This window comes from Hippoglossus hippoglossus, chromosome 4, assembly GCF_009819705.1.
Source record: "Hippoglossus hippoglossus isolate fHipHip1 chromosome 4, fHipHip1.pri, whole genome shotgun sequence".
Lineage (NCBI taxonomy): Eukaryota > Metazoa > Chordata > Actinopteri > Pleuronectiformes > Pleuronectidae > Hippoglossus > Hippoglossus hippoglossus.
In genome coordinates, this window is record NC_047154.1 from 10,636,834 (window position 1) to 10,764,162 (window position 127,329).

Here is a 127,329-nt window from a genome sequence, read left to right on the forward strand (position 1 = left end):
GAGAGATGTGCGTCCAATTCTTTCTGCCAATCGATCAGACTGCGGATAGATCGATAAGGCAACCAGGGCTATCGATCAGCGCGGTCCTCTATTGCCGGGCGCTTTCAAATGCAAATGTGCCAAAATAATAATCTATGGAAACACACTAATTCCTCAACAAACTGCGGCCAAACGCTTTACAAACACTTCAACCATTTAGGCCTCTTTTCTCAGAGTTCGCCTGCCGATCTGTGTCCGTTTTCACAGTTTAAATATTTAACAGGTCAAACACGTAACATTCAAAAGGCAGGGGGACATTGATTTGGCCTGTGGCCTATTGAAACTTTGTAGAAAATGTTTGAAGGTAAAGCGATAAGTTAAAGGTCTAGTGAAGCTTTAGAAAAGAAGAATTAACTTAACTGCTCAAAAAAACAAATGGTCGTAAAGAGAGTCAAATAAAAGGATTATTGAAAAAATATGTAAGTGTATTTGTCAAATAGAATTATTTTAAAATTATGAATCTCTCTCTCTAACACACACACACACACACACGCACACACGCACACACACACACACACACACACACACACACACACACACAAGGTTACTTAAAGAAGAGCCATTGGCAAACAAGGTATAGATGTTGGAGTATATTTCCCCCAACACATCAGTGTGTGTGTGTGTGTGTGTGTGTGTGTGTGTGTGTGTGTGTGTGTGTGTGTGTGTGTGTGTGTGTGCGTACCGTCCCGCTGACTTGCTCAGAGGCCTGATCAATGCGACATTACTAAACACTGCTACTTAACTTTTGCCAATAGCCAGATTCAAGTAAATATACTTTAGAATACATTAAGCGTGATGCATCAGCCACGGAGTCATTCAAGAAGTCATGAAAAGATTAGTCTGTCTCTATCGAGTCGTTCTCGGGAAATAGACAAGCGTGAGCGAGACCTGGCCAAATACAGATATAGCCCACGTGTGTCGTCGAGGCACTGAGTTTAATTCATATAAAAATGCCTGATAAAAATTTAATTAAATGTAAATGTTTTGAGGGAAGTGAAAAAATAATGTTGGGCTCCTGCTGCATTGTAATAGTTCCTGTGTAAAATTATGAAGGATAAAAGAATGTTTGTATATTACCTGTTACTTATAAGGGAAAAAATGTATAATCTATAAATGTATATTATTAAACATAATACTGTAAACATGTGGTAGAAGAGAGCAAATCTAAATTAAATGTCATGTGTCTGTGTTCAGCACTAAGCCAAATGAAAAGCTGCAGGTTTCACTTTGAAAGCAGAGTGCTCTGTGGTCATTTCCTGTAATGAAACTGCTGAGACAGGCCACAGCCACACACACACACACACACACACACACACACACACACACACACACACACACACACACACACACACACACACGCAGCAAGAACTTAAACCATTTTAGGAGAATGCATTTTTTTGGCACTATCGATCCTTCAGAAATGCATTGAGCTCAGCTCCGGGTTCAGTATTGATTATTTGATCAGTAAACGACAGCAGTGCTTAAAGATAAAAACTAAATGCTCTGCGCCTCATAAAAGACTTGAGTGGTGAGAGGGTGAGAGGGTGAGAGAGAGAGAGAGAGAGAGAGAGAGAGAGAGAGAGAGAGAGAGAGAGAGAGAGAGGGGTCCATTCTGTGGTCACTCTAAAAGACAAACTGTACCACCATGAGTCCTATATATAAAATTATTATTTATTGAAAAACTATTTTATAAATATAGATTAAATGATACACAATCCCCGCACCGTGTGTGTGTGTGTGTGTGTATGTGTGTGTGTGTGTGTGTGTGTGTGTGTGTGTGTGTGTCTGCGGGCGTGCGTAAAGTCGATGCCAACGTGGTGCCGAGGCCACCCCCTCGCCCCCTCGCCCGCTCCTGGGCGATAAAAATGAAATAAATCACCAGCTCTCTGCTGCATCGCCTCAGTCACACCGCAGATATCGACACAGTTAATATTTCATATTGTATTTGCCATAGGATATGCTTATTTAAGTATTCCAAAACAGTACATTAAAATACAAATTAAAGCTGAGCTCTAGGCGCATGGATTTTTTTTTCTTGGATTTGGGGGTAAAATAGCTGAGTTTACTTTGTATTCAAATTCTATTTTGGCTTCTCCTTTGAACAAGCTGCATAAAACAGAAGAAAACAGCATTGATTAAAAATGGGGGAAAGTGCGCTGATCAGTTCCCCACAACGTGTTGACCCAGCGGTTTTTAATCTGTAGAGTTAAACATGCTCTTGGTGCTGCAGCCCAATTTAAAACGAACAGAAAGAAATAGACAAATAGACGGGTGGGGGTCTGATATGAACTTTACAAGTTCTTGGTGAGAGTATAAAACTTTCCGCCGCGGCTTGTTTTGGGTTGTAAACCCTGGTGAATTAGGAGCAAGCAGCCAGCAATGAAAGTTTACATCCATCACCACCGCGACCAATAAGCTGCTCTGGCCGGCTGGCTGAGCACAGATGACGGATTCGCTGCCGTGCGGGCTTCGGTAATTCATTTTCGATAGCAGTGGTTGCTGGGATCAATACAGGGACATTAACCCAAGCGGACACTGCTGTTCTCCTGATGGCACAAGCCAAAAGCCACAATCCCTCGTTGGCAATCAGCAGAGACACAGTTTTTAGGGTCATTATTTTGGGTTGGAAGAGGCGCTGCAGTGCCAGGGCCCCTGATATCACAATTCATCAGTGGCGTTATGGATGGCCGTGACCTCGCTGTTGGTAAACACTGGTCAGGCAAATTATTTTATGCAATTTGCAAATGATTAGTGATGCCACTTCCTGGATTGTTAGACTTTTTTTTCTAGCTCCAGGTCGAAATCCTAATGGCCTCATTTTTACATAACATCGGTGCAAATGCCAAGATTTCTCACTTGGTAACAGTGTTCACAGAGTTTACACAGCAACTACAAAGGCCTACACACACGCACACACACACACACACACACACACACACACACACACACACACACACACACACACACACACACACACACACACACACACACACACACACACACACACACACACACACACACACACACACACACACACACCCTATAGGGCTGCTGTGGAGCTGTAACTGATAACACACACACACTCATGTCAGACATCACACATATCACACTTACAGTCACACACTCAGAGTTTGTTCAAACATGTCTAAAACATAGCACAGAGGTGTTGAAATGAGTTTTCTCAGCACATAGACAACTGCACACACACAATACATTTACAGTGTGTATATATATGCACACACAGCCGTTCATACACACACACACACACAGCTACATGAACGCAAATATATACAAATATACATATAGGTAAAATTTAGAGAATTTTGCAGCCATAATTTCCATTCTGCAACCGTATGGAGAAGAAATGTGCATACACACACACACACACACACACACACACAAACACACGAACACATACACAGTTTCACCAGTTGATTGTATTCAAAGGAGTGATTCAAATCAGTGGTCATTTGTAATTTAAGGGGACATTTATGAACAGCTGCTGGCCACCCAGAGATCAATGTTGGATACAAAAGGACGTTTTTCCTCACCATTGCTACCTGGTGATTTCTCATGGTGGGAACTGTTGTAAACAATACTGTAAACAGTATGTTCTATGCATGGTATCTGTGGAAAAGGCCCTGATATAACTTGTGTTTCGACTTGGCACAATTAGGCTAGATCCTAAAGTTGGCTTAACAAAAGATCATGAACATCTTACAATATATAGGCAAACTATAAAACCCCCCTTAAACGGTATCAGTCTGCTGAACCATAGGCTGTACATTGCAACCTTATTGATTAACACACACATTGAACGTTGGAATATTAGCTGTGTGTCATTGAATTACTGCACAACATTGTACAGGTGTTCATGATATTGTGTGTCCACCCATGAGGAAGCAAAGCCTGAAATAAAATATATAAAACAGAAATTGAATCTTGTGTTTATAGGAGATGGAAGACTCACAACTTCAGTTAATCTTCTGGTCTGTTTCCACCAAAAACCAAATATTCACTAGCCCCTTCACAAAAACCCAGCCTCTGGATCTCGACGAGCTATAGGCACCAACCCATCAATGCATCTCCTGATCCATACATACATACATACATACTCTGACATTGATGGATTGCTGACCTGGATTGACGTCAGTGAGCAGCAAGTTTCATAAACAGAAGTTTGTAAGGCATGAGATGTGTGAGGACTGCTGGGTCTGAGAGTTCTGATTTTCGCAGGCCGAGGAGCAAAGATGCGAGAGGGGTCGAAGCCTGGAGGCTATGATGAAATGAAACTTAACAGATTTATTCAGAAACATTTTCTGAGGGTGAGCGGAGTGAAAGCCCGATGGAAGATATTGGACGGGAGCATTTGATCGTTTACTTTTCAGATTTTGGAAAGAGAGGGAGATATATATTTATTGGTGTTCTGATCAGAATTGAAATGTGTCAAAGGTCATCCACACAGTCAGTTGTCTTAAAGGACTGGTTAGGTTCTTGCACAGATAGCTACGGATGTGGGCCACTTCAGGCAATGATGTGGCACTTCTGCTCTTCTGGTGGCCCGGACAAAATGGATGTGAGCCTCAAGTGGCCCACTTGTAAAATACCAAATGTGGCCCAAATGTCCCAAAACAATTGTGAGCCTTTTTAAAGCAAACATGCGATGCTCTAGGTGAGGTGTAATCTGGATATGAACCTTAAGTGGCCTATGTGGTAAATGATAATTATGGCAGAAATAATACAAAACAAATTCCAGCCACCATTGGCTCCTTGACATGTTTGTTGACCTGCAGTATGGCTTACTTGTGGCTCAGATCAGGTAACAGGAGCCGACTGCCCAAGTGCCATCATTCCACGTGGTATGTGGACTGGATTTAGGATCAGTGGGATGTGGGCCAAATATGGGCCAAAACTATTTTGATATGAAATCTTTGGATTTCATTTAACCTGAGAATAACGTTCAACAACAATTAAAAGAATAAAAGCCAAGACCTCCAGCTGAAAATCAAGTGTTTTTCTTGTTACACTGATATGACACATGTCAATTAATATTTAACCCGGCACAGAGACATCACATGCGCTGCTGGCGCCGCGTCAAACGGTTTTATCAGAGAAAACAAGCAGCGAGTCTCTCTTATCCATCTGAGTGTAAATGTTGCGCACGAACAGGATTGCAGAGGATTGCACTTCTGTGTTTTTATCTCAACAAGTGTCTAATGTAATCTTTTTGCAGGAATTCGGGGTTCAGTGTGCAACATGAAGAACCCCATGACATGGGGGGGGGGGGGGGGGGGGGGGGGGGGGGGGCAGTGACGTCAGACTGGCCCCAGACAGAGGGCGCGAGTGCGAGGATGCACCGCGGGGGCGCGCACATGCGCACACAGGCTCAGTCTCATCCCTGACATGAGCGCGGGCGCGTCAATATACACACAGAGAGCGGAGCGGCGCTTTGGGTACAGTGGTGCTCCACAGCGGAGAGAAATCCAGGCAGGCGCAGCTAGACACCTTCACGCACCGAGCGCAGAGGTTTGATTGCGGCGCAGTTTGCGTGGCGGCCGGGGACCCGATCTTTTAAAACCATGCTGGATTGACTGCAGAGAGGCAACTACAATCAATGGCTTGGATTTGAAATCGTTCAAAATTTATTGGAAAGGAGCGTGAGATAGAGCGACAGTGAGAGAGAGCGGGAGAGAGAAGCGCGAGGGAGAGAGCGAGAGTGGCGAGAGGGGTGGAAATAAAGATCCTTTCAACAATGGAGCTTACAATGGAAAACATTGGAAATCTGCACGGTGTGCCTCACTCCCATCAAACGAGCGACTTAATGAACTCCGCACACGCGCGCCAGTCGTCGTCGCATCGGAACTTGGTGTCGCACGGACGGTCAGCCATGGTGTCCAGCATGGCCTCGATACTGGAGGGAGCGGGGGACTACCGCACGGACCATGCTCTGTCCGGCCCCCTGCATCCGGCGATGACCATGTCGTGCGACTCCGGGATGAGCCTGAGCAGCACCTACACCACGCTGACGCCGCTGCAGCACCTGCCCCCCATATCCACCGTCTCCGAGAAATTTCACCATCCGCACCCGCACGCTCACGCTCACCATCACCCGCACCAGCGACTCTCGGCCGGGAACGTCAGCGGCAGCTTCACCCTGATGAGGGACGACCGAAGCCTCGCCTCCATGAGTAACCTCTACGGCCACTACCCCAAAGACATGTCCGGCATGGGGCAGCCCCTATCCCCTCTGTCTAACGGTCTGGGGTCTTTGCACAACTCCCAACAGACTCTCAGCGCCTACGGTCCCGGAGCTCACCTGTCCAACGACAAGATGCTCTCCTCTGGGGGCTTTGAGTCCCACGCAGCCATGCTGTCCCGGGGAGAGGAGCACCTGGCCCGGGGTCTCGGGGGCCACGGGGCCGGGCTCATGACATCCTTGAACGGCCTCCACCATCACAGCCATCCGCACTCTCAGGCAAACGGGTCCATGCTGTCAGACCGGGACAGGCAGACGGTGGTGGGAGGCGGGCAGGGAGCTGGGTCGGGGCAGGTGGAGGAGATAAACACCAAGGAGGTGGCGCAGCGAATAACAGCGGAGCTCAAGCGCTACAGCATTCCCCAGGCCATCTTTGCTCAGAGGATCTTGTGCCGGTCCCAGGGAACTCTGTCCGATCTGCTGCGGAATCCTAAACCGTGGAGTAAACTCAAGTCTGGCCGGGAGACGTTCAGGAGGATGTGGAAGTGGCTGCAGGAGCCCGAGTTCCAGCGGATGTCAGCGCTCAGGCTTGCAGGTGAGTGAGGAGACAGCTCCCAACCTGAGTGATGTGGAGGGATCAATTAGAAGTCAATGTGGCGAGACTGTCAATACCTGCTCAAACAGACATTACTAGAAGTTATTAGTCGATTGTATCGAGGAAAACTTCATCATGACAGTTGGGGTGTTAGGTGTTTGGGGGGATCTATATTTTGATTGATGCTACGATCCATGATAGTACAGCTGTTTGTGCAGCAACTGGGGGGGGGGGGGGGGGGTGATAAACAAAAGAGAGGTGGCATCTCTCCAAAGCAGAACGGGTGCAAACACAGCCCGTACAGACGTGTTTGGTTTTTACGCACGGTTTCAGCATGTACACACACACCCCTCTCCCCCTGTCTCACCTTCTTTTTCTCTCCCTCACACAAACAAAAACACACAGAGGACGAGGACAAACAAAGGAAATCAAAGCTGAGACCAGAATTGATCACATCTCGCAGCTATTACTTAAAACGCACAACAACCAAAACAAACATACACCCTAAGATAACTGCAGCTCAAATAACCCGGTTACAGTTCACCAAACGCACTTGATATAATACTTTGGCGCTTCATCTGTCAAATCGTTGCAAACGAGGATCGTCTGAGGCCTGGCCAAAGAGTCAGGGGCAGCGTGACCCCCCAATGGATCAATATTTCAGGTCCAGGGGTCCCCTTTCAGAGTGGCGTATAATAATAAATGATCGATTTGGATCAGAAAGACAGAGACACAAACAGATGCGTCTTTCTCTGGCCTCTGTTGTCGCGATGTGCAGATATTAAGAGATATCTTGTCTCCAAAGTTGGTTTAGGGCCTGTTGTAGATATTATGCAGCTGTCGAAGTATGAGTGGGACACTGTAACAAAAACTACTAGTCATTCCCACTGTTCAATATAAGAGACGATTTGTAACACAAATCCTTACTACCTCTACCTGGATGTTTCATATCCTTGATGCATTGCTCTGATTTGTTTTGCTCCGAGATTATCCCACTTAACGCTGTGATTTGATCCAACACCCCCGCCCCCTTCCTTTAAAACCCCTTTAACACTTACAACCTGCTTAACAGGACGTAAATGAAACCGAGAGACGTCGCAGCGGGGTTAAAACAGAGATGTGAGTGAGAGGTCCCCTCTCATTGATGTTTGTGTAAAGGCCCTGTTCAGACGTGCATGCGCTCCCAAACGTCAATCAGCTCCTCTGCGTCGTATTTCAGAGAACAGTTCAATTAAGCAGATATAGTGGCATATTTTAGTTCCAGTCGATGCCCTATTGAAAAGCACTTAATGGCATGTAAATTGTTCCTTTGCGCATTTAGTGGGGTTCTGGTAAATAAAGATTTAAACACTCCCACAATTGTCTCTTTAAGTGCCACTGCTGTTAAAGCTAATTAGGCTGTGGGGTTTTATATCTTCCACACCCGGAGTCAGGATAAAACCCCCCAGTCCAACTGACATGTTGGAGTGTGGCACAGTCCTGCGCGCACTGAGCACCTACTGCGTATTGTAATCTGGTTTGGGCTCAGGACAGCGTGTACAGGTGTAAGAGGTGCGCGCGCGTGTGTGTGTGTGTGTGTGTGTGTGTGTGTGTGTGTGTGTGTGTGTGTGTGTGTGTGTGTGTGTGTGTGTGTGTGTGTGTGTTTGTTTGTATGTGCGTGTAATACAATACATACAATGTATATGTGTGTATATGCATGTAACTCTACATACAATTAATTCAATCAAACAACTACTATTACAAAAAGGGAGAAGAGGAAATTAACATATAAACTCTACAATAGCAAACTTTTAAATGTTTTTTATCCACATTGTATTTATTTGTATCTGTTTTCATCTAACAAAAAATGTGTGTGTGTGTGTGTGTGTGTGTGTGTGTGTGTGTGTGTGTGTGTGTGTGTGTGTGTATGTCTGTAAATTACAATACATACAATATGTATGTATAGATAATTGACTACAATTACAATTGCTACCATTAAATACCTACAATTCCAAAAAAATAATCTTATCCACGTTCTATTAATCTGAATCTGTATTAATCCAACACAAATAGTGTGTGCGTGTGTTTGTGTGTGTGTTTTGTTAGGCTGCACAACACTCTAAATTTAACCCAGCCTAGATAGATTTTATAAATAGTCAAATTTCTAAATGTATTATAAAACATTACATGTTTCTTCTAAATATAATATTTCTACTAAATCTGTTTATTTCCCCTTGTTGAAACAGCAGATTTCCAGCCTGTATTGTTCGCCCTGAATTCATTTTGCTGAAATGACAAATGACTTCGTATGTAAATGCACGGGGCAACATTTTTACTTATTGCATTTAAAATCGCCATTATCCTCAGGTCCGCATGTGGGCTGAGAGTATATGGGGGTGGCTGGCTGGGTGGGGGGTGATGCTGAAAGTGAGGCTGGGCCATACTCGGTCGGCCACATCAATCAATAAATTCAAATTACTATTCCAAATTCATCACAGTCACACAAATCAATGCAGCTGCCCTGCTTAGCTAATGTGAAAATGCCAGTGTCTGCACACACACACATGACAATCTACCCCTGAAACGAAAAAAAACCCACACACACACATACAGCCCTGTTTGGCGGGATTGTGTGTCCTTCACGCTCAACATCTCCCAATGCAACGAGGGCACAGACCCACATGCTTCCCCACCTATTGTGTAAGGGCAATAACACTAAGGCCAGGCAAACAGCGAGGCTTTTTATTATATGATACATATCCTCTGCACTTTAAGGCACATGCATCAGTCCACTACAGTGTTAAATAAATGGGGCAGCTTCATTGTTAAAGCTCTGCGAGTGAGAGAGACTCCGGGCGATGTGAGGTTTGGGAGGCGTTTAAAGATCGTATAAACGATGAAAACAATTCGTCTTTGCATCTGTGTTGAATTCCACACTCCATCTCAATGTATTTGGTCGGGTCAATACGGCCCTGATCGATAAGGATAGCCAGTGCATCTATCAATTATCCCGCCTCAGCACTCTCTCCCATTGGTCTCTCCCCTGGAGCAGGGAAGGGGAGAGTGAGAGTGAGAGAGGGGGGAGGCTGGATCCGGACAAAAGGGGGAGGAAAAGGGACAGCTGTTTTAAAAAAGAGAGAAAGAAAGGAAGAAAGCTCCTGCAGAGGCCTTTTTCCCCTATACTGTAATCATGTACACCCTCTCACTCATCTGCCCTTTGGGGTTTGGGTTATGCAGCCATTGGTTAGCCTCACACATTTAACACATCTTTCCACACAGATGCTGCACAACAGAAAATAACGTGTGTTAAAATTCCATAAACAACACGTTGTAATTCCCAGTAGCATGAATTATAGACGTATTTCTCACCAGATGTTTCCTCTAAGACCTTAATTCCTCTGTGCCATGACATACCAAGATCCAAATCACAAAAAAAGCACACTTGCTTCATTACCATCTGAATGGCCGGAGACACGTGCCAGGGGTGCACAGGTCAAGACCCACAGGACACGGAGGAAAAACATTGTTGCGAATCAGGGTGCAGAGAGGCCGCCATTCACATCACACATTACAATGGACTACACACGCAGTTTATGTAGTGCATGCAGGCAGGCCCTGCAGTCCTGGAGCAACACCCAACCCCCACATCCCTGTCAAACTGCGCACATTTTCCTGGGTAAAGCTCTCCATCATTTTCTTCGGTTGAGTAAAAATATTTTCATAGAGCTGACAAGCAACTCCTAGGTTATTTCGTGGGTTTTTTTCTTAACTAGATGCAGAAAATAGATACAATTTGCATATTTTAGAACTAAGTGCTTGACTAAAAATCAACTACATTATTATATTATTAATTTGCTGTATATTTTACCAGAAGATGATAACAGCTGGTTACAGGTTTTTATTATTTCCCTTCACAATAAAGGCAAATATAGATTTTGTGGTTTTGTGGTGCTGTCCATGGTGCTGAAACGTGCACCCTAAACACTGACCTGCAGCATCTTGTCTCTGTTTTGAGGACAGTCCAATGTGGTGAGCGAGGGTTTTTTACCAATACATAGTTAATAGCATTCTTGTATAGGCCCTAAACACCATTATTTCATCCAACAGCTTCCACCCATCGATCAATATTACAATCCACAATCGTGTCAATCACAGCATCCTACTTTCCTGTCCAGTGCGAAGCCACGCGGGGGTTTCCATTTAAATCACATCCCTGGCTTTTGTTTGTTGTTTGCATTGGAGCTGCGGAATAAATGTGGACCCTCATGCGAAAAAAATATCCCATAAACAGTCAGGAGTGATGCTCTTTTTTGGGGAGGTCATTTGAGCCACGGATAATGGGTTTAATTGGATTGAGCATTAAGATGTGATTGATGCCGGATAGGCTAATCTAAAACAGGATTTTTTTTTTTCCTGCATGAAGACTCGGCTTGATGTTAGCCTGCGAAATGATCGATTGATACGTTAATAATTGATGTGTGAGGGAAAGATAGGGGAGTAAACAGTGCAGCTGCGGTTTTCAGAGCCTCGTTGTTCGTTAAGCGCATGAGCTGTAAGTACCGAGACGCGCATGTACGAGCATCGCCTTTGAAATCCTCTGGTGGGAGAGCAACAGTCATTTTCTTGAGGTTATACCTCCGGGCTATTTTGCTTAAATCCCGGGGTTCAGCGCAGCTCGTGGCAGATGAGATGACATCTCACGCCGTGCATCATTATCTGCAGCCCTGAGTGAGGAAGCATGGTCCTATGTGTGTGTGTGGTGGAGGCAAAACCCAATTAATTCAACTTTAAATTAGTAGCCTATACATCTTCATGTTGTAGGCTGATATTAATATTTATCACACACACATATAGCCTAAGATATGATTGATTTTTGTTAGATTTGGACTGTTTGCAACTATAGAGGCCACAGCTCCCCATCCTGCATTACTGTAGGCCTATCTATAACACAGTACAATATTATATAGCACCAGCTCCAGTCTGCCCTGCATACGTGTCGCCTCCTTCTCTCCTGTGTGTATGTGATCGGGATGTAGAGTGCGTCTGCGCCACATTGTTAAGGCCGATCTGGCGAGCCCTGAATCTGTATCGATTTCCATTCCCCCGGCCTCTCCTCTCCATCTCTGGAGCTGCGCCATGCAGCCATGCAACCCCCCCTCCCCTTACACACACATCCCTCCATCTCCACCATGCAACACCATTTCTCCCATTAACAGCTCAGCCTTCATAACACACAACAGAATGACTAATGAACGCACACGCGCTCTCAGGCAGGCTTGTTGCTCACCTCCCGCCTGCCCTGGTCAAAAACAGTCAAGTGCTGACGCTAAAATCTGAGAGGTATATATATATACATTTTCATATTTCTGTGATGGAGACCACGCGAAGTTAACAGTCGTTTAACCTCTTCGTCTCTGATTATACATCCCACCCACACTGCTGCTCCGTCCTGCGCACACACGCTGACCATGCCGAACGACTTATTTAAAATAAGGTAATTTTAATAGAAATCAGATGAGTCCAATTCCAATTCACACGGGTGGGGGTGGGGGACGGGGGGGCACTTAGTAATTAGAAATGCAGCAGAGGTCTGTACAGTCTCGAATACCGTCTCTTCTATTTTAGATGATCAATTCCTACGCTACTCCGTCGCCCCCTCGCCAAGCCGGATCGATAGGAGAGAATGACCTTTAAATCAAATTGCTGGCAGAGTCGACTGAATGCACGCGGCTAGCATCAAAGGGTTAATGGCACTGCGCCCCCCGCCCCCCTCCACACACACACGCACGCGCGCGCGCGCACACACGCACACACACACACACACACACACACACACACACACACACACACACACACACAAACAAACTCCATCCCTCCTACCCTTATAGGCAGAAATACAAAAGGGCCCCCAGATCACAGATAATCATAATTAAATCTGATTATTCGTCTTTTACGCATAGGAGTCAAATGGCTGCGCAAAAAAGGATTTCCAAGATAAAGGTTGTGTGTGGATCTGTCTGTGGTGATGGCTGATGACAAACAAATCAAACTGTGGCTTTTGACCTTCCAATGTGTGTGTGTGTGTGTGTGTGTGTGTGCGTGTTTGGGGGGGGGGGGGGGGGTTACATAAGACCCAGGGCCAGTGACGGTTGTACAGAGCTCATCATGCAGCTCACCCCTGTTGTTACGTAACACCGGTGGGCTACCCCCCAAAATCTGGGCGCGCACTGACGCATGCAACGCTTCCCCGCAAATCCTGCAACCTCCTCCTTTAACCTGATCCAAGCAAACACTGGCCCAGTGACCTCACCGGCCTCACACTGTTATATATCACTGAGGAAACACCTGAGATATACATAACTGTGCGATCTAGTGTTTCTGCTCCCTATGAGTGAGGAGTCTGATATGTGGGGTAAATAAGTAACGGATTACTTTTTCTGGTGGATAGGTCGTAAATCTGTGTCCATGCAGCGCCGCTGAAGCAGCAGCAGTGAGGAGGCAGCGATGTGTCCACACATTGGCTGCTTATCTGACTTCCCGACAGCCCATCGCTTATTAAAGGCCCGATAATGGCTTGTTTAATGCGCAGGCTAAAAACACGAGGCAAGGACACTGTCCACGCAATTACTGTGAGGAGAGGCTGGAGTCCACTGTAAGGTTTCCATAACAGATGGGAGTTATTTAATCTCACAATAGCTGGAACATATGACATTCAGTAGATACTCTACAATAGATTTTGAGATCAAATAAATCAGATTCTACTTATTTCTTTCCTGATACATACCGATAAAAGGAATCTGATGTATTTGGGAGTTGATAAGAAGAAAAGATAGGCAACATATTTTCCTCAGTCATATCACAAATTAAATTATGTCTCGTAAATTTGCTCCACTGAAGGAGAAAACATATTTTCAGAGCCAGTAAAATATGAAATGAAGTGTTGGACTTCACATTTTAGAAACGCAGTGCGTTCAGTCTTATATTCTTATATTATATTCTTATATTCTCTTATATTTTTAATAAATATACGAGTGATAATGTGAAAAGGAAACAGAGACAGAGCGGTTCGGATTCTGCTGCTGACAAATGTGCCTCGGCCTTTTTTGAAATGAGAGCCTGCAGATGGTTTGTACAGAACCTCTGAGTCTCAGGGTCGATCACAACAAAGCCGCAAACACACACACACACACACGCACACACGCACACACGCAAACACACGTACACAAACACACAGATACACACGTTGGTGTGTATCGTACCCACAGATGCAACTCGAAACTCCGGTTGGGCAACCCCACACAGATCAACAAAGGAACAAAACGACTGTGAAATCAATTGATGGATGAATCGATGTCACCCCATAAAGCCTTTGTATTACATGTTATTAAATATAACGAACTGGCTGCGGGTTATTCTAAAATTATTAATTTAACTTTTAATTCGTCTATACTGAGCCGCTAATAAAATGCTGACTTATTATTTCTACTGTGTGAGGAGAACACTGCAACGTGTGTGTGTGTGTGTATTTCAATATTTTTCGTTTTCTTGACGTGTTATATTAAAAGACAGCAGTTTTAAACACCATCAAATATATAAATAAGAAATAAATAATACGATAAACAACAACACCAATCATAATAATAACAATACTACTACTACTAATATTAATAATAATAATAACGATGGTCTATATATATTTATTATTATGATCATTATCTATTTTTCAATCATCAAGTAATTTGGCAAAAAGATTTAATGAAAAGGTATTTTACTAAGTAAACTGTAAAAATAAAAAGTTGTAAAATGCAGGCTCAATCTACTATAGTACATAATTTCAACTCATTCGATTTGCAAACGGTGACAAATGGAATTTGAAATAAAAATAATTAAGATTTTATTTTATTCAATGTAATATCTCGGGGTTTTTTTTGCATTAAAGGAACATGCAGTGAAGTCAATAAGCGCTGGGTTACACGTATTTCACTCTCCTCCTCTCACATGATTGAGTTGAACTGAATGTGGACAATTCGTGCATGTTGAAAAGCTGTCCGTCTCCCCGCAGAGTGAAGTGTGTCCTCTGACTGTGCGACAGAGAAGACATGAGCAGGGAGGTGACAGCCAGGAGCGCTGCGGACATTTGAGGGAAATTATTTATCTTTTCTAAATATGCGCACCTCACCATTAGCAGTGGTGACATGGACAGAAGAAGGGAAACTTTGACCTCATGACCTGTGTAAACCTGGCTATAGCCCTGCAGGATTTAAAGGTTGATTAGTACCGTGAGCACAATAGTTCGGGCTTACTTTCTTTCAATTTTCCTTCGCATATCGGATTTTTTCTTTGCTTTCCCACTATTCCGGAGCTTCGGGCAGATTTACGCAGCTTTAAAAACGCGTGTAAACTCTGCTCAGTAAATGAAAAGGAGCTTAAGGGGAGTTTGGCTGCTGGCACCGGCCTCACATCCGCATGGATGCCAGAGCTGAGAGTCTATTGAGCGGCCACAGAGCTTCTCCACCCACCGCTCACCCTCCAAATCCACAAGAGCCCACAGAGACACACAACAGTTGCAATGTTAATTCATTGCTGTTAATTCCTTATGCGGTGAATTTGATGGTTTATCTCTGTTTCTATTATTTTTGAATATGAAAGTGTTTTTTTCATTCAGATTTTGTCCAGAACATAACGAGTTAACCAATAACCAATATACATATATAACCACATTCAAGCATATTTTCCAAATTTCTCAAAGTAAAAAAAAAAATCTAATAAATTCATTTATTACCGAAAACACACACTTTCACACACATACACACACACTGCTATGTGGCGGACCCACACACACCTGTTGTTCTGGGGCATGACACGGTACAGGCCTTCCTCGCTGTCTACAAAATAAAGGCTCGTGATCATTACCGCCATCACGCATAACTGGTCAAAGCAATTATGAATGAAATCAATGATAATCGCGGGTAAGAGTATCACACTAACAATGGATCCACTCACACAAATAAATGGCGGACCAAGGCTGCTATTAAACTGGCCAAAAAAGAGAGCGATGATAATAACGCAAGTTTAAATTCAGCCATACTGTTCATTCAATCATGCGCTTAAATGGCTCAGTGCATTTAATTATCTAAAACCTCACAAGGAGGGTGATCACCACGGGCTGCAGCCTTCACTGATTAATGCATTTTTTTTTTTTTAGCACGGTGCAATTTCTCAGGTTTACCACTGGGTTGCAAATAACACGTGGGGGCGAAAACAAGGATTGAAATTCTATTTCTCAGGTGCATTTTCAATTCAGTTCAATTCTCGCACCAAATCACAACAAACATTATCTCAAAGCTCTTTGCATAGTCATAGTGGGTTCCCACAAGGAGCGAGTATTGGAGACCGTGGACGGGAAGAAACCTCAAAGGAGATCCGGACACAATCTGCGTGGACTGGTTGGGGTGAGCAGAAAAAGACGGGGGAGAGAGAAGAGAGAGGGGGGAGAGAGAAGAGAGAGAACACGAACAGTTGTGTAACCGTCATATAAGCACTGTCAGATTGGTTGTTATAATTAAACTAATAATAGTAATACTTCTAGATATAATGATGTTATTAGGGATGGAAGCACCAGCTAAATAGTAGTAGTAAAATTAACAGTAGCAATAATGCTATACATGCTGATATATACAATAGGGTACTACTACTACTACTTATAGTGATAATAATAATACCAATATCTGGATCCTGTAGCTCTCATGGGGTTACAAAAAATACAAAATAAGATGTTTTTGATGCATCTATATATGTATATAAACACACACATACTCTTCATCAAAACATACATTCCATGCAATCACGATAGATGATGCAGCAAATTTGAAAAGGTGATCGACGCTGAGTAAAATGTTGCAGGCACGAGTGTTGCAGCAGTGAGGTGCGATGTGCATGGGTGAGGGGTGTCACCGGGTTCAGGCCTGAGTGTTATTGAAGGGCCAGAGAAGAAATGCCTCGCAGCTGAGTCTCGGGAGGTGGCAAACAAACACACTGTGTCGCTTTATCAGTATATTAACACCAATTCTCACTCATTACATTAAGGAATATTGAGCTGCGAGTGTTTTGGGGCCTGGCGAGTAGCGAGAGAGAGAGAGCGAGAGGGAGAGAGGGAGAGAGAGAGAGAGAGAGAGAGAGAGAGAGAGAGAGAGAGAGAGAGAGAGCTTGGCACTGCCCTGCAGCCTGGACACAATTGATGCCACAGTGTTCAGAGAGAGGGGCCGTGCGCGTACACGCTGCCATCAATCTTTAGGGCAACAGCCCGTGCGAAACAACAGAGACGTTACTTAATAAACAGACTGAAGCTCAAACATGAGGCTTCTTGCAAATAAACGCACATAGATTATCAGTGAGGAGCAGATTGCCTTCCAATGATAAACGGCCTGCGGACTGTGTGCACGTGTGCGTGAGTGTGTGTGAGAGAGGAACGCGCCGAACCATAACCGGTAAACATGTTTATTGGTAAATTAATTAAATGAACAGACTTTGACCTGGGCTGCTGTACAGGGATCACAAACAGGGCTCCGTGATTGGATTCCACACCGCGGGAGACTTTGGAATAAAGTGCTACAAGAAAAATAAACAGAACGGCAGCAGCAACATTTAAGATGCAGATGTGCACTCGTGGTTTCATGGGCACAATATTAGTGGAGCTTTGACTTTCTCATCATGAGCAGGAAGGGCAGTGATGATCAATAAATGATTAATGCTCACGGTGGACTTGGGGCAGGAGGCAGCTGCTGGATCATACAGTCAGTCCACATAGGTAAAACAGCAGATGATCATTGACTCGCTTTTTTCCCCTTCTCCTCCTCCTCTTCCACACCGTGTTTTCAGAAAGCTGGATCATCACATCCCCTCCTTCCTTCACAGTGGAGGTGGTGGGGTTTCCACGTCTCCCCCCCTCCCCACACACACACACTCCATGAATCTCCTCCCCGGGCCCGTGCATGCGCCCCCCCCTCTCCGAGGCATAATTAATTGGACGAACTGAATTTCACACACGAATTATTCACGAATCTATCGATCGATATTGAACACCCAGGGCCTTTCTCTTAACCTCGCTTGGTTTGTCGTGAAGCAAAGAATATTAATGTCATCAGCGGGGAAAGGAAATAGGCCCAAGTTATGGAGTTTTTCAGCCGAGCATAAAGGGGAAGAAAAAAAAAAAATCACTCATTGAGGAATTTGATGGAGGAAAAGGTGCAATCAGGGGAAATGTATTCAATGACATGATCTGCATTATTCATAGGAAATGATATCAAAAAAATATTTTACAATATAACAATATATAAATTATAATAATTGAGTTTTGTCAGATGTGGATGCTGCAGCTCTGGTCAAGGTGCATGAGCAGAATCCGATCAAGGGAAGTGATATTCAATGACATGATCTGCTTCATTAATGTAGAATAATAAATCATATTACAATATAACAATAAATAATAAAAAATAACAATAGTCGAGTTTTGCCAGATGTGGATGCTGCAGCTCTGGAGTCAAAGCTGCATCTATGTCAAATGTGCACAAAATAAACCCCAGGACGCACATGTCTTTGTTTATCGGTCTCTGTGTGAGGATGTATTCAAAGTGGGTCAGCTCCTGTTCACACGCACCAAGTGAGAGAAGTCACATCTGTTTGTGTCCGTGCGTGTGTCCGCGGGGTGCGTTCGCCTCACAAAACAACTCCCAACACCAAAAAAACCCAGGATTTCTGCTCCTGTGCACGACTTTATGTCCGTCTCTCTGCTCGGTGCCTACTGTAGCTCTAAAAGCTGCAATGATCGATTTTTTTTCTTTTCTACGCCGAGCTTGGTTCAGTAATCAGGGCCCCCTTCCTCACCGATCGATCGATATTGATTACTAAATCCAGCGCCTGTAGCAAAGGCAGCGCCCCCTGTGCAGCCGGGGCCACGGCGAGAGCGACACCTGCCGATCGAAGCGGCACAAAGCAAGTTAGTCGATCGAGGTGGGCAGGACGTGACTCGCCGGCGGAGAGATGTGGACATAGAAGCTGGGACATTGTTGTGCAGGGACATTGAGACAGAACCAACACGTCCCCTGGCTACGTGTTTTATGTTCTTATTGTATAAACACCTTTATGGATCTATGTTTTCTGATTTTTGTGACTTTAATCCTTCATTCCAAGGGAATAAAGTCATAGATTTGTTATTTCAACCACTGACCAACAAATAATTGATGACTTTAATCCTAAATTCCAAGGGAATAAAATCATGAATTTGTAATATAGACCACTGATCAAAAATAATTTCCCTTGAATTTCCCCTACGTGATTATTGACATCTTAAAAACGAACCCATTCACACATTTTGTAAGATGCATCTTTCTGTAATACGTAGAAGTTGATTTACTGCAATTTGATGAAAATTAAAATATTTTCCATTTTGAAGAAAGATTGAGATAAAATAAGCAAAATAACAAGCTCATTCAATACATGCATTAATTACAAGACAAAAACTGCAGCAATTTCTGCAAAATACTAAATTTGATGGTATTACACCTGATGCTGTGGGTGCTTGAGTTTTATTTCTGCTTACATGTGTGAGGTCACACATCTGGGTGAACCACAGAAGATAAGAAAGCACACAATGGAGGGAAAAGGGGTGTTCAGTATCTGCAGAAAATACAGATAATTAGACTTAAAGATTGAAATACAAGATTATCATATTATCATTATAGCCTATATAACTAGACCTATTTCGATAATTTTGACTGTAGTAATCTAGCCTGAAACACAAAGGAATGTGTTATAAAAACAGGGTCCAATATATGTTGACCAATATATATATAAAAGAAACAGAATTGCAGTTCACTATCTGGATTTTGGGATAAGACATCTCTCTTTGAGGGTCCCACATTTTGATTTGTTCAGTAATGTAGAGATGAGTAGTGACTGTGCAGGGAAAGACATGTCGTGCATGTGAGGACTGTACCTGCTGCTCATTCTCAGACTTCAAACAGGCCTGGTGGAGCCTCAGTGCATGTTCAGGCTCATCATCCCGCTGGGAAACGAATCCTCTTCTAGAGATGGCATGTCTTCACCGAGTGAATCTCTATGATCACCACAGAGCTGATCCAATGAAAGATTCTATAAGCATCCTTGCACCTGAACATTTCTAATGATATGTCTGCTAACATAAGCCCTCTAATGTAAGATTAAAAGAATTAAGACATCACAGTGTCTGCAGAATAAAAAACAACAAATACACTCATCCATCAAAAATGCATCTAAATTTACACACAGTGCAATATATAACATATATATAACAGTAACCCTATTATATAACAGTAACCCTAACCCTAACCCTAACCCAACGACAATATACACATTTAAGCCCAGGTTGTGTTCTCCAGTTGGATTTTCTACTGTTCAGTAAATTCACAACCACCTCATGACTCCTTTAAATCATATTATCTGTTCAACTGGGTTTTATGTCTTGGATACAGATGTTCTACTTTTTTTTAAGGTGGCCAGTCTAAGTCACTTTAGGTGCTGGTGTAAACTACAGTGCGTTAGTTTTAGCCCATTCAAATAATTTCAATTATATTTATTTAAAATAGAACAATTTGACCCGATGATGGTTCAATGTTCAGTTAACTGATTAATCTCTCCTAACATTGGCCGTGGAAAGTGGAAAACACAAACTTATGTACAAAATATAATACACTTATATATTTGCACCTGCATTATATCACATGCATGACAATAGACTCTGGTTTATACGTGGTGATATGATCCAAACAACTCATCACAACAACAATGCTATACATGCAAAGAGATATACGCAAGTCAGACATATCTCATTTTCATACAAGCTTTGCTCAATAGTTTAACGTCCATCAGTCACACATGATGTAAGCACGAGGTGTGTAAACCAACTGCATCTATAAAAATGAGTTATCAACAGTTCTTGGTTGTGTTTTCAGTGAGGCTGTTGTCATATTGATGAACGACAAATAAATCAATTTGCCGCTAAATCCATCGAAGGAGTAGGGCCTGCCAGCGTTAGTCTGTGGATTACTGGGTGATATTTAGCTTGGTCTGTGGCTACGGCTCCAACAGAACCCATGGATTCTGAGGGTTTAAAAGTGTCTCTCGTGTCATTACACTTGGAGCGACTTCGTTAAAGGCCCTCGCCAGTGTCAACGATTCCCTCACAAAAGCTTTATGTGACTTCTTGCAGCTTTAATGGTCGTCCTGTAGCATCTGACCTGCGGAGACTTAACTCACCATGACACTGAATAATTTCACCAAACCATAAAATGGCATCACTCTCCTCCTCCTCCTCCTCTTCCTATACTCCTCATTGTCATGACTACCCTTAATCCCGTAATAAATCAAAGTATGATGATTGTACATACTGTACATACTGTACATACAAGCACGCATTTGGACGATTCTGTATGTGGCATATCAATATACGCGCACTTGTGTGATATATATATTTATACAGCTTCGGTGTTGATGTGAAATATGAATATGATGGATTGGCCTGTGTGCAGGTTAGACATCTGTAGTAAACAGATTGGACTGCAGTGGCTGATCAATGGGCTCTGTTCCGCTGTAATTAGACACACAGCGCCACTGCTTGGCTCCAGCCACTTCAGCATAATCACAACCCCCCCCCACCTCAAGCGTGCGCGCGCACACACGCACGCACACACACACACACACACACACACACACACACACACACACACACACACACACACACACACACACACACACACACACACACACACACAATTAAAGTCAGAGAAGGGAGAAAAAAAAAATGTCCTTACATGCATCAGGACACACACTCACCCACAGCATGGGAGTGAGACATTATTGAAGGCGAGTATGAAAGTATTAGACAATACTGAAGGCAGCAGGTGGAGACCCCACAGGGATGGCATCTTTCTCTCTCTTTTTCTCTCCAATTTGCCCTCGTTTTATTGAGACAGTAGGGAAGCTGAGAGGGACACACAGTCTTGTTCTGGCAGGATTCGATCCTCAGCCAGCAGGGGAACGTGTGGCTGCAGAGGTGGTGCCTTAACCTTGCACACACACACACACACACACACACACACACACACACACACACACACACACACACACACACACACACACACACACACACACACACACACACACACACACACACACACACACACAAAACTCCTCCTATACACCATCTCTGGGCGCCGATTCTGCCTTTTACCCTGCGCCTGATGTCTGCTGCTCTCCACCTGTCTCCTACAAATACTTTTGAGTTACAGCACACTTACCCACAATACAGCATTCTATTAACTATTAATTTCTGTGTTCACTGCTCGCAACCCCACCACCAACCCCCTCCCAAACGTGTAAAAAAACTATATTCGCTGCGTTTTCTTTTGAAAATTGCTCTGCGTATGGGAAGGGGGCTCATAGCAGCCGGTGCATGCACCTCTTGAGTGTTTGTATTTGGAGGGTGGGGGGGTGTGGGGTGTGGGAGTGTAGAAAGTGTTATAAATACACTCTCAGAGCTCAATAGAAGGGGGCTCCAGTGGGCTCCGTTTGAAGTAGCAGACTGTAGACCTGCTGGGGGGGAGAATTCTGACCTCAGTCCCCACAGAGAACCCCCCCAATTCCTACAGCAAAGTCGGTCAATATCTCTCTCTCTCTCATTCTCCTTCACTCGCCGCCCCTCCCTCCTCTCCTCAGCTCTTCTCTTTGGTTCTTATACACTCTCACACACGCGCGCGCACACACACACATGCACACACTTTGTCTTACTCCTCCACTTTCTCTGTTCTTTTCTCTCGAACCTTTTCTTTCCCTGCGTCGGCCCCTCCTCTATCTCTCTCATTTCAACACACACTCACAAAATGCTTACTTTTGTGCAACAGTCACTCAGTCCCCCATTGCGACTCAAACTGCATTAATATTGAATCAAACAGCAGTGTCTCCAGCTAGCAGGCAACAGCCAGTCTCCCCCTACCACCCTCCACCCACCCCACCCCATCTTTCTCTCACCGCAGGCTGGCTCCCTGTCTGCACTCTGCAGGATGGAAGGAATATTCCCACTGGGCAGGAGGCATGGATTAGCTTTAAATCAACTTTAATATGGCAATAGAGATGGAGCTGTAGAATCTCTGCTGATGTATAAACTAAGTTTTATGTGTTTTAAGTCCTGGCTAATGATACATTTAGCGACTTAATTCCCTCCACATCTTGTCTTTGTTATTTAGCCACGAGATTATAATCACTTTTGTATATTTACCTTGCTTTGTGTTCTCTTTCCTCTCTCTGCCTCCCACTCTCATCCCCATCCCTCCCACCGCTGCCATCCACACCAAGCCTGCAAGCGCAAAGAACAGGAGCAACACAAGGACCGCAACACGGCGCCCAAGAAGCAGCGCCTGGTCTTCACCGACCTGCAGCGCCGCACACTCATCGCCATCTTTAAGGAGAACAAGCGCCCATCCAAGGAAATGCAGATCACCATCTCCCAGCAGCTCGGCCTGGAGCTCAGCACCGTCAGCAACTTCTTCATGAACGCCCGCCGCCGCTGCGTGGACCGCTGGCACGACGACCATGGCTCCAGCCCCGGGCAGCCAGGCCCATCCGCCACCACTTTCTCTAAGGCCTGAGAGGAGGAGAGGGCCTTCAGAGGGCCAGGGGGAACCGGTTGGAACAACAGGCATCATGGGAAATTTGGCTATGAAGCCTGTCGACAACAACCCACACCTGGCCTGGACCGTCTGAATGTGTCCTCTGCCTGAAAATCCTTTGTGCCATGCAATCATCTTTTTCGTCAGTCAGAATTTAAAGCTCTCACCTGAAACAAGCATAATCTGAAGGTGAACAGTGAAGTCAGGTTCACTCTGCATTTCTCACAAAAGGACAATCATTGATTCTGTCTTCTTTTGTAAAGAAAATCATTTTTATGGCATCTGTCAAAGTAAAGAGACACCAAAGATTTGATGTTTTTTTTTGTCGGACGGTATCTGAATTATGCTTCACCACCCAAGTAGCCACAGATTCTGATTTTTTTTCTTCTCCCAACTCACCTCCTTCGCGTCTGCCTCTCTTACTCTCCGTTACATCCCCTCTACGCCGGCACACGGAAGCAACAAGGGCGAAAGAACGGCAATAAATCTGACAACAGAACAGCACATAGCCTTATTATCCGAGCCCCATCCTGCACACACAAGGCCGTCATAAAGAAAACAACGCAGCCTATGAAAAAAACAACAAGGCTTTCCAATTCTCCGCCTCTACCTCCCCCCTCTCCTCTCCTCCTGCTGTAGTCTCCTTCATTCCTCGGCCAAAGGTATTCCCTGATGGCCAGCCATTTCAGAGAGCAGCTCAGCCTGATCATACAGCGAACTAATGAATTGAAAAATGAATCGATGCAGACAGAGAGAGCGGGGCCTTGACCCCTCCTGAAGGTGAAACTCAAGATGCTCGGCAGTAGATACTCAGGTCTTCCGGGCCCAGGTCTATATTTTTTTGCACAGATGTTGGAGGCCTGTGGGGAGACGTGTCATTGTTCCTCTCAGCCTGAGCCTGAGATTCTGTGTCTCTCTGACCAAACAGCAGAGGCGAGTGAGATGTCTGGACACGCTTTTTTTGTTCTGCTGGGAGCTCTTCCTCTGATCAATAACTGAGAACCCAGCGACGACTACAACACGATCGGGATTCCAGCCAACTGCATTACAGCTGCATATGAAAAAGCAGAATGTAAGAGGAGCACATGGAACCCAGTGGAGATGGGGACACAAAGACCTCACTACTACTACAACTACTACAGCAGCAGCAGCAGCAGCAGCAGCACACCTCTCCCTCCCCAAGTCCTGCAACAGAGCAACAGTGCCCCCTGCTGTCGGTAGCAGACACCTGTGTCCGGCAGAGCGAGGGGGGTACAGAGTGGAGGAGAGGGAGGGAGGGACGAGCCACTAGATGCTGAGGAGAAGTCATGGCACAACACATTCAGGCCCTCACAGCTCTTTGAAGGCAGATCAATAGCTAACCATTATCCTATTGTTGTTCCTCATCCGACCAGCACTGGTGAAGCCGGAGGAGGGGGATGGTTAAAACCGGACGCTGAAATCACAAGGATTTAGCAAAAAAGGCAGGGATTTATTAAACCAATCCAAATCGTACAGAATCGTCGACACAATACAAACAGAAATTACACAAAGAGGGGATAGAGAAGTACAACAGGAGCAGTGATGAAAGGCTCACCGAGTGGAGGTTCAATTTACATTATTTACTTGTTCATTCTTCCACTTCAATCTCATCTGTTTGCAAAAAAAAAGAGGCTCTCAACAAAAAGTGATTCAAACCAAATCTCCTGGTTACTCACGGTCAGTCGCTGTAACCACCACACTCTGCTGACTAAATGCTACAATAATTAGTGCCAATGCTTTACTGCCTTAATGCAAATCAGAGAATATGGTACTAGGGTTCACACACGGCTATACAATGCGCCCCGTGGATGACGGGAGGTGTGTGCCGTAGCCAACCAACAATCAGCTTTTAACTGAATTAAAATATACTTTTTTAGTAAAAGAAAGAAAAAAAAGAATCAGATTTTAAGGCATACAATAACCAAACCTCAAACGACAAAGATACCACACACATAGTATGTGTTACAAACAAAATGTCTCCAACACATACACTGGACACATTTTGAAGCAGAAGTGAAAATGACTCATTCTATCTTTGGTTCTCTACCTCCTCTCCCCTCTTACCCCCATTGCCCCCTCTCTCTCTATCTCTCTCCCTCTTTCTCTCTCTCTCTCTTCCTCTCTATATTGATGCGGGTATTTAATTAGTACCATAGACACAAAGTTTCTATTTCTTGTTACTATTGTGCTCTGTTGTGCATAAGTAAGGCACCTTGTTGATAAATCAAAAACAAAAAAATGAAGGACTTTTCAAAAGGAAAAAAAGGAGGGATGCAAGGACTGGACGAAGGACGTATTTTTTTGCATTCTGTGTGAATAGAGACTCGGAGAAGACATTTACCGTGAGAAAGAGAAAAAAAAAAGAAAAACAGGGAGCTGCTGAAGAGAAGAATAAATGACGGGACGCTTTCTCCTCTTCTGGCAATTCTGTCAGAACTGTACTCTCAGCCCCCTTTAAGCTGAGCCCCAAGAACGGGGTAAAAACGGAAGGGGGGGGGGGGGGATGAAACAATGACCTCCAAACGTCCTGGCTGATTCAATGTGTTTTATTGGAGGGTGGGTGTGCGGGGGGGTCAAAGCCCAGGACTCAATAGTTATCTGTATGGTCTTAAGATGCAACTGTAGCATTTCCAACAATGTAGTCAGATTAGCGGTGCAGATTAGATAAGAGATGGGTCATTGAAGAGGAGCTGGTCGGGACGTACCAACTAACTTCACGTTGCTGTAAGCAGTGGGTTAAAAGACGCCAAAGGAAGATGAGCTAAAATCAAGTTTGTGGTATACAGTTCAGTGAGCATATAGCTAGATTCAGCTCTAGGTTATTAAGGCTGACAAAATGGCATTTGTTTGTAGTGAGAACCAATGTGGCTACCTCACTAAGCTGAGTGGTTTGTGAAACCGCCACTAATACCAAAGATACTGCAGCCTACCGGTCCCAAACTGCCTAGGGGGACACATACAAAAACGAAATAACTAAGAGAGCTCCCCCCCTCGTCCCATCTTTGCCCAACACCATCACAAACACACTTGCACACATTATACACACACACGCATTTACATACATGTTAGTAGTAACAGCGCAGTCGGACTGCATCGTGCCACAGAGGAGGAGGTGGCCGCCTTGCAGACAGAGTTGAGTGCCTTTTCCCTTCAACCACGGGTGGGACTGCACTGGACACACACACATGCATGCATAAAGCTACACACCCATTTACAAACACGCACTCACACACAGACAATGCACCCATAATTGGATGGACAGAAAGGAGGCTGGGTGTGTGTGGGGGGGCACAACGAGAGGGACACAGAGTGGGGGCTGTGTCAGCATTTTCTCCCATATTGACTTTCCATCTTGATACACTAGAATACAAGCACTTTATCATGTAGAAAGTCTATAAAACATTTTCTATACACTATTTATTTGAAACAAAATTATATGTTTACTCCTGAATCTGTCAGAGTCTTTGTTACTGTATCGTTGATCTTCTAGGAGCTCACAGCCTTTGTGTGTACTTTATTTTTATTTTTCCTTTTCCTCACTCTGCCTCGTGCGCTTTTACTCTCGGCCACTTTGCCTCCCTCACATCAGAGATATTTTTGTGTAACAGAGAAAGAGGGGGGTAAAAAGGCAGAGGCTTGAAGCGCTCAGAGGGCTGTAGTTGTAAAAAAAAAACAAAAAAAACAAAAAAACAACAACAACACACCACTGAATATCTCTTTCTCTCACTCCACGGTGTGCAAGCACAGAGGCTGCACTAGGAAAAAGTGTGGAAGACTCACTGACAGTATATATAGACACAATCTCCCCCCTCCCTCCACCTTCTGTCCAGTCGACCTCTCCCCCTGGCTAGTGCTAAGACCCGGTAGGCGTGTGTTGACAATTAATTCTGAAATACCTCAAAAACCTTTCATGTAAACTTTATGTAATTTAAAACTGAAAAATAATAACTGCTAATGATAAACGATGATTATGAAACTATGATACTATGATAGTTAGTTTTGGAACTTGTGACTTGAAGCTTTATACTGTTAAAATTCCTTTTTATTCGTTCGCTCATTTTCTCTCGTACGTTTCTCTTTCGTTCGTTTTTTGCTACGGCATGTACTTACTGTTTTTTCATAAAGGAAAAAAGACATTGTGAATGTTTCTGTGGAGGGGTTACACGAGAAAAGAGACAGAAGAGAAGGCTAGAGTAGAGAGAGAGGGATGAGAGCTACTCACTTTAGTTTACTTCAACAGCTCTTTCATAGGCAGGTACATTTAAAGGGAAAAGTAGAAAAAAAAAGGGAAATTAATGAGAAAAATATGATTTGGGCTGAATTTTAAACCAAAAATTGATGTTAAACCAAAGGAGGGATGACCTTTTACTCATCGTTAGCTTTCTTCTGCCTTTAAGTTGTCTTTTCTCTGAAAAAAAATAATATTTCACAGTTACTTTTGAAGGTTCCTGGGTGTGTTCAAGTGCTCCTGATGTTCTTAGAATATTAAAGACCAGCACCTCCTGTTGAAAAGAAGGTGCGCTTTTCTTTCTTTTGTGCATGGATATTGTATAACTGTATAGAAACCAACAGGAATGACCTGTGATTTTTGTGGGGAGGAGGAAAAGGATGGAAAGACTCGGGAGTGGGTGGAGAAAGGGTGGGGGATATTTTGGTTATCGAAACAAAAACAAAAAAACAGGGGTGGGAGGATTTGGGTTTTAGGCGTTGGAGGGGTCCTTGTTTTTAGATTTTTTCCGTCACTGTTGGATTCACTGGTTGTGTGCATGTGTTGTTGCAACCCTTCCCCTTTTCCCCCCATGTTTCTTTGATGTATATAAATCCAGACAGTAGGGGGCAGTGTGTGCTGGGGGAGGTCAAACTCCTCTCCTCCCAATCAATAGCATCCAATCTTCATTCCTCGGCTTGAGGTCCTCACTCGGGTCCTGAACTGTGTGTCTTGCTTTTCCAAAGACAGGCTGTTTACTTGGAGTTAATCAGAGGGACACACACAGACCCGAGCGGCCTTGAATATACCTGTGTCTGTCTACATGCTTTTCTTCAATCTGTGTATGTGTGTTCATTTGTACCTATGTGGAAGACAAGTGTTTTCTTTTTCTTTTTTTTTAATGCTCCTTTACTATGGGTTGCAATATTTGTCATGCGAAAAATTTGAAACCATTTCTTACTGACTGACCGACCAACCGACCACAGTGCCACTCGGCAACCGATCGTCCCGCCATGCAGAAATGTCGTCAGCATTTACTGTCAAACAGCATATGTGTGTGTGAGTGTCATTTCGCACGCGGGGTGGAAACGGGTCGCCGGTGGGGCTGATGTAGACGACCCCCAGTCACACTGTGCTCTCCCTCTTCTGTTACCTGTTAATCAATCAGAACCAAGTGTCTTTGTGATGGTAGAAGACAATCAGTTTCAAAACAAGAAAAAAGGTAGAGAGAGGGCAGGCCAGTGGGGAGGAGGATGGGGAGGACGGAAGAACACACAAAAAATAATAAAAAATCAAGGGAAAAGAGGCTTTCTGAACCGTGACGAGCTGTAGTGCCTGACTGCCGAACGACTGCCCCTCACCGCCCCTTCTTCTCCCTCCCCGACACGTCCATGTGTCCCTCCATCACGTCCTAATCGGACTACACTCCAACATGAAACTCATTAGACATTTTAAACTCACTCCCTCCTCACCCCATCCTGTCACCTTTCACCCCTCCTGCCACCATGTAGTGCAACGCAGGAGCGCAAAAAAAAAACCCCACCAAAAAAAAAAAAACGTGTGGTGCAAAGACCACATTTTTCATCAACCCGCCATGATTTCCTGCTAAATCTACTGATGATGTAACCAGCCGCGAGGAATAAAAAAAATGGCTCCGGTTGGTGGCTTTTGCACAGAGAACTATGCAAACACCTGACCCCCCCAATCTTAATCGTTGCTGCTGGGTCAGAGTGTACAACCCCTCAACCCCCTACACCTCCCCTCAACAGTTAGACACTCATACATCAACCTCATGGTTCATGGACCCTTGCCCTGCCCTGCCCCCCCCACCCCACCCTCACCTCCCTTTTCCATGAGCCCAGATCTGGCAGAGAAACCTCCAGTCACTCAGGGTACAATAGAGAGTGACTGGGGGGGAAGAAGAGCACTACAGCAGCCCCCCCCCCCCCCCCCCCCCCCCCCCCCCATGTTTCACTAGACACATACAGCTTTACACGAATGCCCCAAACTGCCACTAACATCAAAATGGAGTCCATGTTGACGTTTGCAAGCTGCTCCTCCCCCCGCTCATGGCTCCATCGCTCTACAATGTTTGACCGTCTTTGTCCCCAGAGCCAAGGAAGGGCCACAATCAATGCAAAGACGCTTACATTGTAATTGCTTAAGTTTACAAAGTCGTCTGGAGATGGTGGCTTATATTGCACTCGGACAGACAGACAGACACACACAAACAGACACAGGCACATGCTGGAGAGGGTGAGTCTGCCTTTTGAGAGTGTTTGCTGAAACCAAAGATGAAATCAGAGGTATGACAATCTGGCTACCAAACCTAGAAGACAATGTTCAGCTCTCTGGGCTGCTGCTCTACGGGTGCTGCGATTTTTAACGGCCCTGTGGACATTCTGCCTATTGCACTTATACACACACGTAACATGACATACATTCTCACGCACACACACACCGCCGCCCACGCAGAAATGAGGGATAAGCCCACTCACGACGTCAGGTCAGAGAGCCTCTTTTCCCTCCTCCCACTGCAGAAGCCGGAGAGCCTGTGGAGGACTTTTAGTTTCACACTAGCTGAGACGTTTTGAGAAGGAAAAAAATCTGAGTAATAACTGTTACAGAAAAATAAAAACTTAAAAGGATAATATGGGTAAAAATTGCGTGTTTTGAAATAAATTAACAAATAAAACAATTGTAAAACAAAGCGGTGCAGTCGGTTTATTGTGTTGACTTCGATCTTTAATAAAAGAATCCCCTGTGACCCCAAGATGGAAATTTGATTTTTACCACAATAGTCTTATTGATCAATAAGTATGATATTCATACAGAGGTAAGGTGTCTGTACATACTGCCTATATGTAAAGGTAATAAACTAGATATGTGGTACATAATGGATTTTGTTTATATTATTTACTTTATTGGATAGCAGTAGCTGTACATATTGCCCACAAAAAAAGAATAAACATGGAAGGTACAAAACATCTTCAATTATATGTTACAGAAACAATCTATAAAGTCACATATTTTCCCAATGAAAAGTTAATCATGTTAAATTGAAGTGATAGTATAGTCCTTTGTGTGAGTTTGGCCTTGTGAGTAGGCAAGGTTATTACTGGCAGTCACCTTCTCATCCACCGGCCGTGCTGTGCTGCGGATGCAGGTCCCGGAGGTGATGAGGCGTCCAGGCCCGGCTCCCTGAGAGAGGGCGTAAGAGGAGCGGCGGAGGGACGTGCCGCTCCTGAACTTTGTCTTCTGCTCCGTCGGCTGGAGGGACACACTGTGGACCTGCACCACAACCAGGTGAGAGGGACATCAGTGACCATGAACCATTAGAATGTTTATACGTCACGAAATAGAGTCTGAATAACTTGGTGCATGGGAAACAACATCCAAAGCATGACATCTTATAGAGCTTAGACTGTATATAAAGATGGACGACATGACAGCCAAATCATATTCATTGCCCCCTGGTGACTGGCTGCGTAGTGCGCTTCAAATAAGAAGGTTTCTGTCATTTTATGTGGTTCTTATCTCACACAATTTTTTTTTCAAATGTTCTTTTCCTGGTCAGTTTGGTTTTAATTAGTTATTTGATGTTATAAAAACAGGGTGAAACATCTTGATTGACAGCTGACAGCTGCCAACGCGATTGGTCGAACACTTGTATCAGCGGCAAATCAATACTACAGCCCCACACTACAGTCACAGCTACTCAGACTCCGGCTCCAGATGACATCAGAAGCACAAGATGGCAGCACAAGTGTCCAGGATATTTTTGTATAACGGGAGGACATTGAGATGCATCGTCCATTGGTTCAAATTGGTTTTCTTTTTTTCCACTTAAGTCAATCTTGCTTTTATATAAATATATAAAACATTAACACAAAAAAACGAATCTATAGGGAAGGTTTACATGTTTCATTTGTAATGCAATTCACATTTGTTAGGATCTTTACCCAAAAATTCACATTGTCCATGTCTGTTATTTCTCCTTCAACATGGAATTCAATCTATCCCAGAGTGGCTCCATCTTTGGGCCACTCCAGAATATTTGTGTATGATTTGCATCTGTTTGTGCCACAATGCCTCCAGCAGGATTGCTGTTTTAAAAGTTGTTTGCTTTGGATATTGTGATATTTAATATTTGAACATTTACATGCACATGTCAACAACAAGATACAGCAGCAAGCAAGGATTTCGGTCAGAATGGACTCAACCTGACAATTATCACTGACAAAAATACTGAAAATATTATGTAACCAATGAGAACAGCCGAGTGAGATGGCCAGACAGAATTGTAAGAACCTTAAATAGTTTGAAAATAGTCTTAGAGGGATGAATGACCTGTTGAGTGCTTGTGTCAAACAGATAGGTATTTCTATTAACATCAAGGGAAACTATAACCTTTTAAACCCTTTTCTTCTTGTTTCAGTTGTGTTTTCTCTCCCTCCATGCTGATCTCTCACCTTATGTTTGTCATGGGCCGTTTGGATGACACAGAGAGCGTGAGCGGTAAACGAGGGCAAAACAGCCGTCCAGGCAGTGAGCAGAGCTGTGAGCCACACAACCGGATCGATGAAGGCCTTTTCAGACGCGCCTGATGAAAATCACACGCAGAGCAAATTAAACTTGTTCGCAGACATGTCAGATCACTCACTTCATCAGATCAAAGGAAAACCACATTAAATTATCATTGAAAACAACATTTCATGCTGTGCCCTGTGTTTTTATCTATATTCTTCAAATATTGGTCGTCTCTATTTGAATCAAATCCAGCACTTGCTGCAGTAATGGGATTTTCAAATGGCCACAGCAAGGAGAGGCATGAATCAGATATAACTGAAGAGCAGGGCTGTGATAAGAAGACGTGAGAGAGACGTGTACCAATAAAATAATAGTCGCTGGGCGATCTCCGAAACAGGTGGGTGCTCTGGGTGATCCTGGTGACAATGAAGTACAGCAGCACAGAGACACACACAGCTGCGATATTGATCTTTGTCCAGTATCTGGTCACCAGCATGATCTGAGAAACAGAAACCCGAATTACAAGAACATGGTACATGTGGATATATCTGTACAGTGACAAACAGGAAGAAATGGTTCAAATAATTTGTTGGATGTGATTATGGGACAGTTTGATTGAACAATATTTTCTTAAATTAAAAAAAACTTAAAAATACTTTTCAGTATTGGTGAAACTTTCTACAAACGTTTAACAGTTTCCCGTAGAGCTCCTGGTTTAACTGTAGACTGTAGATAGATGGACGACATGACTGCTACCAAAAGGTAATGCCAACGCTTCTTGACCATCCCGTGGTGACTCCCTGCAGTACAGGTCATAAACCCTACCTCCTCCATGTTAGCAGATGGAACATGGCCTAAAGGAAAATGTCAAGGTGCAGAATAAATAAGAGTATCCGTCTACCGATAACTTTAGTTTTAATTACTTATTGGATGCTATAAAAACAGGGTGAAACGTCATGATGACAGCTGAGACTGATTTGCAATTGGTCCTCAACACCTTGGCTCCATCCCTCTATCGCTACCCTGCAAGACGGCAGCGCTTGTATCTCAGATATTTTGGAATAATTTCTGGATAGTGGGAACAAATTGGAGATACGATGTCCATCTTTATACACAGTCTATTGTAATAATAACAATAAATGTAAATCTTACATTCGAATATTTCCTGTGTGGAAATTTTCTGAAGAAAACTGTAGGGCTGAGCAGGAGGTTAAGGCCCCAAAACTGAGAGAAAAGCTATGTAACATTCCTGTGCATATATATGTAGCTAGAGAGCAGGCCAATTAAATAATAAAAGAAAGAACTCTTGTGCTCTTGCAGTTTTCACTACCTGTCCTTCCCTTCTTTTCAAATTCAACTAAACCGATTACAGCACCAGTCTCTTCCTTTATCAGACCTGGGTCATACTAATAGACATTGTTTAGAATTTGATTATCAATTGTCCAACAGGAGATTAACACCTGGTCCACACAACATCCAAACATCAACTTTTGATTTACAAAACAAGTTAAAAGAAAACATTTTAAGCAAGAACGCATTTAAAAGGAAATGAAAATAGCGTTGCTTGTTGGGAAACCTAAGCAACACCCCTCCAATGTTACTCCACTTGGTACCTTCCCCCAGGAACACCTGTTCATTAGCCAATGGCAGCCATACGAGCAGGTTTGACACTTCCGGGTTTAAACTGTACAACACACTTACGTCACAGGCGAAACCGGCCAGAAACAATTGTTTTTTTCTCTCTCGATAAACATCTTCAATAAGTGATATAGAAATGTGCAGTATTAAGGATGGCCTCTGTATCTATTGTATAATACTATCTATGCTTTTGTTAACGCTATGAATCCACACAATCCACACAATGTTTAATGGCAGGTCTGACTACATTAGCTAACAGGTACTGAAACAATGTGAAATACCAACACATCAACAAAGCAGATCATGATAAAAAATCATCTCAAGAAGGGGGGAAAGTTCAATATTCAGTCTCTGAGAGTGAGCAAGCCGCCTGCCTGAGTCAGTGAATGCTCTTTATTATCAGATGTGCCACCTACCAGAATTTAAACCTCCCAAAGAAACAGTTAAGTCCTTCCCCAGAGTCCATTCTGATTACTTGAAGTATACCTTGTATTTACTGTTCAGGTTAACACTACCATGCTGTGGTGATATACTGTATATGACACAATACTTTAGTTTTTCCTCACATGAACCCAGATGAATTGTCTCAGGAGTTTGACCATGTATCCTAAGCAGTTAATTAATTACATTTTCAATATAATCTGTGTGTCTGTGTGTCTGTCTGTCTATCTATCTATCTATCTATCTATCTATCTATCTATCTATCTATCTATCTATCTATCTATAGTAATGTGTGTCTATCACAGATGATGTAATATCACATCATATTATAACATAAACAGTTACATCTGCCAAGGAGGGTATGTTTTGGCCCTGTCCATTAAGTTTGTCTGTCAGCAGGATTACACAAAAAACTAATGTTAATATTTTCACTAAACCTGGTGGAATGATGGGACGTGGGCCAAGAGAGAAGCCATTAAGTTCCAGTGTGGATCTGGAAAAGGGGTTGAATTTTTTCTCCCCTCCATCTTTAAGATTGTGAGATAGGGCATTTTTCTACATTTTCGTTGTTTTCTCAGAGAATATTGGATGCATGGGGTATGTGCCATTCTAGCTCATTATCATTTCACCATTCATAATTACATTCAAATGGTTAAAATTGCAACATTACTTGTTAATGCAGTGATGTTGTATCATCTGCAATTTTATTAAACGACTTGATCCTGACCTCAATTGTGGCAGTGAACGTGGCTGCCATGGAGACAGTGACTGACATGGTCTGGTAGTCAAAGGCTGTGTTGTAGAAAACCCCAAGCGGGATGAAGAAGAGAACGAGCGAAGAGTAGATGGCATGGAGGAGCGACAAGGAAAGCATCAGAGGGCTGGAGAGCCCCTGTCTCTGTCCTATCTTGTACAGCTCCGGCCACTTCAGGCTGCTCTCTGCACTCACGTCCTGTGACGGACACAAAGAGGCAGCGGAAATGTCAGGACAGAAATCTTTATTTGAGTAATCCGCTGAAAACCACCTCATTCTCACCTGTTCAAAGTAGGCCAGACACATAATTGGGAACGCTGAGTAGAAGATTGTGTAGAAAGCGATGAACCATGTCTCATACAGAGTCTACAAGAGAGAAACTGACAGTTCAATAAAAGCAAGTAATCATTTCAATTCATTAGACTGTAAGGCTCTGCAATCTATGTGTGACTAACCTGAGCACTGAAGCCATTGAAGAAGCCAAACCATATGTGCACAAGAGCAAAGCTACAGGTCTTGAACAGGAAGTAGCGCAGGAAGAGGGAAATGCGCCTGTACGACCAGCGCCCGTGGATCAGTAGCAGCCTCTGCAGGAACCTGAACTGGGACAAGGCAAAGTCTGCGCTCTGCACCGCCTGACCTCCCTCCACTCCTGCCAGTCCCACACCCACATGAGCCGCTGGTGGATGGTACAAGACAGAAGAGAAAAGTACAAAAGTGAACAGATGACACTGATCGGTAGGTTTTGTCTGCAGTGAACAGACAAAAGAGTAAGTTGCCTGACTTACTCTTGATCATGTTGACGTCATTGGCACCGTCCCCGATGGCCATGGTGACTGAGCTGGTGTGTTTCCTGACCAACGTGACGATGTCAGCCTTCTGTCCGGGTGTCACACGGCAGCACAGCACCGACTGACACTGTTCTGCCACACTCATGAACGTGGACCCCCATTCTGGTCTCTGATCAAACTCTGCCTACATGGGAAACATCATCAATCAGCTCAGTACTGGTTGTATTTGTGTTAAACAAGCCTGCATTTCGATGGGTAGAGGAGCTGTCATATTTATCCACCCCATGGAGGCTATGTTTTCACTGCGATTCATTTTGTTTCAATTTTGGAGCGGGTCCAGATAAACAGGCAGATCCTGTAATGCTTTTTCATTTTCTTAAACATGAAGCCATTTTCAGAATTCATACCATCATGAAACTTTTAAAACTAGAATGGCATTTAGAGAGTGCATACCTCCAGCAAGGCCCAACAGTCCCCTTATGAAACCACATTTGAATGGATTCTTCCCTGACCCATCCTTCAACCAAGTGTCACTGTAATCTGTCCAGTTGTTTCTGTGTAATCTTGCTTACAAACCAACAAACCGACACAGGTAATGTAAACTTTGCTTCATGAGGGCTGGTGCACCAGATTGGATCATCAGAGACTAAACTAGAAGGAAAACTAACCCACAAACATCATCACAAACGTCATCAGGGAGCTGTTAACATCAACTTTTTCCAGCAGAGCCAGTAACTTTAAACCAATGAGAAAAGCCTGGAGAAAGGCATCTTGCATCGTGTATATCAGACACTTTTAAAGAAACACCAATACCTATCTGAATGCTTTACTGTATGTACAATAATCTACTACAATCTAAACAGTGGAGGCTTGTATTTCTGGTTTCAACAGACCTCACCAAGGCTCTGATGTAACAACACATTTTTCAGGAGTCCGTCACAAATATGATGACAGATATTCGGCCATTTGCAAACGTAAGTGATCTGTGTTTACCAGCTCAGGTCCAGTGAGGACCACTGCAGTCTTCGCCCCAGCCGTCTTCGTGTCTACAGCCCACAGCTCCATCTGCCTGGCCTTGAAGAAACTGACCCCTGGGTCTGGGGCCTGGAGTATCTGCCTGCAGGGGAAAACACACACAGATCAATGAGAGGGTGTGTTTGTGGGTGAGTGTGTGTGTTTGTGTATTTGTTATCATTACTAACCTCAGCTCCTGCCATTCCAGTAATCTGGTATCAGGATCTAGTAGTTTGCAAGAATATGCGATATTCACAGCAGTCTCTGCAGGAAAGAGAGAAACCACAGCGAGACTTAGTTTTCATGTAGCTGCCATTCCTCCTCCTCCTCCTGCTACAGTGTGTAACAATACCTTTTTTGTCCCCAGTTAGTACCCATACTTTGAGCCCAGCCTGTTGGAGTAGAGCAATAGTCTCAGGGACGCCCTCCTGGAGCCGGTCCTCGATAGCTGTCACCCCCAGGAGCTACGAAACATGACAGTTAACAGGATTCTATTTTCTTTAAGAACAACTTTTTCTCTTTTTAAGAAACTTAATTCAGGGAAGCGTAAAGGACAGAAATCCTTAGACACAAGCTTGACTTAAAATGGTTATCTGCATGGGCCGTGCCGTGTCAATGATGAGCTATACCACGCTAAACAGAGGATTGACAATAAACATATAAAATCACACAGAGGAGCAGCCCACCTGCATCTCTTGCTCCATCTCATCATGCAGCTTTTCCAGCACGGCGTCACGGTCACAGGTCGCCATGGCAGCAGACCGGGCCATAGTTTTACTCCATTGCATCCACAATGCCTCAGGAACAGATCGAACCGCAACACACAACGTCCTCAGACAGGCCTGAGAAAACAGCTGACAGGAGATACGTTAACTGGTTATTTGATTGGCTGCACATTATTTACTGAGTGGTCTGTCAGGCACAAGTGAAGCAGAGAACAGAGAAAACACAGGATATGCATTTTAATATATTCATGCATGCCTCAACGCTAGTCTCAGAAGCGAAGGACTGATGTGGAGATAACTGGTCTAATATTTTCTTTCAACTGATCTTTGACTTCCCTCAAAACTGTGATCAGACAGTTTATATTGGATTTCTGTAGCCTCAAATTAAATTCAAGACTTTTTAAGACCAAAACTTAATGACATTTAATATCAATATGTCAGGTACGACAGATATGAAGAAATATCAGAATCCCGCAATATTTTACTCTTCCCGATAATTGAAGATAAGGTTAAGTAGCCATATAAGATAAGAAAAGATAAGACTTCATCAATCTCAAAGAAATTCTTGTGCCAGCTTGCTCCAGGATTACAGCACAGAACAATATAAAGTAGAATAGACTATAAACAATAAAGAATTAAGTCTAAAAGACAAAAAAGTGTATTGTAAATTAAATCAAATTAAGAGAGATAAACTAATACTTAATTATAGTGGCAGTAAATAGATATAAAATGATAACGGAGTAAGGGATATTGCACATTATAATGAAATATATTGAAATAAAAATACTGCACATAAAATTGAAAATATTAAAGATGATATTGCATCAATATGAGACACAGAGACAGTATGCAGTCTTTCCCACAGCAGAGCTGAGTGTTTGCATCAGTTCCACATTAGTCTAATTTGTAGTTTTATTACAGCGTGCTGATATTTGTATCATCGAGAAATAACTACAACCCACAGAGACTTTACAAATAAAACATTTATCTTAGAAAACGTATTCAAAGCACAATGCAAATAGCCTTAAAATATATTTATATTTAAATATATATTTAAAACACATATTTAAGACCTAGTACATAATATTTTAACACATGGCTTAAAATGCCAATAATTGAATACTAAACTTTTCAGGACCCTATATACACCTATCCTTAAAATGTCCCAAATTCAATTAAAGGAATTTTAGGCCTTAAAAAGTTAGAAATATGTAAAAATATTATGTTCTATGTCTGAAATACATTTAAGTTGGTCTTAATTGTGTTAATGTTCAGTGTTCGGTTAACTGATAAGCTAAATGTAAATAAACTACAAACAAGACCAACATGGAACTGAAACAAACTGTACAATAGACTTGGCTTTGAGAAAGACAATAGGCACCTATACTGTCTCTGTCTGTAGTTTGTGAGATAATGTTGTGTTTCGAGGGTTATTATCTACTCAGCTACTTCACCTTTAATTCAATTATGGGGAACTGTAAGTAACTCTGGGAGTCTGATATTCCTTCATAACTGTTGTACTTGACATGGGGTCCTAAATGTCTTTCATTATGATTTTAAAAAGTCTGGAAATTAACTTGAAACCTGCAGAAAGCCTGTATGTCAAGCTACAGCCAGCAGCCACAGCTCAAAGAGCGGAAATAGGGGAATCAGCTTAGTTCAAAGGTAACAACAATCCTGCTCCTACCAGCACCTTAAAAGTTTACTGATTTACACACTTTATCGTGTTTGCTAAACCCTTAAAGAAAGAGTGTAAAAATGGCAAACTGCTGTGTGCAGGGCTATGTCTTGACCAGGCCAAAGGGCAGTGCACATCCATCAACAACACTTTACTTTTACAAGAACTGTAATGTTGAACTGCTTAACACTCAAATGCGGACCAAAAATACCCTGACACTGTGCCATATAAATAGTAAGGCTCAGTAGGTGTACTGTGCAGCCCACACTACTGGTTCAGAAGCAACTCCAGTTCACCTCAAGCGCTCTTTCAGTCCATTCTTGATACGGCGAGTCCTTCTGCAGTCTCTCCAAGATCACTATGTCCGCCCCTTTACAGTACAGCTTTAACCCACCCTCTGGCTCCCGAACTGGAAAGCAACACAAAACCAGTACGGATTGATTTATTCAGAAAAGAAAGTGACAAAGAAGAAGATAGTGCAAGTATAAAACAAAACATTGGAAGGTTGAGGATATTTTGTTGGTCTGTGTTTAGAGGGCAACTCTCACCCAGTACAGACATGCGTCTCCTCTTGCTGGTGAAGTCCAACAGAGCCAGCAGCTGATACTGTCGAGTGACCCCGAGCTCAGAGACTTTCATGAAGTCTCTGGTCCGAGAGAGAAAGACCCAGCCCAGCTCCCTGGCTGCACCGACAAGAGTCTCCTCGTCCGGGGATGCAGACTGGTAAACCGGAGACTCTGCAGGAATAAAGTCAGGACACAAGGTGGAAGTGAACACTTTGTCCGGCAGGAATGATCCATTGTGTCTGTCAGTAACTTTATTCATGCATCAGATTCAGGCCAGTGGCTTAGTGGTAGAAACATAATTCTGACAAAATGTATTCTCCTTTCAAATTTAGTTGCAACTGGGCCCAGTGGTGTGTGAGATTACAGGGATTTATAGTATTTTGACCTGTAACTGTAGCACTCCCATCAGACCAGTCAGTATAATACATGAACACAATGGAAACAAGAGTCACATACAATAGAGATTTCATGAATTATCCGACCAGTGGTGTCGGCTATCGCCTGAGGTTTGACTATTTCATCGAATGAGGACAACAACTCAGTGACCTCCACGGGGGATTCTATGTTTTTGTCTGCATTTGTTAGTTAGTTAGCAGGATTATTCAAAAACTACTGGACGGATTTATCACAAAACTTGAAGGAAGGATGCTAGAGATGAAACGGTATGTAAATTTAGTGTCAGGATAATAGTGAACAAAATTATCATCAGTTATCGCAGTATTATGGCAGTGTTGTTAAAATGTGCTGTACATGTTTAACCTAATTACTGATACACAATATAGTTTTATATTGACAATATAATATATATCATAAAAAAAATGATGATAGTATTTTCATTATTTATCGAAGGTCCACAACTTTTGAAGTTAATTCAGACGTCGACCCCAAATGTCAGAGTCTGGGAAAAAATATGCAATGTGGCAACAGTGGATGTTAGCATTTGTTAGCTATTGTCAAAGATTACCAACAGTTGTCCTGCTGTTACAGCCCCCACCTGCCTGCTGCTCCTTCTGCCATGTTTTTATAACTCACAACACAACACTTGCTTGTACTTCCAACATTGTGAGGACCTTCATTGGCATAATGTGTTCCATAGCCCCTGACCTCTAACCTTAACCATCACAACTAAATGCCCAACCATAACCGTTAACCTAACCCAAAATGTCCTCGATCTGTACAATACACACACACACACACACACACACACACACACAAACACACACACACACACACACACACACACACACACACACACACACACACAAACACACACACACACACACACACACACACACACACACACACACACACACACACACTAACTCACCTTCCTTCCACTCTGTCATGACAGTGTGACACAGAGACAGTGCAGTGAGGAACTGTCTGCTGAGCGGACACTGCTTTCCTCTGAGCTTCTCCACCAGGCTCGGAGCGGACATGTGCAGACCACCGCACGAGAACGGGTTCCAGCTCAAGTCCATGGGCTGCAAAAGAATGACAACAAGCATATACGCATGAAAATCTAAAATCTGAAGGAAGATTAGAAGAAGAAATGCACAAATTTGAAAGGAATAATATTGTACCTCCACCTCCTCTGCTCTGACTGATGCATCACCTGTGAACGTAAGGAAATTATTGTACTGGTGAAAAAGGATTTAAAATGGACGCAAAGAAAAGAAAGACAGACTGACAGACAGGCAGACAGACAGAATGACAGACAGAATGACAGACAGACAGACATGGGGTCTAAAGCAGGAAATGGCTCAGACATACGACATATGGTTGATGTGATTCAGACATGGTTTCAGTTACAGTTGGTCTTCTGTGGGCTGCTGTTAAATATTTAGTAGACAGACTCGTGTCTGTTGAATCTGAACACGTTAAGTGTCTCCTGTTGTCCCTCTCTTGAGAAAAGAGTTTCATCTGTGGTTTGTGTCAGGCCGCAACCCCAGAGGGATCCTTGCTCCACTGTCAGCCGGTGAGGAAACTCTGCATATGCTTCATGAATTAATACACACATTCTTGATTAGACACAATCAGTTGCCAAACAAACACTTCATTTAACAAATATCTGAGCGTCTCATTGACACTTGTGTTGTTTTTAAAAAGGACACATTAGTTAGAGCTTTTAAACTTTTGTTGTTATCACAGTAAAGGATTTCTCTTTTATTTATCACTGGAGCAAAGTGTTCAGCCTCTGTCATTCTGCTCCCTATCAGAGTTTCGATCGGCAGTATTAAGGAATTATAAAGAAAAATGTTTTTCTATTGAATTGAGCAAGTATAATAACTGTTATATTATTATATATCTCTGATTAATAATGACTGTTTTAAACATACATATATATAACTTCTTATTTGATTACATCTGGCCTGGGACCACAGAGGAAAATTTGCATATTGGCTTACTGGCATATTTACAGTGTTGTTATTGATATACACTGTCCCTGAAATATAAACCTAATAAATAAATAGAAATAAATGTTATAATAACTGTTACAGGGTTTCTAATTTGAGGGTTTTCACCTCGGCCAAGGTGGTTATGTTTTAATTGCTGTTTGTTCATTTGCTTGCAGGAGGGTTAGGGTCAGATTTTCTTGAAACTCAGTGGAAGGTTGGGCAAACAATGGAAAGGATTCCCTTAAGGGGTCAGAATATTTTTTTTCTCTTCTCAACATGCTTGTGAATTTCTCATGAAATAACACAGAGATCTTCTCATACTTGTTTATTTAACATGGTAATAAAGTGGCCAATCAGCCTTGGCGGAGGTATGCGCTCTCTGAGTGCCCTTCTAGTTTTCAAAGTAGGAAGAATGAAGTCTTGTTACCCATCTCAACTTTATAACTTGCAAACAGACAGACAAACAGCAATGAAAACATGATCTTGTTGGCGGATGTAATAAAAGAGCAGGGGGACGAGGAGAAAACAGGGATTTGATTTTTTATTACAGGGTGAGGTTGTTTAAAAACCTTGGTGGTTGAAACTTTTATCTCTGCCAGCCTGTAGTGTGAGGTCAGGCACTTTGTTTCGAGCTGATTATGGGTTGGTGTTTTCTTCAATTGAAATTTCTCATAGAAAATTAACTAATGTTAATTATAACCACTATTTCGTCGTTGTTACCGTAGATCTCCCCTGCTATGCAGCACTGTCTGAAGAGCAGACGGTTCTGAGTTAGCGTCCCGGTTTTGTCGCTCAGCAGGTATTCCACTTGGCCGAGCTCCTCGTTCAGCGAGGTGTTCCTGGCCTGGGCCGGTCTGTCCGCCTGCTGCCAATACATCTCTATATCCCAGCCAATAAACAGGCTGTGGAACGTGTGGATCAGCTCAAACCTGTGGACATGGAAGACAAGGCAGTGAACACGCAAACACAAGTGCGTGCATTAGGTTTAGTACAAAATATCGATACAGCAATATATCATCATCCTGACTCATACGATTATCGATATGCCACCACCAAATTTTTATATTTACTAATTATTTGTATATTTTTATATACATATATTGTATGTGTTTTGCCAGTTTATGGTTATTTTACATTGGAATGATGCAAATGTGGACATTGACAAGTAACAGTGTGTTTGTGATTTTGAAACTGACACCAAATTGCAATGAACAGATTCACAAATCCTGCACTAAACACTTAGACAGATGTTGTGATGTATCGTTATACGATATCGATTATCGCAGAATGGCTGTTTCGAGATTTGATCATAATCGTAATAAGTATCCTATCGTAATGTATTGGGTATCGTATCATAAGTTACACTGCGATCCCCACCCCACGCATGCATAGTAGATTGTGGAGTATTGCAGATGTAACTAACGAGATGTAGAGGGCTATGGGCATAGCTGGGCTGAGCAGGATGATGTAGCTCCAGTAGGTGAGGAAGCCGGTGTAGACTGGATTGCCGTGAGCCACCAGAACATTTGAGTGGCTCGTGACCCGACTGGAAAACACACCACTGCCGATGGCGAGAAGCAGAGCTGTCAGCAGCACACTCACGACTATCTGGAAACCCAGAATAAAGACAAACACAGTGTATATGAACAGCACACGGCAGCGCTTCACGGCCGTCATCCCTCTCGTCTTTCACTCACTCACCCCGATCACCACGTAGTTGAAAACTTTCTCAGTTTGCGTCGTCTTCACCCTCAGTTTTCCGCAGTTCTTCAGGATCTTGGTGTCCGTGCCTGGTACAGAACAAGGTTGCTATTAGATGTGGGGAGGCCATCCTGCAGCCAGAGAGCGAGAGTTCGTGTTCCAGTGTCAGCGAACATCTGCTGATGTGCCCTTGAGCAGGATGCTGAATCCCTATATCAGCTCTGGGGGTGTGTGACCCCGCTGCTGAGAGGTCAGAGGAAAGAGAGAGTCTCCCTTGCGGGGATCAATAAAGTATTACACTAGGTTTTCTAGTGGTGTTGTCTCAGTATCTCGTAGGCTGCTAGAAGAAAATAAGCTGAACGTGTGAAAATGACAAAACTGAGAATGTGTCACATCGTCAAACTGCTCAAGGACTGAAAACGGACTCAAACTGATGATAACGTGTCAACCTTGTTCAAGCTTCATTTAAAGTAAGCTCAGTCAAGTGTGTGTGTGTGTGTGTGTGTGTGTGTGTGTGTGTGTGTGTGTGTGTGTGTGTGTGTGTGTGTGTGTGTGTGTGAGGAAGGTGAAGAGTTATAATAAGGCTAAACTGGGGTCAGACGTTCTCTTTTGAATGGTAAAACCCATCTCTGGAAGAATTTGATCTATTGATCTGCTTCACCAGAACTGAAAGGGTCACAGCAGTGACACCTCAGCCTGGTTCGGTAATATCCGATCAATGATCACTTAAAGGAGGGGAGGGGCCTGTAATCAGCCAGATGTAAGCAGGTCCACTCCTGCAAGAGTGAAGTACTGTCCATAATTAGCAGTATAATGTATTCCACATAATAAAATGTGTCATTGAAGGGAGTGGAGGCCACAGTAGGAGGTGAAATGAGGGTGGAAACAGAGCATTTTATTTCTTTAATACACACGTCTCTGGAGCTTTGGGCGGTCGGAGGGATTATGTTTTGGGGTTGTAGGTCCGTTCGTCCAATTCTTTTGAACACGATAGCTCAAGAACGGCTTGAGGGAATTTCTTCAAATTTGATAAAAAATGTTCAATTGGACTCAAAGATGAACTGATTATATTTTAGTGGTCAAAAGTCAAGTTCACAGTGACCTCATGATGTTGTAAACATTATATTTTTGGAACACCCACGGAAGTCTGGCAGAAAAATTCACCCAGACCCAAGGATGACCAGATTAGAATTTGATGGTCCTTCCACTATCTACCATTTCTCGAGCATATTTACACCGAATAAATTATTCTATATGTACCAGTGTATATGGTCAGGCCATAAGCGACCTCTGTGTTGCGTAGGACTGTTCCCCTCAGGAGGATGTGCTCGCTGTCCAGCAGATGACACTCTCCCCGCCAGTGCAGCTCTCCTCTGAAGGTGTACAGGCGATTGTTGGGCTCCTCACACTGCACAACACCTGTGAAATCAGAGGTTATTTCTTGTATTTCTATTGTACTTTAAAATGAGTATATGTGGAATCTGCATTCTTGATAGAAAACACCACCATCGAACGCAGCAAGGGTCTCCTCTACGGGGTGAGAGGTCAGCTCAGAGTGTGTGGCACTGGCCGCCTGCCGGTACTTGAGGTTGGTCTCACTGTGCAGGAAAGAAACAACTGTCAGTTCAATCAACCGGTCAACACTAAAGAGCTGACCCACAAAACTGATATAGCACTGAAAAGTCAAGGCAAGTTAATAATCACACTAAGAGTCTTGTATTCTTAATTTATTGTTTAAGAAGCAAAATGAGTAGTTTTCCATCAAGTTAAACAATCCAGAGAAATAATTAATTAGACCCTTTACCTCCTAAAATAAAGGCTTGTATAACTTTCTTTACCGTGCAAAAAAACCAAATCACTCTTTAACATCTCTGACCATTAGGGCAAAAAGAGAAAATCCCATTGAACAAACTGACAGCATTCTTTCACTGATCACGTTTGTTCCTTTGAGGATTACACTGATCAAGTTTTTGCATTGAGACCCAAGAACTACAGACCTCAGGCAGCTAACATAGTATCACCATTATAATCAATTCTTAAAACGTATTCATTATTTGTGCTATTATTTTTAACTATAATATATTTTAATTGTATGAAATATCAAATCGAGAATAAAATTAAGACTGTATTTAGTTTTATTGTATAATCGTTTTTTTATCTGTTTTATTGCCCAAATGACATGTAATATATAGTTAATACAATCATATAAATAACTTATAGTTATTATCCGATGAATCAAATTCAAAATTGATTGTCAAACAATTTTCAGCAGAATGAGGCATTAATCAGAGTGAACAGATTGATACAGCTGACTGTGATGCTTACCCGTCGATGTCCGCCGTCTCCACATAACACAAACTGTGAGGCTCCGAGCTGTACAGGAGGAGAAGGTCTGCCTGTGAGGAAAGAAAGAAAACACAGCCGAGTAAGACAAACTAACAGTTAATTGATCAGACACTTTGTTTTCCTTCTTGTCTTTGTAAATTAAGCGTCTTACTGGGATGACTTGGTCCTTGTGGATTCGCAGAACGTCTCCCACACACAGGTCCTTCCACTGTGCCGAGTGGAAACTGATGCATAGAACACATGAGCCGTATTTACATTTGAAAATAAAAGGTAATATTTGCTTGTCTCTAAAAGCATAACTACTCTACAAGCACAACACTCGACTTGAAATTGATCAGATTTATCAATTTATTAGAGACAAAGAGACAAATAAAATATCTCCACCACCAGAATTTAAAATGGTGGACTAAACGTTCCCTAAAATGGACAAACACTATTCAATGTCTATGTACATCACAAGTTATAAATAAGATGATGTGATGTGGAAGGTTTGATTTTATCAGTAATGACAGAGGCATTACAACCATAAGAAATCCTGGTTGTAATGACAGAGGCAAAGCAGACCTATATTTACCTATATTCAAAGAGCTGATGTTTTCGCCCCTGTCCGTTGGTTAGTTTGTTTGATTTTCAGTAGAAGTAAGAAAAACCTCCAGAGCAGATTTACATAAAACTTGGAGGAAGGATGGGACAAGGGCCAAGAGAGAACCCATCAAATTTTGGCCTGGATCGGATCCAGGAATTTTTTTATCACAATTCTTTTTATCACTTTCTTTAACTTTGTGAGACCGGGCGTTTTATTTTCAACTTTTCACTAATTCACTGACAGGGAGTAATTCATGGATCTGGATGAAAAAACAGGCCCATTAAGACGACTGATTTGCGTTGGCAAAAGTATGTGATTTACTGAGTTAAAATGATGAAAAGTTCAGAAACACATATGAGCTTCTTTTCAATATACAAGCAAACTCTCTTTGTCTAATATTATGAAAACAATGCACTTCCCCTGCAGTTACAGCACAGTGGAGGTTAGCGTGTAAATTCCTCTCTGTAAATGTCAGCTCACAGGAAAACATCAGAAATCAAGCTCGGTCAGAAACATAATGGAGTAAATATATGTAAATATGTCATCAAGAAACTGGTCACCATGCAGACAATCCTAAACAGTGTGTTATTGTCCTGCTTTATTGCACAAAGGGACCATCTAGGGATTCACTCATTCACACTTCATTAGAGCTTCATTAGAGGGCCGTTTCAAACGGAAACTGCAGCGAGTCCTGAGAGAATAACACTGTCTTTGTCCTCACCTCTGGTAGATGAGTATGTCACAGGGTCGGGAGTTAATCTTAGAGTCACTGCGTCTCCTTGCCTGGACCAGAGATGGAGGGAGAAGAGAGGGAGAAAGACAGACGGAAAGAGGGAGAAGGAGAGAAGGAGATGGATTAAGCAGTGTGTCGAGGATGGAGGAGGAATAAGAGTGATAGACAGGGAGCGTGTGAGAGGAGGAGAGAGGGTGGCCGTGAAAGGTTGGACAGGAGAGAGGAGAGAGGAGTAACGCCATTACGGGGCTCTACAGTGACACCAGCTGGGAGATTTACACCCTCACCTAAATGATTAGTCAATAGAGAGGGGTCAAGCAAGCGTTTCACCCAGAGCTGTTAACGACCGTAACTCAGTGATGCACTTAACCAGAGAATTCTCCATGCAAAACATCACGCCTGCATTTAAAAGGAAAAGCTTTAATGATAGCAGGGAAAATTAATGCTGCTGGGATGACTGGTTTTGTCAATGTGGAGAGGACAAGGAGTCAATGAGGACAATGAAGGAGAGAAAAGAGTGCACGTAAGTGCCAGGTGCATAAATGCCTGCTTGTGGCCGGTCGTATGTGTTTAAGATCATGCATTTGTGTGTGTGTGAGCATGTGCATTCATCGTGGAGGGATAGTCCATCTCCCAGCCCCCCCCCCCCCCCCCTGAAAAACAAGTGTGAGTGAGTGGCGTGCTCACCATGTCACTGCTGAGGTCTTTGATGCCTCGCACGGTCAGCACGAGGAGCAGCGGTATGATGGTGATGTACCACGGCACGGATGCTATGGCAGGGATACACTGCAAATGAGGTGTAGGCACAAACACACAGAGGAGGAGAAAGAAAAAAGTAACCATACATGTATAAACCACACACACACACACACACACACACACACACACACACACACACTTTCAATTACAAAATTAGTTTTAACATCAGCTGTGATTATAAATACCAAATATTAATTTATTTCCAGTATAACCCTTTAAATGTAATTCAACCATTTTTTAATATTAAAAAACACAAAAATGTATTTTGTTCCATATCCTACATGATAATGAGGTTATGGGAGGGTTGACACAGAACCGGGATTTGTCACTGATAAGCAACATTGTAACATTTCATTACATTAATGTATTTGTGTCGTTTACAAAAATGGATTCCAGTTTTTAAACATAATTCCACAGTTTATGTTTAAAAAACAACACAAAAAAATGAATAGTTTTCCATTTACTACAGGATAATGAGAGTTACTTAACACAGCCTGGGATATGTCACTGATTAGCAATAACATTTTTTTGCTTTATTATTGTGTCTTCTTTATTTTTTTTAAGCACCTTACAGAACTCCCTGAAACTGGTATGAAACATTATATTTCAATTTAACTCAAAAAAACGTTTTATTTTTCAAACTTCATCAAACAAATGTTATGTGTAATGTGGTCTCTTAACAGTTGTCCGGTTTAAGTGACTATAGCAGGCTGGTAAATCCATCCTGTGGGAGACATGTATTGGGTTAAGAAGGTTTTTCCTTCAAGATGAAGCCCTGAGGCTGCGGCACAGAGACTTAATGTGGGCTGTGGATGAGCAGCTTTTGATGGTGTGTGCGTGCAAAAAAAAACTCATCGTCTTTATCTCAGCTTACATTTTATGAATTAACTTTATGATCTTATTATATTATATAAATATAATAGAGGCCCCCGTCTTGGCTGATCGCTACAGTTATTTGTTTAGGTGTTGCTCTGTCTTACTGCCATCATATTTCATCTATTTAAATTGTTTTACTTTTTTCTTGTAAAGCTGTTCTTGCACCGAGGATGATTTTCATATGTAACTGTTTTTTCTCTTTATACGGATTTGTTCTAATGGTCTTTTGATGTGGTCTCCTTGCACTTTGTTCCCTGAATCAGTATTATGCCAGCTACTAGTATCACATCATAATTTAATCTAAACGAACAGAGCATGTGGAAGGATGAGGTCACAGCATTACTCCTGTGACATCAGATTGTCTGTGAAGTCAGAGAAAATCCTGTTTTCTATAAAAAATCCAGACACGGTACAACTTAGATTGGCTTTTCATTTTTTTCTTTTACCTCCACCAAGGAGTATGTTTTAATCTGTGTTTGTTTGTTTGTTACCAGGATTACACACAAATTACTTGATTGCCAGGAAACTTGGTGGAAGGATGTGATATGGGTCAGTGGAGAACCCTCTATGTTTGGTGCGAATCCAGATCAGGGGGCTGATTCAGGGTTTATTCCAATTTCTTAAATTTTTTTTGTGAATTTATCAAGAAACAATAATTTATCAAGAAATAATGCAGAGTTAGTTCAGAAAATAATCCAACATCTGGTGCTTATATTTATGCACAGGATTGATCTGGAGATTGATCCGGATTTTGTGAATGTAGATATGTATTTTTTGGTTACTGTACAGTAACAAATTATTTCAACTATATCAGAGAATGGATGTGTTGCCCATGTTTAATGTAAACATTTTGAAGAAAATTTCTGTGTACATATATGTATATATGTATCTGATGCAATACATGTGCCCTTCTAGTTCGAATAGAGTCAGCATCAGACAGTAAATGTTGCAACTTTGCTCATTAGACCACGGGTCCGATTTTTGAGTGCCAACATGAACAGAGAGAGAACAACTGAGACCTTATCTGACCTGTATCACCACCATGAGAAGGAAATAGAGATTGGCCGCCCGCTGGAACTGTTCAAACAGCGTCAGGGGCAGAAAGGTCAGGGGGGAGTACTTGTAGCTGCGCAGTACATTGTCCTGACGACCAACGATAGAGCAACCGAAAGAGAGAGAGAGAGAGAAGCACAAGGGAAACACAACATACGCATCAACACATTAACCTGCATCTCGATGCACCATCCTGTCAACAGGTGTTAGGGTGGCATGTGGAGGAGAGGAAGGCTCGTGCAGCTCTGACTCACCGCGTATCGCCCCCAACGGAAGCCCAACAAGGATTTCTTCTGGTTGTGTTTGTGAAAGTGGCTGCTGTTTGCCCTCACCTCCCATGAGAATCCTGTTAGTCACACGGCAGTCAGAATATCAGTCCATCTCCAATTGCACACAGTGATTTCATGTATCATTTTCCTCAGCAGACAACAGATGGATGCTCGTTTCATATAAAAAATATTGAACTTCTTTCTCTCTTACACGTACATCTCAGTAGATTCAGTGAGATAGAGAGACAGTGTGAAACAGCAGATGAAGAAATAAAGGGAATATAAATGATTAACATAAAAAGTGACGTACCAGATTCAAAACTCTCCTTGGCCATGACGACGTGCGGACGTTTGCAGACTCTTATTTCACTACTAGAGGGAGACGGCACAGTAAAACAGCTGCTTAGGTCCCATTCTAACATGTCCTAAACACTCTTGTAACTCATTACACTGTGTTACCATGCTCACCTGCGGCATCGTTCAACACAGACAGGAGGTTACAAAACACTGCTGATCTAAACAGACCCCCCCCTGCCTCAGCCATCCTCCACTGACCACGTTATTACACTTGTCGGATGTTACAAAAGTTATTTATACGAAATTCTAAGTCAACTCTAGCCTTTTTTTGTGTATGTGATGAAATACAGAGAAATATTGTACCGACTTCTCCGGATGAATCTCTGCTGTGGGCTGGAGGAGGGATCCTGGTGAAAGGGAACTGAGGCTGCTCTGATCCGAGTGTCGGCATCAAACCTGCGACAATTCAAACACAAAGAACTGCAATGACTAATTTGCCTGTTGCTTATTAGTCAAAACCTCAACCATGTCTCTCACCAAACTATTAACAAGACAGTAAACTAACCTGTTCTGTATATTAACCATTCTTGTTTCTGTAATAAATCACAAGTAGCAACATATAAATTACCTGTTCAATTCAGGGAGGAATACATTCACCTGCAGTGTTTTCCACTTCTGCATATCCGGGGTGACAGAGCTGGCCAATCAATCAAGGAGCTCCAGTGAACCAACTCTACATTAACATGTTTGTTTTCATAACCACTATTCACAACACACAAGCACACACACACAGCCACCTGTTTCATCCATCACCCTCCTCTCTCTTTGTCCAGACCGGCCCCGCCTTGCTCCTCCTCCTCCTCCTCCTCCCAGGTAAAGGCTCCGGTGTCACAGCCTACTCCCCATGCACCTTACCTGAGGAGAGACAGAGGAATGGAGGAGGGGCGACAGACCCATTAGAGTACAGACATATCAAATCACTGTTTGGTTTGACTGGTTCTTGCAGCTGTTTAAACAGTGAGAATGTAAATGATTTTAGTATTTGGGGATAAACTACCACAATCCAGACCCAGAAATATTGTATATATAATAACTGGATGATTTAGGAAGTAACCTAAACAGGAAGTCTCTGTGACTGTATGGTAATGGTGCTTTTGTACCATGACAACAGTGGGAGTATTGGTTTACAGGAATGTGAAGGCAGTAAGACTTTGCATTCACACTGGGCCAACACCCCCAGTACTCCAGTACTCATTCACTGCACTTCTTCTTGTTTGGTTTCTCACATAATCTCGTTACATATACAGAAATATAAATCATTATTTGTGTTTTGTCCTAAATAGAAATAACATTAGATTACATGCATGCGTTTTTACATCATAGTTAATATAATACAATTGTTTTTGCATTTATATTTATATTTGTATGTTTATATATATATATTATAGTATTATATGTAATATAATAATAAAGTAGTAGAATAGAGTCTTGACCTATTATGATAAATAAATCACATATATACTGATTAAAATTAAATATTTAACACAATTTCTTTTAAATCACAGCAGTGTTCTTTTATATGTTATCAGTGTTTCTATAAAGAGGAAATGAATGTGCAGAAGTTAGTTAAAAGAAAAACACTAATCTCTATGTATAGATTTGGGATTAACATCAGTCGATCTCTGCATCATTTATTTAAAAGTCTTCAAGATAATCATTGTGTCTTTTTATGTATCTCATGCCACCTGGTGGAGGTAAGCTCCCACTGCAGTTTATCCTCCTGAGGAGGGTCAATAAGGGTGAGATTGTAAACAATGGCACCTCTGAACAAAAGCCAGTTCCCTGCATTTATATTTCCACTCAGTGTCAGTTACATGTACATGTGTGGTTTCATATCTCTTTGTCCCATATCTCTTCCCCTGTGTACGAGAGTTCGTCCCCACAGAGGCCACACGCCAGCGCCTGAACGTGTATTAATCTTACGTCTTACATGTGTGGATATGAGAGTGTGTGTGTGTGTGTGAGATTCCTATCTATTTTCACAGCTGGGCTAAACTTGAGAGTGGTTAGGCTGATGTGGCATAGACGCTCCTCAAGGCCTCCACCAACGATGACAGTCCACAGGCCAGGCTCCTTTCTCCACCACATTTTAACCGTTGCTCGGCCGCCTCGCAACCAGAAAGACACGGACGAGTAAAATTCTCATTCTTCAAATATGTAGGTAAGAGCAGCGGGCTATAGAAAGATGGTAGGATGTCACAAATTATAGTCAAAGTTACCAAACTGTCTAAAATCATCTAAATATTACACAAAACTAAAGGTACCATTAAATCAAAATGCATAACATATACCTCCAAACATTATCTATTGTGTGCAAGTATGGGCAAACACAAACAGGAGTAAGCCCTAAGTCAGTCCATCTGGTTTTCTGGTCCAACTAACACTTTTTTTTACTGTTTTAAGTTGTATAGCCTAAGATTTTATGATTTATTCGTGCCAACTTCTGCTTAGTAAATTACAAAGCATATCATAACTTACTCCCACATGGTATTCGGAATTATTTAGAAAAATCGAATAACTAACTACGGTGACAATTTGCACGGGTCTTTTTTAGGTGGTTCCAAATCAGCCATTGTTGAGTAAATCCCAAGATACATTTATTGTTAGACTAACACAATTATTTTTGTACAACAAACAGGATTCAATTTTTCCTTTAAAAACTCAATTAAGGTGAATCAAATAAATTTTGATGAAAGAGGTTTGGTAATATTAAGTGGTCAAATTATTTAATTTAATCTATTCTACCTTCTTTACATTACTTGATTTCTACTCTGGAATGTCCTTCAGATGTAGCAAGTTATTTAGGGGAATAGGAATAAGAAAACAAGGGTAAGGACAAATATAAGAAAATAGATTTGTAAAAGTAACGTTTGGAATAAATATAATGAGGAACTAAAAACATATAGCTAACTTTGCAAGTTAACATTTTTTTTAATATAATTATTTTAATTATATTTATATAAAAACTATTGACTTCATCACAGTCATATCAATGTGTCCACTCCTCGAGAGATGATGGTCATTTCCTCTTTGCTGATATATGATCAGGCTGTTAAATACAGTATCTCTGCACATTTCACTGATGTCATGTTGATGCCACGTGTATTTTTATTGTAAGCTTCGAAGTATTTATGCCAATAGTAGTTTTATAAAAATGCTTTATTCTTGTTTTATTAAATCTGTTCTTACTTTCACTTTTATCTGCTGGTACAGGTCACGCTCAGCAAAAACCTTCATCACCTACAAGGTGAAGATTTTAAAGAAGGGCTGAACAATCCAATAATTGTTAATCTGTGGTTTGACCATATGTGCTTACTGCTGGCTACTCAACTACTTGTACTGAAACCTGGAACATTGTTTGTTTTATTGGTTTTTGCTCTATTTATATGTATTTATTTATTTTATTCTATTGCTCTATTGTTTCCTACCAAATTTATTGCCGACATTAAATATGCAGACCAAAATAAACAGAATGAATGAATATTTGAAAGTAACATTTCAAAAATTCAATAAATACATAAATCGCCCCCTGCTAGAGATACAAAAATATGTAAATAACTTAACAACGTGAATTCATGTAGCTTCACAAAATCAAAAGAAAAGAAACCAAAGCCTGCCATCATTATTGCAACTTGTAATTTACTTTTACAGCTTTAGTGTTCTAGGAACTGAACAGCTGACAAATGTGTCATTTATTAAATGTATCAAAGATTTAGAGCTTAGATTACATGACATAACATTCTCACCACAGAGTGAAGAAGTGAAGAGGAGAAATGGCACTTCCTTTTTTTTTGTTGATAGAAAATGGAACAAACTCTGCAGAAACAAAGATGCTACATGTCGGAAAAGATTTATAAAAGAAAAAGGTCACTGTGTCGAATCACTCTGCTGTGTGTGTGTGTGTGTGTGTGTGTGTGTGTGTGTGTGTGTGTGTGTGTGTGTGTGTGTGTGTGTGTGTGTGTGTGCATACTCTATGCTGCTTTGTTATTGTCGCTATTACTATGCCTGTGTGTGGCATATGCTGTATGTTTTCATAAGGCACACTGTTTGTAATGAAATGTGCTGTATAAATGAAGTTGCCTTACCTTCATGTTTAATGTGAGCATGTTCTCATCCTACTCTGTATCTCTGAATGTGTTTTCTGTCTCCTGTGAGGAAACCCTGGGCTGAGGGGAGCTTCTCATTGCTTTCTGCCTGTGCCTAATATATCACCTCATACATTACAACTATAAACTCTTCATGTAAGTCTGTACAAAAGTCATACAGCAGCAATGAAGAGGTGATGTGTCCTCCGAGCTCGCTGGGGCTCAGCTTCCTGTAAAAAGTGGTTAGCAGCTCAGCCATGAGGCGAGGAGAAGGAGTCAGGCCAGCAGACAACAATAGATCACACGAAAGGCCTCCATGTGAGAGAAATCATGTTTGACAGGACTCACACGCAGGTGATCAACAGGCTGAGGAGATGCCAAAAACAAAGCGGAGGTGTTTCCAGTGAGACAGGGCTTTCAGTGCACAGAGGTCAGCAGCCTGTTGAGGAAGATCGTGGTGGGGGAGTGGGGTGGGGGGTTTACAGGAATATATTCATTAGATTAAATCCCCAAATAATGAGTCACCTGTTTGGCGTCAGAGACATGTGTGGGTGCAAACTCAAACTCGTCAGTGTTTACAAAAACTGTGGTTTAGAGGGTAAACAGTAGCTTTACCTGAAATGCAACATTATTGGGCCAAATGTGAAGAATATATTAGCGCCCCAGTTTTAGATCTGAGAACAGTGTTTGCTTTAATACTATATGATAGAAAAATGTACGTATTATCTTTAATTGTTGACACACTGTAGTTTGGATTTACTACAGAACCGTGAGCGAGACCAGACCAAACAAAGCGCGCACCCCGATCACAGGTTGCAACTAGAAGTGCACTCAGTGACATTTATACCTCCACCAAGGCCAACTAGTCCCCTAAACCCCTATACAACCATATTTAAATCCACACAAAGTTGCACACACTCATCGATACCAGATTTTTTCATCAAGATTCACACATAATTCTCTGACCAATCAAATGGTGAAAATCACCCTTACCTCGCAATGTTAAGGAATCTGAAAAATCGGGATCTGCACCAAAACTTAATGGGTTCTGGCCTGGGCCATTAAAGATCGTTCCACCAAGTTTTGAGATAATCCATGCAGTATTTTTACGTAATCCTGCTAACTAACCAACAATAAGTACAGATGAAAACAACCTCCATGGCGGAGTACTAGTACAACTGATCACATGTAACAACTTCAGCTTCATTCAAAGACTTGCTGCAGACAATGCCTAGAAAACCATTAAAATGAACTAATGACACCAGAATGAAAGCAGCTTGTTTGTGGTCACCTTAAGTAAAGGCGAGTAAGAACAAAAACGCAAATACGAAACTCAAAGAAACTCCTGATTTATTGCTGAACAGTTTGTTGGGTTTTGCGCAAAAAAAACAAAAAACAACCTTCAACACAAACACATAGGATTTACACTAGGTGCTGACAGTACAATAGATTAAGATTAAATGTTGGTTTAAAAAGCAGATAACTGTCATTGTTTAAATTACACAAAAGTGTCAATGGAACAAAATCTTATCATCGACGTTTTCGCCTACACCGAGTGAGAGGAGTCAACACATTTACATCTACGACTTGTGAAAGTAGTAGTTTGCTGTTTCTGTGTGTTTTTGTTGAAATTGAATAACATCAACCTCATCCTGTTACGGCGAGGAAGGTCCACTGTCTCCATATTATGGGAAACAGGCACAGCTACAAACAGCGCTGCGCTACAATCAGCTGGTCGTGGCTTTTATGTGATTGTCAGAACTGTATCGCTGTCAAACACATTCAAGAGATATTCTGTTGCAAACAGATCGTCGACGTGAAGAGAAATCATCTGCAGCTCTGCAGTCAGGATGTGGGTGTTACCACACAATGAGAAAGTGGCAGTAGTGACGATCAAGGCCCACTACGATGTATCTGCTTTCGGAGCGGATCTGTGCTGTACAATAACTTCTGTCTAAAAAAAACTCAAATATCAGTTATGAATGTATTGGATTTACTAATGTACATTGACTTGAATTTTACATTTATACTGGACTGGACGGCATTCAGAAACATTTTAACATTTGGTGCTACAACAGGGTGTTAAGTTGGGGGCCGTCATTTGTGAGCGTGTGTGCGTGTATGTGCACATGCCCATGTCTAATTGCTAATCAAAGCTATCAGATTGAGCAGCAGAAATCAATACTTTCTCTAACCCTTATTACATAATTATCATTTACATAATTCTAACTGCTTTATGTTTTATTCTGTGTATTCTCATTATCTGGGGACCATCTTCTTACCGAAAGAATAACCTCACTGTTGGAACATGGCAGACTGTGGCCTCTGTGGTCACCGTGAGTCAGAAACAAACATCTTTCTGAGTTCTTTATTTTTTTGGGGGGGGGGGGGGGGGGGGGGGGTTTACAAGCAGAGCTGTTAGCTCAGAGGACCAGGGATCGCAGGTGATATGCATTGCAGTCGAAAGCCAGAGATGATACTGTGAGAAAAACTTTAAACTTTAAACTTTCATGTAGCTTCATCTGTAGGCCCACTGCCTTGTGAGGACAAGCAACCTGCTAAAATGTAACATGTTGGCATGAAGGTGGCAGCTTTCTGCAAAATAACTACCGATGCCTAAAAAGTTTCAGCTTCACCCAAAACCTCCCCAACATTGGCTGTGAGGGGCTGCGTCCATAAACACGCCCGTCAGACACTGGTTTAGTGCATCTATCCCTTTCCAATACCAACATACACACCCACTCTGACAGTGACTGACCATTTGTGTGCAGAGACTCAGTTTATAGATCACATCGCAGAATGAACTCTTTCCAAGCAAGCCACAGATATGCACTGATCAGTTTTCCACAAGAGACTGTCTGAAAATGTGCTCCATTATCCCTGTGTCAAAATGATAAAGTGACTGTTGGCTTTTCACGCTGCCTTCGATTTTGGCCTTTCAGAAAACAACACATCTTTTGATGTGGTCAGATCACACTTCATACAAACACAGCAGCATTTCAAGGGACTTTGGGGGCCTCAGGCAAAAGGGACCTGGGGGCCCTACATTCTAGTCTTCAACCAAATCTGTCAAATTACATATCTTTTGGCAGAAATGTGGCATGGGGTCTCATTAGGGGGTCTCTAACCATGGTGTTGTTTCAGTCTCCTGTAAGTAGTCAATTTAAGGAGTTTCGTTGCTGTGGACTAATGTAATCAGCTGTTCTCAGTCTCAGCTCGGGGCCTTTACTATGTTGCAATGTTTATGTATAAACTTATTATTTTTCTACTTTCAAAATGTTGGTGTAGCTGACTGTAAGTACCAAAAAACTAAAAGTACGGGTCATGTGAAGTACCTATAATCCATTTGAACATGTGTTTTTCCAAATGCCCTGAGGGTCTTTCACAAAACTGGGAAAGTGTCACCAAAAACCTAGTGGTGTCAACCTAGTAGGTCAAACAGTGACCTACGTGGGATTTGACTAATGTTCATAATGTTGAAAAAACCATGAGCACAACACATAGTGAACTCGATAAAGGTTTTAGGGACTTCAGAGTTTGGATTCTCATCTCGCAATACCCTCACAGAGGTTGTTCTAAAATTCATTCTGAAGCATCATAACAACCCTAAACACACAGCCAGAGTCCTAAAGAAGGAACTTCCGTGACAAGAAGAACAGAGAGTCCTGCAACAGGTGGTCTGATCTCAACATCATGGAGTCAGTCTGGGATCACGTAAAATGAAGAGAAGACATGGAGACAGCTTCAGTCGACTGCAGAGAGTTCACCGGGAGATTTGGGACAACCTACCTGCAGAGTACCTTAGATAGGATCCACTGTATATTGAGGGGGTGTCAGTGTTATGGTGCAAAAGGTTCATTCCTCTTTAAGGTCACATTACAAATCAAACACCAATGCAAACTTGAAAACAGCCTCTTTGTGTGATGTATCTATCTTATTGCAATCATTTCCCACCAATACATTTTATTACTCACATTTCCACGTGCATATTTCATTTTTTATGGCTTAGTTTATCTGTACATCTATACGTCTGTGTATGATGCCTTTTTCTGGTAAGTGTACTTGCCACAACAGAAAAAGACATATCAGTGCCTCGCTCCCCACGTGAAGTTGGCTCATCAGTCTCTATACGCAGACACGAGGAAGCGACGTGATCGGCTGTGATTGACAGGTCAGAGCAGCAGATGTGTAACTTCCACAGACCTGAGAGAGAAACTCACTGAGTGAAGATCTGAGCTGTGTGACGGAGCCCGGGCGCGGCTGCGAGTTCACTGCTCAACTGAAGCCGATCATCTCACAGGTGTCAACTTTTCACTGCAGGTCAGTTTCACTTTGTAATCTTCGGGTTTGAATACGTTTGTAGACAATGGAAAACATTGGTTCTATTAATTCATTCACTCTTAACGTTCATTTTCATCTAAAACAAATCTTAAAATACTTAAAAGACAAATGGCAAAGACAAACGCAACACTTCACTGTTGTTAGCTGTTATAGAATGATGATGTTCAGATCCAGTACATCTTACCACCGCGTAAAACATTTCATCACGAGCAGCCAAGAAGTCCTGGGTTCAAAACTGTCAGCAAAATGGGGTAATTTGGGTTTAAAAAGTGCCTGCAGAATCGCAAATATATTATTATTATTATTATTATTATTATTATTATTGTTGTTGCGTCAATTTAACGCTGTGGCTGAGACACATTTTGCATTCGTTAAGTACGTTACTATTGACTTATTTTCACCATCACATATATTAAATATCTGTCACTTCACTACATTGTACGAACCATTATGTTACATTGTTTTTTTTTAGGCAATCAAAAACTAAAGTGGAATCGGTCAACTGAAACCAGTTGTACATTTACATAGGAAATTGTTTGATACTTCCTGCACCATTAAGAGAGGTAGAAGATCAACTTTGAGATTGACTGATTGATTATTCACCACTATAGTGCCATGTCCACATTATGGAGCCCTGGTGTTGCAAGGGCAGGTTCTTCCTCATGCTCGCCCTCCTCCTCCTCGTCCTCCTCCACGGACCCTGCTGCAGAAGACCCTGGTCACCAGCACCTGTTCTCGGTGTCCAGCTCCTCTTCCCGTCAGGCTCGACATCTCCTGCGCTTACGGACCTTCAGCAGCTCCGTGAGACGCCGCCGGAGGGAGATGACCCCCGACGACATGAAGGACTCCAACTACTGGGACAAGCGACGAAAGAACAACGAGGCGGCGAAGCGGTCCAGGGAGAGGAGGAGGCTGAGCGACCTGGTGCTGGAGGGCCGGCTGCTGGCCCTGAGCCGGGAGAACGCACAGCTGCGCGCCCATGTGCTCAGTCTGCAGTACCAGAGTCTGAGAGCAGGGGAGGCCGAAGCTGCGGCTGCTGCAGCCTCCACCTGGTCCTCTTCACCCACTCTCACCCCTGCTCACCTCCCGCCAGGACTTTGCATGAACACCCCTGGGTTTCCTGTCCTGGGTGCGAGGCATCAGGAAACAGCCAGTCACCCCTTCCCTTGTTTCGGCTCCAATAAAGGTGCTGCTGCTTTTAGTCCACCGGGGTCAGCTGAGGCAGAGATCCCCACCTCCAGCCACGACTCCGCCACCCGCGCGCATGGCGCCCTGCACCGAGCCTCCACCCCGTCACACACACCTGTCGACAGGCTACTGCCCCACCCGAGTCCCTCTGCCAAGTGTGATTGTCTGCTGCTGCCCTGGTGGTCCTACTACGGACCACGGCCCCCCCTCTACCACCAGCAGAGACAGGGCCAGGGCGCCGGGGTGGAGGCGGACTTTAGGAGCCGGGTCAGCAGCGCTGCAGCGGGGCTGTCTCAAGTCGTAATGCACCTCAGTCCTGATGGACGCTATTATTGATGTCGAAGTAATATTTAGTATTATCAACTAAAATCAAAGAGGATTTCTAATTTGATACGAACGGATGCAAACCTGTTCACTTGCCATAATGAAAACAAGTAAAGAAAACAACACGAGTATATTACATTGTAAATTTACTCCATTTAACTTTATAACAACAAGACTGTCATAATGATATTTTGACAATAAATGATAAAAAATATATTTTCCTGATCTGTCCTTGTCATGATTGTCAAGGGACTTTGAGGAGATAAATCTAATCACAGCTGGATTTCTACCATTTATCTGAGCCCTGCGGTGAAACTGGCTGTTTGTTGGTATTTCCCTTTATTCCCCCTGTGTGATTCCCCAGCACATCTCCACTGAATGGAAAATAAAGGGTTGAAGTCTTTTTAGACATCTCGCTCTACTGCATCTTGTTGTTGTGCTCATTTTTTGTTAAAGGCAGCAATATTAAACAAACAAGAGCAAAGTGCGTGGATCTGGAGGAGCCTGTTTCTACTTTTGAAATAAAAACGTGCATGTTAGGTATTTTTCCCCTTTGATGGGAAATGTATCTGGTCACTGATCATATATCAGGAGGCTCAACAACCTTAATATCAAACCGGAAAAATAAAGGGGTGAAAGTAAATAGAAAGACAAATGCAGAATAAAGGGATAGCGTGATCCTACGTAAAAAATTGTTTCAATAACATGGAAAAATAAAGTTTAAGGCCCCACAGGATAATAAATTAAATGAAATAATAATAATAATAATAATAATAATAATAATAATAATAATAATAATAATAGACACAATTTTTACATTTTATGTCTTTTTAGTAGAATTTACAACAATAACATAATTGTATAATATATCTAGTTATGAATCATAATCTCTAGTTATGACTCTAAAAAGGCTTCTGAAAATAATCAAGTAAAACCGGTGGTAGTTAAATTAAATTAAGGAAAGCCACAATCATCCATAACTATACACTGACAAAAGCATGACAGCAGCAGTGGATGTACCCGAAGACACCGACAGAGGGCGCTAGAAGATAAACAATGTGGCAGATGTAAAACGTTGGATGCTCAATTCAAATCAGCAGCAAAACTGTTTCCTGAAAAATATGTTTTTAAATGATTTCTGCCTCTAGTGTGAGGCAAACAATTGATTTGTAATCATCATTTACACTGATTTTAAATAAAATAAAATGTCTTAGAACCGAGGTATTATTTTATAGGTGCATTGATGAGACTTCCGTATATTTTTGACCAGTTTTAAAACTAAGTCAACGTCTTTCAAAAAAGTATTTTACATCACAATTGATATGTTTTGTGCACAAGCATTGTTTTACTGTTAAAATCGAGAATCCAATAAATCAACAACTCTGGGTCAAGCTCACAAACATAGTAAAAAAAATCATCGTCTAAAAACTGGAACCTAACAATTTAAGTTCTAGATGTGCCTCGGCTGAAATGTATGACGACAGTAACATGATCTCATGGGCCTCTGGTGGATATTAACGTCCTAAGTGCATCACAACAGGAAGCAAAAATCGTACTTGTCTTCATGTGACAGCTTCTATACAAAGAAATGGGGGTTGGAGTAAAATGACCAAAGCAAATGTTGAAACTCCAAAGTTGGTTTTAATTAGTTTGGTTATGATAAATTGTGGTTCTGTAGTGAGCACAGTCTCAGATTTATGAGAGAATATTACGATATTAAACGTGGGAACAAATCGTCGGCACTTTGACACGGATGACAAACACTCTCTTTTTTCTGTGAATCTGAGGTTCTGATGATTTATTTATCACCCAGAGGGAAACACTTCAGTCACTTCACTTTTCTGCTACGTACACTCAGATCATATCTGGGGGTTGTGGCTTTGTCTCTTATACTACTGCTTCTACTGCTATTACTAGGCTACTATGGCTATTACCTCTAGTACTGCTGTTACTAGATCCATTTTTTTCCTGGAAAGACTATTTGTAAAATGTCTAAACTGTGACATGTTTGTGCCGTTGCAACAGGTAAAACTACACATAATGATTCGGCACATATCACACACCAAACACAACGAAACAGCAAATACAATTAAATTCAACAGCACTGATTTACTTACATTGACAAAAGAGATGGACCGCCAGAGTAACAGAAAACAACACAGAAAAGAGTGAGATAGAAAAGAAGAGAGAGAAGAGAGAGAAGAGAGAGAAGGTAGGACTGAAAGGTGAGGAGCCACCTTCTGCTTTCAAGTGCATCAATCGCATGACACACAGTTCAGTGTATATCAGTTGTATATGAGTAGTGGATGAGGGCGTCATATCTCTGCATTAGTTCCCAGGCACCTCAGCAGCAGTGGACTTTCTGCACGCAGCAGTTGAAGGTAAGGCCACCGGCTCTTTTTGAACTGATTTGGGACAGTATGTGTGTCTAGGGAGGTTTAACCCCAAATGACTGAAGGCTTTTATACATGCACTATCAGTATGTATGTGTATATATCGACACATAAATATATACTATCAAGTAAAATGAATTTATTTGTAGCCTATTACCTGAAAATGTTGCCGTGTTATCTGGCAAGAAACCGTTTGAGAAAGAGGAAGAGTTGCTTGTGAAAAGTCAAATTTGACAGACTACAGATTTGTCTGTTTGTATTTCTGTCGGGTTTCTTTTGTGAGTCCACCTTACAATAGGATGTTGGTCATTTTTCATGAACTCACTTAGGCTCTGTGTAATTAATCAAACCTTTCAATAGTTTCAATGTTACTTGAAAAATAATCTCACGGTCATATTCATAAGAAATAAAAAACTCAAGTGTTATTGTTATTATTATTATGTGAGGAGGAAACATTTTCTAAAGTTGTAAATATATGTGAAATAAGTCAGAGTGTCATCAGTGTACAGTGGGATTAGATGGTGTTTAATGGATGATTGTTTTAAATTAGATAGTTTACACATTACTTTGAAACATGATCTCAAGTCACCTCAATCCATTTGCAGATGACTGTACGTCCGGATGATCCAAAACAAAGCCAATTGGAATAAACAGTTTGTGTCGTTGTAAGTGCACCATCAATATCTGACTTTGCTGTTTTAACACAGAGCGAAAACCGAGAACTATAAGTTTCTGTTCCATATGAAACCTTTCAGCCCTTTACGAAAAAGTTCATATCAAGGGTTTTCATTGTATCATGTCTCATCTGTATTTTTTAAATACAAATCTAGAGGTTTAGGTTTATGTTGTATGTGCTCTCAATAGTAAAACACCATATCTTTTTTATCATGGTAAAAGACAGAATTTATCAAAATATTGCTCATTTATCTTGTGTTCATCTATTACACCACCTCTGTTGCTCTGCAAGAACAGTGAGAATATTGTGGTCAATGCCATACATACTTTTATTGAATGGCACTATGAGTTATTTACACTGTCCTTCGGGGATGCATTAACAGAGAACTGTGCCAGTTTCCCCAAGAGGGCATTCATTCACTTGAATTACCCCGATGGCAGTTTGGGAAAGACCACTATTTTTACAATGGGTGGCAGAGTGCACAGCAGTGAGTGTGAGAAAAGAAGAAGTTTGAGAGTTCATTACTAAAAGGCTAACAGGCTAAAATTAGTCAGTGTGAAACAGGTGCATATGTGCAGCAGCAGAGTAGTGAGCAGTGTCCCTGTATAATTATTGTTCTCTCTTCCTGCTGTGCTGCATATACCAGTGCATCACACACTGATACATGCAGTGTGCACGTTCTCACACAGAGATACAAATATGTGGTCTTACAGGAGTTTTGTTCTCGCTGGGCACAGGCCTGAATATTTTTAACCTTGTGTACGTCCGCACCACAGCACACAGGGCGCACGGTCTCTTTGAATCTTCTGTTTTGATGCCTATGGCTCAGTCTCACTGGCACATCAAAGTATGACAGTAGATGATCAGCGAGTGGAAAGATGCTTTAAGAAGATTACACAGGAAACTATGTGATCATTAATGAGGTAATGGCCTGTGAGGTTCTGGTTTGTGCTAAAGTTCTAAATGTGTGAAATCCTAAGTGACACTTTATTTTGCAGCTCATTCACGAGGTGTGACATGCATCAAGTATTTTGTTATGTCTGATTAGAAATGAACACATCCGCTATCACCTATTCTGCATGATATAAGGAGCGAGGGGCACATGACGTGTGGGTCAGTCTGTGTGCGTCAGGTGGCCGCTGGGGTTTTATTACAATGTTCAAGCAAACAACCCACAAACCCAAGTGAAATAATCAATTTTAAGCTGCATTTATTTCTCTCTGTCTGGTTTTTCAAAACTGGTTTTGTCAGGATTACAAAATGGACAAACCCTGTATGGTTGCCTTTACGTCCCCAGAATGCATATGAAGTGAAACAAGTCGATAGAAGAGGTGGAAAGGGGAAGTGATGACAGGGTGGATACTTAGATCAGAGACGAGGGTGGGGGAGACAGAAACGCACAACACTGTCAGTCTCACAGTCGAACAAAGAGATGTCTGTTTTTAAATCTGGGTCCATGCGTGGTTGAGAGTTGAATTTATATAATTTATATATAACGAGCACAATTAACTGCATCTCCACTCAACTGGAACAAATTTCTGCACAACAAAACCTTGTCGAAAAGAAATTTCTCTGTTGGAACAAAAAGGTTTGTGCATCATTATCAGTTAATATTATGTTTTGCTTGTTTGAATACGACACAATATCATTAATATGTAATTTAGCAAACATCTAATATGTCAGATTATCTGTACAAACTATAGCGAACTCTCAACAATGTGTGAATCAGACCAGTACAGTGGCTGATGTTGGAAATATAAATGATATCATTGCTGCTGTATGCACACTGATGCTCAGACGCATTAGTTGTTGTTCTTCAGTCGAACAGATGTTTCCTGACACCTCATCTCATGTGGTCGAGTTAGGTGGGAGGTGACGTTGGGTGGTGGGTTTGAATGTTGGAGTGAGACAGAGTTGCATGCAAAAGAGTCATGTTGTCAGTAATTGTGTTCATAAACACTGAATATGAAAAGCAACATGTATGCCAGCTGAATCATAGACAATACGATGCTATAATCTTAGGCATTGTTTATCTGAGGCCACATTAAATTCTCAGACACACATTGGTGCTAGTTATTCCTTTCTAGCTCTATTTGTTACCATAAAGTGGCTGAGAAAAGCCTTCACATGTACAAAGCTACATTTAAATCCACCAAGTCGCGACTTTCAGTTTCAGAGTTCTTTCATAATCAGTTTTTTGTATAATCTTGCTCACAAACCAACCAACAAACGGACAGTAGTGAAAACATAACCTCCTTGGTGGACGTGACAAGTCAATGTCAATGTTGTGGTTTTTCTCTCAAGCTGGCGAACCTGCAAGATTTTCAAATAAAAAATGCTTCTCCACCTCAACATATCTATACAACAGATTTTTGTTTTCTTTGGGAGTGAAGACTGTATCACAGTGAAACCAACCAATTAAATTCACAGCAGGTCACAGGTCTACATTAGATATTTCTGCCACTTGTAGTAATCTATGTCAAACTACTCATGTAGTGTTATGTTGTCGCATTTTTCAAAGAAACAAGTCCATGAAAACAGTAACTGAAGGTCAAGGGGCCCTTCGACGGGGACCAGACAGACAACACTTCAGAAATACTGTGAGAGGTCTAAGGAAAACCGTAGAATTTGATATGCTGAGACAATACAACTGTGATAGTGAAATGACATTCATTTGAAAAGAAAAAGAAAAGAATTGGGTTATGGGCTCCCTCCTGGGTGAGTACAGAGCCTAGTTCCGCCCCCCTACCTGTGGTTTTGTGTTGTTCTCATAATGAATAAACCTCAACATCAGACTAACCTATTCTACTATTAAACTTCAGTGATGAACAAACCAACATACAGCAGGATGAGGTAAAACATTAGATAAGGTTACACAAGAATGAAGTGGCTGTATCACTCAGGCTCCGACACCAGACTAAAAAGCTTCCTCTGTTCTTTTTGATTTCAGGTCACTGTTGTTTGTTACTAATATTTCGACGACCATGGAGCATCTCTCGGTAGCTTTTCACAGAGGCCATGACAGCCATGTTTCACAAGTGGAAAATGAGCTGGTGAATAAAGGACCCCGTCGCAAAAGGGAGTTCATACCTGAGGAGAAGAAGGATGCCCTCTACTGGGAGAAACGTCAAAAGAACAACGAGGCAGCCAAACGGTCCCGGGTGAAGAGAAGGATACACGACTACGTGCTGGAGACTCATTTCATGGCCCTGAAAGAAGAAAATGCCAGACTCAGTGCTGAATTAATGGCCATCAAGCTCCACTTTGGCCTGGTTCGCCCTGCAGCACACACTGTTCACCAGAACAACCCACTGCAACACCACGTCAACAGCAGTAGCCACCACGTGCCCCTGCAGAGGGACTACTACAGGGGTGTCAGAGACTCTTCCTTTGTGCCTTCTCACCCCCTTTTCATTCCTGCATATGCCCTCCATACCATGAGAGGTTATCCATACTTAAACACATGTGGCGGTAGTAGCAGCTCTGGCCTTGTCGCTCCCCTCGTTCTCTCGCCCACCCATTCAACCCAGCTGGGAGCTTCTCTGCTGAAACCCATCGCCAGGAGAGTCACCTCAGATGAAGAGGAGCAGCAGGTCCCTGGGGTGCTGTCCATGTCATGCTCCACTCCGCCTCAAAAAATCGCCAGCAAACATATAAACACCTCTGACTGACTGTCCAATCTGCTGCTTGTTGGATTGATGGATTGAGAGATGTAAAGTTAATTTCTCTTCATTTCCCGTTAAATATTCCTGTGGATGCAGAAAGTTTAAGAGGTTTATTTTTGTAAATTGATGGCACATGTATGCTGTTTTTAAAGAAGCACTGCACAAAGCGATTCAACCTCCACACAATCCTTGTTTTGTGTCGTAGCAAACATATACAACTGGCATTAAAACACATTTTGGATGATTCGACTGCAGTCGGACAGGAGTACATGCACCCAAGATGCATTGAGGCCAAATTGTGATCTGATCGACCTCTGAAGTTCACAGTTCTACATTCTGATCATTCACACTACAACCAAACAAACAATATATTGCCGTCCCGAAAAGTCAGTAAGCATTTACAGCACGCTGTGCTACGTCCCGAAAATAGAGCTTTGTTAAAGCAGGTGTGGAGATGTGGATTTTGAATGAGGTCACAGTAACCACAGATCTCAGCTCAACATTCTCACTTTGGAGGACTGCAAATAATCAAGCCACATCAAGCAGCAAAACAAGCCTCATGCCCAGTTGTGGAGGAACTACTCAACTTAACTTTTCTACTTGAGTAATAATTAAGTACTTAGTCTTAAATATAATAAATTATTAAAAGTGAAAGTACTTAAAATACTAGCAGTCTACTAGATCATTTTGAGGCTCAGTCTCTTCTGAATCCATTTCAGGTGTTTCTTCTTCACCAGTGATGCTGCTGCGGCAGGAGGCGTGGTCTAATGTTACGTGTCTGATCTGATTGGGTCAGTGGATCAATTCATCTCTCTTTATCAATTACTTTTATATATATATATATATAAAAGAATCTGAACATGAACAATTCTACTGCATCTTACAGTGTAGTGAATAGAACAGATATTTGCTGATATATGTTGTGGAATATAAGTGACAGTTACTTGAAAATAAATCTCCTTAAGTAAAGTACAGATACATGAAAAACTTAATTACAGTAATGAAGTAAAAGTACAGTGTTACATTCCACCACTGCTCAGGCCTTTTCTTTGTTTTTACATATGTAGATCAGAACTGTCAGTTTAATCAGGATTGCCTTTTTTTTTTTTGATGGACCTACGTGCTAATGTGAACCAGCAGTGATATGAGAGACGTTCTTATATGTACTTTGTGACTTTATGTATAAAGCTTTCTGACACAATAAGTGGGGTTGATCTGCTTTTCTGATGTGAAGCCCCCCCCCACAGACACATTCTGACCAACAGGATTGTTGCAACAAGGTTGGCAATTGTTCTGAGCTCTCACCTCTGAGCTGAGCCCAGAGAACGTCTGGTTACATTAGTCCACAGTAATTGTGTATGGCTCCCCCGGGTCCCTTTTACCGGGGGTCCCCAAAATACCTTGAAACACCCCTGCTGACCAGTATGTTATGTGTGAGAGGCTGCTATAGATGCCTTTACCGTCTGACCTCTCATCTCACTCTGTCACCCAACACAGATCCATGTAGATATGTAATGTGTACAATAAATGTTCAAAGAGATATTGTGTCTTAGCGTCTGGAATCATTTAACACCTGACCAGTAAGATGATTTTACCATGAATTAACAAAACTTTAGTTTTGACTGGGTTATTGTAGAATGAAGTATTTCTCTTTCATAGACTGAAAAGCAATATTGAAAACATGTCGCTCAATTATTTTAACATTTTTATATATTGACATTTATAAGGCTTCACCTGGGTAGTGGTTGCAACCCTCCTCTAAATGGAAACACTGAAGCATGATGTCGTTTTCCTGTGTGGGCAGATATAGTCAGCTTCTACCGTAATGTGACAACAGTGTGTTAAATCTTTTAATAGGCTAGAGGCACAGAATGGCCCCTTAGATTTAGGCTCCACACATAGTTACCTAAATGCATTAATGGCTTCGTCCCTGACTTTTACTGCAGCCTCCCACCAAGTTTCATGGAAACATATTCATTGTTTTTGTGTAATCTTGCTAACAAAACAAAAAACACCCCAACCAACAAACAGATAGGGTTGTGTAAAGTTATTCATACACAAAAAGCTGTGTCCAGATACAGAGACCAACTCCTACAGAGCTGAAGCTTCAGACTACAGAGAGACCCAAAGTAAAACATGACAGAAACAGCAGCCAACTAGTCTATTTGTCTAGTTGACATTGTTTTAACTTGACAGTGCCGACAGTGTATAGCCTTCAGAGTAACAGCCAGTCCTCCTGGGTCAAAGCCAAAGCCTCAGGGCCAAACACTACACTAATGATGACTACTGAGTACTAACTACTTTTTTTCTAACACTACTTTTTACAGAAATGCAATAACTTATCAGCTGCTGAGGGTTTGACTATGAAGCATAGCCAAGAAAGCTTTAACAGCAGTTTTTTTTTAAGTGTCCATAAGCCGATCAATGCCAAATTTAAGTCTAACTAAATAATTAGATTTTATGAATTATGGCACATTTGAATACAAAAGGAGTCAATTAAATATATGCATATATGTTTCCTTATATGCTAATCTAGGCATTGAGCATTAAAAAAATATTAATCTGAACATTTGAGCCGATACATCATTTATTTGTGTCATGTAGCTGCAATTTTCTTAAGTGGATTTATTTACTTTTCACTTTTACTCAGCTACATATGTCAGCAAATATCTGTCGGACAACTTTCTGTACTGATGACTGGACAACGGAGGAATCAGGCAAAACTCATACAGAGGTCACACATGGGAAGAAGAAGATTACAGGGAATCCAACAAGTCAAAAACCAGAACAAGGCACCAAAACTTACAGGGTAATGGTCATACACAGGAGGGCTACACAAGGAAGTACAAGTACAGTACACCGAGAATCTGGCAGGGAAGAGATGTGTGAGCAGGTGTGTGTATACTGGGTGAGTGATTGGCGATGAGGTGCAGGTCGTCACAGGAATTTCCCATTAGGATCCAATCAGAGTGGGAAGGTTCAATTAGATTTAGAAGAGGGTCAGGGTTAGGGTTATAAATCATCATAAATCATGAATAGTAATAATGAATAGTCTTTTCAGCAGCATAATCTGCAGCATTCTTTATTAATATAATAAACTCTGTACTATTTGTGTATGACAGCATTAGGGAGGAGGCTACACTTAGCAAGAGCTTTGACTTTTAATACTTTAAATACATTTAAAAGCAAGTACTAAGTTACTTTTAAGTGGGACTTCAACTCGTACTTGAGCAACTTACTTTCTATTTATTTGCATTTTCACTTAAGTTAAATGTTTGAGTTCTCAGTTTACAGCTCTCAGCTGCTGTAACAACTTCAAAATGATCATCAGAGCTCAAGGGGTTGAAATTATCGGCCAGTTCAAAGTTAGCTGTTTTACAAACAGCAGAACAGAAACTGACTTTACAGTAATGTTACTATATTTTTCCTAGTGACTCAAGAAACCTAAATTCTTGGTAAATGTTTTATTTCAGCTTATCTTCTGATCTGCAGGTCAATTGTTTGTTCAACACCTACTAACCACTATAATTCCAAATAGACACGTCTCAACACCGGTGAGACGAAATGTGTCATCACACACACACACACACACACACACACACACACACACACACACACACACACACACACTGTTTGTACGTCTATCTTAGTGAGGACACTAAATGCGTAACCAAAGCCCTAACCCAAACCCTTACATAAACTTAATTCTAAACCTAACCCTAAAACCAAGTCTTAACCCCCAGACAGTCCATTAAAGGTGGGTCAGAAAGTGAGGACCGCCCAAAATGTCCTCATTCGTAGGTTGTAGGCTCAAATTGGTCCTTACAAAGATATGAGTACAAGAGTAAACACACACACACACACCCTATTGCAGTCACCTATCAGACTTAAAATCATGTAGATGGAAATACCTTTGTTAAAGAAGAAGTTAAGTGTCAGTACATTTAGTCTCTTAAGCAAATATAAGAGCTCCTTGAAGGGAGGGTTTCAGAGCACTGTGCATTTTACCACTGCTATATATAGTGTTAAAGTACAAATAAATTAAAATAAATTAAATGAATAACATGTAGGGCAGACCCATGTGATTAATGTCCTAATTTCACAGTCTGACAGTGTCTGTCAGTGTGTCATGCTTGGTTGATGACACCTCATGTGAAATGCATAGGTCACAGTCAACTCTTGATACACAGAACAAAGAAAAAGGGAATAGAGAGTCATTTCCCAGTAACATGTGTTTTGCTAAAGGTCTAATTTGAATTTCACAGGAAGAACCTGGTGTCAATTTCAGTAAGTAAAGTTTAATGAGGGTAACATTAACATTATTGTTTGATAAACATGTTTATGCAAAGCTATTTATAAATCTTTACTCTTGCTACTCGTGTTTTGATGAATGCATACAAATGAAAAATAATAACCCTATATGGAGTAAATATGCTTTTCATTAACTTAAGTGAAACATTAAGAGGAAAAGCTGTGAGCAGGGTAATTCAAAAAAAAGTATCTGTCTGAGTCACATCATGTTGTTTCAAAGCAGCTTTCAAGACATTCTTGTCACTATCCTTTTCTTCTCCGATTACCAGAAATTTTAATGAGTAAAATATGAGAAGGACATGACACAGTAAAGAGTTAGAGCTGTGAAAAGGAGAAGAAAACCTGAAGGAATGAGTGGAGACACATGAACGCAGACACCTCATCTGATCATTCCATCAGATAAAAATGCTGAGCAGGGGCGAGTGATTTAGATTTTGGATCAAGACAACAAGAAGGGAAACAGCTTAGCGACTTATTACGAAACCAACATGTGTATTTAAAAGCCATAAGCCATAAGTACAGTACATAGCAACAGAGGTTTGGAGCCCATTTCATATCAAGGGCCACTATAATATTCTTCAAAGACACATGTCACACAAACCTCTTCAATGTTATGGTTGGAATGGCTTCTCTTTGGTGTGGCTTCTGGTGTCACATGGTAGTGATGGCGATGCTACTTCCAGATGGTTTTCTGCATTGCGATCAGTCAGTCGTGAAAGTCTTGAAGATAATTTTAAAAGCTCTACTTAAACAAACCTGAAAACACATTTCACATGACCATTCCGCCTGCAGGTATCAACAGTAAGCAGAGCGTCTACTTTTATTTGCTGAGTTGCAGAAAATACTGGCTTTGCAAGAGTCCTGCTCACAGTTGTAGGCTGTTCCAAACAATTTCTAACCTCAGGTTAGTGTTGTAGCACATCCACTAGTTTTATTTGAACTCGCTCAAACAAATATGTGCAGCTCTTTTTGTTTGCTTTTCACGTCGTCAAATTATTCATTAAGTTCCTGGAGGAGTCCCAGGAGGTCACACTTGCTCTTGTCATTGCATGCTTGTTAGCACAGACAATTTCTCCCACGTCAAAAGTGATCCATGCATAAAAATGATGAGTCCGGATGTGTTCTGTATAATCACAGACCAGAGAGGAAATTTGAATTTTTTTTTGCAGTGTCTTGAAGTGTCCTTTCAATACCTCATTCTATATCAATAATCTGCTCAGTGATAGTTCTTCAAAACAAAATGACGTGATAAATCGGGGAAGACGAGGTTGTGACTGAAAAGACCCAATCAGCAAGCGATCGTGAGTGTCCATGTCTCCAAACATTTCAGTGTTTCCAGCTGTAATGATGCTCGTCTTTTTCATCAACCCACAAGCCCATTTGCTGGTTTTTAATATTTCTTCTTCCAAATCTTGGTTCATGTGTTTTGTTCACCTTGAGTGTGACCTCACAGGCAATGACACCACCCTGAAGTCCACTATTTTCTTATAATACAGTATTTGCTTTCAGGAGAATTTTGTGTGTGTTTGAGTTTCTGAGTTGCATATATGTATTTGTCTCCTGGGCCAGATCAGACTGTCTTGTGGTCCTCCTCCAGTCTGGAAGCCCCCCACCCCTGATGTAGTCAGATGAGTCAGACATGTTTTTAACAGGTGTAAATCCTTGAGCCCTGTTACTTTGGTACTCTTAGTTATTCATCATTCAACTCATATGATTAAACATGAACTTTTTTGTTTTTGCATTTATAGGAATGGTGTTCATGTCATTTCCTGATCTGTGTTATAGGAGCACTGACGCTGTATTGAAGACTCGTGGGATTCAAACAAGCTACATGTTTAGGTCATGTTTTTCTTGGTCTTAATAAAGAAGATGATTATTCTTCCTTTTATAACTAGGTTTGCTAGTTAGCGTGGATGTGTTAATGTCTTCTTGTGTCTTTAATGTGCTGTATAGATCTGTATCTCCCAGGCCTATATTGGTCTTGACTTCAGGTTAGTCACCCTGATGAGGGCCAGGGGCATTTTTTTTTATATCTTTGCCATGCTTTCGCCACACTAACATAGACTTTTTTATTTTTCCACAGCAGGAGTGCCTTTCTTTTTTCTATCAAAATGTATTCCCCCAGCACCAGAGGACCTTATGGTATTTCTTCACACACCTTTTTTACCTTTCTGTACTAACATGTCTTTTTAGAGTGCAGGACTTCATGGCCTGTTTGAACAATAGAAAATATTTCAAAGATCTAATGCAGACATGTTTTAAGACATATAAGAATACTCTGTACTTTCACAGAAAAGTTTGGTGCACAAAAACTTATATATCACAAACCATGAATATCTGTTAATGTGCTCAACTCACCAGGTCACATATTTCACGGGAATGTCTGTTCTTAGCTTATGTAAACTAGAGGTTTCAAGTGTCTAATTCACACGTTGATTTTTGCATAACCCTAGAGATTATTTTGTGTGTGTGTATATATACATATAAATAAATCAAACTCCAATTTCAGCACATATTTAAAAAAAATAATATAAAACAGCCTCCTGGAGTCAAACAAAAAAACAGTGTGACAAGTAACACTTTTGAATAGAAGGGGCTAATGAAGAAGATATTTTGATAAATATACTGGGTGCTGAACATCTTCCTGCCGCATGCTCTACTTCCTCCTTAAGGCGTCCCTGAAGTGCACACCACTTCTTATTTATCTTTGACTTCAGCAGTTACAAGTCATAAGTTAAGTATGAATTCAGTTACCCAGTGATGAGGCTCAGTTTAGTTTAACAAGTTACAATGTATTAAAACACTCAATGACACTCTTCTAATATCCAGGGGACCCCCCTATACATGTCCCTTGGGATAACTAGAAATAGCCTCTTTTTTTTACATTTCTTCTGAGTTATGTGAAAAAACAAAACTGGATAAATAGTTTAGAAAGATATTAGAACTGTATTGAAAATATTCTCACCATGTCAGCACAGAATACCTATATCATGATCATTTTAATGAGTGAAGGTGGAAACTTTGAGACATTTGAATATCACTGAATATAGTCATAACAGCAAAATGGTTAAATGGTTGTGATGTAGAAAGCCAACAACAAATACATGCAACTTAATTGTAAATATTTGTACCAGTTTACAGAAATGTTATATATTTTTTTATCTTGTTTTGATGAATACACAAAATGAGCAATAACTCTCAATCATTGTTGTGTATCAGGGCAGGAACTTGTTATTTTGAGCACTTAATATTTATGTGTAGTGTAGATAACACATCCTTCATTCATCTGAATCAACTGTTTTTTAAAAAATGTTTTAAATATGACAAACCTGGGGAAAAACATACCATAAAAATCTGCAACACAGAATCTCACAGTGAGAGGTTTACCATGAGGGTGGGGAGATCAGACAGCAGCTGTAAAAGAAATGGGACAGGACATCATCATAGCATATAATATAGCATGCTTTATAAACAGTGTGCTTCCTTTTTATAAAACAGTACAATACAAAACAGTCTAGCACTTCCAGACACAATGGCTTCCATATTTACAGGAGGAGTTCATCATTAGAAGAATTAAAAATACATCAGAGTTGTTAATCACAGAGAGGAAGCTTAACTGATGTCAGATCAGTCCAGGAACATATTCACAGTTGGTTAATAATAACTTCTTGTGCAGTATATGTGAGCGAACATGGAATCATGCTCCACCACTCTGTTTCCAGTTTCTACGCTTTGTTTGCTGCGTGAGGAATGTTACTTAGGTTATTCCACAAAATGAGTTTTCACTTTCAATACTGCACAAATATACAGGTTGAGAAAGTCATTATTCAGTCTTTTGCTTATGATTGTATGACTAGTATGTTTGATTTGATGAGATTGTAAAGCAATTTGTAACGTAAAGTTTGAAAATCTAATTAGTAAATAAAGTTTATTATTATTATTATTGCCATTTTTTGCCAACAGAGGGCAGCAGAGTAACAGTTTTAAAAGTTGAATGGCAGAACCTAAGCAGCTGATCTCACAACTGGTGCTATTGGTTTATAGGACAAAAGATCAAGAGCATTTTTGAATTATATATGCAGCTAATCTGTGTTCTCACGCTCTCAAAATAATGTCTGAGGTGATGAGGAAAAGTGGATTTAATGACTCCAGTTTCTGGGTTTCTACATATACTGAAGTGTGGTATAGAAAGTACTACACATTTTCATTGTCCATGGACATGACTGCAAATTCATGTGAAACGACAATGTATCATATTCTCAAACACAAACTGTATTCCTCAAGTATAAATATTACCTCTGATTTCTATGTGAGGGCAACTAGCAATTAATAATGACATCTTATTGAATTTCACCTTTAGAACCGAATCTATTCAAACTCCTACAAAAACGTTGCACACCTCCCTTTTGTGGCCTGTTGTTGTGACCCCAGCACCGAGCCCTTTGTTGTTAGTGTCTGTGTCTTCCTAAAATACCCAAACTCCCCCTCCTCACTGGCTCTGTTTCATTATGACCTCTGTTCCAGTTTGCTAGGTCTATACCGCATTAGCATTTTTCTCTACGCGTCTAAAAACAGATCGAGATCCCGATCAGAGTCCACTTAACTCCTTCCCCTGGTGGTCAGCCAAACGCCTCCCGTATCACACTGGACAGGAATAGGCCGACGAACGAAAACCCGATATGGACGCCCCCTGTGATTTATGTTGTGAGCTCAAGGAGCGAGCAGATCTGATGATGTGATACAATGAGAGAGTACAATTTCTGTTTATGACCGGACTAGATATCAATGATTTTGAAAAAGAGACGTTAACAGTACAATTACAGTAGGACAGTAAAATCTGATCAGTCAACATTACTATAAACGACAGGGATGTCAGTGATTACAAAATATATAATACAATCTCATACAGTATCATCTATTCAACATTGGGATAAACGCATCCCGGCAAATGTTCAATTTACAAATAATTCACATTATTCAAAGAAAGAAGCCAACGTTCATCTTTACACAGGAGTTTCAGATTAACAGGGCAAGAGTCTTGTACAGTGTGACAGTGGACAAACAAAATTGTGCATGTTTTGATTTACAAGTGCACATGACCTGTCTGAGTCCCACTTTTGTATTAAATCACCCTCGACCAACTTACATCCAATGAAAACGTCTCTCTCCCCCATCTTTGCACTGACAGTGATATTAGATGGTGCTTTATGGTCAAATTGGCAGTGTTGCAGAGTAGTAGTCGTTTCGTATAATTCGTATTTTCTGTACGAACCCATCAGCGGCTCAGAAAGCAGAGCCTCTACATATTAATGCTCTAAAGTTCTGATTGTAGTGTAAATATGCAGTATTATAGCTCAAACTAGTCAAATACATGTTGGCAAGTCCTTGGCAATCATTGAGCACCACCCAGCTGTTATGTATTCATGAGTTCAGAGACAGAGAGCTCGAGTCGCCACAGACGGAGCAGAGAGGTGAAGTCCTTTACAGATGAAGAGAGACAGGGATCCTGGTGGGGAAGAGAGCTGGAGTTGGCAAAGAGCTCTGTGGAGGTTAAAGACTGCTGGGACTCTGAGTGCTATTGTTGCTTAGTCTGTTTTTAACAGTCTATTGAAGACATCTTTAAATATAATCCAGATTTCCTCTGCACAATAACAAGGACACGCAATAAAGAGCAGTAGAAATACATTATCTCAAATCCATACCGATTGCCTTTTTTCCCCCCATACGTCTTTTTTCAAAAACAAAACCTTGTCTCGATAAAACGTCCCATAAATAATTCTAATGTTTTGCAAGCAGGCGCCCACTCCAGTGTTTTTATGTCCCAGCTTGCTACTGCTTGTAAACAGCATCACGGACAGAATACTAAAAAGAAAAAATCGGTCCCACATGATCAAATCATCTTCATGTTGAACTTGCGCGCCCCGCCCTGTCCTCCGCTCGCAGCAGGTCCCTCCACTTTCCTGAAGGAGTATTCCACCGAGAAATTGTTCTTGTGCTGCCCCTTCCCTCGACTCCACACAAACAGCAGGATGAAGCAGAACAGGACCACACCCAGGAACATGATGCAGCCCATAGCTGTGGATATGAGGATGGTCTTGAGGTCCAGGGTAAACTTCAAGAAGACTCTGGTGTCGTTTAGATTAGTGTCATTAAGATCCCCGGCATAGTAAGTGCGGTTGGCCATGAGGGCTGCGTCTAGCGGCAGCCCGCTCACTGTCAGAGTGGCAAAATAGGTGTCATTTCCACCAGCGTTACTGGCTATGCAGATGTAGGTTCCACTGTCTGTCACCTGGGCGTACCGTATTTCTAGCGTGCCTTCTGGTAACACAGTTAAGCGCCCGCTGCTCTTTGTGGTGATGCGGCGGCGCTGAGGGGAGATCCAGAATACCACTGGTATAGGCTCGCCTTCAGCTCTGCATATGAACGACACCACCTGTCCCTCGCGGGCGGTTATCTGCTGCAGTTTCCTGTTGCGGATTTTGGGCTTCTGGCAAGTGAAGTGGTCAAAGAGGGCCGAGTCAGAGAAGGCGTTGAGTGCCCGTCCTTGCACCTCGACAGGCGTCATACACACCGGGGAGGCGCCGTCAAAATTAAGGGTCTTCCTGCGCTGGAGGATCCAGAGCAGGCGGCAGTCACAGGCGAGAGGGTTTCCATCCAGACGCAGTGTCTCCAGAGTGTTGACAGATTGAAACGCTCCCTCCTCCAGGGTCACCAGGCTGTTAGTGGAGAGGTTAAGAAGGCGGATCTGCCTCAGACCGCCCAGTGCGTATGGCTGCACTACTACCAGGTTCGTGTTGACCATATGCAGCTCCTTCAGCCTGACAAGGTCCCGCAGCGCCCAGGACTCCAACACAGAGATGGGGTTGTAGGAGAGGTTGAGGCTGGTGAGGTGGGCCAGACTGCGCAGGGCGGAGGTCGGCACAGACGTGATGTTAGTGTGTGTGATAGACAACCAGGACAAGTTAAGCCCCTGCAGGCTGTGAGGGGAAATGTGCTCCAGAAAGGGCCAGTGGTTGATCTCGAGCCCCCTCAGGTTTCCCAGCTTGCGGAAGTTCTGGTCTTCTAAGGCAGAGATGCTGAGGTAGCGGAGCCGCAGAGTCACCAGGTTATGCAGATAAGAGAGAGACTGGCTGGACACAGACGTCAGGTTGCACCTCTCGATGGTCAGCTCCTTCAGCCCCACGAGACCCAGGAAGGCCTTGTTGGAGATATAAACCAGATCATTGTCTCCAACTTCTAAGTTTTTTAGGCTTTTCAGGTCCTGGAAAGTAAAGTCCAAAAGAATCACGATCTTATTCCCACTGAGGTCCAGTGACGTCAGGTTGGAGAGACGTGAGAAAGCCCCCATTGGGACCAGTTTCAGCTGGTTGCCCCTCAGCGACAGCGACTGCAGGTTCTGGAGAGTAGAAAAAGCATTCGGTTCTAGGGCACTAATCATGTTGTCACTCAAGTCCAGCTTTTCAAGGCGGGGATACGAAAGCAGGTCTCCGTGCTCCACCCAGCGGAGTTTGTTTCCACTTAGATCCAGGATCTTGGAGTCCTGTGGGATGCCGTCTGGCAGTGCGGACAGGCGTTTGCCGAAACACGACACGGTCTTGAGCTTCGGGATGCAGTCGCAACGTTGTGGACATCCCTGGCTGTGAGTCGGTGACACAGTGATCATCAGCAGCAAGAATAGGAAAGGCAGGAGCCAGTCCTGGTTCAGGTTCAGCCCCATGTCCCTCTTCTCCACTGCTTCCTCCTGCTCCTGTCTGGGGTTGAATCACTGGGCCAGACACCTAAGGGGTAGAATGGGAGGAAGAAAAGGAGAAGAGGATGGTGAATGGAGGGGCGGGAGGTGGGGATGTGAATGAGAGGGAGGGACAAAGAGAGAGACAGTGAGACAAATTAATTACACTCCATTCCCGTTCAACAGCAGCGATCAAACACTCTAAATGAGTGGAATTACAATTACAAACTCTAATTGACCCGGCACAGCAGTGAAATTAAAGCCAGAGCGCAGAGATAATCCTCAAAGGAGCGAGTCCTGTGTTCAGCCGAAAGCAGTTCGGTTCACAATGTTCCACTGTGCTCTGCAGGCACTCCAGCTTTTTAAAATCATATGTCACAATAACTCAGTCAATAACATCATCTGTGTAAGTCTCCGAGGCGTGAGGCTTATCATGAGAGGAGCTCGCTACAGCCTGACCTGCGTACGGCTTTATGGCTTTTATATGAAACACACACACACACACACACACACAGTCACAGATGGACACACACACACACACACACACACACAAAATTCCCCTCTCCCTCATCCACCCGATGTTTGCAGCAGGCTGGTAATCCCTTTATAAACCCAACGTGAAATACCAACCAGTGGGACAGGTGGCGCTGGATAACATGATCCATAATAATGCAACGTTGCTGCTGATAGTGTGTTAAAACATATCGAAAGGCCAGTGCTGCTTCACTCTCACTGGTTCACACACTATGAGGGTCCCATCCTGTAATATGTGCTGGTTGTGCTGCTACAATGACACAAACTTATTCAGAAAAAAACAGAAAAATCATTGTCCTTAACCCCCTGGAAATAGATATAAGACACATCCATAGCTATACGGACACTCGGAGAGGACATACCTCCACAAGGTTAAAGAATCGACCTGTTTAAGAAATTGGTTGAGTAGTTTTTGCAAAGTCTTGCTGACAAAGAAATGCAGACAAAACATAAGCTTTCTTTTGGTGAGCAAAACTAGGGAAAAACTTCTGATCGGATAACCACCCAAAATTCTGTTAAAACTCAAATATCGATCAATCAATCATTTGATCAGTGTTGATAATGTGGCGGATCATAGATGGTGTGTCTGCATGACAGCGCAAATAAAGAGAGAGAGAGAGAGAGAGAGAGAGAGAGAGAGAGAGAGAGAGAGAGAGAGAGAGAAGAGAGCGGGTGGAGCAAGGTTGGACTGGATATAAATAATTCAATATAATATATAATAGGTGCAAGTTCATGGGTGTATTTATATAGTTGAGGCGTAGAGACGTATAAAGTGACGTATATGGGGACACAAGGACGTGGCTCTAAGGCGACTCCAGTCCCTGGAAAAGTAAACTGGTTATTAAAAGGTTCCCACGTTGAACCAGCTCCGAACCAGCACTAGCACACTGTTTAGTTTGGTGGAAAAGGGGTATCGAACCCAGGTGGAGGTGCTCTACTGTGTGCAATTCTTGTTCATTTTGTGGGAAACACTGCAAAGACAATTAAAATAAAAATCCTACATCTGCCCATTTATTTAGAATCGCTCCAAAATGTAATGGGTTCTTTATTGAACCATGTCCGACCCCTTCACAAAACTGAATGTAAATCGGTTTGGTAGTTTATGCATAATCCTGCTATCTGACAAACGACCACTGATGAAAACACAACCTCCTTGACAGAGGAAAATGTGACTGTTAAATGCTAATGTTTGGCAAAGTTAGAGAATTTACCAGTCCATAGAAACTAAAGTGAAACACCCAAAAATGCACCTGAGTCACAAGACAGGAGGCGTTTTGGCATTTGGACGAGAACTAACACCGCTGAATGGGTTTTAAATTCCCTCCTGCTGCTGTTGCAGACGGCTTAATAACTCCTTTCATGTCCCTCACCTCTACACATGTTCTCATTTACAATTCACCTAGGTTCATGAATATTGAGTATCAGCCAACCTGCCACTGAATAAATGTAACTGTCTGAAAATGCCAGCAGGACTGTCTGACGGCAGAGAGGCTTAAATGAGCAGAACATTGTTTTAAAAAATCATCTAAACCAACTAAATATGAAGATTTCAGACATCTGAGAAGCCATGAGTGGAATTAAAAAAAGGAGACGATGGAAGCTGCTGACACCCCAGATATGCATTAATCAGACACAGCGGCCTGACACAGTCCACAGCCCACAAAGTGTGTGTCATTCGCTGTGATCTAAGAAGACACTGAAGCTAAAAGTCTTTTCTGCAGCCAAGGATGGAGCACGACAGCTGATCTGGATCCCTCGACAGATTTCACCTTGAATATCATGGAAATTTATAGATTAATAAATCTGTTGGAAGGACTTTATCCTTTCAAATTTACACTTTCATTACCAATTTAAGATTAAAAGGTTCAGGGGTTGAGAGATGGCGAGTAAGATAGTCTACATGTTAAATACAGAACTGCTCAACATCATTATCTCAACCCCTTTTCTTCACTTCCTGTTCCTAGCAGCTGGATTTAATGGATTCAAACTGGAATCCAGGTTAGTTTTGTGAGCTGATGGTCAAAGTCTAGAGCAGACTTTTAATTTTTTGTGTGTGTTTTTTCTGTTCACGGAAATTATTTGCATTATATTTGTTGATGTTGCAAACAGAATGCACTTCTCTCTGTGTATAAACTGTGATTGTGAGGTCACCGTGACCTTGACCTCTGACCACCAGAATCTGATCAGTTCATCCTTGAGTCCGAGTGAATATTTGTACCTAATTTGAAGAAATTCCCTCTACGCATTCTCAATATATCACGTTCACAGGAATGGGACAGACCACCCGAAAACAGAAGTGATTTTTATGCCTCTGACCACTGGCTGTCGCCGGTGCAGTGGCATAAAAATCACTTGCCGGGACTTTAGGGGCTCTGTAGCACACGGTAGCATTGTGCATTAAATCATCTCTATGTGCTTCTGTTACAAGTGAATTTCCCCAGTGTGGGATCAATTCAGGTCGTGGTTTGAAAATTCTAACGAGAGCGCGGGACAAATGGCATAGTGGACATAATGTTGTCATATAAGACTATGCTCTGCATCGTGTAAACATAAACATAAAACTGAATATTCTATTAGCAACTTGAGTAAACATCAGAATTGGAGTAATGTCTTAATCAGAACAAGATGAATAGTCAGACTACTGGTGTCCATGTAAACTTAGTCACTGACAGAGGATCAGTTCAAATCTGGCTGCTCTCATTAGAGGATAACTAAAACTTTAGTGGTATATGAAACTCTAAACAAGCAGGTGTGTGTTGACCCCTCACAGCACTGACCACAAACCTCCTCCTGCGAACCCCAAACACTGCCCCCTCCCCACATATGAAAAACGTCTCCAGTTTCCCTGTCAGTCACATTGTCAGTTTTCCAAACCCATATCTGGTGGCAGTCACTTGCTAATAAGCCCGGAGGCCCCAGAGGCAGCCAATGCTCCACGGGTCAACAGCAGGTGGATAGAGCAGTGTTCACTCATCTCCACACAGAGCTGGGAGTCCGAGAGGCTACTGTTACCTGGAGTAAGTCGAGTCAAAAATAACCTTGAGTGCCAAATCTCTTTGATTACACAGCAGGAGGACTCTGGTGCTGACCTTCAGCAGATGCTGGTGACAGAGGGCAGAGCTGAGGCTGCTGGGAGGATGAGCTGGTTCTCCTGACAGAGGAGTGACTCACATCCACTTTCACTCAGACTTTAATTTTCATCTGCTTTTTTTTTTTAGATAAAAATCTGAATTACCTCATTTACCACCTGGCTGGAAAAGTGATGATAGAAATACTGCACTATACCAACCAGTGCAGTTTCCGTCTACATACTCCCCCCCCAATAAGATCACAGTGACCTTTACCTTCGACCACTGAAATCTTATCAGTTAATTTTTCAGTCCAAGAGAATGTTTGTGAGAAATTTGAAGAAATTCCCATGAGGTGTTCTTGAGATATTGCGTTCACAAGAATGGGACGGCCTCTCTAACATACTCAGGGACAGTTCATGCCTTTTTCACAGGTTCCTGCCTGTAGCCTCACATCCCACTTACTCGCTTCGGCGGCACAGGGAACACATACTGCCCCCGAGCAGAAGCAAAAGACATGGGCTGCGGTCGGAAACCCAAGTTAGGAAACCTTCAAAAGCAAAATGTACTATTTGAAGGCACCCCGGAACTCTCCCGGTTGTATGTCATAACATGAATAAAATGCCTGGTTCAGATAAACAGGATGTTCAGTCTGTAAAGTCAGGGGATGTTCACCAAACTGAACTACACGGAGCAGAATCAATATGCAGCTCTGAGATAAACTGCAATGCTCCCATCGGCTTCGAACGGACAACGCTGTAGGTGTTTCACGTTGTCATGGTAACGGTTGCACCATCTCCATCTACCCTACTGCTTCAAATTCTCTTCCTCGGCTGCTAGTTTTCAATCCTGATTGAAACATACCTGTCCACTAGACGTCCTAAGCGAGGTTCCTGCCTCCGTGTGCTGCTGACCTCACCTGAACGTCTCGGCCACCTGCTTGTGCAACTTCTTGTTGGTTTGCAGTGAATACATTCTATTTCTGCATCGAGGCTTTCTTTCCTTCCTCTTACCTGCAGATGATTTTCTGTGTTACCTGTTGTGTCTGTGCTTAGTGCTTGTTGCTTGTTATTTGCAACACAATCTTAGTAGTTGTCTGTCACTGTTATATATATATGAATAAAATATGAAATCATTAGCAGTAAAAGTTGTTCATGCAACATCAGTACATTTTCTTTATCTTACTGTTTTTGTTGCCAGGCAACATTTACTAATCCAGTATTATATATTAGAACCAACTTCACTGCCTGAAGTGATGTTCTATTCTGGAAATGGTTCAATATTTATACACGAGGGGAGTGAAAAAATTTGAAACATCTATTTTTTGTTTCTGTGGAGAGTGTTACGCTGTCGGCTGTACCAGCTTTACATATTTGTCATCAGACTGTAAAACCCTATGAGATAACTCTAGAAGGCCAAAGGGCATATAGAGACATGGTCATCATCACTAGTGAGTTTGCTGTGGCCTGGAAGTGTTTAGCAGATTTTTCCTTTCAAAGGCGAATAATGTATTCTTATTGAGATGTTACTTCTAACTTTAATAATGGCTCTGTTCTATTTAGAAGCCTCAGTAATTCAGGACAGTCAGTCTGCATGATGATGGGACATGAACCAGAACTAAAAAGTCCAAGTATTGTTATAATGTTTTCTATAATTTTAGGGAATTTCAAAATAAGTTTGTGTTAAATTAGTTATTTGATTATGAAGTGAAATATTATGATGGACAGCTAAGACTGACTTGTGATTGGTCGAGTGCTTGTATCGTCAGGACCTTGATACCACGGCTCCAATCCACGATCACTAATGCACAGATTTTGGCTCTGAATTATGTCACAAAGAACAAGAGGGTGGTGTCTGTATCTGGAATATTTCAGCGTTGTTAATCTTTGTATTATACCTGTGCTTTTTATACCGTGACCTTGTAGGAAAACCAGATGTATAGGTCAGATCCCAAAACAGAGTCTGTGGAAGCAAATCAGCCTGATTATGCATTCCAGCACAATGGCCACATTTTACAACCCCAGTCTCGGTTTTAGAGTCCCTTTGGAGATAAAATGCCTGAATCCTCCTAAAGATGTCTTAATCCTGTCCTACCCTTCAAATCGAAGCTTTAAACTGCAGCTCACGCTCGGATTGTGATGCCAAAAAGAACTTTGTGTAGCCTGAATCATCCACATGATAACAAAGGTTATGTTTCTGACTTAATGAAAGCCACTGTGCTGTCAGTGTCTGCTGAACTATACGGCTTCAGTCAAACATTCTTTCAGACACCGGCTCTCATTTCCATATAACAACTTAGCAAATTTTTTCCCAATTGCTTACGTTCACAGGTAAAACACCACCTCATGAAAGAGTCATGCATCCTCAGTCACGCGTGATGGCAGTCACATACAGACAGTTATGCCATCAGCTGTAAGCAGCATTAAGTCAGGAGCTGGCAAAAGCAACTGGGAATATGAAGTTCTTAAAATGTTATTAAAAGACTTTTGAAGAGGAGCCGCCCTGTCACTTTCATGATCTTTCCAAAAGTACATAACAGTTCGGCGGCTTCTGATGAAAACAGAGGTGCTGATTGGTTGTCTGTATCACATCTGTCCATTCTTGTACACGTCCCTGAATGTCCCCTGTCGTCTAGATTAAAGTTCAGTGGAGCCAAGAGGACATTCCTGAGCTCCCCTGGGTTAATCATGGAACTAACCCAATTCATTTGTTAGGCAGCTCAGAGTCAATATCTATTTACTTCAGAACTGAGTGATTTCACCTAGAGGCACAGACAGGTCCTCCAAGTTTGCAAATGATCACCTAAAACAGAAAATGTATTTTATTACCTGCGTCAAAGTGTTTTATGTTTCTACTATCTGTCTGTTTGTCAGCAGGATTACAATAAATAAACTCCGAGAATTTGCAAACGAAAGAAACTATAGATTTTGGTGCTGAAATGAACAAAGCAGAGTGGATCCAGTGTTTCTTTTATCTCGATAGTACATTGTTTTTTGACATTTTCACAAATTTCTCAGGGAATAATCAGGCATATGTAAGTGACTGATATCTAAGAGTGTGTGAAATTTGGTGTAGATCCAAATAAAAATCCATTCTACCATATTTAAATTTGGTTTAATATGGGTTAGGCTCTGCTGTACAGAAACAAACCTGTAACTACAACCAATGTGTAGCTGAGACACAGTGGATTCAATAAGGAATCAACAGTTTATATGTATCTTCAATTTAGAAACTATGTCCAAACCAACATGAATGATAAATGAATGATGAAGTCAACATAAATTGTATCTACTACACATTGTGACATTCATAAGAGCATAAGTTTAAGATAATTAAATGTACAATATGCACCTTTGGCCACTAGGGGTCCCTTTCAAAACAATAACAAAAGATCTAGTTTGATGATGTTGTGAAGCAGTGTGGGATCATGGGAGTTGTTGTCTTCACCACCATTGCAGATGAGGATAAGGTCATGACCAATACAAACAGTGGAAGGGAAAAAACTGCCATCTGTCTAACTAGCTAGCATTGTTCGATCGGACAAAGCAAATATGACGTAATTGAAAGGCGACCAAAATGAAATGTCCCTTTATCTTGAATAAATTTGGAGAGTTTGAATACTGTTAACATAAACATTTACATATTATATCTCTAAGCTAAACTAAATTTGTATCAGTATTTTCTTGTTTTTGTTGACATACTTATGTACAAAGCTGTGATATTGAAGTCTTTTAAATTAAAGCTGTAAGTGTATTCAGCTCAAGTGTTACGCCAAACAATTACAGCTCCTCAGGTTTCCATGTGGCCCCTCTCTCTCTCTCAGCTGCCTCAGAACTCATGTGTTCTCTGACCACAGGCCAATTACCATCCGAACACTGCAGCTACATGCCCAGTGAGAGAGGGAGGGAGACGAGTGGCTTTTAAGTAAAAAAAAAAAAAATCAAGTGCAGGTTAGCTAGCAACAGAGCCAGATTTAGACATTGAGGTGGGCTGTGAAACTGCAGGGGCAGGGGGGCTCCGTGAGATGTTCTGCCACCTCTCTACCTCCTCCTCCTCCTCCTCCTCACCACCGCTTCCTGTGCAAAACATCTGCATGATTCATTTGTGGGACTGCACCTTTACTGCAGCCTCACATCCTCTCCCGTCTCGATTTGTTTAAACAGAAGCAATTGGGGCTTGAAAGACAGCAAATTGAGCTAATAGGCCTTATGCAAACGCTGTCCTTCTCTGCTCTTGAAAATAATAGATGGGGACGGCCCCACATGTTTCAACATGAGGACATTAGGACGGGATCAGACAGAGGGCACTGCTGATGCTCGGCTAAATCGCGCACATTAAACACGCTCACACTCCATTAATGTATGTGCAAAGCCTCTATAACCAGCCAAAAAGTGTGTGTGTGTGTGCGCGCGTGCGCGAAACAAGAGAAAATGCAGCCTGGGCATGTATAAGCATATGCAGAGCTCTATGTGTCATAGCCTATACAATTTTAAGATGTGAGATGTTAAAGGAGATATATATATATATATATAAATAAAACTAAACTGTTTTGGAAATGTTTCCTAAAAAGTTCCCCACTGAACAGTCAAGTCGTGACTGTCAAGACGCAGTCAGGAAGCGACTGCATTATTGTTTCCAAATGTCCCAGTTTCTGCTTTTCCAAACTAAAATGCAGCCACGAGGTTTTCCAAATAAAAATGGGGCCAGCATCATTCCCAAAGTTTTTTATGGGCTTGAAAAACCTGCACGTAGCAGATGTGATGCATTTTAAACATATTAGTGTGGATGTAGTCTTCCTATAGTTCCTATAGACTTTTCACTCTTTCATTCATTTTCAGGGCTAACTCATTTCCCAAAATAGTGGAAAATAGTGTAGCTTTAGTAAAAGGGACTATTGTCAGGGGCGGAACCGTGTTGCGGTGCTTAGCACTGTCGTCTCACAATGGTTCCCAGTTTGGATCCCTGTTTGGGGGTCTTTCTTTGTGGAGTTTGCATGTTCTCTCCGTGTCTGCGTGGGTTTGCTCCAGCTTCCTCCTACAGTCCAAGACGTGCAGATTGGGGTTAGATTATTTGGAGGCTAATGAATTAATTGTCCATAAATTTGAATGGTTGTTTGTCTCATTGTGTCGGCCCTTCGATACACTGGCGACCTGTCCAGGGTTTGCCCCCCCCTCTTACCCAATGTCAGCTGGGATCGGCTCCAGCTCCCCCCACCACCCTCAAATGACAAGCAGTATAGATAATGGATGGACTATTGTCAGCCACAGATTAATACTCACTTGACTCTGAGTATTTGCTGCAACATTTATGCCCATGGGATTCACCCAAAATAAACGGTGGCCATGTTCATCTCGATGACAGAACCTGTCACACAATGCAATGGTGTGAATCACTAATGTCTATTAATAGTTCGTCACCAGATAATATAAGACGAGTATGAGATCACCACATCTTTTGACACCATGGAAAGAGATGCTAAATCTAAAAAATCCCCATGATGTCCTGGTACAGCTCCACAAGAGCTGTTATTATGTTATACATGTCTATAGAAAAGCAAATGGCAAAATCGAGGGAGAGAGAACACTGTTCCACCAATAATCCTGCTGCAGGTGTAACACACAGCTGACAAATGAGCAGGAAGCGTGTTGCAGAGTGTGTAGGTGTAGCCGAGCGATCTGCAGAACACTGCACCGGCCCATGCATAACATCCACAAAAGGTCCCGAAATGGCTGCGCTCGCACTGATTTCTATGCCCACTCATCATGCTTTACATAAGCACAACTCGCTGTGTGTGCGTGTGTGTGTGTGTGCGTGTGATTGTACTATTTGTTTAGAGTCCCGGGGAGAAAACACATTACTCATTTGCACTGAGAGAAACCATCGTCCGTGTCCTTCAGTCTGTGAAGGGAAACCCTGACGCCCCTGGCAGTGCACGATCCAGGGAGCGCACACACACACACACACTCACTCAAACACACACACACACACACACACACACACACACACACACACACACACACACACACACACACACACACACACACACACACACACACACCACACACACACACACCTGATGAGAGAGAAAGAACCCAGAGAGAGAAAAAAAGACTAGACTTGCTTGTTCCCATTTATGTCCCTGACACTTCCACCTTGCAGTGCGGTGATGGATTGTTATTACTGGCAGGGTCGTGTCACCCACCACAGGCAAGGACAACAGTCGCTGAGTGGAGGGAAGAAAGCTGTGGGTGCTGGTGTGGAGTATGAGCACCTGCTCTCTATGTATACATGTGAGCAGGCACAGTTGTGAAGTCAGGAAGAAGAATTCCTGTGCTCTTGAGTGTACATGTAGAAGTATTTGACCACACGGGGGTCCATCGAGCAGCTGCGGACACTGAGGTGACAGGAGAAGTCAGAAGAAGATGGATGATGTGCACACAGTGCTCTTGTCTAATGTGGTGTAGTCCTCATGCTGCTCATTATAATAATTATGCAGTTAAATGATCATATATATTGGAAATTTCCATTCCACCTCAGCACCGAATGCAGATTGATATAAGACACTAGCTTAAAGATGTCAAATAGGATTTTCATTATAATAATGGATCACACTGAGTTTCTTCAATTGCACTTCTGTCCTATGCAAAGCATGAACAGTGAAACCAAAGGACACAATGAGGGGATAAAGAATCTTGCCATGTGTCATGAATCTTTAATAGGAGAGAACTGTTTCAGGGCTTATTGACCTAAAGCCTTTACGAAGAGAAGCTAAATAATTGACGATGTTATGCTACATGGTGGTGACCCACTGACATGGAAAATTTGACCTTAACTGGAACTGCAATGGCCACATATTGTATTCAAAGACAGAGGGACAAACATGATACGGCCACACCACCAAGAACTGCACTGACAGCAGCACGACTGATGGTGTATACGCTCCTCGGTCCTGCAGTGACACGTGAACAGTCGTCAATATGTTTTACTGCTTTGAGACATGAACTGAAGTCTGGACATTTTCCTGAAAGTTTCTGGAGGCGCTGTATGTGAGAACGCAAACTTCCGAGTTGGTTGGTGTGGACATTTCCAGAACTTTTCCTGTCAACCCACCCCAAGTAAAATGTCCAGAAAATATCTGAGTGAGCCCATGTGAGAATACAGCAGGAAAATTTCAGCGAAGTTAACAAGCAAGTGGGTTGAGTTGATGTTTCTAACACGCCATGGAACCACAACCCGGAAAAAAAAAGAGAATACAAACGTAAACAAAATCAAAACACACAAGACAAAAGTTTTGGCGATTCTGGCGTTCAAAGTGCTATCTCCGCAACAGAATCTATATGTTATGTGCTGCCTCTTGCACTCTCCACCCTGGTTCCACCCCTCGCCTGAATAAAGTTGAATACTGACTCAGTACTTTTAGGTACCAACCGTAAATCCATCTGTAAGAAAGAAATCAGAAATCATCTGGGGTGAGAGCAAGTGGCCTACACATTTGTACTTGTGTGCATTGCTCATATGCAGATGCACTAGAAGGCAATGCTTCATTTCTGAGAAGGTGCATCTGGCTATGGTGTCGGTAATTGGAGGCAATGGAGAGCAGCAAACCGTGCAAACCGCCACCTACTGTACCTGTTTCTCAATGCATGTTTAACTCCAGGAGGTGAAACTACATTTCCTGGAATTACAGAGAGAGCAAAGTAGCGGGGAAAAAAACACCCTTTGGTTCCGATACTGAATTCCAGGTGTGGTGTATTTAGTTAACATGGATCATTTTGACACGTGTGTAAAACATAATGACATGTTTACAGCTAGCGGCGCCTGGTTTCTGGACTCTCAGACTCCCTAAGTGTTATTACAATATGTTACTTGTTAGTTATCTCTTCCTGAGAATGCTCTTTGACCTGTTAGATGGAGAGGTTCCCATCTTCAAGTAGGAAGCATGTTTCGAACTAGATGCCCCTATGTATGATGTCATTTTATCTCAAGTTTTGGGCGTAAACAAGTTCCCTATATGAATGCTTGTCCGGCACCGGCGACTGAGACTTCTGAATTGGCCGAGAACGTCTCCGGGTGTGCCGGTACCCGTCCTGACCTGTAACTTCTGTGTAATAAACCTTATTATACAAGCAAGAACGGTGTCCGCGGAGATTCCTTCATCATCATCTTCAACATCACTGCTGCTTAAATATACGACAAATTTGGCGTCACGAACTCTGGACGTGCTGTGGCCTGCGGCATCTCCAAGACCTTCACACACGGTGAGCGTTTCTCACTTGACTGGATGCTGGTTCATTCATTGAAGCTGTTGTGTGTCTGCTGTCTGGTCACACCGTAAAGAACCTTTTCTTTTTTATGGACATGTCATGTTGTGTTGATGTTTGAAGTGAAGCTCCGTGCTAAATTTGATTTTATTTGCGTAGTGCACAACGCAAATAAAGGGGGGATTATTATAAGAGAAGATAAAAAGTGAAGAAAGGAAATAACATAAATACAAGAGATGTATTGTATGTGTAGAATAGCTTCATTGTAACGATAAGGTGAGCTAAATAACATTGTGCGAGATTAATGAAGATTGGGCCCTCAACTTCTTAACGGTAAGACATGTGTAGATTAGTCACTGCGTGACAGTTGGCTTTGACATAGTCAGGAATTGAGTTAAAAAGAGAAAATTGGGATAATCCTGGATCCAGGAAATTTGAATAAATAAATGTAAACAGTGATAAGGGACAGGGTAATGAGAGAGAAATAGGATCAAAGAGATGATCAGGGAAAGACGCCGCAGAATCTGGATATAGAAGCCCTCAGGAAGAGGAGCTGTTAGAATGGGCCGCAAAACCTCACCACAGGTCAGTTTAATAAACTGGAGATTGTAGAATTAAAAATTCGATTGTATGTTCTCACTCTGAACATTTGTTGACGAACAGTGTTTGGTGCAGCCTCTCATCGAATATTTGCATCTCATAGGTAGCATAAATTTAAAAGAATAAGAAAGAAAAGTGCGCGGCAAAAAGCATGCTATAGGAATGTATGGTATGAATGAGTTGTTTTGGGGAATATAAGATGAGTGCTGTTTGTGTTTTTCATTGTGTGGCAATGTGTGTGCGTTCATGAACAGGGAGACATCTCCCAGCCGTATCCTGGTGTGTGTGTGAAGCGTGGTCACTACTGTGTTCCAGCTGTGTGTGACAAACTGCAGCAGGGGTTGGTCTATGTGGTTTAGATTAATAAATAAGATTTTATGATTGAATAAACATATATAGGTTGTGGTTGATAACGGGAAATTTGATAACTTATAAGGAAAGATATTTAGCTTTCTGTATTAAATAAAACAATGAGCCTCTTCCAGAGGACGTAATGAATTATGTGGGTCTAGTTTTCCCTCCCTCCACTCGCCCCCACCTTCCCCATGTTTTTCTTCGTATCTCTCCTCGGCTCCCCTGAGAGAGAGACCGCCTGTGTGAAAGAATTCAGAAAAGAGGGGGAGAAAGGGGGGTTGTAAATTTTCTAAAACATGAGTACAACGACATGAGGAGAGACTTTCATGCTCTCACCTCTGTGATTAACACCCTCCTGTGAGACGCAGGGGCAGAGTCACAAAGTTTAAAAAAAAAACAACAGAAAACAATTCTTTAATGGGGTTTAGTTTAAGCTAAAAAAGACAGTTTGTTTGTTTGTTTGTTTGTGGGACAGCGAGATTGTGCAGACAGTATTAGGAAATAATATTGTTTGTTTGATTCAGCTAGATTGGATATGTTTGTAGTTCTAAAAATTCTTTAACCGCTAAAACTTTTTGTTTCATTTGGTTTTCATTAAATTCTACAATGCTTAGTTAGGGGTTTAATTTGGGAACAAATTGAGTTTAATTTGACATTTTGGACTTTAAATACTGGATAATGATAATTTGGATAGAAGGAGAGATAGTTAGAATTTAGTTTTAAGGTGATAACGAGAGGAAATTGGTTGCATTGACTAGAGAATGCACATATGCTGGTATTAAGAGTGTGAACATCTACACTACGGGCTGGTATAAATAAGAATAACATATCTGTTTTTCCTCACTGGGACTGACACATGTGCTGTGTGCAGGCAGAGAGTCATACAGATATATATTGGTTTATGAAAGGACTGTTGAGTTATTAATACAGCCGTGAATGAATAATAAACTATTGAGAACTTTAAAGATATTATTAGAGTGAAATAAACTAAATTATATATTGATGATGCATGGTATGGGATTATTACTGGTATTTAAAGGAGAAAAACATCTATTGACCTAAATGCTGGCAGATAACGTGTGCAAATGTGTGCAAATCATACTGAATCGCTTATGATGCTGTTCAAAGGACCTAATGGGTTCATAAGATACTAAATCATTGCCTGTTTCTTTCCCTTATCCATTTACGGTGAGTGGGAATTGAGGCTGGTGCATCACACAGATTGAGGCTTGCTGACGTCTGCGTGTGCTGCTCCTGTCTCCAGTCTGATCAAGGCCGGTACAGTTTATCCAAAAATAAATAAATAAATAAATAAATAAATAAATAAATAAATAAATATAAAGGGCTTGGCAACGGACTGACCAGTTAATGCATTTAACTAATTAATAGAATATGATTGTTTGGTCTAAACTCTGCTGTCAGTTGCAGATGTAAGTTTTATTGTTTGTGCGTGGCTTATTCTGATCTGTGCTGTGTTGGAGATTCACTATTGTGACTGTTTGACGATTTGAGGTGAATATTGGGTGATAATTAGGTGATTGTCTTGCTGCGACTAAGAGCACATTTGGTGACAGTCAGTCACTTGTGGGAGTGCGTGATCTTTTTGTCAAATATTATAAAGCAGACTTTGGGTTGTGCTATTACATCAATGAGCTTTTGATTCCTTTGGAGTTGGCAGATCAATTTCATTTTTATTATTGGCTGTGGTGTCTTAATGGTTTTAATACATGAATTGATTAATTTGTTAGTTGGTTCATTGATTGATTGATTGATTGATTGAGTGCTTGATTGATTAATTTGTTAATTGACTGATTTGTTAATTGTTTAATTGATTGATTGTTTAATTGGTTGATTGATTGAAAAAAAAAAAAAAAAGAGGGGAGATAAGTAATCTAAATAGCTTTAAGTAGTTTTAATCTTAGCAATTACTTTTTAATTTACAATAAGGGAACATAAGGAAGCCGTTACAATGGGGAAAAAGGGCACTAAAAGTCCAAAAGTAATTACTCCTGTTGATGTAGTACAGAAGAATAATCCTTTAGTTAAAGGCATCGCAAACATTGCAAAGATATCGGAAAAATGGCATAAATTCTGGCCTGAAATTCACCAACCATGGCCAGTAGAGGGGACTCTTAACCCAGATGTAATTATAATAATGGAGGTACTTGTGTCCACATACAAGGAAGAGAAGGAAAAGATGAAAAATGAGAAGGTGGACAAGGAAAAGATGGAAAATGAGAAGGTGGACAAGGAAAAGATGGAAAATGAGAAGGTAGACAAGGAAAGGATGGAAAATGAGAAGGTGGAGAAGGAAAGGATGGAAAAGAGGGAGATGATACCAATAATGACAGTGAGAATGGAGACAACGATGAAGATTTGGAGACCAGGACTCCTTCATCTTCAAGAAGGTTTTGTCCTGCGACATCCAGTACTGAAATAAAAGAGGACTTACGGAGGACTTTAAGAGAGGTCGAAAGAAGTATGGACCGATGCTCCTATGACTTGGGAAAAACTAGTAGTCCAGAAAGACAAAGAACACTGGTGAACCAGTTAGAGGAGTTGCAGATACGGAAGGAAGAGCTGCAGAAAGAAGGCTCCCAACTATTGGGCATGAAAAATGCATTGCGCTCAAGAAAACAGTTGACACTCAAGAAGATGTTTCCAGTGGTCATCCGAGGGCAGAGTTTGGAGTATAAGCCTTGGCAGAGTACAGATATGTCAAACATACTTGAGAAGTTACCTACTCTTCAAGATGGAGCACATTCTTGGATTTCGAAGTTGGAAGAGATTATGGTGGGAGAACAACCTGCCATTGGAGATATTAAGAGACTTTTGGCTAATCTCCTTGGAGTTCATGCTATGGGAGAGATTCTACAGAAAGCTGGACTTAATCGATATGTGGGAACTGCTGTGAATGATTCAGAGCTGTTTTCTGCAAATAGAGGTCGAGCGTGGAGAGCACTGAAAGAGACATTTCCGACAAATGTACATCCTGACAACATTTTTATTGAACCACTGGGACAGGAAGAAAACCCGAGGGCCTATGTGTCGAGAGCTCATCAAGTGTGGAGAAATATCACAGGAAATGACCCGGATTTGAATCAAATGGAGCAGTCAATTTTGCGAGCCAGAATACAGAAGGGGTTGCCCCTATCAGTGAGGAGCAAACTGGCAGAGGTGGTTGATCTTGGAAGCATGGCAAAGGGTGTCTATACGGATCATATAGCCCATCAAGTGGTGCTGTATAGGAAAAAGGAACATGACCAGAAAGAACAGGACCAAGAGACCCTCAGAAAACTCAATCAAATACAACTGGTGGATAATAAGAAGATGGAGAAGAAGCAGGCTCTGGTTATGCAGAATCAGGCTCCACTAAATCAACCATTACCACAACTACAGCCGAACCAGGTTCAGCTTCAATCGTTCCAGCCATCATCGGTGGTTCCAGTCGTCTCCTACCCACAGCCAACTTTTGGTCAAGCGCAGAATTGGAGAGGAAGGGATCAAGGAAATTTCGGAAGAGGAGGAAGGTTTAATCCAAATTTTCAACAGCGTTCAGAAGAATGTTATAATTGTGGACAATTAGGCCACTTTGCCCGTGAGTGCAACAACTTCAGAGGGAATTTCAGAGGGAATTTCAGAGGGAACTCCAGAGGAAACTTCAGAGGAGGATTCAGGGGCCAATCAGGGCCACCCAGGCGACCGGTGAACCCTTACAGAGGCCCGGAACCAGGATTCTAGAGATGCCCTGAAGACTCGAAAGGGGGGTGTCAGCTGATAGTGTCAGGGCCGGAGAGAGATCCAACAATAGAGGTGAAAATAAATAATCGACCATTGGAAGTGATGGTGGATAGCGGAGCTGCTTTTACCTGTATTCAGCCTGAAGATGCTATACATCTCCCCATGTCCGGTCAATTGATTCGGACAATCGGGTTTGAGGGAGTGAAACAGCTGATTCCTCTCACAGAACCAATTGAGCTCAGTTATAAAAATCTGAAGATTACAATACCCATATTGGTATCAGAACATACACCTATTGCACTTTTGGGAAGAGATGCTTTGTGTAGATTGAAGTGTACAATAAAGTTTACACCAGACGGCTGTCTGGTGGAAGTGCCAAATGATATTTTTCACCAATCATTGATGACAACGGACTGAAGCTTCTTCAGTATTTTGGATCGGAAGTCTTAATGCAGATTTTTTGGAGCCAGCTAAATTGTGGGAGAAGTTTATCATTGCAAATATGCCTGATGCGAAGCTTCCAGAGTATCCATTTCACTGCACGCTCAAGTATTTCAATAATGATGCCCAACCAAACACAGAGGAATGGTTGAGTCGTCAACCAAAGCAAGTTCAACTCAGTTCGGGCTGTATAATTTTGGGACCACAAGGAGCAGCTATGAAGATACACAGAGATGACCATTTGGATAAAGAGTTTGATATCGAGAAGAGTGTGCCACATGTGACCTTGTTGGTGTGTGAAGAATATACGCAGAAGCATATAGGAGAAATGATGGCAGAAGCAGAAGAAGCTGTTTTTATACCGGTAAAAGAGAATCTTGCCATCTGGAGGAGTGAGGATCAGAGATTCATTAAGATCATGATCTCTGCTCAAGGACAAGGAAAGCCACAAACTGTGCGGATGACACATGAGTCAATTTGCAGTGCTAAGATGGACTCAGACTTAATGAGAGAAGAGATGCTGCGACAAGTTCCAGAATGTTTGTGGTCTCGGCATAGTACTGATATTGGACTTGTGAAGTCAGCCCAACCAGTGAGAGCTGAACTCCGACCAGGAGTCAAACCTCCTTGGAAGAACCAGTATCCACTGAAGGAAGAGGCAATCCGAGGAATTGAACCACAGATTGAAGGACTTTTGAAAGCAGGTGTTTTGAAGATAACACAGAATCCCCAGAGTAACACGCCTTTGTTGCCTGTAAAGAAGCCAGATGATTCATATCGCCTGGTACATGATTTGAGAGCGGTGAATGAAGTGGTAGCTGATTTTCCAGCAGAAGTGCCTGATCCACATACTTTGTTAGCCCAAATTCCTCCAGATGCGACACATTTCACAGTGTTAGATTTATGTGGTGCGTTTTTCAGTGTTCCACTTAGTATAGAAAGTCAAGGCTTATTTGGGTTCACGTACAATGGACATTTTTATGAGTATAAGTAACAGTAAAGATAACAATTTAAAGATTTGGATAAACTGATCTGAGTAGTCCTAATATGAACTTCATGCGAAGGAACTATGGTGACACAGCACTAAGCCAAGTACAAGTGTGGATGAAAGAATGTGGGTTTCCAACTGGGGGAAGTTTTAGTACAAGACAGCTGAAACAGCTGAGACTGAAGCTAGAGGAGAAAGAAAAAGTAAGTCAGGCCAGAAATGTAAATCTTACATTTCAGGCAGATAGGAAGGTATGTGGAATGTGGTTAAAAGATAGCCATGGTAAGGTTCTAGTTCTGTTAGGGACATCACCATTAAGGAAGTATACGTTAATTAATGACAAAGGAGACTGAAGGTTGAGGGAGATTGTAGTCTTTATGTATATAGGCCTCAACAGGAAGATCAAGGTGATTATAGGTGTTCTTTTTATGATCCACGTTTTGGGAGTGAGCGGTCTGAGTTGGGATTTAGAGTTCGTATAGTGTCTCTAGTGATAATAGGTGAGAATAAGAATATAGACCTCCAAGATGTTGGGGAAACAAGAGAATTGACGACGATGACATCAACTCCCCAGACGAAAGCTGGGAAAATGGAAGGGAAATCTACCCTTTTAGTGTTAAAAGTTATTGAAGGTATAAATGTATCGCATTTAACTACAGTGGCGCCTCAGATGATTTCTATAACGCCACCTCCTTTGAATACTGTGATCAGAGTTAAGTTAGGAGGAACAGCTTACCTTCCTTGTCGATGTGGAAGGTGGAATGTTGGTAGTAACATTCCTCCCAAGTGGGAAAATAGTCGTGGTGAAGATGTGTTGTTGACAAGACCTGAAGTTGATATTGTGCCTCGTGATCAAAGGAAGTATGTTTTGTATAATGACATGAGGTGGTTGAAAATTAAAGATGATTGTTCACTTGTCCTGCGTAAAGTTACATGGGAAGACCAAGGGGAATACATGTGTACTTATTTAGAACCGGAGTTTAAATTTGTTCCATATCAAAATTATTGGATAAAAGGTCATATAACTCGTAAAGTGACACTCATGATAAAAGATTTGAGTCCTATTGGAGTTTTCACGGTTACTAAAGGGGTTCAGGAACAATTTACCACAGTAATTACTCCAATGCTGAATAGTACACAGATGAAGCTTGTTACTTTAGCTCCAGAAACAACTAATACATCAACTCAGGCTACTACTCTAGCTATGACTTTGAAGGGGATGAATGCTACAACAGTGACGACATCTTTGACGTCTACGACATTTGTAAATGTGACGCAGACATCTGACATGACACCTTTGACATTTAAGGATGTGGTTAATATAACCCAGAAGCTAATGTTAAAGATAGAGCCTAGGGTGAACAGTAGTAATGAGATTGTTGAAGTTAGAGAACAGATGATGGAAGAGAATGATGCAGATTCATCTGTGACAGCTCAGAGGACTATTTCAGACGTAGATAATTACTTTTTTGACTCTGATCAGACACCAGAACATATGACTGATCAATACCATACATTACAAAAGAGAGAAACTAAATGGAAGGCGTTTGGGTTTGATCCTTCAGTATTACAAATTGCAGACCTATGGGCAAGTAGGAACTTATGGTTCCAGCAATTAACGCATTCCGTAAGATCGGTTACGAATTGGAATGGTCCATGTGTGGTAAAGATTCCATCGCCGAACTCATGGCCTTCAATTTTAGAGACTGTACCAGACCCACTAACCGCTATATGCCAAAGTTATGCACTATCGTGGCTGTTGTATCAGCAGCAGTCAGCAGAAGATATAGTGATGGCTTGGTCAGTACATCTGTTTAGGCCTAGATCTACTTGTTCTTGGTTGGGGGAATTACCATATGTAAATTTACTTGATCAGCATGAAAATATCAAAACGGCGGTCCCTGATATAATGGAAGTGACATCAGTGAGAGCTACCAGCTGTTTTTGTTCAAATAATACTCATGATGGGCCGGGAATGTTTATGGGGATATCAGATTGTGACGAATATATGATGGACTTGGGTAAGCGTGGACATAAGATGAGTAATGATTCGTATGAAGTAACTTTTTATGTACCACATCAGAGACAGAATATAACTTTAAGGGTGCAGATCCAAAGTTTGCCTGGGAATGTGACTATAGGGAATTTCAAGGATATTTGGTGGGTTTGTGGTGATAAGGCATATATATTTCTACCGTATGGGGGGACAGGATGCTGTTATATGGCAACGTTGAAACTCCCATATGAGGTTTTTACTATGCAGAAGGGGAAAGGGCCAGATGAGGTCCAATCTAATGTCGTTTCCGGAAGTAGGAAGAAACGGGAGATGGCACAGTTTAACAATTTGGAATCGTACCATTGGAGAATCAGTTTAGCAGAGAAGTGGGCTATAGGATTATTTCCATGGTATGGGGTGACATTCTTGGCAGATCACATTGATAATATTACCTATACCCTACAGGGTTTTGCAAACGCAACCATAAAAAAGGTTTTGAATATTTGTCAAATACTGAGAAAAGCCACAGACTGACGTTGCTAAAACATGACATGGCTCTTGACTATATTTTGGCCAAACAAGGTGGCCTATGTGTGGCTTTGAACTTGACTAGGAATGCTTGCTATACTTTGATTCCTGATAGTTCTGATAATATGACTAGTGTTATAGATGCATTGAAGCTTATAAGGGATGCGTTTGGCCCGTCGGAAAACGCTGGATGGTCTGCAAATGCTTGGTTGCAAGACAAATTAGGGCCAGTAGGAGCAGTGTTAGTTCAGGTTTTGGCAGCACTTGTTCTAACGTTGAGTGTGATGTTTTGTTTTTGTACGCTGTTGTTGACCTTTGCGAAGGTTATGATATTGAGATGGGTTGGAGTTGTGATGCCCGGTGATCAAACTCAGATGCCATTATTATTTGGTGCTGACACGGACGTTGATGAGGACGACGTGATAAGGGTGGATGTATATCCATTTTGAATATCTGATGTTATTATAATCCTAACATTTACCTCTGTTATTGCTTAGTTATTTTGTAGTTTCTTCTTATATTAGAGGTGTGTGTACAGGGGGGAAATGGACAATATGACTTATAATTTCACATTTACTGATAGAGTGTTAATCTATATTGATGTTTAATTTGTATCTGTTTTGTATGCAAAAGATACTGGTTTTCTTTTCTTTCATTCTAGAACATATTGGGGGAAGACCACTGTGAGGGTGGTTGATTGTTCAGGGACTCCGATGTGTTGAATGGATTCAGACACTTCAAACAGAACAATACGAATGGACTGAAGGACTCTGAACAAGGACGTATGATACGATATCCAGATTCAACACGTCATCGATACTACAACTGAGAATCAATGCTGCTGAGAAACTACAGTGTTATACATTCTTATGTTTTCTCTTATATATACGCATGAATAATATTAAAATTGAACTATATTCTCTGTGTGTTAATTGCTAGGAAAATGATGTTTTCTGTTATTGGGTAAATATACTGGGACCTCAGATGTTTTCTTTTTCTTGGTGTTTAGGGATAGAGGGGCTAGGCAGGAAAAGGTCCGTTGGAAGGTGCGATGGGTCGACCAGCCTGACTTTGGACATTTGTTTTGTTTTGATTTGCTGATGGTTCCATATGTATTTGCTTAAAACATTTCCTTGCACAATTTGCTAAAATTCCTAATTTCATTGGTGTGGAGTACTATGTATGGTCGCCTAGGCAGAGGGGCCGTGAGAGAATTTTCCCGTCTAGTTTGTTTGATGGATATTTCAGGAAAGATAGCTGCCTGACGGGTTTTTCACTCTCACTTTTACGCTCCATACAGTTGCTTTATTATTACAATTATGTTACAGGACGGATTGTTATTTTTATCATGATTATACACTTGTATGTTTTATTCTTTTGTTCTTTCGAGACTTTGTGAAGTCTCGAAGGGGGAAATATGTGGTGTATTTAGTTAACATGGATCATTTTGACACGTGTGTAAAACATAATGACATGTTTACAGCTAGCGGCGCCTGGTTTCTGGACTCTCAGACTCCCTAAGTGTTATTACAATATGTTACTTGTTAGTTATCTCTTCCTGAGAATGCTCTTTGACCTGTTAGATGGAGAGGTTCCCATCTTCAAGTAGGAAGCATGTTTCGAACTAGATGCCCCTATGTATGATGTCATTTTATCTCAAGTTTTGGGCGTAAACAAGTTCCCTATATGAATGCTTGTCCGGCACCGGCGACTGAGACTTCTGAATTGGCCGAGAACGTCTCCGGGTGTGCCGGTACCCGTCCTGACCTGTAACTTCTGTGTAATAAACCTTATTATACAAGCAAGAACGGTGTCCGCGGAGATTCCTTCATCATCATCTTCAACATCACTGCTGCTTAAATATACGACACAGGTAATGGAACTGGTACAGAATTAATTAAAATCTGAGCAGTCCCAACCCTGCGCCTGAAGGTTCAGGACATTTTACAGTTGTTGTGAACATGTCTGACCAGGATTATGTAACTTTAGTTTCAACAAATGTCTGAAAGATAACAGGACAACAGCTCGTCTCTTTAGCCATGTGATGTCTTCACTCTCTTTTGGACACAATAAAACTTAAAATAAATCCATATCCTAAAACATTATGCAAATACTTCATTAAAAAGAAAGCAGTGGGCTGCCCAATGTCTCACATTTTCATCTTATCAGCATGACGTTCTAAAAATAACATCTCTTCTAATGAGGCCATCTATCACTCATTAATGTGAATGTGTAATACAAGGGCAATGTTGATATGAAAGTCCCATCTTTTAAGCACTTAGACGATGGAGTCATAAAAGGTTCGTTTTAATCCTTATTAATTTAGAGTTGTAAGTAGCAACAGTGCTTTAAAATATAATTCGATCAGCTGATCCTCAAAGTGAACTTGGAGTTGAAATGTTCAAGATCATCAAAATTATTAGACAACAGGTCTGAAGAGAGACAGTCTATGGTATATTTATCTGTTTCTCTCTTTTAAATAAAACTTGGATGAGACCAGATCTTCTGAATCCATAAAGTTCATCTAGAGTTCAAAAAATCCATATCTACCGCATTTATACTGTTGGAGATAAATAAATTACTGCTAGGATTTCATTGGTCTGACGTGGTTTCTTTTTTGTGTTAACAGCTGAAGGTTAAAATGAATATTAGGCTTGCTACACAAACGCTCCCACACAAACACAGAGCCTCCGAGCACAGTCAGTTTGAGTTAACACAAAGGGATCCGTGGCTCAAAAGAACATTAAGTTCGATGCCACTCTCTGATGGGCCACAGGCCGTCACTGTAATGCAGGGTGACACATCTTACCCTGGTCGCATACACACACTCTGTGATGCAAGACGAGGCTTATAAAACCCTCAGCTTTGCCTTCCTATCAACACACACACAGAAGCTCACACACTTTCATTAGAGACGTTCTGTAACAGTAATTTGTAAGGTGGGACTATTACATGGGTGGCAGACTCATTTATCCTCTGTTTGTTTATTTCAAGGCCTCATGAGACTCGAGACCTTTCACTGAAAAGACTAATGATAATTTAAAAAGCACCCAATTAAAGTCGTTAATTATCAATTTTTATATTTCCTGTTTTAGCAGTAAATTCTTTCCAATAAGACAACAGTCATTACTCTTTTTATTGTTACTCATTCATTTGGAAAAAAAACTGTTTGTGTTATGTGCAGAATTAAACCTTTCTAAACAAACCCAGTCAGCCCAATGGTTCCTGTTACCTGTCAGAAAGGCTTAAAGAGAAATTGAAGATGTTCTAACAAGGGTTTGATATGACTCATGTCTGTATGGTAAATACATAGCATAAAGAGTGGTAACATGGGGCTAGCTGTGTACCATAGGTTGTATATGCTGCTCCCCAAAAGAGAAGCAAAAATCATCTTGATCACCCCCTGATGGCTGGCTGCATTATGGTTCATACACCCTGCCTCCTCCATGTTAGCGGATCAGACATGGACCAAGCTAAAAAGTAAAAATACATATGAAAAAATATATAAATTCAAAGATGGTTGGTGTCATTTTAGATTGTTCTTACCGTGTTCTGCACTGGTCCAGTTCTGCAAGTTCGCACCTGCCCTCATCCGCAAAGCTCCACACAGGACCTGACCCATTACCCGCCATTATCAACAAATCTAATCCAGACCCAACCGCACCCGTATTCATGATATTTAAGCTTTGCATGTGCACAAAGGGAGGAAGAGGATATGCATCTTCATATATACAGTCTATGCTATGTGTGAGGATACAAAAATGAACATATCAACACCTCTTGTTAATATGTTGTATCCTGCTTGTTTACAAGAGTAGTATCAATCTTCTTTTCTACATCTCTGCAAGAAAGCAAAGAAGCACATTTCCCTAAATGAACTATGAAAATCTTCTTTAAAGTTTCCCACTCTTCTTTTCTAAACAGCAAACACGTTTTCAATTTTTCTATATTTATAAAGTGTATGTGTCACTTTCTTAAATGCCATAAAACTATATTAAAAAAAAACATACTGATGGCAGTATAGGGGAACGCTTGAGTATTCGCTGTCCTTTGCTTATGAACACAACAGTGGAACAACGACACCTGTCAGTCACTATTCAGCCAGCTTGTCACGTGGAAACGCTGCCACTGGCAGCTAGCCTATCAAACGACCATCCTCACTTTAAGTCCCTGTGATCAGTGTGTGTCAATCAAGCAACAGTTCCCATCCCCTGTGGGAGCTTCTCCGGCGACTTAAACGACTTCAGCAGGGATGAGATGTGACAGACCACCAGAAAAGGGAGAACATAATTGGGGGAATTAGGAGGAAGGACAGATTGTTTGTGCTCAGTGAACAGATCAAAACGTTCACTGTCCCTTGTCCAAATCCTTTGTGGCCATTTTTGTTTTCAAAATTATCTGGCAATTACTGAGAAGTTGATAGAACAGAACAATCGCAATAGATCCATCTAGACATCAGGTGCCATTTAAATTGGTGTCTTTGAAAGCTTCCTGATCAAATTCCAAATGTAATTATTTGGAGACATCCAGTTCTTTGTGACTTTCCATAACTTCAGAGTCCTTCAGAGGCTGCATTTGAAGACCAATTGCGTCACAGCGGCACGACAAGACTGTCTCATTTCGAAAGCTCCTCCAAATGTGTCCTTCTGTCCTCGAGAAACAGAGGATCCATCTTTCAGGACACTCACTCAACTGGACTCAGCCTCAGATAACTAACCTGGTTGGATCCATCTGAACCAGAGACTCTGAAGATTCCTAGTGTTGATTCATACATTGTGTTTAACGACTTATGCATTAAAACTTTTAAATCTACTTCCCGTCTCTGCCTGTGTTCTGCAATTAGAGTCCAGACATTTCCCTAAATCCTAACAGCATCACTGTATAATACTCTCTTCTGTCTCCATTATGTTGATGAAATATAGAACTGGGGCCAATTTAACACTTCTGTTGTTTTCCCAACTTTTCTAATTAATTACATACAACAGATACCGAAGGCCCCAGCGGTCGTATATTTGTACAAACAGTGGCAATTCATCATGTGGCCTCAGTGCTTGTGACAAAATAAACAAATACCAGGTGATTTCAGCACAGTTCTCCAATACAGCATTTAGTTAGAAGTAATAAATAAAGAAGGCTCCAGCCTCCATTACCCAAAGAGGTACTGAGGTTAATGAGAATCCTTGGCACAAGCTTGAATGAATAGCTGCCATGTTCGCAGCCAACATTAATTCCAGGAAACAAAGTGGAGCCCTAAATTCAAGAGTGACTTAATTTGATCTAATTTCTCCCATAAATGCAAACATACAGGTGTTTGTCAGCCTCACCAATGCACGTTTTAAATGGCAGTGACATGAGGGCCAGAAAGACTAAGGCATGAAGTGGTGGAGGTGAGTGTGATCAGTCTCCCTGCCGCAGTGTATTTCCTGCCTCGCCTGCCTGTCCGCTGTGTCACCAGCCATCACTTCAACCCGGGCTGCTTCCATGCCAATTGGCTCGACTCTTCGTCGCTCCCACACTCGCTGCCACATCCAGAGAGCAGAGACGGGGCATATTAGGCCAGCATCACACACACGCTCATAGTTCTTTCTTTGCACTTCACATCATCTCACACACACACACACACACACACACACACACACACACACACACACACACACACACACACACACACACACACACACACACACACACACACACACACACACACACACACACACACACACACACACACACACACAAATTTACACTTGAAAACGGATGAATGCACAGAGAAACAGAAATGCATGCATATTAACACATACATACACACACACACACACACACACAGAAACAACTACACGTACACACCCACACAGTGTGAGTATGTGAGTTGTCTTTAAAAAGGTTAGTGTCTTGAGGACACTGACCTTTAGAAAACTATTTGTTTACCAACAGCTCTGGATGGAGAGCAACTAAAGATCTAAAGTATAACAGATGAAGGGATATCTACATAACTGTAAACAACACAAAATCTCAGTCCATCTCCCGACTCAGACCCTTCCTTCGTCCTTTTTCGCCCGTCAAGGTTGAGCGACTCGTGGAAGTATCATAAGCCTAAATCTACTGGAGTCGGCTCTAATCCTAGTTGAAGCCTGCAGGCTCTCTGTGTCCTTCTCTTTAGCTTCATTAAAAGTATCCCCGTCCTTTCTACTTCCCTTTCACTGCCTGCTGCCTGCTCATCATCTGGGCCAATTGCAACCAATTATCCGGTGTCAACGAATTTCTGAGAAGGGGTCACACATGCACCGCAGTTTCCCCTTCCTACCAGAAGGAAAGTGAGAAGTGTTGTCTATGTGTTAGAATCTATGCCATTAGGGAAGGAGTCAAACACAGGGGCAGCAACTGGATAACACATTGTGTAACAAAATACACTGCACTGAGCATCCATAGCAAATTATTTCTCCAACTTTTTACATGATTGGTGGGGTTAGAGTTTCAGGAGGCAATCTAATACTGCCCTCCAGGTCCCTTGAGAAAGAAGTCTGACTGGCGATGCGCGTCAGCGGGTGAGCAGCAGGAGCGCTGTGCAAATTGAAAGTAATCCTCAGGCCTGGCCGGCGGTGCGGCTGGATTCACTTCTATTCATAATTCATCAGTCGACAGCAGTGAGGTGGAGAAAGTTTTGTCAATGGAATAAACCGGGAAGAGACGTCGCTGTAAGGCCCTGACGGAATTGGGCAGATCAACCTCTGCACTGCTGAAGGTCCCACGTGAGAACTGCACTTGTTACTAGCAGGAGGACAGATGGAGCAGATAGCTGAGAGTGCGTATTTCACATTATATTAGATGCTACAGCTGTCTGTCCACAGTGTTCAAGAGATTAGCTGACTGAGCCACTGTCAAACGCCTAATAAGGCAGATTTCAAGTATCACTAGCTGAGGCTTTTAAAACTGAAACACAAAATTAGATTTGATTTCCTTCATTTGCAGGCATTTAAGATTTTACTCTTGTGATGATTAGGGAGTGAAACTGCTTCTCCTCTGGGGAACCGCACTCTCCACACCAAATGAAATATATGTGAAAATCTATTGAAGCTTAAACCTGCAAAATTTAGGGTCAATGGAAACAAACACAAAATTGACATGTTTCCCTTTTTAAGTTGACATGGCGAAATTGTTGGCAACAATTTATTGAAAAACTTCAAACAGCAGTTTCAGACACTTTAATCCCTGTTCACTCAGGAGGACAGAATCATCTCAGTAATATCCACTAAATGTCACTTTGGCTGTGGCTGCATCTGTGACAGAGTTTGAAACAAGTCGATTCAATTATCAGATTTAAAATTAGACGGGACACAGGGACCAGTCGTCCTTTAGCAGGGTGATACGAACATTTTTGGAAGGACAGCTACAGTCATTCACAATGACAGACAAGAAGACAGAGAGACAGCTTATACGAACCACACTCACTCAACTCAGCTAGAAATGCACATGTTTAAGAAAAGTGACTCCTGAAAGTTAAAGACAACTTCACACGGTTATGCCTCATCACGCCTAAGTACACACATTCAAGGGAAGACGTTTTAACCTCCAAAGCACAAGTTCAGTGAAACCTCCTCATGTTAAAATGTGAAACATGCACAGCTTGTCCAGTGACAACACAGACACCGTGGAGGTGACTTTGGTTGTCTGTGGTGTTGCGACAGCCACCGAAAGTTTGTCACCACACTGACGAAGGTGAGGAGGACGCAGTGGAGGTGAAGAAGAGTAAGGAAGGGAGGGGATGTTTTAAGGTTTAAGCACAAGGATAATGAGGCACGCCGATATGTTGCATAGAAGCACAAATGTCAGCCGGCTACCTTTACCTCATACTTTGCCTTTAGAAGTTTAGACTCTATTCCTCTAAACTTTAGCAGAGAGGGACAGTTTGTGAAACACACAGATGAGAAGACTGATAACACGAACCTGCCCTTCATCACCTCAAAAGTTCACCACACGTTTTATATACCGTTTGTTTAATACATTAAAAACTCACAGACTCCGCCAAGGCCCAACGGTCTCCTTCAATTCAATCTAGTTTTTGTGTAATCTTATTTACAAATGAAGGTAAAATCAACATGTTGCGGTTTTACACGCGGGAGGTTATGTGCCGGAACATTTCTTGGCTTGCTCGCGATCAGTAGCCACAAATTGCAGTTTTCACACAACTCTTGGCAAGAAAGTGAAGTGTATTTTCCGAAATAGTTAAAAGAGAAGTTAAAATATTTATTTGGGTGCGATGAAGCCTAAGTTATAGAAAAGAGTCAGTCAAAGATATGAGAGGAGGTTTCACTGTGGTTATACGGACGCTGCATGTTACCTCCAGTTCACTTGTTCACTGAAACATGTGCCTCGTCAGGTCCGTGCGGACGTGCTTATTACATTTTTCCTTAGTTGGTATTGAGTCTAAAATAGCACAATGTAAAATAAAGCATTTAAGCCCTTGATGAGCAGAAATTTGAAGCTGGCTTCTTCTGTGCCTCATCGCTGTAACATGACGCTGGCTGACATTCCTGACCTCTCCTTCACCCCTCTCATCTTCATCCATCTTCGCTGACTGAACCAAACCGCACAGGCTCAACACTTTGCACAGGGAAACGAGGGAATCACAGTGCGGTGCCGTTTTTGTGTATCATGTCATTTCATGTGGTTGGTCTCGTTATATCCATCCATTATATCACATCTGACTCTCAACAAGCGATCACAATTTAACTTTCAGTTTTCGGCTAATTTCTATATTGTGCTGGTTTCACAATACAATGTGCAGGATCATCCAAATGTCCTATTTTGAATGCTAAAAAACATAAAGACAGTTTTGAATATATTTATCAGATCTCAGCTGAAGCTGGGAAGAAGTGGAGTTGCGTCGTTCATCTTTATTATACAGTCTATGGTTTACACTACAAAACATTTGTGGTCACATTTGCATAGACAACTTTCTCTCCCAGCTTTCTTGCATTTCTATAATAGATATAACCATATAAATTAAAGTTACAAAAACTAAAACAAAAAAAAGGAGAATATGTATAGATTTTTTTCTTTGTAGCTCTAATGTGTCATGTCTTTGTTTCCTAAAATGCAGACAAACATCCGAACAGACTCACATATCTGACATGAGCACAATAATCTCACACTAAAATACAATTTCTGTCTTGTGATTCTGCGTCAAGGTGGAAACAGAAATATCCTCAAGTGTCCTTGACCAGTAATTATCCCTGCCTGACACACATGTAGTCCATGGATTACAGCATAACAACAACATGCTGATGAAATGTACTGGGACATCCAGACCTGTCTATATATGGTCTCTTGTCCATATTTTAGCTGAGCTTGTTTGTATGGCCTACTTCACTGTCCCACCCTCTAATCCTGTGCCGCCACGAACTGCCACGCTGCCCGGTCCACTTTCCAGCTCTCCTCCACTCGGCTTTAATCTCGCCCCAGCCAAGATAGAGAGAGAGACAGAGAGAGAGCGATCTGAATTTGGGACAGCTGAGAGTCGGAATTCACCTCGGCTGAAATGTGAATTTGTACGTGATGAACAGAAATGCTAATGTGCAAATGACCTTTTATTTAGCATATTACTTATGGCCTTCAAGACATTATCCATCTGTACTACTAAAACGATCTCTGTCCACAAGACAATTTTGGATCTATATCAGTTTTAATCCCCCGTCCATACCATTATCAAAATTATCAGCGATTACTCCAATAACAGCTAGTTAGTTGCAGCTTTGTAATATGAAGAATTTAACTTTAAAAACAATAACGCCTGTAATTGATCATCAATGTTGCATTCAACACTGATAGCTGAGGCTGGTGTCATTTGTTTTCCTACAGAAAGGGATCATGTGATATGAGCCTGACCAATCGTGACCGAGAAGACAATCAGCAAGCAAAGTGTCTACGTCATTGTTTACAAACATCTCCGTTTGTGCCGGTCCAGACTAAAACGCTGCCCTGGAGTTTTCAAACTAAAAACGTAGCCAGCAGCATTTCAGTTTTAGTGGCTCTAAAACTCTTGAGTCGTGTGGACAGGCGTACCCGTAGCAGTTGATGAGTTGATACGTTTTCAAGTGTTAACATAGGAATGTGGATATAGCCTCAGTGACACACTTCCGACGACGCTGAGTCTAATAATGTCAGAGTAGCGAGGTCTGGGATCCGATGGTAATTATCCAAGAGTGTTAATTACAGGAAGAATTCTGAGGCAATTACTGATCTGCACTGACGGCACAGAGAGACAGAACAGAGTCTCCCAGCACCATCACACCACAGCAGCCAATTGTTGATTAATCTTCTAACGTTGATATCACTGTCAGCACCCAGCATTCACACACACAAAAAAAAAACGACTGCACACAAAATCCAGGGAGATAAGCATTCATTTGTTAAATCACAAATTTATTAGTTCTCCCCTGCTTTCCCTGTTGGCCTCAGTTGAATAATGAGGCGATGCTTGTCTGGAAAGCAGCGCCTGTTTATAGCTACGAGCTGAAGTCGGAGAAGTAGTAAATCCTGTATCTGTGCCACGTCTTCTGAGAGATTAGCTAATGCAACAATGAGCTTCTTAGTAAAAGGTGGCACGAAGTCAAGCATCTGAAGAGAGGGAGAGGGGAGCGGGCGAGAAGGAGTCCACCAAATGACAAAGAAAAGGAGTCAACAAAATAGGAAAATAAAGAAAAGAACATCTTCAAACATACGTTAGACCTGAAAGAGCTGGGCCTTGTGCAACATAAAGTAAGAAGGAACAGGGAATGACAGATGAAAAACAGGAAGCAGACAAGTGAGATGGTTTAGGGAAGGCGATGGGGGATTACACATCGTGAAAGAACCATGGAGGGAGGAGAGCCTGAAATGTATTTGTCAAAAATGAGGCACTTCAGAGAAACAGACTGTAACCGTGTGTGTCATTGGATGGTTGGTTGACAGCCACACTCTCTTATCTCTCTGGCGTAAATCTCAACTGGAGACAGATTCCACCACAGTGTTTCAGCTGCTGCTGCTCTGGTCCGTTCTACAACTCTAACAGCAGCGCCTAATACGGGGACATGCACAATGACAGTAAAACCACAAATATGCATCCATGAATCCAGTTAAATGCAGAAAAAACCCCCACATGCACTCTCATCTGAGGCTCTGCAGGGAGTTAACCGTGAACCTTGGCGATTGACACAGGTTGTCAGCTCCTGTGACGGGGGCTTACTGCAAGAGAACAGAAGGAAGGTGGAGGAAGACGAGCAGGAGCAGATTGACGATGAGGAGAGGGAGGAGAGAGTGACTCAGCTGTCCTCCCCAAAGGAGAAAAGAGAAGGAAAAGAGGGATGGAGAGGCGCTGAAGAGGAGGGGTGCTAAAGCTGCCTCTGCTAGACACAGATTCGTCTCAAATTTTCGGAAATAAAAGAGAAGTCAAGTCGGGGGCTTAACCCTTCAGTGGGAAATTCATCCCCAAAGCAAACAACAAATGTCCGTGATGCCAGCGCAAGGGATATGAGCAATCAGTGTCCAAAGAGGGGATCACCATGCCACGCTATCTCCCCAACCAAGTCTGAGGCAGATTATGACATCATGGACTTTTTATCTGGCATAACTCAGCATTGGATATACAGGGATTAAACAGCATGCGGGATGGAGGTAGAAGTACGCTCCACCGCACCAAAAACAACAAGAAGCCCCATCCATGCAAACAGCTACATCCTGACATACGAATTATTCACTGGCTCTTTTGAAAATGTTTAGTCTGACAAGCAGACGCTGCCTTCCTCGCACAGAGACAGCTGAGAGACTCATCGCAAGTGGCTCGATGAAATTTTCAATGTGAGACAAAGGCAAGAGAAAAGAGGCAGGGTGAACGGGAAATTCTTTGAAAGAGAGCAACGGGTGCGGGAAGAGGAAAGCGCGTCTGTCTTTGAGAGAGAGGAGGTAAGCTTTGACAGCGTACTGTCATACAGGCCGTCTGTCATGCAAGTGGCCCGGTCGCTGATTCAGTGATCAATGTTTTTTTTTTTTTCTGAGAAAGAAATAAGAAACGATGAATAATTCATCCCTGACTGATGACAGGCTTGTGAGGACGACTAAAGCGTTAGCTCCATGCGACACTGTCCCACTGTTGCTCCTCCGGCTCCCATGATAAATTCATAGGGTCCCACCTGATGTCGAGAAGCAGCTTGTCCTCTTCACCTCAAAGTGTGGCCAACCGTACAGTTTACAAAGAACACCAGTCAAACCGAAGGAATGTGACAGGAAGACATTTAATAGACACAGACTTGTTTGTGTACATATGTATGAGCACAGTGGCGAGCAGAGATATTCATAGACGCGCACATCCACAGATTGTGATCTATACTGACAAATATAACCCCTTACTTCTCAGAAGCAGCATGTCGCCCGCCTCCACATATAAAAATGGGCTGAGTACACACACACAGTGCTCCAGTTATTTCACCAGTCGAGTATAGACTCTATAATGCCCCCAAACAACGGAGGAGAAACTTGCCACAGCTGCGATTCAGTTCAAAGCAGGGATCCTCAGCAGACTCGTTTTGATCAAACACTTCTGACAGGCGAGCCGAATCCATATGTTCCCAAAGAAAGACAGGAAGACGAGAAGAAGGAGGCGAAGGAGGACGAGCAGCCAAGGTCTGTTAAGCGCAACCCCATCACACCCATCTGTCACGGCTACACATGGACACATACAGCTGCAGATTTATTTGTTCAAATGATGCAGAGACAAAACAAGGGAGAGATTTTCTTCCCGGCTTGAAAAGGCTGAAAAAAGGCTTGTGCCTAAAAGGGCTGAAGAGACGAACTCGTACACTACATGGAAAATAAAAATTCCTTATGGCTTTTGCTTCTGAACAACAAAATGAACTGTATGCCATTTTATTAACTTGTAATTGTCATATCATTCAATCACTTGGCCTCTGTTCAAACTGGACCGGTGCAATTATGAAATGACCTATAACCAATATCATTTCCAATCTTAAAGAGAACCCGAATCTGACACATTTTTCCCACAGGTTCCATAAGATGAAATAACCAGAGAGAAAACACTTACGTTTCTTGTCAAACTAAAAAGGTCACTTGGAAATAGCAGCTCAGCTTAAATTAACATCCCCATAATGAAGTCATGTGTTACATTTTTGTGTCAGCTGGCAGATGGTCTTAACACCTTCAAGCTACAAGCTCAAAAGCACTAATGAACAAAGTGAGTTCAACAGGACATGTCTGACCTCACTGTAAAACCAACATCATTTAGACCTATATTAAGGAGGAAGTAAAGTGTAATCCCTCTGGTGATCAAATTCTCCATTGTCTCTGACATGCATTCAGTGAGCAGAAGTTCTTTTTGTGTATATTGTATATTGTGTATAGCAACCTGTCAGCTGATTGTCCAAAAATTTGAAAATGTATTGATGTAAAGAAAAGATCATTTGCAATGTACAGCTGATAAAATAAAATAAAAATGTAGGTGATGATGTTCCCTACAAGGCAAGATGGACGATGCAACTCCACTTCCTCCCACTATCCAGAAATGAAGCCAAAATATCCTGATACGAAATCTGCCATCTTGCACATTTGAAGCCTGAGTATGTGCAGAAGCAATCGGGTGACGGAGCCACGGTATTTAGGTTTCGCCAATACACACACTCGACCAATAGCTTGTCAGACTTATAGCTGTCAATTATTATGTTTCATCCCTTTTTTGGTAGCATCAAATTACTAATTAAAAACACAAATACATACGCCAGGCTAGATGTTTAGCTTAGCTTAGCTATTTCTGTATGCTAGGCTAAGTTAACTGGCTGCTGGATGTAGCTTCTCACATGACACAAGAACAATTAAATTCTTCTGATTTTACTCTCCTTTAATGGCAAACTGCACATTTAAACAATGAACTAACTAAGAATCACCCATCGAGAGGTTTCAAATCCCAGCTTGTACTTTCGCACTTCACGCCTCTCCTCTCTCAAGCATCAAACCAAAGTGACCAAGGACACAACACATGAAGCAACACACAAACACAAACGGAGAAAACAGCCTCACTGAGCAGCTCCAGCTCACACCTCTGTTCTACTGATCTCCACTTGAGGAAAAGTTTTGATCAGCCGATTATCTGATTCATGTTCAAGGCAGAGAAAAAGATCAACGTTTGCTTTAGCTGACGGTGTGATGCAGAGAGCGGAGCGGAGCGTTGGGGGTTATGGACCGATGTGAAGATGCGAAGAGGCGTGAATCTTTAATCTTCATTTATACCGACGGCTCACTGGGACATTTAAAACAGGTTCAGCGGGTTTAAACGCCAATTTCTTAACGAGCGCGAGTACAGGAAGAGCGAGGGAATCAGACAAACGGCTCCATAAACACAAACACAGAGTAGATCTCAGGTGCAGGAATTTCTATTTTTGCACAACTAATCACATTAATCTTGATCTAAATGCATCATCATCAGCTGGCAAACAGCCGATAGTTCAGAGCCCAGCTGAGTCAGACACACTGTTGACGACAGGACCCATTTGAAGAATGATTAATTAATCCACTGCTTAATACCCTTGCACAGTGTTAAGTGTGCCTGACCACAATACGTAAAGATCTCATTAGAGTTGAAGTCATTAGTCCGTTCAGGACTGTGGGGAGAAGATGACAAAAGAAAAATGCTACTTTTCAGGCACTTAAAAATCAATTTAGGAGGTAATGAGTGTGTGTGTGTGTGTGTGCGTGTGTAGGTGGAGCTACAGGCATCTGAATTTAATTAGCTATATCAATCTAATCACATGATGTTTTGTTTTTTTAAAATGGAGAATTGTGTGTGTGTTTGTGTGCATGTGTGTGTTGATCTAATCTTGTTCATAACTACATAATTGAAGAGAGCTGATTAAAGAGCAGTCTCGTGTGTGAGGTCCGTGGAGAGACGATATGAAAGATGTAACCCGAGTCAGCGCACGGGACACAGGTGGTTCGATGCAGCAGTTCAAAACACAGTAAGACCTCCATGTTTGTCCGGCTCGGCTGCTTCACGTGTGGTTAATAACACAGGAAATTGGAATGATTCCATGTCAAGCATAAAGCACAATAATCTAACACTTGATTAATCAACCTAAACAAGGCATATAATGACAAATAATGGCATAAAATTACACTTTTATCCACAAGTGATCATTCATCAAGTGGGGTGTTTCCCCATGTTTCACTCCCCCTTCATCAGGGGGAGTGAAACATTTCTGAAAACAGTCTGCAAAAGAAGAACACACTCTTGTCTCTCTTTAGACAAACTCTTGAAGATTTCCCTGTGAGGACGAAAACAGCCTAGTGCCCTTCAGTGCTCTGTGTTTCCAACTGTTATGAGATACAGAGGCGAGGTAAGGTTATATATAATTGAATCATATTATATGGATTTGCTGATGCAGCCACAGTTTGCCTGGGGACGATTTTGCTTTGGATCAAATGTTGTTGTCGTATAGATATATGCAGTGTATTGGTGCAGATAATTCTGAATGCAACTAGAATCACTGAAGCTCTGGGTTTGCATGTAAACGGATATACTGCAGTATAATAAATGCACTTTGCCCCGATTATCTGCCTCCTCAAGCTCACAGTTCATCAGTGGTCTGTATCTCAGGCTGAAGAGGACATTTTGGGACACAGCAGAGTGCACAGTACTGACACGTCAGGAAGGTTTGATCAGGCTGTTGAACCAAGGAAACATCTTTCCAGACAACAATAATTTGTTTTTTTTTTCTGTTTTTGGGGCCATTCATGTACAACCCAAGATACATATACATTATTGATTGAACTGATACAAACCAATCAGAACTGTACCAATGAAAAGCATGGGGCCAGTATAGCCAATAACTCAAGACTCAACTATATGATAAAAAGGTACAGATATCTATACGGATAGAAATTTTAAACTGCTGTTCCACTTTTGTCTCATCACTCGTTTGTTGCAGCCAGAACATTTTGACTCTGAGCCGCCCTCTAGTGAATGCAATTGCTTAACATTCATGCCTTTGGAAAGTGTGCAAGGAAGTATGTGGGCAGTTACATCATTTAAAATGCACGCATCCATTTTCATATGTAAACAGAGCATGAAATAGCCTTAAGAGAAACCAACACTTACCATCAGACTGAAGTGGACACTTAGCTGCATCAATTTTATTAAATTGATTTTAAAGTTTAGAAATTCAACACTTTCTATGAACGAGGAACAGCAATTGTGTTAAGTTTTACCAGCAGTAAATGTTAGCAATTCTTGTAATATACACAGTATTATCCATACAAACCAATGGGTCACATGATAGGAGTGTGATGAATATGCGCAATTGTTAAGTCTCCGTTTCAGCCGGTCCAGACGTAAATACAAGCCCGAAGTTTTCAAAATAAGATTAGGCCTGTGCATTTCTAAAAATCGACATTTTAGGTGTAGTGTGGATGCCAAATGTTACCAATTGATGTGCTTTAAAAGTTAACCATATTAAAGTGGATGTAGCCTAAAAGAGATTATTTATGAGAAAGTGCTGCCCATGTATTACCCACAGCTCAGAGAGCGGAGGATGCTGCCTGAGTTACAGTTATAAGGAAATGTTAATTCTACTTGACAAATGAATCAATCAATCACTCGAATAATTGTCTGAGCACTAACAATGCTATCTATATGTAATCCTCAGACTCCTTTTTATACAATGACTTGTTCTTATGCTGAAGGTTCCAGTCAGAGCTCAGGAGCTTTGAACTCAATTTTCTCCTTCAATCTCCGTCATGATGGTCGATCCACAGCGGAGAATATTGTTTTATGGCTGGCCAGTCGCAGCACTTCAAGCTGCCAGGGGCAATAGAAATACATAAAAAGAAATGAGCCAGAGAGACGACAAGTATATAAACTCCCCAAATACCTGCTCTTCATCCCATAACACAACTCACAGCTGGAGCCATTTTGCTCTCTGTTACATTCAAAGACACAAGAATTCAAATATTGGCTTGCTTACTCCCAAGGTTTGAATTATAGAACATTCAAGTTGGCTTCAGCTCAAATGAACATAAACAGTCTCTTATGTTTTGCAGATCAGTTCAGTGAGATATAAAGTTTAGAGTTAAAAACCACCATCTGCTGAAAGGCAATAACATTAGTCGGGAAAAATAACTCCATGCCCAAAGCATTAGCCGTAGCGAAGTCTCTGAGCTCCTGTTAAAGTGTGAAAGCACTGTCTACCTGCACTCGTGAGATTCCTTGGCCTCCCTTTAAGCATGAAACGCCAGAGCCATTTCATCACACGTTCTTTCATCCAGAGACCCCAAGATAATATAAAATATGCAGCATAGTAAGAGCTGAAACCCTTCTCTTCACACCATCCCTTCCTCCCGTTATCTCATCTGTACTGTGGTTCCAGTCCTCCTGAGCTGGTCCAGTGAAGTCGCACAGGCGCTGTCAATGTTAACGAGACAGTTTTGCGAAGAGATGAAGAGACGACTGAGAAAAATAATTCATAAATTAAAAAAAAACTAGATTCGAAACGCGTTTGACAGCTGTCGTGGTCTACATAAATGGACACTGCTTGGATAAGTGCCTGGATGGTATTATAAACATATTAAGTAAAATAAAAGTATGCTATACAGTTTTAAAATACAGACAAATACATTTCCTAATTGGACATGGGCATAATTTGCATCCCCTCCAATATTCTCTGAAGACAAATTGCCCACCTGATGTCAGAGCACTTTTATTACTCTGCTGCATTGTAGTGGGTTGACCTATTGTTTGGGCTTTTATCATGTTGGCATCAAAAAACAAAGAGCCCTGTAGTTACAAAGGGTTCCATTACAGTCATTGAAATAAATGGCATTACAGTGACAAAGTGCCATGTGCAGGGCTTCATTACTCCCCCAGCTCATTAACTTGACAAGGAAGTGGTTGATAAATGCTTGACATTAAGTACAAATAATGAAAAAATTGTTGGAACGGCTACAGGTATGATGAATAATAAATATCTGTCAGATGGCTAATGGACAAATGATTGAAAAAGCTCAAACTTCAACTGTGTAAAAAGTTGTTGTTTTAATAGTAGAAAGAAAAATTCAAAAGTCTGCAGCAGAGGGAGCTCCTCTGCCCAACAGAAAACACTGCTCCTGAGACACCTCGTCAGTAGGCCGGCCGTTACTTACTGGCTATTGTGGTGGTAAATGGTAAATGGTCTGTATTTATGTAGCACTTTTTCTAGTCTTGATGACCACTCAAAGCGCTTTACATTACAGGTGATGCCATTCACCCAGTGGGCAGCACTATGGGGTTCAGGGATTCAGTATCTTGCCCAAGGACATTTCCGCATGCAAGATACTGAGACCGGCTCGTCTTGCACAGTCCAACAAAGCCAGTTAAAGCAAGAGCAGAGGCCGACATTTCCAACATGCTCTGAAATTGGTTGAGCAATCACAACAGAGCGGGCCAGCTGGCCAATCAGGGGAGTCTGGGCATTATCAGGAGGGGGGTCTATAAGATACAGGAGCCAAAATTAAGCGTTTCAGACAGAGGCCGAAAAGAGGAGCTGCAGCAATGGACAGAATGAGGAAAGTGATGCGTTTTCTGAACATTAGAGCATGTGAACCTTTTCCAGTAATAACCCTAATAACATTTTAAAATATGAGCACATGTCGCCATCAAAGAACTAACTTGACCTAAATGTTTTTAGACAAATTGCATAAAAATGTCTGTAGCATCTATAATTGTATTCACTTGTTTTTTTAAATCGTATATGAAATCTGTTCAGATGAACATACAGAGCATGGTGGCGTGGACAAAGAGGTACAGTTTACAGTTGACAGAGCTGTTTGACTGAACCTGAGGTAACAGGGTCAGCGAGGCTTTGCTGCTGCGACACATGAAGCAATAATGTTTTGAAATAAAAGATTTGTAAATCCCTGAGTCCCTCTAAGCTCTGCATCAAGGTTAAAGCCCTGTCTGAATGACAAAAATTGCATTAGAGTAGTCAGGGAGTCGGAGAACAGCACACACATGCCCGTCATTGTTCCATGTCACAGCTGACATGTTCCTGCGGGGAGCTGACAGCTTCTCATAGGGCCGCTCTCTACTTTTCCTCCTGCATTCCTCCACCACTTCATCCCTCCGCCCTTTCTTTCCCTCCACCTCGCTCTGCACGGCTCTCTCTGTCAGAGCAGCAATGCACTCATCACGCAGACAGCGGATGCATCCCATTACTGCCCCCATAAATACTTAGGAGTTGGAAACAATCAGGCCGGGCTTTGGCAGTAGGTAGTGTCACTATTGAGCGCGGCTGACAGTTTTATGTGCGACCGAAAGCGACAAAATGAGAAGGTAAGTGTGGGCGTAGTAATGGACGGGGCCAACAGGCCTGAATCAACAATGCCCTGTGAGGAGCGCACGGACCCGTCAGCACACATTTCATTACTGACTCATGAATCCGTCAAACAGGGGGGGGGGGGGGGGAAATGGGGGGCTAAGTGGCACCTCGAGCACCATCAAGTGCTGTTACATAATTATTTTCACCTGAATGCGGCTTCTATGGCTACTGTACAAGCAGGATGAAACCATAGACTGTATTTAAAGATGGACGACATGACTGCTCCCCGAAGGTAGAGCCAAAGTGCCTTGTTGGCCTGTGTTGGTTGGCTACACTATAGGTTTTAAATCCTGCCTCTACCATGTTATTGGATGGGACATGGACCAAATTAAATAGTACAGAGTTCTCAAAGATGGTTTCTCTCATTCCAGGTAGTTCTTATCACACCAGTGGAGGTTTAAGAGCTTATTATCTCTGCCAGGGAGTTTTTTAAATTTTTTTTATCAGTGATGAAACTCTAAAGGTTTTACGCAAAAAAAAGCAGGAGAATGCAAAAAACTTCTGAACAGTTTTCTATGAAATGTTGTGGATGGGTGGGGCTTGACCCAAAGAAGGTCCCAATAAATGGAGCAGATCTGCATAAATGGATGGATCCAGGATTTTGTTATTCACTTTCTGTAACATGGTGAGATTGGCGGAGGTATGTTCCCTCTGCTTGCCCTTCAAGTTTTTCCAGCAAGCTTGGTTTTAATTAGTTATTTGATGCTATAACAATGGGTTGAAATGCTATGATATACAACAGCTGAAACTGACTTGATATTGGTCAAGTCATTTTCTTACTACCGCAGCTCCGTCCCTTGATCGCTCCTGCACAGATTCAATCACGCAAGATGGCGGCGTTTATATCGAGGATATCTTGGCTTTAGTTCTGTATAGTGGCCGGTGGTGGATCCACAGGATCGAAATCCACAGGACGAGTGACAAATGATGTAGGTCAAGAAAAATACAACTCCGTATATATAGATTTGATGAGACACTGCACTTATTTAGACCCGTTCTCCCTTGGTGGACAAAGTATTTAAGACTGTGCCTCTCATTCACCCTCTCTCCCACACACCAGTAAAGGCTGTGCAGGGCATCATGCGCTCTTGGGGCTTATTAGTTTGCTCAAGCACAGTTCAACTTAATGAGGACTGAAAACTCCCAAACAATTATTGAGCAACCTGCTACACCTCCACAGGCACAGCTGTCAGAGATTATAGACCCTGTCCCCATGAGGTTTTGCATGCCAGCTTACTGGAACTTTGTGTACCTGCAGCTGCAGTGTCCTATACCTCTCAGCTGGACATTTTCACAGGATAAAAGTCTGATCTGTTTAATTGGATGGTCAAAAAACTTACTAAAGACAAAACAAGTCTGCAATACTGAGACATTTTGGGGGTTTTAGCTCAGATATTTAGGTGTCGAATATACAATTATAACATCCTATGTGTCGTGCAATGGTCTTTTGATTGATGTCATTCCACATTTCAGTCTCCCCTATACTTTCCTGCCAACTCTTTAAGGCCCTACAAATACTTCAGTTAAAAGAGGGGGGGGGGGGGGGGGGTGGGGGGGGGAAACATACACTCTGGTCATGATAACATAAAAAGCTACTTTTCAATAATCTTGTAAATACAAAAACATATGCAATTACAATTATAATATGCAGTTTGCTCCATATTTAAATGTGCAACGTGTCAGTTGAGAAACAAATCAAAAGCAAGCAGACCTTCCTTATAAATAAAAACATGTGATTTCCACAACTGCCCTTTAGAAAGTGAATAGAGGCACAATAAAGGCAGGAGGAGAGCGGAGAAGGCTGAGCAAACACAAGGCAGAAGCTTCCGATGTGTCACACTGACAACAGGCACCGGGCCCCTCACACTGAGGACGACTGCAGGGATCGATCAGAGGATGCATCCCCCCTTTCTACCCCACGTTTAAACCATTAAAACCTAATTGAGGGCTGGTAACAGAAGAGATAAACACACACACACACACACACACACACACACACACAGTCACACACAAACAGTGGCTGTGCTTGGATGGATACACAAGCACTGTGTATTTCAAGGGTGACTACAGAAACGCACAGGCAGTGTGAAATAATGAGACCAGACGTCCGTGTGAGCAACGCTACAAATGGATCAGAAGGGACTGCACCATGAGAGGATGGACACTGACCACAGGTGAATCCTGCGCTCACCAGGTCATCTGTGCAGGTGAGAGCTGACCACAGAGAAGTGGGTGTGAAAGAAGAAGGCATAGCAGAGGAAAACCAAAACACCCCCAAAAAACATGTGCATGACAGAGGTGTCACAGGGGATCAGATGGACCATTACGCGTGTGTGCGTAAAATAAGGGAAGTTGGCTCACCCAGGACTAGACCTTGCGCACCGCTCCATCCACATCTGCAAACCTGGAGGCTCTCTGATCACTGCTGCTCTGCCTGGATCTCTGGATCTTTGCGGGGCGATTTTTTATTTTTTGTTGCTCCTCCTGCCTCTTCAGCCTCTGCACCTCCTCCTCCGCCTCCTTCTCCAGCAGCGAAAGCAGCAGCAACAGCAACTGGACTGGGCTGCATTCACTCACCTTCCCTCCCCTCTGCTTCCCCCCCTCCTTCTTCCCAGTATATCTATATCTGCCTCACAAGCCCGGCTCCTCTCCTCCACTCTGCTCCTTTGTGCTGTGGAAGCAGCAGCAGCAGAAGATCGTCTCCAGGCGGGCTCCCAGCTCCGTGTCTCTGCATGTGAGGAGCCAGTGGCAGCGGCAGGCAGCTCCGTCTGATGGTGCTGTCGGTGCTGGATTGTGTGTGTGTGTGTGTGTGTGTAGAAGTGTCCTGGCATTTGTGTATGTGTGTGTATGCATGTGTGTGTGTGCGAGTGTGTTTGTTTCAAAGAAGACCCGGCTGCTGCTCATTGGGGCTCATCTGCGCTCTCTCTCTCTCTCTCCCTCGTACTCTGGCTGTGCTGCGCTGCGTTCACGTCCTGTGGGAGAAAGGGAAAGACGAGATCCCTGCTTTAAAATTCCGCCTCGCTTTAGCTCTCAGGTGGTGGATACTCAAAAATACTCTGCGGGGACAGCAGGGGCTGTGCAGAAATCCACGTGGAGCGTAAAATAAATAAACACAGGGAACTGAATACACAAGCAGATGAATAATTGTAATAAAACATTACATGAACAGATTTACTATAGAAAAACACTGTTTCGTAGTTACTTCTGAATATCAAAGTTTATCTCAAAGTGAGGCAATTTCCTATTTCGTTTCAGAATGGAGGGCTATTTCATGTTTGACTTCAAATGTACAGGTATTGACAAAACTCCCTGCGCATGGTTCTGTTCAATGATTAATGGAATTGATCCCTTCATAGGTGGATTTTAGCCACTTGCAGGCAGCAAAACAAGCTTTATTATCACAATAAGACATGTTATCACCTCACCATTGGTGTGAATGTGACTCTAATAAGCTGCTTTCAGACCTGCACAAAATGAATGTCCAGTGAATGTCTGGAGATTCTCCGGAGGGGCTGTATGTGTGAACGCAGATATTCGAGAAAGAGCCACTGGACTTTCTCTGGACAATTTGCAGTCTTCACATTGATAGACCAGGGCCCAAGGCTACATTCAATGTGGTTGATGGGGTTAGGTGGATTGAATAATATTATTTCTGACTTTGAGTTGTTGAGTTGTACATAGTTTTGTGCCATCCAACAGTTGACATCATTTAGACAGCTAGGCTTTCAGGGTCATCAGATCTCAGTGGAAGGTATATCTGTGTGTCATCTGCATAGCAGTGGAAGGAGACATTGTGGCGTCGGATGAATTGGCCAAGAGAAAGCATATGAATGGAAAATAAAATTGGACCTAAAATCTTACCTTGTGGTACACCACAGGTAACATGAGTTTTGGAGGATGTGTATTTACCTGTGGTGAGCGAGAAGGCTCTTTCTCAAAGTTGGGAATTAAACCAACTAAGTGCAGTGTCCTTGATGCCAACCCAGATTCTAAGATGATCAATTAGAATGGTATGATCCACTGTATCAAAGGCTGCGCTTGGGTCTAGAAAGATTAAATTTGCGCTTTCAATTTTTCTTTGTCAGCTGCTATAAGGAGGTCATTGGTTATTTTGAAGAGGGCAGTTTCTGTGCTGTGCAATGCTCAAGAACATGATTGAAATTTCTCAAAGATGTTATTATGACACATAAAAGCTAAAAGTTGGGTTGAAACCACTTTTTCTAAAACTTTTGATAAAAATGGTCTAAATCTGATAGAATCTATTACCTTAAACAACCTTCTGGGATTAGATTGATTTGTTAAAATCAATTGGAAAAGAAGGATGTTTTGCTTCTTTAACTGCCTTTTGGTAAGTTAAAAAGAAGAAAGGGTTTACATCACACATTGAGAATACTTTTGAAAGGAAAGATCCTTGGATGCTTTTAGAAAGATATGACTTTTTTTGTAGTCCAGGTAAATAATTTACTTTTACCTTGAACCCAACATTCCAGTGTCATGTTCAACGACACAGGCCTACAGGAGGAGCCAGGGATCAAGCCACCAACAATACAACTAAAAGCTGGACCACTCTATCCAGCTCAGTGGCAGTGAATCTTTTTGTGCTACAGTGAGAGTGGATAGAGAGAGAAGCTGTGCCAAGCAGTTGAAGCTATAATACAGCATTAAGTGAAGCACTGTATTTCATTTCACAGTGAGGGTAGAAAGAGGCTACTGCTCTTTAAATCCCATCACTGCTGAAGCCAAAACCTGGTGTTTAACCACTGACGTTTTATAGCTCTAAAAAACAAGACAGATGAAACTGCACCGTACTGTAGTTGCACCAGAAAATATTATGTAATATCTTGTATTTAGGCCAGTGAAATGAAATGCCATCACAGGCTGCAACTTGTAAACATGGCAAGATATTTAAATGAACACCAACGTCTGGGAAAGCCTTGGGATCCCTGAGGAGGAGCTGGAAAACATTTCTATGGATGGATGTTTTTAACCAAGACATTTTACTTTTCAAAAGGCTTATTTCATGTCGTTACCTATCTTAGATAAATGAAACAAATATTTGTTAAGTAACTCAATGAGCAAACATGTTCCTCAAGGATAAATATTCAGGAAAGAACTAATTGTACGCGCTAGTAATGCATTCTTCATCACAGCATCAAAAACAGCACACACGATCACATTACCATATCGAGTGGGTCTGAACTCAAAAGATATAGATATGTTCTTTTCAGCCGACTGGGCACTTCTCCCTCTCCATTCATTCTTAACTACGGTGCTTGAAGTCCAGTTTTACTCTTTAATGAACTCAGATGCCGACGAGGAAGAGGAGGAGTAAGGGTTGGGCTGGCACTCTTCCTCCAGGCATTATCACACATCTTTTACATTTCACTGTCGCTTTTTAACAGAGCATAAATCTGAGCCCGAGGCGGTGCAGGAGTGTCACATCCAGGTGAAAATGGAGGCTGTGGCATGTTTCATTCTATCTGCAGTCTGCGTCGCTGTCCTCAAAAGACACCGTTTTTTCCGGTGCTGGTTCCATCTGTGCTGCGGCCTCCGTGCATGTGTGGTCTCCGAACGCTTCGGTGTCACTCTCAACACCGTAGAGTGCGAAAAATTAAAATGGGGGGATTACACAAGTGAGTTGCTGTTCACGATGTGAAAACTGCTGCTGGTTGTTGCATTGTTGAGCCCAAACTGCAGCACTGCAATCGCCTTCTGTTACACCGACCTTCATGAATGTCATTTCCCCCCCCTCAACCATTTCCTTGAGAGGCTTATGGTGGAAGCTTTGATGTGAGGTGGAGGATACTGTGTCACTTGGCTGAGTGTGCTCTGTAGCAGCTTTAGAATAATACCACAAGGTAGCATTGTAATAATCACCACACCTCCCCTCCTGTGCTTCACACCTGAGGGCAGCGGTGAAATGAAGACCATCTGGCATCCAGGAGCTTTTCTGGCTGAACATTTTTGTAAAGGTTTCTGCAGAAGTATTGGTAGGAGAGTGTGGGGGGGGTGTTGATAAATATGTTATACATAAAACATGAAGGCAATGTTCCTGCCTACTGTGCGGGTTGAAAAGGCGGTACATCAATTCCAGGACTCTATACTCATTTGTCAATTTAAAGGTGCTGCTGCTTATACCCTCACATTTGCACTGCCGCTGCGAGGAGCTGTATAAAGTGTGTAAACATTTTTCAGTCCTCAGACACAAAAAAACATATTGTCAAGCACCAGCAGAATTTACAGCTCGATTATGTGACTGTAATTTGATGCAGGTCAGTTGTTGTTTACTTGCACCTGCCAATAAGTCTTTGTAATGTGCGGGAGCTTTGTTGTAGAAGCATAATACTGATAAAACTTTATATTCACTTACTTTCAATGAAATCTATGTACCTGCAGTCTTGATCACTTTAGATTTAAAGGACTTGAGAAGTAGATTACAACCGTATAAACACACAAACTCTATAATATAACACAAACCCTCTGTGTTACTGCTGCCTGATTAAGGATGCAAATGAATGGGAAATCAACAGCTCATGTGTGGCTCCATCTATCCATTATATACACCGCTTTTTCCTCTTTTACACCAAAATTAATGTCCCACAGAAAAAATGCAATGTCAGCATCCAGACTGAAGAAAGAAGAGGTAATTATCGCAGTCATCAAGGTGACTTAAGTTGCCGATTGGAGCTATAGCCGATAAAACCCTGTGTCTACTGCAGAGTCATTCGTTGCAGACAAAAACCTGATATTAGTGGGGGGTTTTAACCATTGGAAATGGGGCTTTATACTTTGAGGGTCACAGGGGATGTGAAACCAATCCCAGCCGACACTGGGCGAAAGGCGGAGCACACACTGGAGAGGTCGCCAACATATCACAGGGCCAACATACAGAGACAACCTTTCACACTCACATTCCCACCTATGGAGTCTACAATTTCACCAAACCCCGATCTGAAAGACACAGGGAGAACATGTAAACTCCACACAAAGAGACCCTGGCCAACCCACTGTTTTTTAGGCCACAGTTTGTATTGGTGGTAAAGTCTTTTCTATTTACCACAGCCAACTTGCAGCAGGATGCACCAGGACTTCAGGCAGTGACCAAAGTAAATCACAAACACAAAGACACTAGAGAACTGAACAGTGTGTGTGTCAGCTTTAGTGAGCAACTGACGATCATCCTGCAATGCAACTTCCACATGTAGAAAGAAATATAGAAATATATCAGTGTCTCACAATGGCTGGTTCATAGAAAGGTGGCACACACCTGTGGAAAGGAGCAAAACAAGGGAAGGGGGGAAAACCCTGGGGGGCACAGAGGAGCTGGGACAAAAACGTCACAGCAAAGTGATAACAAGCATATTTACTTGACTTCAGATATCATTGCCACAGAAATTCAATTACACTCTGTCAAAACAAAAAAACGCATTATAAACTCCACAGACCTGTTTTCACTATAAAATTGTTGCTCTTAGCCTTTAACAGATACAACCACAGCTCACCTCGACTACAGCCATTAGCAACCACTCACCACATTCTTCAACACATACAGCCTGTTGTACTTTTCTAAAACCTGCCCACACATACACTCAAATAACAGGCTTGGGGCCTTGAGCATCTCAGAGCAGCTCTAGCCACTCACTAGAAAAACAAATACACAACAATAAGCCAAGTTGCAGAATTTAGTGAATGGAAGACAAAGGGAAGCACTGCAGAGGGATGTGGTGCACGCCTACTATACGCTTCCGCCGAGTGGGTGAGT

General features: G+C 42.0%; 6 protein-coding genes across 9 annotated transcripts; 4 read left to right on the plus strand and 2 right to left on the minus strand.

Moving 5' to 3' along the window:
• The first annotated feature begins 5,482 nt into the window (after positions 1-5,482).
• onecut3a (one cut homeobox 3a) lies at positions 5,483-29,022 on the plus strand. Of its 2 annotated transcripts, none has more exons than XM_034581932.1 (2): positions 5,483-6,830; positions 23,148-29,022. In XM_034581932.1, exons 1-2 carry the CDS (start codon positions 5,792-5,794, stop codon positions 23,486-23,488), a joined length of 1,380 nt encoding a protein of 459 aa, XP_034437823.1. In that variant the 5' UTR covers positions 5,483-5,791; the 3' UTR covers positions 23,489-29,022. The 2 variants fall into 2 exon arrangements, with proteins under 2 accessions (XP_034437823.1, XP_034437824.1); XM_034581933.1 differs by having other exon boundaries at positions 23,196-29,022.
• A 1,440-nt stretch (positions 29,023-30,462) lies between these two features.
• atp8b3 (ATPase phospholipid transporting 8B3) lies at positions 30,463-51,672 on the minus strand. 2 transcript variants are annotated; one of them, XM_034581931.1, is made up of 29 exons: positions 51,551-51,672; positions 51,261-51,349; positions 50,907-50,965; positions 50,582-50,673; positions 50,304-50,417; positions 48,327-48,425; positions 47,628-47,689; positions 46,472-46,544; positions 46,300-46,370; positions 45,481-45,572; positions 45,235-45,393; positions 43,975-44,063; positions 43,697-43,881; positions 42,994-43,202; positions 41,458-41,489; positions 41,202-41,358; positions 39,857-40,045; positions 39,605-39,717; positions 37,592-37,759; positions 37,258-37,369; positions 37,094-37,169; positions 36,885-37,008; positions 35,889-36,075; positions 35,556-35,779; positions 35,383-35,466; positions 35,074-35,298; positions 32,628-32,766; positions 32,210-32,340; positions 30,463-31,028 (listed from the first exon to the last, which is right to left on the minus strand). In XM_034581931.1, the coding sequence occupies exons 3-29, from the start codon at positions 50,929-50,931 to the stop codon at positions 30,792-30,794; spliced, it is 3,468 nt and encodes a 1,155-aa protein (XP_034437822.1). In that variant the 5' UTR covers positions 50,932-50,965; positions 51,261-51,349; positions 51,551-51,672; the 3' UTR covers positions 30,463-30,791. The 2 variants fall into 2 exon arrangements, with proteins under 2 accessions (XP_034437822.1, XP_034437821.1); XM_034581930.1 differs by having other exon boundaries at positions 50,907-50,968.
• A 7,590-nt stretch (positions 51,673-59,262) lies between these two features.
• si:dkey-172o19.2 lies at positions 59,263-61,091 on the plus strand. Its single transcript, XM_034583300.1, has 2 exons — positions 59,263-59,358; positions 59,991-61,091. The coding sequence occupies exon 2, from the start codon at positions 59,995-59,997 to the stop codon at positions 60,901-60,903; it is 909 nt and encodes a 302-aa protein (XP_034439191.1). The 5' UTR covers positions 59,263-59,358; positions 59,991-59,994; the 3' UTR covers positions 60,904-61,091.
• Positions 61,092-63,161: 2,070 nt separating this feature from the next.
• Positions 63,162-67,698, plus strand: nfil3-4 (nuclear factor, interleukin 3 regulated, member 4). Its single transcript, XM_034583301.1, has 2 exons — positions 63,162-63,272; positions 66,911-67,698. The coding sequence occupies exon 2, from the start codon at positions 66,945-66,947 to the stop codon at positions 67,629-67,631; it is 687 nt and encodes a 228-aa protein (XP_034439192.1). The 5' UTR covers positions 63,162-63,272; positions 66,911-66,944; the 3' UTR covers positions 67,632-67,698.
• A 9,350-nt stretch (positions 67,699-77,048) lies between these two features.
• lingo3a (leucine rich repeat and Ig domain containing 3a) lies at positions 77,049-122,484 on the minus strand. 2 transcript variants are annotated; one of them, XR_004613662.1, is made up of 3 exons: positions 121,929-122,484; positions 77,738-79,714; positions 77,049-77,700 (listed from the first exon to the last, which is right to left on the minus strand). XR_004613662.1 is itself a non-coding variant. In XM_034583299.1 (2 exons), the coding sequence occupies exon 2, from the start codon at positions 79,651-79,653 to the stop codon at positions 77,827-77,829; it is 1,827 nt and encodes a 608-aa protein (XP_034439190.1). In that variant the 5' UTR covers positions 79,654-79,714; positions 121,929-122,484; the 3' UTR covers positions 77,049-77,826. The 2 variants fall into 2 exon arrangements, 1 of the variants encoding a protein (XP_034439190.1); XM_034583299.1 differs by having other exon boundaries at positions 77,049-79,714.
• On the plus strand, positions 94,964-100,690 carry LOC117760558. Its single transcript, XM_034583681.1, has 3 exons — positions 94,964-96,251; positions 99,358-99,360; positions 100,604-100,690. The coding sequence occupies exon 1, from the start codon at positions 94,964-94,966 to the stop codon at positions 96,221-96,223; it is 1,260 nt and encodes a 419-aa protein (XP_034439572.1). The 3' UTR covers positions 96,224-96,251; positions 99,358-99,360; positions 100,604-100,690.
• Positions 122,485-127,329: the final 4,845 nt, after the last annotated feature.

Excerpts from the sequence above, each read along its gene's own strand:
- onecut3a (XM_034581932.1), top strand. The coding sequence starts at position 5,792 with ATGGAGCTTACAATGGAAAACATTGGAAATCTGCACGGTGTGCCTCAC. Across the intron at positions 6,831-23,147 it reads GTCAGCGCTCAGGCTTGCAG|CCTCCCACTCTCATCCCCAT; the intron begins GTGAGTGAGGAG and ends TTCCTCTCTCTG.
- lingo3a (XM_034583299.1), bottom strand. The coding sequence starts at position 79,653 with ATGGGGCTGAACCTGAACCAGGACTGGCTCCTGCCTTTCCTATTCTTG.
- atp8b3 (XM_034581931.1), bottom strand. The coding sequence starts at position 50,931 with ATGGCCAAGGAGAGTTTTGAATCTG. Across the intron at positions 39,718-39,856 it reads GAGACGCATGTCTGTACTGG|TTCGGGAGCCAGAGGGTGGG; the intron begins GTGAGAGTTGCC and ends GTTGCTTTCCAG. Across the intron at positions 36,076-36,884 it reads TCCTCACTGGACCTGAGCTG|GCAGAGTTTGATCAGAGACC; the intron begins GTAAACACAGAT and ends TTTCCCATGTAG.
- LOC117760558 (XM_034583681.1), top strand. The coding sequence starts at position 94,964 with ATGGACCGATGCTCCTATGACTTGGGAAAAACTAGTAGTCCAGAAAGA.
- si:dkey-172o19.2 (XM_034583300.1), top strand. The coding sequence starts at position 59,995 with ATGTCCACATTATGGAGCCCTGGTGTTGCAAGGGCAGGTTCTTCCTCA.
- nfil3-4 (XM_034583301.1), top strand. The coding sequence starts at position 66,945 with ATGGAGCATCTCTCGGTAGCTTTTCACAGAGGCCATGACAGCCATGTT.